Source organism: Scomber scombrus, chromosome 4, assembly GCF_963691925.1.
Source record: "Scomber scombrus chromosome 4, fScoSco1.1, whole genome shotgun sequence".
NCBI lineage: Eukaryota > Metazoa > Chordata > Actinopteri > Scombriformes > Scombridae > Scomber > Scomber scombrus.
Genome location: NC_084973.1, coordinates 27085722 through 27212550, shown reverse-complemented (window position 1 = coordinate 27212550; position 126829 = coordinate 27085722). Strand labels below are relative to the sequence as shown.

General features: G+C 38.6%; 9 protein-coding genes across 10 annotated transcripts; 2 read left to right on the top strand and 7 right to left on the bottom strand.

The window, feature by feature from the left end:
* Positions 1-4959: 4959 nt before the first annotated feature.
* LOC133978899 (ras-related protein Rab-27B-like) lies at positions 4960-9130 on the bottom strand. The gene is made up of 5 exons (XM_062417250.1): positions 8978-9130; positions 8282-8367; positions 7154-7257; positions 6549-6672; positions 4960-5149 (listed from the first exon to the last, which is right to left on the bottom strand). Exons 1-5 carry the CDS (start codon positions 9128-9130, stop codon positions 4960-4962), a joined length of 657 nt encoding a protein of 218 aa, XP_062273234.1.
* Positions 9131-10663: 1533 nt separating this feature from the next.
* On the bottom strand, positions 10664-16037 carry poli (polymerase (DNA directed) iota). 2 transcript variants are annotated; one of them, XM_062417248.1, is made up of 10 exons: positions 15855-16037; positions 15571-15690; positions 15319-15483; positions 14491-14637; positions 14008-14244; positions 13697-13875; positions 13483-13574; positions 13246-13379; positions 12225-12445; positions 10664-12021 (listed from the first exon to the last, which is right to left on the bottom strand). In XM_062417248.1, exons 1-10 carry the CDS (start codon positions 15958-15960, stop codon positions 11182-11184), a joined length of 2241 nt encoding a protein of 746 aa, XP_062273232.1. In that variant the 5' UTR covers positions 15961-16037; the 3' UTR covers positions 10664-11181. The 2 variants fall into 2 exon arrangements, with proteins under 2 accessions (XP_062273232.1, XP_062273233.1); XM_062417249.1 differs by lacking the exons at positions 15319-15483; positions 15571-15690; positions 15855-16037 and adding an exon at positions 15172-15297.
* A 1113-nt stretch (positions 16038-17150) lies between these two features.
* LOC133979406 (uncharacterized) lies at positions 17151-26184 on the top strand. Its single transcript, XM_062417917.1, has 17 exons — positions 17151-17190; positions 18425-19189; positions 19424-19866; positions 19953-20048; positions 20527-20791; positions 21370-21695; positions 21839-21982; positions 22079-22193; positions 22295-22366; positions 22446-22586; positions 22736-22849; positions 22933-23006; positions 23090-23194; positions 23735-23850; positions 24370-24508; positions 25543-25663; positions 25919-26184. The coding sequence occupies exons 1-17, from the start codon at positions 17151-17153 to the stop codon at positions 26008-26010; spliced, it is 3168 nt and encodes a 1055-aa protein (XP_062273901.1). The 3' UTR covers positions 26011-26184.
* A 395-nt stretch (positions 26185-26579) lies between these two features.
* Positions 26580-30921, bottom strand: LOC133978566 (UDP-glucuronosyltransferase 2C1-like). Its single transcript, XM_062416828.1, has 6 exons — positions 29821-30921; positions 29177-29325; positions 28951-29082; positions 27896-27983; positions 27234-27453; positions 26580-26998 (listed from the first exon to the last, which is right to left on the bottom strand). The coding sequence occupies exons 1-6, from the start codon at positions 30542-30544 to the stop codon at positions 26713-26715; spliced, it is 1599 nt and encodes a 532-aa protein (XP_062272812.1). The 5' UTR covers positions 30545-30921; the 3' UTR covers positions 26580-26712.
* A 5892-nt stretch (positions 30922-36813) lies between these two features.
* tal2 (T-cell acute lymphocytic leukemia 2) lies at positions 36814-37153 on the bottom strand. The gene has a single exon (XM_062416826.1). It carries the CDS (start codon positions 37151-37153, stop codon positions 36815-36817), a length of 339 nt encoding a protein of 112 aa, XP_062272810.1. The 3' UTR covers position 36814.
* A 5092-nt stretch (positions 37154-42245) lies between these two features.
* Positions 42246-59800, bottom strand: LOC133979405 (protein shortage in chiasmata 1 ortholog). The gene is given in 28 exon segments (XM_062417916.1): positions 42246-42331; positions 42412-43174; positions 44267-44416; positions 44581-44778; positions 45053-45140; positions 45273-45394; positions 46280-46391; positions 47555-47660; positions 47744-47916; positions 48548-48611; positions 49013-49085; positions 49611-49792; positions 49883-49975; positions 50120-50314; positions 50915-51142; positions 52310-52783; positions 52934-53179; positions 53690-53784; positions 53913-54036; positions 54448-54546; positions 54653-54788; positions 54873-54978; positions 55155-55317; positions 55426-55622; positions 55758-55845; positions 56690-56819; positions 58527-58590; positions 59778-59800. Coding segments are annotated over 28 exon segments (4578 nt in total).
* Positions 59801-63962: 4162 nt separating this feature from the next.
* krt1-c5 (keratin, type 1, gene c5) lies at positions 63963-72241 on the bottom strand. Its single transcript, XM_062417587.1, has 8 exons — positions 71843-72241; positions 71359-71441; positions 69714-69870; positions 68043-68207; positions 67187-67312; positions 65493-65710; positions 64615-64643; positions 63963-64078 (listed from the first exon to the last, which is right to left on the bottom strand). The coding sequence occupies exons 1-8, from the start codon at positions 72239-72241 to the stop codon at positions 63963-63965; spliced, it is 1293 nt and encodes a 430-aa protein (XP_062273571.1).
* A 10144-nt stretch (positions 72242-82385) lies between these two features.
* On the bottom strand, positions 82386-91410 carry lhx6b (LIM homeobox 6b). Its single transcript, XM_062417783.1, has 8 exons — positions 91321-91410; positions 90603-90734; positions 90031-90152; positions 87707-87927; positions 86021-86121; positions 85776-85871; positions 84609-84780; positions 82386-82549 (listed from the first exon to the last, which is right to left on the bottom strand). Exons 1-8 carry the CDS (start codon positions 91321-91323, stop codon positions 82467-82469), a joined length of 930 nt encoding a protein of 309 aa, XP_062273767.1. The 5' UTR covers positions 91324-91410; the 3' UTR covers positions 82386-82466.
* A 17308-nt stretch (positions 91411-108718) lies between these two features.
* On the top strand, positions 108719-120816 carry ptgs1 (prostaglandin-endoperoxide synthase 1). Its single transcript, XM_062417771.1, has 11 exons — positions 108719-108821; positions 108910-108984; positions 111039-111155; positions 112240-112380; positions 112849-112992; positions 113082-113263; positions 113358-113441; positions 114618-114864; positions 115867-116153; positions 117839-117986; positions 118671-120816. The coding sequence occupies exons 1-11, from the start codon at positions 108815-108817 to the stop codon at positions 119018-119020; spliced, it is 1782 nt and encodes a 593-aa protein (XP_062273755.1). The 5' UTR covers positions 108719-108814; the 3' UTR covers positions 119021-120816.
* The last annotated feature ends 6013 nt before the right edge of the window (positions 120817-126829 follow it).

Here is a 126829-nt window from a genome sequence, read left to right as displayed (position 1 = left end):
CGGTTGCTTCCATTACTCTCCTTTGCATGGCTGTGGGCCGTTGCTGAACAGCTTGAACTGTCTATTTTAACTGGAGTCTGTCGGAGTTTCAGCTGTGGAAACATATATATAGTCAAATCTTCCAGTTCTGTTTAATAGTGTTGTTTGATTAATCGCCTTTTACAACTGTATACTGATTCTGTACACTGAAATCACTGCCTAATCTCAGGGAAGGAGTTAGATCAGTGTTTTTTTGTAATCAGATTCAATGCCTCAAGAGAGGTACAGTTTCTGTTTTCAGCCCCCCCCCCCAATGAGGTGTCAGACAATCTGCACTGCTCTGGAAGATGGTATTTGTTTACAAGACTGTACTACATACATACATATATATACATATATATATATATATATATATATATATATATATATATATATATATATATATATATATATATATATATATATATATATATATATGTACCTGTGCGTCTTTTGTTCTGTGTAGACAGTGTAGCTGTCCACTTCAAATTTCTTTAAAATTTTGGAATAACAATCAGCATTCCAACAATAAGCCATAAATTCACGGGCAGAGGAACGTACGTTATTATAATACAGAATATTAGGGAAGTGGTATCGGCCTACATTAGGTTCTGAGACATTTAAAATATCTTCCAGTGAGACTACAACTCTGTAGCCACGCTAGTAAGGGTGTAATACTCATTATTGGATTAGATTAAATTTCCCAGTCCCAGTTTGTGCCTCTCAGATATTAACCATTAATACATTTGAGCTACAGAGTCAAGAATTGAGTTTCTGAAAAATACTGTGAATATCCGTCAATCTTTGAAGAACACGTTACGTCCACTGCACGCTAAAAAAAATTATTTTCAACCCATTTTCCAAGTTTCAATTTTATATTCTATCTAGCAAGCTACAAATAGCACATCTTACTTTTTTGTACAACAAAACAGAAACTGAACATTTGAAATAACAGATTGGTCTATATGGATAGTACAATTGTTAAAGTTTGTTACATGTTGTTAAAAGTCAAGCACATACATGCTACCATGCTACCAACAGTCACAAATGGGGAAAATATAGGTTAAATCTTTCCTTTTTTTTTAATCATTCAGTGGACAGAATATTTTTTTATCCATATGGTTAAGATTCTTTTAGGACTGGAAATACCTTCAGACCAGTGTTAAAGGTGCAGTGTGTAGATTTTAGTGGCATCTTGTGGAACACACTTGGCAGAATTGGGATAAAATATGCATAAGTATGTTTTAATGTAGTGTATAAACCCATGAAAATAAGAATCATTCATCATTACTTAAGAATAAGCCCTTTATATCTACATAGGGAGTGGGTCCTCCTCCATGGAGCCCACCATGTTTGTACAGTAGCCAGTAACGGTCAAAGCAAACACTGGCTCTATAGAGGGCATTTTGCGTAGCTTGGAAGGTGAGTCTTAGAGGAGGGGTATTAATTTGGCTGCAATCTACAACCTCACTGCTAGATGCCACTAAATCCTACAAACCGGTCCTTTTAAATGTTGTTAAAAGACCTTCTGGGTTTTTCTTAAAGAACACTGAGAATTTTATTTATTGGGACAACTGGATACTTACATCTGTGATTTAAATGTACTGTTAATAGATGAGCCACAAACTGGGGCTAGGGTTGCACCAGCTATTTGTAAATTCTTTACTAAGTTTGCATAAAGTCCTTCCAAATTAACTACAAGCTAGTTTCAAACCAGTGATATACTCTATGAATCAGTTTGCACTACTCAGAAATGTCTTAACTAGGAAAGACTTAATTAATGTAAGCTGTAAAATGACTTAGTGTAATAGTTTTAGGTAAATTAGACAACTGCCAATCCTTTGTAAATGTATGTGCATACAAGGTGAAATATGTGTTTTGGATTAGTATTCATGTGGTTTAGCAAGAGTGGAAAACATCCAGTTAACCGAGAGCCATTCTGTGCTAACCTAACCGACATAATTCGGTCATTTAGTCTTTTACTGACATTACATATTGTATATATATTGTGTTGTTTTTGTTATATATTTTAAATCTCCCATGTTAACATTATTATTACACAGATCTGATGTGTCAACCAAATTATATTATCTCTTTTACTTCAAACAAGTCATATATTAACAAGCGGTTACACTTTTTTCGTTCAGTAGGTGTAAATATATAGTGGCGACTAATATTTACGTAAGAACTAGTTTATTTGGTGGAAACTGTTTTAATTTAGTGATGTGTAAATCTCCACTTACTGAACATATAAGCTAAGTTTGAATTCACGAAAAGCTGCAACCAACTGTTTTGAAAGAAAATTTGAGACGATTTTGCTATTTTTACAAAATAGCTGTAATGTTTAATTAAAGTCCACCCAAATAATGGCACTAGCGTGGCTAATAACATCAGGAAATTCAACATTTTCTTCAATAACTTAGTATACACCAACAACTGATCTTGAGGTTTACTACTATTTCAACTCTATAAAAATGTGAAATCAGAGAATATTTATTATAGAGCTTTTGTTGACTGTGAGAAAAGTTATTTATTCATCATGTAACCATATCAACTCCAATATGTGACATAAAGCAGATAAATAAATGAATGTTATATGACTTATTGCATCTTGTATAAAGAGCATGATCCATTTAAATGACATTGCATGTGAGAGGCACTTAAAAATCTTTAAGGCTAGTTTTATACAACCTTTTTGAAGATTGTTTTGAAGGTAAAAATGTAGTTCTTTGCTATTGTTTGTATTCCTGATGGTGTATTTCTGACGAATATCACCAGTGACTTTGTATGAGAGATGTCTGAAGGTTTAAAAAAAAAAAAAAAAAACTCTACTACTATACTCCACATGGGACCAAAACCTCTACAGATTGTTTTGTCTTATATAGACGACTTAAAAATGAACAAGCTTTATTTTTTTATATCTGTAGATAATCTTGGGTTCTCTCTCGAAATAAGACCACCCTGTCATGCTAGACTGAAGCAGACTGGTGTTCAGGGTCAGTGACTGAGGATGATTTGGGCCTACACACTGAAAGCTAGCCACATGACCGTCTCATGACTCTGCAACATGTGCTCCTTGTTGCGATTCTGGCCGCGGCGGAGGTTTAATACACAGAGCAATGCAGTCATTCGACTCAACCAGATGTAATGTGTGTGTGTGTGTGTGCTCTTTCAGATTTAGTGTGGTGGGCATTTGCTTTGCCATCTTCCTTTTTTCCCCACACAAAGCTTTTTTTGTCTGCCTTCCTTTGCCAAGATGGGCATTTCAGATATGATGTGTTTCGAGTCACAGCGCAGTCACTAAAACCACCGTTAAAATGCCAAATCTGATTTTAAAAAAACAACTTTTGACTGTTTAATTGATGTCATGGATGTGTACACTGAAAAATAATTGCTGTAGTCACTACGTTAGGAATGTTTTGTAGGTACACCAAAGATTATGTAGCTGCAGATTGATTTGGGATTTTTGAAGCTGTATGACAATTACCAACAGGTGTTATTACAGATTAAATGGACTATACCTTTTGTTGTGAATTTGATGTTGAATATCACTTGATGTGGCACAAATATTATTTAAAATACTTGCTTTTTTTTAGGTTTCAGCTAAGGTAATGTAGTGGATGTTTTATTTATTTGTGACTCCATGAATGTCCTTCTGCAGATTTATTTGATGGTTTGACATGAATGCTGGACATTTTTCCTTCTCCAAACATAATTTCCTTCTTATTTCCAAAATCATTGAGTAGAATGTGTGTAAAACATAATGATGCTTTATGAAGTCTGTGAGGATTGTAATTCAAGTCAAAATAACAGAATAGCTTTTTCGTGCATTACATGTTAAAAGACAAATAGTGATATTCATGACTTTTAAACATAAAATGTCTTTATTCAAAATGCAGCAGGATTCGATCCAACAACCCTTTAACATTCTTGTACTTTGTTTATTCTGCATGGCGACTTTGTTCCATAACGCATTAAAAAACAACAAAAAAAGCTTGGCTGCTTATGTACATGTCGTATAAAAGTCATAAATCATGTAAGGGACTTTGCTATCTTGGTTGTTCTAACAAAAGCGATCATCCATATAAGAAATGTAACCATGTCTTAAATGTTTTTTGATTATACTTCATGGTAAATATACGTTATGTGCCTGCATATTCCTTCCATCAATGCCTCATTGTGTCAAATAAAAATGGTATTTTTCTTTGACATGACCCATTTTAGAAGAATAATTCGTCTTTTTTAAAATGTTTTGCTGAATCACAACTACGTGGCATATTTTTTAACAATATCTATCTATTCAGTTACTATATACATTTTTTAAAGTGTCTTCCTCTCCTTCATAATATGCTGGCAGGTGAATAAATAACATTACAGAAGGATAAAATATCAAGAAAAAGGATTTCTGCAGGTCTTGAAAAATCTTTGCTTTGCTTTTTTGGGGAGGCTAGGTTAGGGTATATATTTGTAAACTACAAGTAACTTCCTGATCGTGCTGTAGGAAGATGTTTAAATCCTTTTTCTGTGGAGTTTCAGTCAGTACCATCAGACCTTTGATTGATTGATTAATTATATTACTAATAAATATTGTTACAGCTGAAAAGTACTGACAAAAATGTGATAAAAATGTCAATAAATTCATATACTTAATACATAATTGTAGGTCTTTTTTAATCCCAACTGGTGTTCCATCATTTTTTGACTAGTATGACAGAAAACAACAGAAAACAACTATTAAATTGTTGAATATTTTGTATATTTTGAATTTAATGAACTCTGCATAAACCCTGAATTCATGCTGAATAAACAATACTGGACCAGATTTACAAAGCTCTCGAGTACAGATCAGATTTTATATTTTATCACCTAAAATGCTCCTCTTCCTCATCTAGCAGACACCCTCAGTAACATCTCAAAATGCAGCTGCTGCCGGAGGCGACATCAGCAGGCACACCTCCTCCTGACGGGGGCCTCCTCCACCTCATGGCTCGCTATGGGGCTGCCATTGGGTTCAGAGCTTTGCCCCCTTTTGGTGCTATGCTCCATCCTCTTCATCACCAGGTCCAGCAGGGTGGTCACCGCCTTGTCCACGTCAGCACCCGTCATTGCACTCGTCTCAAAGTAGGGGATGCTGAGGAGAAGGAGGAGAGGAAACAACGAGGGGAGCAGGACGTGGATTAGCTAATATTGAGTGAACGTGTGTAAAACTGTTTGTTTTTAAGTTGCAAAACTAGTTTTCACAACATTTTCTGACATGTGAGAATAATATCTACTCATCAAAGTTTGTATAATCATGAGCAGTTCACCCAAAAAAAGAATTATATACATTTTAGAGGTCTGAAGAGGTACATCTATAAAGTATTTCAAATGGAAAAAGCAAAATTAATAATAGATAAGCACACGTTTGTGTAGCAGAAATGTTTGTTCTCCTTTTATATTAATCTATTAATTTCATGACCTGTCAGATTTATCGTGGCGTCCCTTGGGGGAGACCTGACCCACAGATCATGAGGCACTGCAAAATTAACTGAGAAGCCTCCTCAGAGACAATCAGTGGAGCAGCGTTGAAATCAGCTCAGTAGCACCATCCTGTGGTGAAACCGTGAAATAAATTGGTGATTTGTAGGCAGTAGACAAAATATAAACACCTGATTAAAAGAGACACAACAAACACTCCCTAAAAGGTCGAGGCCAAATTAATTTCCAAGTCATTGTAACACAAACTATTAAACTGTTGCAATAGTTACATATTCAGACTAACCAGTAGGGTTGATAACAGGCATGTAGACAAGTTAAACTAAAAGCCTTATCACCAAAACTCAAAGCCCCAAACTGTAAAAAAAAACAAAAAACAAAAACAAACTGGCTCCCTGTCTACAAATGTCAAAACTGCAGCCAGAAAATACGTTTTTGAATCGAGTTGAAGGTTTTAATTAATTACCTTTAAAACACTTAGCGGTTTAACTCCCAGTTGTATTGTATTGAGGTATTGCTCCATAATGAGTCAGAGCCACAGGCTGTGCAATTATAAACAGGATTATATCGTATGACTCATTCCGTGTTCCTGGTTCTTTTATATAATCTCTTAAAAACTAATCCTTTCATTAATGTTATAACACTGTTTTATTTCCAACATGTCCCATTTCTGTTATTAGTATTGTTGTTTTAATGTTGTTGAATATTTTATTACATTTTCTATTTTGTATGTTTTGCTTTACTGCAGTCCTGAGATATTTTAACCCTGGTTTAACCATATAAACCATAAAAACACTGTGTGGCTTTGTTTTGTGCTTTAGACATAAGATTTTTATTATTTAGTGGGGAAATTGAGAGATCAGGAGATAAAACTTTGTATTATGCTGTTAGAAGTCAGCACCAAAGCCAACATAGAATGCTGGGTTAGAGAGAAAAGGCAGAGGTTGAGAGTTTCCACTTAAGCTACAACCTGACCTACACTCATCTTCGCGTCATACAGACTCGCTCTCGGTCTGTGGAAGTCAAAAACAATCATACAGAGCATTACGCCTCACCCGTATCTATCTGCCAGATCTCTGGCCTGCCTGGCGTGAACATCCCTCAGCTCTCTGAGGTCGGCCTTGGTCCCCACCAACACGATGTCTGGACTATCACAGTATGCGTTGGCCTGGAGCTGACCTGCACCGACACAGAAGAAATCATTTACTCTCTTTTAAAAGGATCAGTGTGAAAGATTTAGTGGCGTCTAGCAGTGAAGTTGCAGATTGCAACCAGACTAATATCCCTAACCCTTTCCCCTCCACTAGGAGAACCTACAGTGGCTGTGAAACATGCAAAAAAACATAAAAGGCCCTCAGTGTTTGGTTTGTGCTCATTCTGAGGTAACAAAAACACAATGACTTATGAATATTATATAACATTTCTGCCAAGTCCGTCCCCATAGAGACCACTAAATCTTACACACTGGTCCTTTAATGCAAATAGACACACGTATGAGCAAACTTGAAACTGTGCTCAGAAATTAGTTTGGTCAAGTTTCTGTCAAGTTTCTCACTGACACCAACTGAACAGATTTCACCCGTTGTGGCGAAAAGAGAGAAGACATCGATCTAAAAGACTATTGATCTGAAACGGAGCAGGCTGCTGAGATGACACATACTCATCCAGTTCCTGACGTTGAGAAAGCTTTGCTCATTGGTCAAGTCGAACATCAGCAGAAAGCCCATGGCGTCTCGGAAGAAAGCTGTAGTGAGGCTGCGGAACCTGAAAACAAGAAGGCAGCTTTTATATATTACACAGAGTAGATTTTTTTTAGGATTTTAACTCTTTTTTTCAAACTTATTCAGATGGTTTAAGTTTTTCTTTGTAGAAAAATGTGTCAATATTGGTTAATGTGTTGCTTTCAGCCCATTTTCTCTATGGGTGTTATACATTACTGTACATAAAGGTGGATGTAGCGAGGTGTCACCCACTGGCTTTCATTTGAGCTTGTTTGAAGCAGAGTTGCAGCTTATGGTCGGCATGACAGCCCACTATAAGTTTTCAAATGTTATTAACGGATACATCATTTCCAAAATGACCTCCAGTACATTTATTAAAGGGCCTGAATGTGATGATTAAGACTATAATGAAAAAAAAACAATGATTTAGTAGAAGTTTAACGGGAGTCAGTGGGAGCTGTGATTAGCATTATAATTTAGCCTCAAGCTGCGTTGTGGTATGTTTGACACCACCACTAGGAGTCGCCATTGTCAAAAATGTTCAATACCTACACACAGGGGATTTAAAGGACAAGTTCACAGTTATTCAAAGGTGTCTTAAAACTAGAGTCAAGTTTATCTGAAGCTAATGTGAAGCTTCATCTGTCCAAATGAGTCAAATCAATTAGATATGTTTCCACGTTACAGTATTTTTTAGTGTCAAAGTCCCTGTTTTTGTTTCTATACTTTCACCACAGCTCAACGGGGAAACACAAAGAGGGAGGTTGATGCTAAAAAAGACTGTAAATGTGACAGATATCCACTTGATATGACTAAATCAGACTGCTGAAGCCGCATATAAGCTTCACATCAACTTTTAAATGTATTTTTGCATCAGTGTGGACAGACTGTGGATTTTGGCCAGCATCACTTACATTGACAGCACATTTAAAGAGGACCTTTTAATAGCCAGTATGAAAAGGAGGAATGATTACTGCGAGGATATTTCAGTGTTTGAAAAACTGTAAACCTAACTTTTAAAGTCTAAAAACTGAAATATAGTATGAACATAGTGAAGTTACAGCTACCTCTCTTGTCCTGCCGTGTCCCACAACTGAAGGTGGACTTTAAAGTTCCTTTCAGTCGCCCCATCAGCACCTGTGCCCATGTACATCTGAACAAAACAGAGAAAAATAACTTCAATGTCATTATGCAAATACAACAAAATTGCAATTGCGTCGTTCTCAAATATTGCACTTGTATTTAAGACTTTAGAAATATTTACTTCACACATTAGGAATAGAAATATAATTTAAAAAATATCAGTGATAGAGTGCAGAATCTAAGCAATATAAGTACAAAATATGATATAATAATATAATAGTATAAAATGCAACAACAATATAACTAATAAGGTGTAACAGCATCAGCAGTAAAATACAGTGAAGGTGGGTTGTACAGATATGACGTCATGGTGTTTCGGGGTCTTGATTGAATGACGTGTGCATCACACATGTTAAGCGCTTATAGTGACATGTAAGTAAAACGATATCAGTCTGAAATATTGTGCAGTAGATATGTATATTAATCTTAATCTCGGACTGAGCAGATGTCTGAATGTCATAGTGCCACAGCTTTTGGGAATATGTGAGTGTGGATTAATCTGATAGAAGCCCACAAATCCACGTCTGACATTAAGGTTTTATAGTACCTTACTCCTTGTTCAGTATGAGTCCAGTAAAATACCCCCAAAATAATCCATAATTGGTGTTGGAATCACTCACCACTCTCTTTTCCCTGAAGTCAATGCCCACTGTGGTTGTGAACTTGCGGTTGAACTTGTTGTCGGTGTACCTGTAGAGGAAGGTGGTCTTTCCCACCCCGGAGTCCCCCAGTGCCAGCAGCTTGATCAGATAGTCATAGTCCCAGTCAGCCATGGTGATGCCGAGTGCTCAACCTGCCACAATTCAAGTTTACAGTGCAAAGCTGTGCTGAGTTTAATGTGTCATGAAAGCAAATCTAGAAAAGAGTTCTTTTGGTTCTTACAGTGCACACATAAGGAAACTAAACTAGGAAAAGAAAGGTGGAATAAGTTCTCAGTCTGAGGGTGCAGGATCATGATGAAGGCTTAGTGGTACGTCATAACTCCCCACTCATTAGACGCTGATCAGAGAGGGACTAGCACATGACTGGAGCTGGCTTCCACATGAGCAGTCAAATGTTTCTCCAGAGTTTTCTCTGACTTGCTGAGCAAAAAAAAAAAACAGGGTCTGTTTGGCAGACAGAACTCCTTTTATTGACTCAGAGAGCTATGGGCGGACAGCTCAACAGTGCATGACACCATTCAGGTCACCACACTGCTTCGGTTACACTTGCAGCCCGGGCAAGGCAGGCCAATAAAGGCAGCATGGCAAATCAGATTTGCTTATGTAAGCGTTGGTTGAGAGGCCCCATGGGCACAAACAATCCCTGAAGAATAGCGTCTCTTTTAGTTTATATTTACAAAAAAAATCTGCTTTCTGGTGAATGTATGGCTACATTATATGTGTATTTAGGATATAATCACCATAATCCAGCAACAATGAGAACTGGAGTCATTTCATATGTGCATAATTAATGGTATTGGTTTCTATGCAATCAGCAGACTGAGGAAAAGGTGAGTAAACAACCCTCCAACAAACAGCCTCTCTGCTCATCTGATGATTATTTCTATTAGGAATTATATATTTCTAAGAGGAACACACCATAAAACTATATTTTGGTGATTTCCTAAAATATCTCTCCACATGGTAAATCAGATTTCAGCTACATCACAACTGAGTCAAAGCAAATATTCCCCAGCAAACATGACCACCGACATCCACTTTAAACTGATGAAAAATAATTAATTGCCTTACCAATTTATCCTGAAGAAGTGCCAACGTCCATTCAGAGGGCCCTCGGCTCGTCCTGATTAAATAAAATAATCTCTATCATGATGCGATGGCACATAGTATATCTCCTGAACCTTTCCCCTTCCCACATGTGATCCAGGGAGGAGTTTCAGACCAGCAGGAACCAAAGCAGGGCTGTGCTAACAGACCTTGTGTTTTCTGGTATTTCTCAGGAGGAAAAGGGCTCTTTGAAAACTGGATTGCGTCGACGAATAATGTGTGCCTCTGTGGATTTCAGTGGAAATCGTGCACCCAAAGAAAGGGCCCCTCTTCTACAGGCTCAGCAAAGTAATCCTACTTCTGCAAACAATGTGAAAACAATACGAAAAAAATGAAGCTTAAGACTTCATTTCAGCCTGAGATTTAGGAATATACTTTTCTGAAATATCTAATAACTTTATGTTTATAAGGACTGATGTAATGTGGTAATTTCAAGTGAACAGAAGTTACACAATGTTAAAAAAAACCCAACTAAATCATTATAAAGTTTCATTAACAATATATACTTTTTATTTCCAAAAAGGCAACTTATCTGAACAAAAAAACAGAAAAACTTTACAAAAAACAAATTTTACCAGCTTAGTGAATCTTATAATTTTTGTAGTTTTGTTGGTACGGTGAGTCATTAATTGAAATAATCAATCGATAATTCAATTTATTGTCAGTTAACGCTGGTGAGGATTTAACTGTAACCCCTCTTCCTATTGTTTAATTACATTTTCTTATTTTGTTTTCTCATGCCTGCATGATTTTTGGGACTTTTTGCTATTATACATTATTTTGCAGCGAGAGAAGCACCAGATTTTAGGTCTTTTTGTACAAATGTAACCTTGCCTTAATTTGTGTTGCTGTTTTTTTCTCTCATTTTACTTTACAGAAGTGTCCCCAAAAACCAAACAGCTTCACCAAATTGTTATTATTTGAATGGATAATGCATAGTGCTGTATAAGAGAAACAACTCAAACATTAAAAATAAAATACTCTTCAATAGAAATAATATTAAAATACAGTTTTATCATCATAAATGATCTTAAATAGAAGTCACTTGTCCATCTCTAACTGGGTTTGAAATAATTCAACAAATTGTTTGCCTGACTGCTTTTTCCTGCTTTTTCTTTTTTGTCTTTGGTCATCAAGCTTTTCCCTGGTTTCCTCAATGCGGGGATCTTCAGGACCAACTTCTGTTGCTTCCATTCAGACATCAACTCTCTCTGAACAGACGGCGGGAGCTCAGAAAACACCTCAGGGTCCACATTTACCGGGAACTCACAGTCAGAAGACTGAGGGAATGAGAGTCTCCCTTCTTCCATCATGTTTTCTACGCTAGCTGAACTTGTGTCCCGAGGCCTCTGGTTGTTCACGGTGGTCGCTCTGTCAGATGGAACAAATCTGTTCACAGCTTCTTTTCTGTCTGTGACATTTTGTGATTCTGATAATGACTGTGGGACAAGTGTGGAGGGTGGAAGGCACTGCAGAGAGGTGTTCTCTGATATTTGGGGCATATCAGTGACTGTAACAGAGGCGGACAGGCTGCTAGTAGCCATGAGAGAGCTGGTTAGGGAGTTTGCGTAGGCAGGAGATAACAGCTCCTTCTGGATTTCCTCGGGGAGAAGCCTGAACACTTCCGGATCAACATTTGGGGGCAGTCTATGTGTCACAGTGTTATTTGTGTCATCAGGGTCTGACCCCACAGTGCTGCAGGTTACTTTCCGAAGCTGAGGCTCTTCTCTGGGAACAACGGTGCTCTGTTTTTTTTTGAACCCACGTAATGCTGCCTCAGAGCTAGAGGGGCTTTTTGTGGAGACTGTCTTTTGTGAGGTATGTTGAGTAATCATGCTGTGGGTGCTAAACCGATGATCCGTGTGGTGGCTATCCCCGCTCCGAGAGGAATCGTCCTATTGGGGAAAAAAGGAGGAGGAGCACAAATGATTTCCAGGGTTTTAGAGTAGCAACACACTATTTCTAGGAAGGGAAACTCACCAGGAATCATGTAACAGCACAGTGTGAAAGAATAAGCGAGTTCAAAGATTTCATAATGAAATCATCTAAAACAAGATAATGTTGGAACAGATTACACGCCATAACTTGATTTTACTACCTGGCTTTGCGATGAGAGGATTTGTGTTTTTGTTGGAGACGTGCTGTGCGAAAAGAAAGATGTTATTGAGCCCTTTCCGCTGGCGGCAGGTCCTCTGGTCTGCAGGTTACTGAAGCACACGTTAAGGAGGGTGAGGTGAAAGGCTGCGCTGGTGTCCACCACCTTGTGGAAAAGCTTCATGGCCAATGGGACCAGCTGGGCCACAGCATCATCACTGCTGCCTAACAGAGACATTAAAGAACATTAATAGTGCTTTAAAAACTATTATGGACAGCATGTTATGTAGATTTTGATTATAGAGATTAAAATTGGAATCAAGCTCAAGGAGAAAATATAAGCACTCACATTTTAAATATTTTAAGGGGGACATAACAGGATTTGTGTGGTTTTCTATCATTTATAAACTGTTATAATTTTGGATATGTATGTTTAATATGGTCAAAGTTCTAAAACGTATATAAAATACAAAGCCAGAGCTTCAGTCTGCTCTGTTTGCAAAGTTACGTCTATTTACCCATCGAACTGACGTCAGACTGTTCCCACTATTCAGGACATTCATTGACTCAGGTTTTAACATGTATGTATGTATGTATGTATGTATGTATGTATGTATGTATGTATGTATGTATGTATGTATGTATGTATGTATGTATGTATGTATGTATGTATGTATGTATGTATTTGAGAAGTGTACTAATGACTACTAATGCTTGTTTTTGTAGCCACTGGAGCTAAATCTAAATCTGCTTTTGTTAAAAAAAACCCAATTTTGATGAAAAGTGTTTTCCTGAGAAACTAAAAGTTGCTTTTGAGTAAAGAGAATGAATTGTGGATCTATATTTCAATTGAAAAAGTATTGGAATTTCAAGGTCACCTATTCATTTTAAAGAATTTTATTTATCTCAAATAATTGTACTTTCAAGTGTTTTTTCAGAGGGTGGCAGTCCTCACAAAGTATCTATACAAAATGCAGTATCTTCATATGTGATTTTAAAATGTCCCTCCTGGTGCGAATGCTTACCAGACGTGATCTTCTGTCCGATGTGGTTAGGGATTGGACACTGCCGGCTCTCCCGACTGAACCACTTGTTGGTCGCTGAGTATTTACGAACGGTAAGCCGGAAGGTTTGAGGCTGCCTGCCGTCTTTGTGCATCCTTGTTTTCAAACAGATAATAAAGATTAGATTCACGTCTTGAAGAACACACTGACACGTTCATGGGTTTGAGGAGTTACACTGGCAGTGAAACTGGCTCTGACCTCCCCACCAGGCTGTTCAGGAGCTCTTGAATCTTCTCCAACACACCTTTAGTTGATGAGATCTTCTTAAAGGAGTCTTCATCACTGAGAGACTGAAACATGACAAGAATACTAATAAAAGGCAAAAAACATTACACATTTATACACAGAGATAGACAATAATTCAAAAGTCAGATGATGATATTTTTGAAGTTTCAGGGATATTCTACCCAACCTGAGGGGCCCCAGTAGGGGTGACAGGAGAGTCATCAACACCGAGGACCAGATTCTTCAGGCGCTGCGCACTGGGGCCTCCAAACTCTCTCACCAAGTCAGTCAATGGGAACTGCTGTAGGTCTTTCAAGCTGACTAATCCCAGGGCCTGAAGTCTCTTAGTGGTTTGGTGTCCCACCCCTGAGGAGACATGATGAAACACTCATTTATTGACAGGGACACTTTCTATGAGTGACAGATGTATAAAACGAGTACTGAAAAGACAGATGTATAAAACGAGAACTGAAAACAGTATAAGCTGAATATCTGTACCTGGTAATTTGCGGAGGCTGCTTAGGCAGCCCATGATGTCACTGACGTTCTCCGGCAGCAGTGTGGTTTGCTGGTTGGGTTTGAAAGTGCCTGACACCAGTTTGGCTAATAGCTTATTAGTGGCGACGCCAGCACAGCCAGTCAGGCCCAGTTTGCTGTGGATGACTTCTCTCAGCTCTGCTGCAATGTATGAACCTAAAGCCAGCCTCGGGTGGTCTGCGGCTTTAGTTTCTGCACCTGAGCGGGCAAAGAACATCAGCACTTCATGTTATTTAACTTTGTTCAGGACAATACAAAAAATGAACTTCTCATGCGTGTTGGAAACTGAAAGTTTAATGCAAATTTTTTCTTTGCATTTTCTTTGCTTTGCATTTGCTTTTTACAATTTTGGACTTCTTAGTTTGTTTCACAACTCATTTCCTGGTTTCCATGAGTCAGATGTACGTGTGGAGCAACAGGCACAAAGAAAAAAAGGGGTCTTACTGAAATGGTTGTAGACATGTCCTTTAAATGAATAGCTGTTAGACTCCAGAGTCTGTGCCAGCCTCGTCTCTACTATCTCTGTGATGTCCATGTAGTTCTCATCAAATCCAAGCCTCTCTACCAACGGACAGTAGGACAGCAGCAGCTCTGGACAGACGACAAAGAAAGGTAAAGCAAGGTGAGCGTTCCTAATGTTACATAAATTGGAAAAATAATGACGTAATGTCACAAGAAACATTTGAGAGAAGAGAATCGGCAACATTTCATGTCACTATATTGCATTCTGGTCTCTTAGGGTTACGCTATGCTGAACAATATACATCTTGTCTTCTTCCTCTCCATGTATGAAGGCTGACAGGTAGAGCAAAATGTTAAGTTTAGAAAGAAGCAATCAAGTCTTTAATTTCCAGAGTCAGATTGTCAGGATAGGTTCACAACTTTTCAAGTCTGTCCTAAAACAACAGTCAGATTTTCTTGCTGTAAGCATTCCTCCTGTTCATACTGACCATTAGAAGATCATTTAATAAGATCTGACATTGTAAGTGCATTATGAAGGGATCTTCTAATGGTCAGTATGAACAGGAGGAATGATTACAGGAAGAAAAACCTGTTTCAAAGTTCATATGGGCGGCAACTGGCCAGACTTAAAAAATTGTGAACCCATCCTTAAATATTATTTACCTTAACTATCCTCCACTATTAAAGTAGCTGGGCCAGAGATATCAGAGTTATCACCAACATCCGTTTATGCAGTTTGCACTAGAACAAAGTAAAAAGCTGCTTTATTTGTGTAGCACACAGGTGACATAATACTCCAGCCTACTGTACCTGTCACTTTATAGGACATTTCTCTGTAGTGTGTCAGGTCTTCTCCTTTAACCATCACCATCTGAGGACATTTCTCCATCGCATCAGTAATAGACATCAACTTGGTGAGGCCTTGCTCTCTCGCCACATAGTTACAAGTGACTATGATGTTCTTCTGCTGAATACCTGATGATATGAGATTGACATTTAACAGAGATATATTTGAGAGCAACTTGGATTCCATTACAAAAGGACCATTTCTCATCATTTTACCTAAAGGGACATCTCTTAGTGCTGGGTTTCTGATCATTTCCACCTGAGCATAGAAGCAGTCCAGGTCAAAATGCACAATCACTCTGTGTGCAGGTGTTGGTATCTTACTGAGGTTTGACCCTGAAACAGAAAGCAGCATAAATACAACACTCAGAAGCTGGCACGTACAGATGTCTGTAAGGAACATTCGTGTTTTTCTTTGCATGTCAAAAAAAGCAGCAACTGTCAGGTTTCAGTTTCTGGCTTGATAAATTTCCCTAACTCTGTCTCTAACATTACTTTACCAGCAGCAGCAGCAGTAGTAGTAGCAGAGCTGGGTGGTGCAGAGTCCGTGAAACTGCTCTTCCACTCGGTTTCATCATCTTCCATGTCATCCTCGCTGTTATCCATCTCAACAACACAACCTGTGTGTTTTATAGGCTTAAATATGCCGGATAACACTGATATTGTTGAAGGGAAAGTGTTGCATGTTACACACCGTGCAAAAATACTCGTTTGTTGTCGTGAATCCCCAGTTCAGGTTTGTGCAGCAGTGACATCTGTCATCGCGGAGGGCTTACTGCGACTCAATAAACGACATAAATCGATAGCTGCCAACACTTCCGTTTTTCCCAGGTTTCTCCCGTATTTCAGACCCATCTCCCGTCGCCCTCCCATTTTGTCTTTTCCCCCGGTAATCTCCCGTAATTTACAAGCCCCAAATTTTTAAGCATTAGTTTGTTAATAATAAGTGCAATAACAGAGGTTTTATTTTGAAAGTTTAGACCGGAAGCCGCCGCAGCTTTCGCCGTGTGACAGAAGCTGAAACTCTACACGTAAATAAAATAACTCTAAACTGTAAATAAAAATGCACATTTTCAAGCCTGATTCAGACAATGCCGAGTTTACTGACTAATTATTAAAAACCACGATGTGTTGCGTGAACTATCATCATCTTAACCCGCTCGGCAAACACTAATATCCCCGCACATTTTCTGCTGTGTGTTGCGTTTGCTGCTTGGAGAAAAAATAAATTAAACCCAATTTAAAAGTTTAAATGTGACGAAAGTGTTGGCAGGTATGCATGAATCAGAGAACATAATTTCAGGTATGCATGAATCAGATAACAGAATTTCCCGGTTAACAAATGTGAAACAATTTCTCGTTAAACAAATGTGAAACAATTTCTCGTTAAACAAAATGTATTAAACAAATTAAATTAGTTTAAATCACCAAAACTAATGCAGGAATAAAAAAAATATATGGAGTAATTAGCAACACCAACCCTTGTAACCTAGCAACAGTTACGGTTCCAGAGCCAAATCTGGGCTCCATAGCAACGGTCGTTTAGTGACCTCGTGACCCGAACAGAGGCTATAAAGGGAAGGCAGACACCATTCCAGGTTTAATTGGAGCCCCAGACGTACCTGTAGACCAGCAAGTTACCTAATTAGACGGTTCTCAATATCGTGAAACGTGGATTTTTTTTGCTAATGTTTCCCTCGTCTGGTCTCTTTGCTGACATAACTTGTCCTTTCTTGAAACGCGGACCTTGTGAGCGGCCTCATTGTTTGTACAAACATGCCACAAAAATGCGAAATATGTTTGCCTCCTTCAAATCACCGATAGATAATTTTGCAGGTCAGTAGCAGGTGTGTATTAACGCTAGCTTGTGGTGTTAATGCTAACCTAAGCTTAAAAAGTCGTGATTATGGATTTTAAGAAACAAATTTAGAGTGAAGTGGGTTACATGCTAACATATTTTAAACAACTTTGACTGTATTAGCTTGAAGATAAAATAATTCACTACTCTTTTATAACTAATTGACTATAAAAACGGTCCCAAAATGTAATGTCAGACTTTCTTTGACAATAATTTAGCCACTCTTGGAGTGTGTGGATTCTTATTTTACAGTAAGTCATCATCACATATCTGCACATTTTTGGGTATTTTATTGCTTTTAGTGCTGGGAAAGAAAATACTGTACATAAGTATTTTTTTGTGAAGTTTGGATTACCAGCAAGAGAAATATAATAGGAACCTCTAAAGCACAATTAATAGATGATGTGGGCCTTGAGTGCTTCTTTAATACCTAATCTCATGGTCCTGTCTGGACGAGGTAATTTGTGGAAAACATTAGTGAAAATTCATAATATCCCAATACCCATCAAACATGCCTAAAACTCTTAAAATGGCCCTAAAACATACTGGAATTAATTTATTTTACATTTTTTCAAGAAACTGACATCGTTATTTGGGTGTGAACCTCCTTTTTAGGAGATAGACAGACTCACAATCTCACCCGGCAGGTTATCACAATGAGAGAGAAAAATCCATTAATAAAAATAATTAACTAATCAACCTGATATCCAAGCAATTCACATTTTGAGCCTTCAGCCATGGTTACAAATGACTGGAAAGATGCGTGTTCACCTTTGTGGCAAATGGCAATTCAAAATTGACTTAGGAAATCATTAGGACTGTATGTTAATGAGAGAGACTGCTTTTTGAAGTCACTTATGTGAGGATATTCCTGATTACTCCACTAATGGAAATTCACCATGATTAAATGATTAATCCCGATATAACATAAAATCTTGTATTCTCCCATCCTTAGACTTTTATTTCAGTTTTGTGGTTATACATGAGTATTCTCAAACGAATGCATTACCACACAACCTATCTGGGTGGATAGAAATATGGTATAGAAAAGAGGGGGTGTTGATACCTCAGGGCCTTTGCAGGTTATTGTAGCTACATTGTTTTCCCTTCATTCAACAAAGGAACGATCATTTAACTATTCCCATCCTGTATTATTTGCCACCACTGTTAATACTAATAAAGAGTCCTACTTTTTTATTCCCTTTTGTACAGGAGCCCAAAACGGCTCTCCGTCTGCTGTCTGTGGAGCACAAGTGATCAAAGACGTATCCCTCCAGGAGCTTGAGTGGATCAACAAGCAGATTGAAACGGTACAACACGAGGTGGAGCAGGAGCAAAGGCGACTGTCGCACTACCAGACTGTGCAGGTAGACAGCAGGAACACAGCACGTGACTTATCAGTTTCCAAGTTTGAGACAGCAGGTAAAAATATACACAAAGATTCTTATGGACTGCCTCCATGCACAGACTTAACTAAACCATATTCCAGAGCGAGGAAGTACGTAGTTGACAACTCAAAACCAAGGACTGATTTAGAGTATGACCCTCTGTCCAACTTTTCTGCAGCCCTGCAGTCTTACAGCTCATCAAGTAAGGAGCAGAAAATCAAAAACGGACAAGGGTTGAAAAGAGGGAGAAACGTTAATAGTGAGCAAAAGAAACTAGTCCCACATCAGGCCCAACTTTCCAGATTGTCTTCTCCAGAGCTACTCGATGACTCTAATGATGACTGCAACTTGATTATTGACATTCCTCCGTCGCCTGACAGAAAGAGAGGTCGATCTCAGAAACCTGCTGATTGTGTTCCTGACACAACACAGCATACAGTAAAGGAACTCAAAGAGATCCAACAAGCGCCAATTTTACTTGATTTCCCACCAAAGCTACTTGCAAATGCTGAGGTGTTAAAGGAAAACTTAACACTTGACAGCAGTGTTATTTCCTCAACTGGATGTTTGGAGGACTTCGTAGTTGAACGTCAGAAAATTACTTGTTTTCTCACTACTGAAACAGAAGTGGTGATAAGTCCTGAACCTGCAAGTCTTCCTCTCATTGCAAACGAGCCAGATCACAATCAGAACAATTTGGAGGTGAAAGAGGAAGAAAACACACTTTTTGTCGAATTACCTCAGAGTGAGCTCCCCTGTGGTGTCAAGGAAATGAATCAATATAATTTTCCACACAATAATTCACTTTTTTATAAAACTTCAGCTGCTGGCTCATTCTCCCCATTCAAACAACACGTTCAGAAAATGGAGGAGCCCACCCAGCACACGGTTCAGAAGACATTAGACAAAACACCAGGACTGACACAGGTTAAAACTGTTATTCACCATGCTTCACCTGACGGCTACCTGAAGCAGGCAGAGCCAGTCTCAGGCAGCAATCAGTGTCAGGCTCAATACGGTTCAGAAACACCTGTCAACTTACATTTGACAAACAAAGCTGAGTCTTCATCTGCATCAACTGGGCAGCGTTGGGTGAAAACGGACAGTGGAGAGGTTGTAATCATCGTCTCCACCTCTGACGAGGAGGAAGAGCTCAACTATTCAGAAGCAGAGCTTTCAGACAGCGACCCAATGGAGGAATGCTACAGGATCTTCATGGAGGCAAACAATGCAGAGAAGGGAAATGAAGAGCAGCCTGATGCGTCTGTAAGTATGATGTTTGTTGCTCCAGACCTGAGATGAAATGTCTTTTCTTGAGTAAAGAGTCTTTTCTCTTACATTGTCGTTGTTAGGTTGGAGCTGCAAATGTGGAGGAACCAGAGATTAATGTCAAACCTCAAGCACTGTCGGGAAAGAAGAGGACAGCTCATGAAGCCAAACATGCAGAGGTTTGACATACATGACTGATCTGTTATATCGGCTTATGAGGCCATCTCAGATACTGTGTTGGCGAAGATGTTGGCTGATAAATGGCAGGAAAGTAGTACAGAAATGTCAAAAATAGGAAATATCAAAAAATTGACACTATGAATTAAAACTAAAAAAAAAATATATTTTTAATTGTAGATCATTTTCTATAAATCACAGAATATTTACTCTAAATATTCACACATTTTATACACTGCAACTTCTTTCAAACAAACCATAAAATTAAAAAGTAAAGTGTTGTTTCAAGTTGGTGAGTTTATCAAGACAGCAGTTTGTAGAGAACAGAATTTTAAGAAAATTGCCTGCCAAATTGATATGTAAATTTTTGTTTACATATATAATAAAAGCATTTAACTCAAGGTAAATAATGCAAAACACCATAGAATGATGAAGCTCAAACTGTCACTTAACATTTTGTGATTGACATGCTCTTTTCAGCAGCCAGTGGCTAAGAGCAGACCTCAGCCCCAGGTCCTGGTTCCACTTCGTGGGCCTGCAGCACCAGGATTTGCCCCCCTGTCCACCATCACTTCTAACATCCAGCAAGTACAGCAGAGAGCCTCCATGCTGACTGCTTCAGTACAGGGCAGTCATGCTTTTTTCTCCTCCACCTGTCAGAGGAGACAAGAGACCCAAATGGTGGCTGCTCCTCCTTTTCCTCCTCAGACCTCAGTAAACGCACAACCTGTTCCTATGCAGAATGGTAAGCACCAGTTGACTGTAATGGATTAAATTATCCTTTCATTAAGATCATTTGTTACTATTAAAATAATCCAGAATTATATAAAAATATATCTAACACACTATCAGTTTTACTATTCACTACTGCAGTGAGTAGTTGATTTAACTAGTTGACTTGCACAAAATTAATTGGCATTTCTTCCCCAAAAAGTGACTAAAACAACTATGATTACCAAATTAAATTTTTGACAAACATTTGCTAGTTTAAGCTTGTCAAATATGAAGATTTGAAGCTTTCCTGTCATATTTTGTTGAGTATCTTTTGCCTTTATCTTTTGTGTGGACTGTACAAGACATTTTTAAGACATCATCACAGCCTGTGACAGCCAGACAAAGCCAAATAATCGAGAAAATCATTAGTTGTTAGACGCAGTCCTTGTTGCCCAAACAAAGGATTTACTGTATATGCCTGAAAGAAATCTTGAATGTGGCCTCTGATTAAACACCCTTATTCATCTTCATACATGTAAATCAAGCAACATATCTTTAGAGTCTTTGCAGACCAAACTGAGTGTAATTTTTACTTGTCTTATCACACAGCCTACATTAACTACATACCTTTGGGAACCGCAGTCATCGAGGTGGGCAACAACTTGCACTTGATCCTCCCGCAGGCGACCTTCCCTTTGCCTGTCTCATCCAATTCCAACCCAGTAACTTCAGTCCTAACCCCAATCAGTCAAGTGCATACAAGCCCTCTTACCATGAAACAAACATACCATCAACCTGCAGTTACCCCTTTGCAAAGATACCGCACAGCACCACCTCTGCTCATTCCTGTGCCGGCACGTAAACCTGCGCTCAACTCTGGCTTTGCATCAGCACATTCAGGTCCAGCCAATCCCACCACTCCTCAAGCTGCTAAGGTGAAAAAGGAAAAATACATTTGTTGAGGCATTTTAATTTATTTTGTGTGTTAAACTTTTTTTTTTAAAGTTTAAAAAAAAATGTTTCTTCTCTTAAAATGTACTAATGAACTTCCTTTAAAAAAAAAAAAAAAAAAATCTAGCCAGTGCCAACTAAGCGTAAAGTGAAGCAGGTGTATGATGCACCCAAAGACAAAGTGCCTCATGACGTCCGGCAGCGTTACGTGAACATGTTCACAGAGGAGTTCCTCAAAACATCAGCCAATGTTAATGATGCATTTGAAAAGGTGAACTGGGTCTGTCCTTTCTACTAAATCTGATAATAACTGACAAAACTACAGTCTGAATGTTTGTTTCTTTCCCTCTCGTGTTATGGTCGGCAGGCGCTCGCGGAAGAGAAGGCGGTGTATAATCGCAGCATGAACAAACTCAAATATCTGAGTGTTGCAGTGAATGCACTGAAGAGGCTCAAAAATCAAAATGCTGTTGCTGCTGAAGGTGACGAAGCTCTCAGGGAAGCTGTGTGTAGTTCATGTCATTATCTGATGAAAGTTAACTTTAATCTGTTTTTTTTCTTTTTCTTTTTTTTTCTGGTGCAGCTAAAAATGATTTCAGCAGCCAAAAATCCAAAGGCAACATTCCTCTCAACCTGAAGAAGCTCAAAGGAAACGGTTAGGCTCAGTTTTTGAGGGCTTTTCATTTTAATAAATTGTTGTAAAATGCTGATAATGTATTTCTTTTTCCTGGCAGATGATAAGTCACTGTATGAGAGTTTGAAGGATTATATTATGACTGAGGAAAAGCTGATTGAGAGCAACTACCCTGTCCAGCACCCGGAGAAACCTGGTTGTGCTGCTCTTTTTGCTGACAATAAGAAAGGCATCACAGATCGTAAGTTAAACAAAACAAAAAAAAGATGATCTGGAGCTGTTCTAGCATTATAACACTAGAGGGCGAACTTCACCTGTGCTGATTTTGCAATGAGGGTTTCTCTTCCCTGCAGATTGGTCTTCAGTGATGGTGTTTTTTCTGTCTTGTAGCCCTAAAGAGGATTTGCTGTCGCTGTGGGGCCACGTATTCTGTGAACCAAACGGGCAAACACATCCGCAAGGAGGAGTGCAACTACCACTATGGGAAAGGAATTGAGAAAAGAGGTGACTGCATGGTTCATGCTTCAAATATATAAGCTGTTTTGTAAACATTTTGAAGCATTTTTGGATATTTTGAAATTTTGCAGTGCCAGGTGGAGTGGAGACCCGTTACAGTTGCTGTGAGGCGGTCATGGGAGCACCTGGATGCCAACAGTTTAAGGTAGGAAAACGGAGACTTCATTCTCTAATGACTTTCATCTATTAGTGGGTCAGGGTTTGATTTGGTTTTCTTCTTTTTACAAGTTGCATGTCCATGATTCCCTCAGCCTGGATGGGTTTGTGGCAACCGTCCCGAGACGTCCCTCAGATACGAGTTGCCCTGGAGTTTACGCAGTGGATTGTGAAATGGTAATGCCACTTTCTTCAAGGGGCACTGTTTATTAAAACCTTCCCTAATGTCAAGCACCAAACCCCATTTAAAGCCATCAGAAACTATGTTTATAATAGTGGGTTTTATTAGAATTCAAGACTTCACACCAGAAAATGGTTGTGCTACATACAGTTAGTAAGTAATGCAGTATTTTGCCTCTTTAAATCAGACTTTATCAACATTCATCAACAATATTTGACAAATGCTGCTTTGACATCATATTATCTTGTGCTTTTACAGTATTTGCTCCTAATAAATGATGCTCTGACATTTTTAATATACATTTCCAGCTTTCCCTACTGCATACCAAACTAATTAAGGTCACTATTTTATACTGGTACAGAGCAAGCACCCTGATGTGTGATTATGGTGATGAATTGACCTTGATTCTTAACTTCTGTACACAAAGAAATTAAGTACAATACCTGTCAGAAGTTTGGACACTCTTTCTCATTCGAGGGAAGATGTGTCCAAACCTTTGACTGGTGCTATATAATGTGTTAAATGTTTGTCTTCAGTTTTACACCATTCATGGTTTGGAGCTGTCCAGAGTAACGGTCGTCAACAGTAGTCGTCAAGTCGTCTACGACACCTACGTCAGGCCTGATAATGATGTCATTGACTATAACACCAGGTAATTATAATAAATATACTTAGGTTTTAAATTGGTTTTTTTTATGCTTTATATGTGTCCCTCCTGATAGTAACCAATAATCTGATATTTAAACACTTTTGTCTTAAATGAGAATTTCAAGTGAAAATTGACTTTCTTTAGCTAAAAATAAGAATAAACAGTGGGTCTGTAATTGTTGTTGCTTAGGTTGACTTGATTTGAGCTCCGTTACATAGGGATGTATTTGAGAAGTTGTCATTTTGATTAAAGAACAAGAAAAAGAAGTGAAATCCTGCTACTGCTGTTTGTTTATGTAGCCTGAACTGAGGGGCCTCTGTAAAGTTAATGTAAGGAGTTTTTGAAACTGCAAATCATGTAAAGAGATCTCTATTAGAGTCCCAGAAATGAAAATATAGACCTGTAAATGTGCATGTCATGCCCCCTTTTAATGTTTGGCAGTAATGCTAAATAACATTATGTAGTGGTGTTATTTTGATGTTCATCTCTCCGTCGAAAGGTTTTGACATTTTACCTGTGCAGGTTTTCAGGCATCAGTGAGGAAGATGTGAAAGGGACCCACACTTCTCTCAGAGAGGTGCAGGAGACCTTGTTGAGCTTCATCAGTGCCGACACCATTCTGATCGGACATGAGTTGGAAACAGAACTCTGTGCCCTGAAGGTGACTTTCAAAAGCTTTTTCCCATCATTAACTCTTAACCTCCCCCCCTTTTCTTACATAGCTTATTTTACAAGACCTGTGTTGCAATCCTGGGAAATTATTATTATAAAAGTCCTGTCATTTCCAAACTGAGTGATGACTGTGTTCACATAAAACAAAAGGTTTGAAACAAAAAGCTTCTCATTTCTAAATGCTATTTTCTCACAGAGCTTTTCTTTTGATGTAGTTTCAGTGACATGGTAACATTTGAATGTCATGTTTTCTGTCCATAGTTTTCATTCTGTTATTTTTTTCTAAAAAGGTCATAAAGATAGTCTAACAATAGTGTCATTTTCTTGGACGACTTACAGGTGAGGTTTGTTTTTTGTATAGTTAACCTGTAAACATTTTTTTTTTATGTAAACCTTTTGTGAAAAAGGACAGATGAAATAACACTGCTGTAAAGTAGGGTAACAGGTCGAGGGCTATCGAGGATTTATAGTCAGCAAAACAACATACTGTACAACTAATGTGACATGTCATGATAAAATATGAGAAAATATAACACACATTATACACATGCTGACGATGATGTTGAAACTAACAGGTGTGTGTGTGTAAATATCTATCTATATATCTATCGGTCTATATATATATATATATATATATATATATATATATATATATATATATATATATATATATATGATTGAGGTCAACTGTTAAATAGTTGTCATTCAGCCTTTATAGTATATGAACTGCTTTGGTTGAGGTTCTTTTTTTAATAAGGTGTTTTTATTCTATTTTATTTTATTTTGTTTTTCCCTATACTATCTATAAAATATTTGGGTTTCAAGTTACCATGGTGATCTAACAGGTGTAAAAGTGAACCTGAAGTGAGGCCAGAAGTCACATTTAATGTTATTTGGGACCCACATCATTCTTTCCATCGATGAATGTCATTTTAGTTTTTCCCCTGGACCTCTCGTTAACATCCTCTTGAGTAAATTTTATTAAATTTAAAACTTCAGACAGTATCTTCCTCTTCACTGTAGTTGTTCCATGGGACGGTGGTAGACACATCTGTGGTCTTTCCCCACCGTCTGGGCCCCCCTCACAAGCTGACCCTCAACAATGTCACTGCTGAGTATCTCAGGAGGATCATCCAAGAGAGTGGTGGGTCATCGAGGATAACCACAACCATCTCACATCACATGTTTATTTGATTGAAATGAAGTTTAAATTTCATTACAGGACTAAATCACACAATCTATTTTCAAATGAATAAATCAATCCAAGTAATCTTGGGAATTTGAGTGTAAAAACAATCTAAAGTTATACATTTGAAATACCAGTGCAGCTGATTTATTATTGAGGATGTGGTGTATCCGTGTTTAATGTATACTTTAAATATTGTATTGTTTCTCCCAGTTTGTGGCCACGACACTGCAGAAGACGCTGCGGCATGCATGGAGCTCATGTTATGGAAGGGCAAAGAAGATGGAAAACTGAAAAAATCATGAAAATAAAGCAAAAAAACTCATCCCCACACTGTTCACACCGCACATAAAAACGCATGCTGTTTGATTTAATTGATTTATGTTTAAGAGTGTTTTCCCTTTGTTAAATTTTGATTTGGAGCCTGTATAAGTATTAATGCACTGGTAACAAAACCTGAAGAGTGTTTGTTTGTGTGTGTGGGGGGGGTGGGGGGGCTAATAATTATTAACCAAATAAATGCACAGAATGAAATATCCTTGTGTAATTGTTGTTTTTTTTTGTGGTTTATTTTACTTACACCAACCAATGAACATCCAGCTTTTAATGACATGTAAACATCAGGTGCAAATAGTAAATGAGCACCTGCATGCGATTGCACTGATTACTGACGATACATCAAGGAGGAAGCAAAGGAATGTCCACTTATATGAGGAAAGCAAATACACGGTATTTGTGTAGAGGTTAACTGTGTTTTTTTAACTTCAGGCTGAAGGAGAAGCTGACTGACCCTGAGTTTATGGTGGTAAAACAAGAAAGTACAAGAAAATACTTGGTCTTCTACAGATAAGTTCAAACAAAATTCTCATCTATTTTTTTTGTGTGGTGGCAAATATTGAAACAAAGATGTCACATGTCACATTATGTGATATCAGGTTACATGCCGTGTTGTGGACCAGCAGTTGTCTTGTTTTTTACTGACATTGATAAGATCTAAAATCAGTCCGTTACTCAGCCTTTCTCTTTACATTTTGCTTTCTGCTGCAGCATCTCCGGAAGCAAAATTTGCAGGTCTTGATGAAGAGGAATACGAGGAGCATAACGATAGCAAGAAGGAAGGCCAGGACATCCAGGCTGTGGTACTGGTACCAGGTGAGCTCGTGTGCCTGGACCCTCAAGTGTTTGGCCCCTTTGTTTCTCATGGTGAACTCGATCCAGAATACCGCCTCGTCCAGAGGGCTCATTGGCCTGTCGTGGTGGATGCTGGAAAGCCGCATGGAGTTTTCCTTGTACCTATGAATGTGGAAATATATGTTGTATTATTCATTGAAGTCCCCCCCCCCCCCCCCCCCCCCCATCACTTACATTGAAAGTTCATTACGAGGGGATTTTGTAATGGTCAGTATGAACAGGAGGAAAGATTACAGCGAGCAAAACCCATTTTAATGTTCATATGGGCACCTGAATGTTGCTTTTAAGTTGAAAAATGGTTAACCTTTCCTTTTTAATTGTTGGTGAGACAACTTACGATTTATCATTGATGACAGTGTTTATTGCATCTCTAAGGTCTTCACTCGTCATAAAGTTCAGTTCCACAGTCACTGCAGCGCCCTTCGCCTCCATATGCACCATGTTGTCTGGTTGGTCAGCGAACATGGGGATGCCCACCATAGGAACACCGTGATAGATGGCCTCGTAAATCCCATTTGTGCCACCATGAGTGACGAACGCTTTGGTCTTTGGATGACCTGATCAAAGAACATGAAACATTCAAACATACATTACTTTGGTGAGTCAAAAGAGGCTGTCACAGTTCGCCTTATCAGTTCTGTACGTTATCGCGCCTAAAAATAAGTGTTGGCAGAGGCTTGTGGCTGAAAGATTGCCAGAGCAGATTACAGACTGGAAAAAACTGGACAGAAAACAATAGTAAACACCAGCCTCTCACTCAGAAACTTCAGCTGAAGTATTTGAATCTACTTGCTCAGTTAACTTCCCCTTAAAAAAATATGTTTAAATGCCTTTTAATGAATTCATAGCAATCAACATTTCCCTGTTGGTGAATCTCTTAAGTATACTACACTGTCAGACTAAATAATCTAAAAGATCCTGTGTGATGGAGACCGGCTTTCATTTAAAACCAAGTCTTATGGATCACTGTTCAGCGTCTTTTACAAAAACTTCACTTACCCAGCAGGTCGTTCTGAGGGATCCAGTCGTACAGTCTGGTGTTGGCACCCAAAGTCTCTGGTTTTTCTCCACTGTATCTCCACAGCACCTATAAACAATTATAAAAGACTTTCAGATTAACTCATTGCAAATGTTGTACCATTATTTAGTTCAATCATCCATCTATCCATCCCTCCTATTGTATGCAGCAAATCCAACAAATGCACACTAAGTTGATAGAAAAGAAAGACAAATGTTAATTATGAAGCTAAAAGCAGTCTATAAATGCTATATTATTGATTAGCTATAGTTTTAATAATGAATGTTAAAAAAGTAAGATTTTTACGTTAAAACTTACTTTTACTTTTTTTTTGAAGGTTGAAAGGTTATATCTTTTATTGTATCTCTTTTATATTTAGGTGAAAATATTAAATCCGACCCATAATCATTACTTATTTTTGAAAGTCTCAACTCTGCACATCCCATCAAATCTTAATCTCCTTTTCTTTTCTTTTTTTTTAGATGTTTGATTAAGTCCTGTTACAGAAACCTGATTCAACCAGACACATACAATTTTATGACTTAAAAAAAAAAAAAAAACATTCTGGTTGTTTGCACATGTTTTGTGTCATGTTCGTATATGCAAAGCTCCAGGGAGGTGCTGGTTATGCTGGTATATGCTGCCAGTGTGTTATGAACATTTATCTTTGACCTGAAACTGGCTTTAGATAGATAATTTGTTACAGAGGACATTTCAAAGATTGTCAAAAAGCAGTAAATCTACAAACTACTACTCAAATTAAATGGGTTTGTATAACAGTCCTCTTGCTATTGGATTGGCATATAACAGCAGTGTAACACACAGAATAAAATCTTACAAAATGTTTACTATAATTCTATAAACTCGTTGTATGCAGTGAGAAATTGTAAGTGTAAGTACAAGCAATCCACTGTTAATTTGCTAAAAAATGAGCAATTTCACTTGTTTGAGCCTCTGCAACCGAATATGCTCATAGCCATAAAGCTGTGCGTTAAAGGTCATTCAAGTTTAATCACTTAAAAGATCGTTCTCTGACCTTCTGTGGGACCTGAGCGAGGGCCGAGGCGATCATGTTTGCCTTCTCAGAGGTGATGTTCTTGATCATGGACCCCAAAGTGAAAACCACTATACCATCATCTCCAGAGCTCTGCACAAACTCTTCCATATCCTGTAAGAAGAGAGGTATCATCACGATTCAAAACAACTGACATTTTTTTATATATACATATATTAAAAAACTATAACTGTGAAGTTAGCACTACCTTTGGTAATGGTTTAGCCGGTCTGCAGTGGATCCCACCAACAAATTTGAAGTTCGGGAGGAAAGGACGAGGAAATTCAAAATCCCAATAAGTTCGGATCAACCAAATGTCTGCTTTACCCATCATCTCGCAGGCGCTTGTGGCCGTCCCTGTCACAATGCAAAAGGAAGTCTTACCAGCACTGTCGATGAGACTGCTGATTTTAAAATGTTTGATATAAAAGCATTACAATTAATAGAAAGCAATTAAACCAACTAGGGCTGGGCAAAATGTATTTCGTTATATCGATATTGTGATATTTATAGATATCGTCTTAGATTTTGAATATTGTGATATGGAATAATTGTAGTTCTTTTATGCTTTTAAAGGCTGCATTACAGTAAAAATGTAATTTTCTGAGCTTAACAGACTGTTCTATTATCTGCATTTATCCACTTTGTCATTACATCCACATAACTGATGATTAGTTATCAAAAATCTCATTGCGTAAATATTTTGTGAAAGCACCTATAATCTTCCCTACAATACTGTCAAAATATCTATTGAAGTATTTAGTCAAAAATATTGATATTTGATTCTGTCCATATCGTCCAGCCCTAAAACCAACATAAATTATCAACAGTCCATATGGCTGAGTTACTCACCTTTGACCTCTGAGTAATATTGATCTACTTCTTCCCAAATAACTTTAGTAATCACGGCGTCTTGTAAGGCGTAGAAGAGAAAATTCCAAGTTCTCTCATTGAAGTCCATCTTGTCGGTCAGTTTGCTCATAGCGCCGGGGACAAATGAAGGTGGAGCAGGTAGCTGACCACATTGCCTCTCCCAGTTATTGGCGAGTGAAAAGCGCAGGGAGAAGACCAGGGGGATTCCCAACATATCTGCTAATAAGTCACTCCCGGGGTAGATGGGGTCGGCCAGGAGAAGGTCATAATTGGCCTCTTTCAGCTTCTTCATGATGGCCTCTGATTTCACCACACCATCCAGAGTTCTCAAAGAATACTGCAGGTCGACCTTCATCAGCTCAATAAATCGTATGTAAATCTGCAAGTAGCTCATATGATCCATCTCGTACATGGAGAAATAAAGGAACTCTTCAAGGAACTCCTCCATGGCCTCCATTGAGACCGAGACGTTGAAGGGTTCATAGTTGAAGCGAGACGGCTCACTAGTGTTCATGAACATAGAAGAGCTTGGGACCAGGACAGTCACTTGGTGTCCTTTGTCGATCAGGGTCTCCAGCACTGGCTTCATGTTAATCCAGTGGCTGCCCTCCGTGTACCACACCAAAATGCTCCCTCCATTTGTGCACCCTGCCGCACAAAATACCAGCAGGGCACAAAAAGACAGACGCAGCCCCAGCTTCATGGTGACTGTGTGTACAGGGAGAAACTTACTGTGGCCGGACTGATTTTAAGAGGCGCTCCCAGAAGAATAATTATTAACTAAACAAAGCTGAACTCTGGCATGTCCTTACTCTTTGTGCAGCGTGATACATTAGATAAGAAACGCACCCCTGGCAAGTGATGACAGGTGAAAGGTAAAGGTTGTAAAGTTAACGGTTAGTAGTTATCCATGCAGGATAAAAAAAGAAAAAAAGAATAATGTCCAACCTGTACTAGAAATCCACAAATAGAAAATCCCTTGATGATAAAGCAGACTTTAAAATACCAGATTGTACTCTGCAGCTGCGGAGAGACGGAGTATAATAACACAAAAGAAAAATGGGCTTGCACACACTTGCGTAATCGGAGGAAGTTGTGATCACATGTGAGAGCTTGTGCAAAAATTTCCCTTAACATCAATGAGGAGTGTTAGTGATTACACATAAACACATCTGTGTGAGTGTGCAGATGTAAGTTTATGACTTTAGGATTTTTTGTGCGTTGAGTCTGCCACAGTGCAAAAAAAGGTTAGAAAAGTGGACGAATCCCTCAGTGTTATATTTAACCACTTTAGCAACTTGGCTCAAGGGTATGAAAGATCTAAAATTCCTACATTAAACTAATCAGACAATTAAAAACAGTCATACAATACATGTTACATTTCCTGTTTACTGTGTCACCATTAAATGAAATACATGTTAAAAAGGTTATTACGTAGGTTTTTGTTTTTAACAACTGACTTTTTCATGCCACATTAAAATCAAATGACTGAACACAGAAACAAAGTGAAGAGGTATATTGCGTTGTAGCATTTTACAGCTGAAAGCACCATGGCACACTTTGGAAAATGTATGTTTATTAAGACACAGAGCCAAACAATTATCCTTTTAACATCTGCATACATTAAAAAATATGAATTAATAAATCACTTTATTTCATTGTTGGTTTTGTTCTTATGTAGGCATTTAAAATCTTGTATACATACAAGGGATGACAGTGTTGGTCTGTGTGCCACTTTTGTACAGACTGAAATATCTAAATAACTGTTGAATGGGTTGCGTGGATGTATAAAGAGAGCTGGATCAGGTGCCACTGCCTCTCAGCCTTGCTGCCAGTTTTTGCCTCGTGGCCACCTTTTTAAAGTGATACCGATGCCAACTGAGATACTGATACCACATTTTGTGCTTTTATCCGATGTAACAGGCGTGTAGTGTAGCCACACATTAGAGCGTTTAAGTGGCATCTTGGCTGCTGAACTGCTAAGTGCACTAATTCAAATTCACCACGACTTTACCACCACAGACGGGTTGTAGCTGCTGCGGCAGTGGGCCAATCACATCGCAATACATCAGAGAACGCTTGTGTTGATTTGCTGTTAGCAAGTTCATACAAATAGTCATATTTTCTAGCTCTGGGTGCAAAAAAGATCAATAGCCGGTATCGTTTGACGGGAGATGTTTCGATGCTACTTGGTATCGATTTATTTTGATCGATACCTTAAAGGTATGGAGTACCGATACTCAGCCCTAGTGGCCACTCGCGGTACTGCAGTGAAAAAAATCCTCTGCTGTCTAAAAGGCATTTTCTCCGTAGACCACCATTATAAAAGAAACCTCTATAAAAATGTTGACAGGACACCTCCAACTAGAAATAAGATGAATTATGACTATTTGCAGTAATATTTTTTTAATCCATGAAGGTTTTATATTTGCAAACCTTTTGTCGAGCCTCGAAAAGCCAATTTAAAATCTGTCACTTTAGCCCAATCGCAAGCAGGGCCAATGTGAGAAACTTTTTTTTGTCTCTTGTGCCAGTCGATCAATTCTTATTTGATTGATTAGACGCTACCTTTGAGTCCGATATGCAGTGTCTATAACACATCCATGATGGATTGCTGTGAAATTCTTTACATTCATGGCTCCCAGAAGACGAATCCTTCTGATCCCCTTTAGTACCAACACAAGGGACTTTATATTTGTGGTTACATGTTAGATGTCTGCATATCCTGTTCATCCTTTACTCTGTCCAAAACTTTTGTTCACGACCAACCTGGAAATCTGAAGACATTCCCATCAGCCTCGGCTTGACTTTGTGTTTAGTGCCACTTAACACATTTAATTAAAATATCGAACATTAGCCTGCTGGTGTTAACGTTTAGCTCAGAGCCAAAGCACTGCCTCACAGAGCCGTTGGTGTTTTCTCCTGTTTTCTTGTTTTAAAGACGTATTTACCAGTCGAATGAGGCAGCTGATTTCAGAAACCAACTGGAAACAGAGGGGTCAGCTCGGTTTGAATATTGGGGAGGCGGGGGGTTGTCGACCATGCCTTTTAGGAACCAGTGGCGTTGAGGCTGTGTTGTTTCTGGGAAATGTCACCTCAAACTGTGAGGGCGTCTTAAATCTTACTCTGGGTACTTTGTCCCCCTCATTAACATTGTAGATTCCTTTTGACGTTGGATTCAGGAGCGTCTGGAAAAACAATAAGCATTTGAATATCGGATTCAATGCCCTGTTGAGGGAGTCAGTGGCCATTCATAGTGTGTAAGTGTGTGCTGTGTTGTCCTCAGACCTCCCCTGGTGGTGCAGAGGAGCTGTAAACAAACAAATGATGGGTATACTAGCTTTTCGCATGCAGAATCATAACTATATATTGCTCTTGTATTTAATTTTCTGAGGAGTTCAACCCTCTACTCCTCTCTCACTACATTCCTGGTGCTTCCTTTCCTCACTTCCTTCTCCCTTGCTCTGTCTTCCCACCACAGGGTAAGGGATACAGCGTATTGCTTTTTGAAGTAGATATTTGCATAATCAGATTAGGATGTGTGATTGTCAGTGGGCTCCCCCATCAGTGGGTGCTCCAGAGGAGAGAGGGTGCTGTCCAGCCCAACAATGGAGGACTCCCCTCCTCTCTCACCCTCCAACCAGCCTGCACCTGCATCCCACCCACCCGGGCTGCAGGTCGGCTGCGGCGGCAGTGCATGTTTGGGCTCGCAGCCGTGTAGGGGTGATAGAGAGCGAGAGGAAAGGCGGGGGAGGAGGGGGTTGGAGGGGGGGTTCGAGTGCATGACGGGAGTGGGAGGGCAGGGGTTGAGCTGAGATATTTAAACATGCAGAGTGTGAATTGGCTTTAAGGGGATAAAGAGCTCAGGGCCTATCGGTTGGCACCCAACTCCAGAAATTCTTTTTCATGGGCGCCTCAGCCGGGAGAGCGAGGGGCTGCCTGCACTGATCTGGCCCATTGTGATAACGGATTCAGACAGTGTGCTAGACACTGATAAGGAAATGTGCTCTCAATAGACGATTACCCACATACTTGGGAGAGAATAGTCAATCAGGCAAAGATACTTGGTTGAGGGAATGAGACGTGTACAGATTTGTTATTATTTTCAATGCAGGGTTTCATAATCCTGCTAGAAAGTTAAGGTCAGAGCAGTGTTCACGCCGCGCTTGGGCGAATGCTGTAAATAAGGTGTATCAGCAAAATGCATTTTATAGCCTGACAGCATGTGTGCAGAAGCTGCCACATGCCATCCTATCCAGTTTCAAATGATGACTGGATAATAAATTACACATTCAACATGCAAAGAGGTATCCATTTTGATGCACTGCTTCTCTTATATTATCAGGCATTTTAGCTATTAATAAACACAGCAGTTCTAGTTCAGTGTTATTTAGGTTCACCGTGAAATTGCTCAATTCACTGTGAAATTGCACAAGAGGTAAATACCTCCCCAAAAACAAGCTGTGGGAGCTGCTGTACAGTGGTTTTCATCGTCCCGCTACAATATGATATGTTTAGTATTTTTTGCAGGATTACAAAGAGTCACCTGTCAGCTCCCACAGCTCGTCAGTCAGTCAGTGTGTCCAGCTGCCCTCTGCTCCGTTTACACACCATTAGCCAGAGTTTAATAGCTGGGGTGAAAGCGCTCCGAAACCAACTCTGTGTTTACTCTTCAGCTCAGTTAGTTGCAGCCTTTTGCCTGAGAAATGGGGCACATTTTGCAAAGCCACAATAGGCGATTAGGCGTGTAGATGTCTGACCTCGGTGTAAACGGCTCGATGACATCACTGCAAATGTGGAGTCGGGTGCAAAAAACAAAACAAAAAACAGCTAATATTGAAGCTTGAGTGATTAATCAATTAGTTGATCAATAGGAAATGTATTATTTGCTTGTTGCAGCTTGTCTTCAGTGAGCATTTGTTTTTATGTTTGTAATGTGAATATCTTTGTGTTGGCCTAAGAAAAAAACAAGTAATGTGAAGACTTTGCCTTCTAGGAATAAAAAAAAAAAAATATTCTTTGGCTTTTTATAATCTACACAACTAGTTTATTAATTGACAATAAATTTTAAAAAATGAAAACCGTAAGCATTGCAGCCCTAATTGGAACTAAAGTTGATTTTCAATTTTTAATATACTTAAATGGCGTTTCTCATAAATGCTTTTATTTAATTGCACAGCACTAAATTTTATTGTAGTCCTTTATTCCATTTTAGTTTACATTAGATTGATTAAAATCTACCAGCAATTCATTGGTGGAATTTGGCATTTCTGTTGCCTCTCGTCTTGTAAATATCAAGTATTCAAGTATTTCCTGCTGTTATACTCGTCATCATGAATTCAGTTTTATCAGATATCGTGTGCAGCAACTAAATGGCATTTTTAAACATGCTGGTCATTTCTTCTTGTCCATCTGCGTGTTTGGTCAACTGGGCAGTGTTTGATTTCCAGGATGACCTCAGGGTCACAAGTTAAGCTGTCACTTTCAGCGCTCCTCTCTCAGGCCTCTGGTCAGTGGACGGAGTGCAGAGGTCAGCTTTGTGTCCACATGGTCATCACAGGACTTGTGTACAAATGTCTTCGGCCTTCTTGAGCACAAACAAAGAGTGTCCGCAGTAAGGCAGCAGCTCCGCTCTTAACTTCAGTTCTGATGTGTCTCATGCGGTGTGAAATAATGTCCCAAATGTCCATACTGTGTAGTAATTGTATACAACATATTGCTTGTATACTGTTTTTATGGGTAGTATACAAAAAAATCAACATACTAACAAATAGATAGAAAAATGTGCACTTTAAAATGTAGCTCCTCCTTTGTGCGTTGCATTGTTGGACAGTTGTGTCCATAGAAAGCAAACTTATAATGAGAACACATCTTATCCCAAAACCTGCTAAGACTTTGGTAGTAATATGAAATTGGGACACAGTTTACTCAGAAATGGTTGCTAAAAAAAACATTTGTTAAGTGTGTGATGGTTATACAATGACATGGTGCTTTCACTAAAAATATTCAGAAAGTGTTTTATTAACAAGTCATTTATTAAATAAATAGTTCAAATAAATAACATACTGTATATTCACAAGCAAACAAAAATAACTTACAAAAGAGGTATCAGAAGATAATTAGCACACTATTCACAGTAGACAATCAATTCATATTCTTTGGCTATATGACATGCGTGTTGTACCCAAAAAACAAAAGTTCCATGAAAACACATTTAAATGAGAAGAGTTTGTCTCGTGAAGCGTTTCATTATTAAAAGAGGATTGTCAGTTTTGCCAAACTTCCTCAACCCAATCCTAGCTCGGAGAAATGGAAAATCAATCAATACTGAAAAGAAAAGCTTTCACAGAATTGATTCTTCGGAATTCACATAACCTTGATAATTGAAAAGAAAGGTCAGATTTAGTCTTCTCAGGAGAAAATAGCATGTCGATTTTTTTTTAAAAAAAGAAAAAAAGTGCCCTTGGCTATTTTGAGACGATTACAGTCTGGAGAATTGGCTGAGCCATTATCTATTCAAATGCCTCGCTGAATCTATTGCTTGAAATGAGAAATTCCTTAATCCCCTCCATTTTCCTCATTGGCAAAACACCCTCTCACTGCAAAACTAAATTAGTTCCAGGCGGGCCGGCAATAAGGAATATTAATATGAAGACATGAAAGGAATATTGTACATCCAGGTTCTACACATCCATGCAGAATGTAAATTAATTTTCACCTCCAAATAATATTTCAACACTGATCGGCGTGGTGGCGGTGCCTCGTTTTCAGCCACGTGTGGAATCCACAAACATCACACAAATATTGCATCTTCTGCATTGAGACACGGGTCAGAACCACCTGACTCAGCAGGTGCTGACATGCAGAGACAAAAACAAAAAAAAGAGTCTTGAGGAAGGATCAGTTTTTAGACCCAGAGAGACAGTCAGAAAGTCCACTCAAGATGTTTTTTCTTTTTCAGGGTCTCCGGCTTCTACCAGGCCTCTGTGCTGTCGCAGCTGGACCCGGGTGACAGACCCTCGGTGTCACTCGTCATGGCCCACGGGTGAGGAGGGGAGTGCAGTTGCTCCATGTTTCCTCTGAGGAAGGTGAGCAGAGCGGTGGGGGAGTGGCTGGCCGGCTGACCGCTCTGGCTCTCCAGCAGCTGCACCAGAAAGTTGATGTAGCGCATGGCCAGGCGCAGGATCTCGTTCTTGCTCAGCTTCTTCTCTGGAGGATGGGTGGGGATGAGCTTGCGGAGCTCGGCGAAGGCCGTGTTAACGTTGTGCTGGCGCCAGCGCTCCCTCGTGTTGGTGAACACCTTCCTGGTCATGGTGCTTAGTCGACTGACTGGAAGGAGAAAGTAGAGTTAATGTCTGTCAGGCAGGCAAAAAAATTTGAGCTATTGATTAAAATTATAAGGGGAAACAAACCAACAAGAATGTTTATATTGTTGTCTTCTGCTTCTTTCTGAGAAGGATTGCCCTCATATTTTTTCCTCGTTTAAAAAAGAAAAAGGCCTTCACTCTAAATGTAAATTAATTTTCAAGAGACCTACTGGTTAAATAAATACTTCAATAACAAAAACCCAAATAATAATAGATCTAAATCATTTAATCTCCCACTTTTTGCATCATGCTGTCAGCCATAGCATTACACACTCTTACTGATAAATTATTTACTTGATCAAAGTGGAAACACATGCCGTCAAGGATGAAATAAAAAAAGAAGAAAATCCTTCACTATATTCATCATAAAAATTCTCACCTGTGTCTTTTTATTTTCAGGAACGTGCAGAAATCTCAGGTGCAGAGTTGCGAATGTGCTGCCAGGTCATCAGTGTCCACCGCTTGCGGGAGTCTGGTGTGAATGTCCACTCAGTTGTGTCTTCTCATGCTCGCCGAGAGATCCTTGAGAGCGAGAGGGAAGGAGAGTAAGAGAGAAAGAGAAAGAGGGAGAGACAGAGAGGGGAGGGATGGGGTACAGACAGAGAGAGAGAGAGAGAGAGGGAGAGAGTGGTGGGGAAAGACTGCTGCATGCTCGCATCCCACCACATTTTATAGCAGAGTGAACCCTATTGTGTGACGTGTGCTGTCGTGGAGCCTCTCCGCTCTGTCATTGTGTGAGGTTGGCGTTAACTGAGGAGTGATTGTTAACACACACCCCCCTCCTGTCTATCCTAACAACCTAACTGAGGTAGCTCGATGATTAGATTATATAATATGATCATGGTTAGAGTGATTTTTATGTGATTTTGTGCAACATTTGAGGGGATTCAGTTTTTTTTTGTCCGCTCTCAGCCCCTCAACAGCCTTTTAAGTGACTATTTGTGCTGCTTTTATGATTCATTGCTCATTTAATCCTTGAAGGTTAGCACTAAAGGTGACAAATAAATTCCCATTGAAGTGAAACTGAGACGTTCATCTGTCTGATCCTTCTCTTACTGCTGTGGACACTTGTTCCTTTCTATTTCTCTGACATTAGGCATGGACTAACCCACTGTCCCCTCCGCCGTGGAAAAGAGCTTGATAACACTGACTGCCCTGCTATTGAATTCAGCCTGATTGGGCCACAAAAGGTAAAAATACCATATCCAGATTGACAGTCGAACAATATGGGTTTTGTTATGACTATGGTAATCTTGTTGAGCCATTCCAAGGGGCCACACATAAATTACAGCGTCCTGACTCACCTCTCTCCAACCACTCCTCACTGCTCCCCCCCCCATCCCAACCTCTCTGCCTCCCACTTTCAACCTCCGCTCAGTAAAAAAAAAAAAAAAAAAAAATCTAGTTTAACCAATTGTCACTGTTCTTTTTACACCCTTCAAGTGTTGTTTCAAAGACGCAGCCTTCCATAAAAGTCTCTGTGTGGAGTAGGAATTTACATAATCCGATTAGGGGCTGGGATTAGCCTCGGGCCTGGAGAACAGGCCCGATGGGGGCCGTTTTTCTGAATCGGCCATTCATGGGCTGCTCTGCACGTCCAAGAGGCTGCACCTGCAGGCTGGGCAGTGCGACACTCTGGATCCATCCTGCCTCCACAGCGCTGACTTCAGGGCGTTTTCGGCCAGCATGTTGACCTTCATCACACCTGCAAGGCCATATGAAGATTATACCTGACCTGTAATGTATCTGTGAAGCCCCCCTTCTCATTTTAACTACACCGAATTAAGTGTAAGAACATGATGAGAGTCTGTTTGACGGTTTCATTTCTAGAGCTACTCAGTCTAGAAGGGCTTCAATGAAAGATGACACTAGTCATTTTCTACCCATTTAATGTTCTGTAGTCTATACAGTAGTATTAACCCTTACATACTCATCAGGGTCTAATTTTTTTTTACATGTGAGAGAAGAAAAAAACTAAAAACGTTTCTCTTAGCCAGAAATTTGATGACATATCTTCATGTGACCCAGAATATACAAAAAAATTGAAATATTTTACAGCTATCTAAAAATGTTTTAGTGCAACTGATACACGAAATTACACACAAAATTATGTATAGAGACTAATTAAGAGGGGATGCTGAGAAAAGTCTGAATATGAACAGTATGTAAAGGGTTAAGAAGACAAATAACTATCAGTTTATGTCTTCTCTGGCCAAACCTTTCCTGTTGAAAATTCCCTCCAGACATGTTTTAAGATGTCTGATATGGTCTCTCGCCCTCCTTCCCTCATTAAAAATGACATAAGTTAAATACTTTACAGTGAAGTAGGAAACATCTACTGTCCAGTCTGTGTTTGTGTGCTGGAGGCTTCAAGTTTCCACATCACAGAAGTGTAAATTGAATACTGGACCAAGATATCATGCTCGTAGGCCCACAGTGAAGCTCTGACATTCAACTGTAGGAGCAAAAAGAAAACACATTTCTGAGTGGAGTGGGACTTTAAAGCAGAATAATTTGTAGTGAAATTACGTCTGAATGTCTGGATTCTTTCCTACTCAGGCATAACAACAATTGTCCCTTGTAATGCACCGCGGCCCGAGCGTAGCTGTCATGGACCAGGTTTTATGAGCTAATACAGAAAAGCTAAAGAGGGAATGGATCTCTCGTCTTTCCCCGTTACTTTTTCAAGTAACTATTCCTAATAAACATGATTTATTGTTCTATTAATAGTTCCCTTAAAGCTGCATCTCTTGTATGTGGGCCTCACTGTCACTACTTATAAATTATTTAATGTATAAATAACCTGCAGATTCAATCAAGCTTGGCGAGATATTGAATTAAATCTATGAATTATATTAATATTAATTTGAGAGAATGAACAATAGACATGAAAATACAGAACAAAACCAAGAGATTGATATTTTATAGTATAAATTGGCAGACATATTCATTATTAAATTCCAAATGAATCATTTCGTGTCTGGATCAGATATACTAATTACTTCAAAATGTTTTTTTAAAATTATTTTTGGGGCATTTTTATGATGGGGAACGATGGGGAACAACATGCAACAAATACCCACTGCAGGAATCAAACCATGGACTTTGTAGTTATGAAACGTTTGTCTTAAACAGTGAGCTTAATAATAATAATCATAATATTGAAATTTAGTCTCTTGCTTTTATTTGGGGCGATAAACTGCTTAATTACTGCTTATTGGGCCATAATTATTTTTATTACTGACTAATCTAAAATAAAATAAAAATAATCCTAAAACATATTTACCATTAATCCATCAAGACATCCTGGAATTAATTTCTCTAAATGTCTGACCTACAGTCCAAAATCCCAAAATATTACATTTATATTTATGTAAAATCAAGAAAAGTAACAAATTGTCACATTTTAGAGCTTTAACCAGCGAATGTTTGGCATTTTTGCTTGACTTAATTATCCAAATAGCTGTTGTTTTTTCTTCTGTTGCTCCACTAATAGATTAATCGGCTAATTACTGCAGTGTGTACAGGTGGTTTTGGGGTGTATAAATGATTCATTTTGAGCACTGTGTCAGATAACTGGACGTCACGTCATCTCATGTTTTATTTTCTATTTTTCTTTGTGAAATACACTCTGCTATGTTTGATTTTCTTCTGGGACACATCATTTGTCCGTCTCCTCTATTTAGTAACCCCAAAAAGATGCTACAGGGTCACAGGAAACCGCCCTCGGCTGGCTCTGGGTTTTTATTTACAGAGGAGAGGAAAGACACAGGTGACACGGTTAACTGCCGCCTGTGATTAAAGATAACAGCAGCGTGACCTTTACGGCTGTAGCCAGAGTACGATCCAAATCTAAAGGATGGCTTGGGGTTTAAACAGCCTGCTAATTCCCACAATATCTCTCCTGTCCCATTCAGTCCAGGGTTAAAGTATTGTGGGGGGGGGGGCAATTACTGCACCATTACTCTGCTGTTTACCTTCGCTTCACATGGGGACCGTCCTGCCCACCGCTTTTGTTCCTGAACCATTAAAAAACAAAACATTTTGTCTCTCTTTTGTTTGTCCGGCGCTTGTTAGAAACAGAGGCCGGAGAGACAGAGACAGAGAGAGACCGAGAGAGAGAGATAGAGAGAGGGATGCATTTAAAAGAAAAAGCCGACGGGTTATTGATGGTGGCCAGCCAGTGTTGGATACGGCTGTCCGGAGGCAGGGAGGCAGGGAGGCTTGGAGTCGATGTCCCCGGGGGTCGTCTTTGTCTGGGGATCATTCCTGAGGGAGCTGGCTTCACTCTGCTGGCTCGTGAAGATAAGCACTCTCTCCACATGCTGAGAGACGACGATAAGGGGATTGCTTCACTAAATGAAGGGAGAAAAAAAAAGAAAAAAAAGAAATAGCCCCCGCCATTGGAGCTGTTAAAATGAGAGACTTTATCAGTTTAGCTGGGAAAGACCCTCGCTCCCACTTCCCAAACAACAACAACACAACTCACAATTAGAATCAGATTTTTTTTTAAAGGAAAAGCAAAATGTGCACAATTTAGATGCATTTTATTATGTTTTTTTATAAGTAATTTTTAGGTCACTTAATGAAATATAATTTAAAAAGGGTGCAAGACAGCTGAACCGGAAAAATAAAATATTATAGTATGTAAGAAGTGATTTAATGCATCAAATCAGCAACACTGCTTTTGTGTTGTAAAATACAGCAGCTGAATAAAGCTTAAAATATGTATAAATAGCACCATATTAAAAACTAAAATGAGTATTTTATAATTGAGCAACAGACAGAAAATAAGGAACTCTAATTGTTTTGTAAGAAAAAAAACTGCATTTTATATTTTTTTTAATGACTCGAGAATAGACACTTGGTCATTAAAAATACAATTGTGTCTTAACATTTACAAGTTAATTAGAAAAATGCTTGCTAGTAAAACTTTTGCATTTAAACAAACAAGATAAACGTTATCTTCTGAATCTAAACATGAATTCTGCAATCGATCACTTGAATTAAACTCGACAGTAATATCAAAAGTCACGCCTAAAATAATTTCAGCCTCGTCTGTCCGTCGCTTCGGCCAGGCACCTTCTCGTAACTTAACCTCCCCATCTTCGGTGGCGTCAGCGCTGCAAAACAAGCACAAGAGAACGTTTGAATCTGTTTAATACACTTAAATTAAACAACACACATGGCCAACACCGCTCACCTGTGCCAACCAATCCAGCAGCCTCTCCGTTCCTCTTCCTCTCGTGTCCGATCCAACATTTGGAGCCGTAGTTCGCCGGGAGTCTCGAAATCCCCCCGAGATTAGAGGGGAAGTCTTGGCCGCTTTGACCTCGACCCCACAGCGTGACTTCTGCGGGAAGGCTCAGCCCGAGGTCGCCGTCGCCTGCGGAGAAGGTGGATGTTTGGGTGTTGGCTGGCTGCTGCAGTACGGGGCTGTAACTGAAGGTGGATTCCAGTTTTAGGGGACTGTCGGGAGCGGTTTGTAGGTAGTTTGTGTATTCGTTGAGGTTTGGTGGAACTCTGTGCGCCCACTCATCGTCTACTCTCCCAACAACTCGCCCCACTGCTCCGGATCTGCCCCTCCAACCAGAAAACGTCACCTTGTCCCTGCTTCTGTCGTCCTCCTTCCACAGATCGCTGCTGGTCCAGCTCCTCTGGAGATCCGGGGTACCGAAGGAGCAACCCAGATCTAGTCTGAAATCGGTGTTTCCCTCTTGCTCTGTCGAGTCTGGATCTGCGCTCTCAGCTCCGAACAGGAAGCTGGTGCTGTAGTTGCTAGAGAATGGTTCTGGTTCTGGATCCAGGTTGATGGGGAGTTGTGGATGTGGATCAGGGACAGGTGTTTTGGTCCACGGGCTGTTAGGTGGACTGGTTTGATGGTTCGTTTCATTGATCACAGTCTGAGAGTCGGGCCGGTCTGGATGTGCGGTCAGCGTGTACAGAGAGGTGGTGTCACTGAACAGCTGAGACCAGGAAGAGGAGGAGAGAGGGTCAAAGGCTGAACTGACTCTGACAATATTTTACTTTGATTTTGAAGTATTTTTTCACTTTGAGTCTGATTCACTCTCAGGACAAAAATCAAGTATACATGTTCTCTGTTGTTGTAGGTTTACATACAATTACAAAATGTATTTTTTGATTTAATGATATTTAATTCTTTATTGAAAGATCAGTAGCTACAAAAAATATCCAGTGTCTTAACTCTGGCGGTGGCACTTCTTAAGAGCCACCGTCAGAAAAAGTGGAAAGGAATAGTTCAACATTTTGGGATATATGAGGATCGACATACACCTCTCTCATGAAGGTCCTGTAGCCTGACTATCTGAAGGTAAAAATAATCAATCAATTAAAATAAGTAACTAACAAACTGTAAAAATTAGATGTTGTGCTTTTATAGAGGTTTTTTTCTTTCAACCTTCTGTTATAACTGAGTGTGTTTTCATGCCCACATGTATCATATCACGCTATCTCAGTTATGACTCAGGTTTCTGTTATTCTCTGCCATCAGCTCAGGTTACATAAGTAGTTTTTTCAATGATAACATTGAACACAGTGAAATAAAGGGAAAGCCTGATCATTGACTTTTCTTTCTTGGTTTCTATTAGCAGTGATCAGGTGGAGAAGTTAAATCCAGAAGGTCACAAACTTAAATGTGTTAATTTTGAACTGTTGAAGGAAAGTAAGAAGCTGGGATGTTCACACCTGCACCCAAAAGTTAAACAAACCTGGAAACTGTTAGAATCATGTTTACAAGGCTATGAATAAATAGGTTTCTCATATTCGTGTTAACACCAAATCCTTAATATGATCTAAACCAGGATAAGACTCAAAGCCTGGATCCTAACATGCATATAAACATACTCACTGTTACACAGCCAGCAGAAACTCCAGGAAGTTACTGCTCTCGGCTAAAAAACTGTAATATTTCTTATACATTTCAGATATTAGAGCCGTAATGATCTTCTCAGTTGACTCTTGGCAAGAAAATGAATAAGTGGATTTCCAAAAAATGTGGAACTGTTCCCTTTTAAGGGGAGCAATAAACTTAATATTACCTTTAGGACTTTATGTGGCACCTCAGGGAGCAGCTCCTTCAGCTGAGACAGAGAGGCCCCCAGGAGCCACTGGAAGGAGGCCGCTCTCTTCAGCATTAGCTGACAAACCAGAGGGTTAATACACGGGAACTGCAGCAGAGACTGTTCCTCCTAAAAGACAAGATAAACTACATAAACACACACAAACACACATAGTGGAGCAGGAAAATGAACACTACACACAGTTTTTAGGGTTCAGGCTTGAAATGATATGAAGCATTAATACTGTTAATAAACCAAAGATAAACCTTATAAACCAAATTCTGGACCTAAACATAGCTATAGTCCAGCATTCATGGCGTCAACCTTCTCCTGCTCTGATTTTGTGATGTGATGGTCACCTGTGAGGGCGTCACAGCCAGCCAGTCTCTGTCCAGGAAGCTGAGAAGATCCCTGTCATTGGACATCAGGCAGAGGAAGCAGATCTGACTGATCCATTTGGCGATTTCCGACACCTCCGACACAATCAGCACCTGACAGACAGGGTGAAATAGTTCGTTTTTTAAAAATTATTTTGCTCACCACCATAATATTACATCATATTCTTACATTTAAAATGACTCATCACTAGATCTCCATTCAATGTGGTTGAACACAGATTTATAGCAAGTCAAATGTTTGTCTATTTAAAAAAAAGACTGTTTAATGATGGAATAAGACTTTCAAATTGTGGTATTTTCTGACTTTGCAGGACGTGTAGTATAAAAAATGTTAATGACTGAAAAAGTGATCATGTATGTGTTCTACCTTCACATCTAGATCCTCCGACTTCATGCCGAGCAGCACCAGAGACGAATAAACCAACACCAAGTTGCTGAAAGCTTCGCCGGAAAATCTGCAGTCACATACACAGCAACAGTGATGGTGAGACTTTGTGAACAAGGTGTGTGTGTGTGTGTGTGTGTGTGTGTGTGTGTGTGTGTGTGTGTGTGTGTGTGTGTGTGCGTGTGTGTGTGCGGACACTGACCCTCCCCCCTGGCTGCCTGGGCAGTGCAGGATGATCCAGCAGCAGCTGTACTGCAGAGACAGAGCAGTCAGCCTCATCACCACTCCTTCACTCGCCCGCTCCGCACACAGTTCATCCTGCTCCTACACACACACACACACACACACACACACACACACACACACACACACACACACACACACACAGATAGACGCACCCACACACACACACACACACACACACACACACACACACAGACAGAGTTACTGATGATACATCAAGTGTAACTTATATTTGTCAGGTTGGATTTTTTAATGCAATAACAAAGAAGCTCAGTAGGGAGGGATTAAAGCTTCAGAGCTGATTTATTTATAATTTATTCTTTAGTATCTTTTTTTTCAAACCTGGAAAAAACACTGAATATCAGAGCAGATTTTATTATCATCATTTGTGTGTTGGACCCAGGACGCTGCTGCTCACCTCTCCATTTAAAACCCAACCTCTCAGATCTTCTCCCACATATCCAAATGTTCTTTTTCGTTTGTAAGCTAAAAATATTTTTTTCACTTGATAGGACTAAAAAATTTACATTTTTATAGTTTCTTACTATTAATATTTATGTTTTAGCCCTTCATAATTGTTATTTCTACCCCCTCTCGGTTCTTCAACTCAAATGACTCGCCCCCACTACTCTTCTACACACACACACACACACACACATCACATCAAAGCAGGAGCTACAGTTCAAATTTACACTTAATCTCAAACTTTAAACCTTTCATTTTTTTGCTGCTACCTTTGAATATTCTCAATTCTCATGTATATCACCATATTGTCAACCGTGTGAATTCATATTTTGTATTACGTTCTGTCTTGTCTTGTTTGATTTATGTCTTGATTTGTGTGTGTGTGTGTGTGTGTGTGTGTGTGTGTGTGTGTGTGTGTGTGTGTGTGTGTGTGTGTGTGTGTGTGTGTGTGTGTGTGTGTGTGTGTGTGTGTGTTGCAGCAGGTATTTCTGTCCCCGCTACCTGAACGACGATAGCGGTGCTTTCATCCACCGTGATCACAGCGTAGTGATGAGTCCCGCCGAGCATCTGGAGGGACGGACAGTGACTTCTCTCCAGCACGGTTATATTAAACCTGAGACACAGCACACATGGAATAAATCTTTCTAATCAAGAGTAACATACAGCCAAAACCAGGCAGAAGTAGTAAGTAGTAAAAATCTTACTTAGTCATTAAATAGCTTAAGTACATTTACTCTTTTGGAGGATATTTTATCCAAAGTGAGCCACGCTGCATATTTAATATCTATATATTTTTTTTATTTTTTATTTTATTTTTATTTTTTAAAGTACTTTTCAAAGATCTAAAGTGGAGGTTGGATGAAAACATGAAACTTTACTTTGGAGAACAAACATTAACATTGTGCCTCGTGTCAACAGTCCAGGCTGATGGTGTGAGGAAAGTATTCTTGGCACACTTTGGGAGCCTTGAAGGATGGGTTCATAATTCACAGTTCACTGGTGTAACCCTAACAACAATCAAATGAACACTGAAACATGTTTTTCTTGCTGTAATCATTCCTCCTGTTCATACTGAACATTAGAAGATCCCTTCATAATGCACTTATGATGTAGGTGATGGAGGACTAAATCCTTATCCTGTGCAAAAATATATTTAAAAGTTTATCTAAAGCTAATATGATGCTTCAGTCATCCAAATTAGTCAAATTAAGTAGATATGTTTCAACATTACAGTCTTTTTGGTGTCAAAGTCCCTCTTTTTGTTACTATACTTTTACCACAGGGAAACACAAAGAGGGAATTTGATGCTAAACAGACTGTAAATGTGTCAGATATCCACTTGATATGACTAATTCAGACTGCTGAAGACTCATATAAGCTTCAGATCAACTTTTTAAATGACTCTGTGGACAGACTGTGGATTTTTGAATAAATATAATAGAAAAAATAGTAAAAAGTAAATTTAGTAGATTCGAGTTAAAGGCTTACGTGAAGTAGAGGTATTATTAAAAAAAAGAGACAGACCAATCTGCTCAGGAGGTTCTGAAACACTTGCAAATTCCATACGTATCTAGGAGAAAAATTCTTACTGTGAAAAAGTTAATGAATGGCCCAAATTGGCCTCTTAAAGTCTGTTTAATATGAGTGGCTCTTACATGAGGTCTACTGGGAGCACAGTGCAGTGTCTGCAGTATCTAATTAATGTCAACCCAGACATTTTTACTAGCTGGATAAGAAGAAGTAATGAGACGTGTCTTCATGGATGGGAAACCTTACACTGACTCCAGCGTCTGCAGCAGCACCGGACAGTTGAGGAGCCCCTCAGTCACAACCAATACGTACGGCACGTTGTCCTCCAGGCACCAAGAGGCTTTTTTCTTCTCTTTATGGAAAAAAAGAACATAATTACATACAAATTACTACCAAGTGAACGCAGTCTGAACACAGCATGTATTTGCTGAGCACCGTCATGGAGGATTGTGTTGAAGGTGAGGTGACTGATGCTCCTCTCCCTGCAGATTGCGGCCCACGGAGACTGGCCTGGATGGTCGTACTCCACCACCAGGGAGAAACTGTTCCAGGGGAAGTCGGGGCCTATATGCTTCTCGTACACCAGCGCGCACACACTGTCACGCACACTGGTGGAACAGGATGGGAGTGTGAAAATAACACTTTGTTCGACATACAGTAGCAGCTCAAAATATTTCCTAAAACAATAACCATCCACCCCGGGAACTCTCTCATACAGTTCATGTACTCCCTGATGAAATTCCCAGCTGGGAAAAAACAGATGTTTCTGCCTGATGAGGGTATTGTTTTTTACTTAACACTTTTTTATTATACTTTATCTAGATGTCCATATGGAATATAATGAAATAAGTTCAAGCTGCATCGATTCACTTGTTAGTCCACTGATAGAAAGTTAATCGCAACTACAGTATTTTAATATTCGATTACTCATTTAAGTCATATTTTAAGCAAAAATTCCTCTTAAATTTGAGTATTTTGCTGCTTTTCTTTCTCTTTTCAGTTTCTGACTGTTAATCGGACAAAGTATCCGGTAATTCTAGGATATTGCGATCATTTTTTAATGGTTTTCTAATGTTGTATAGACTAAAAGATTAACAGTAAGAGTAATTAAAAATGAAAATAATGATTAGTTGCAGCCCCATTATGTGAAATAGCGTTGCTTCCAGTGAAACCTTCATTAAACACAAAACACTCATAAGCAGCTTTGTATTTTTCATGAAGTGGACACTACAAACCCACCTGCTGACCACACTGGCACCATTCAGTTTGTTATTATCCTCCATGGGACAAACAGCTGTTACATCTGCACCCAAAAAATGAAAAAAAAAGCCACAACTACACTTAACTTTATGACACTTACACAAACCACTGAATATTATAGATGATGTTTTGGCCTGTGATCAGTTTAATTTATTAGAAGTGCTTTTTTTCATCCACACTGAAAAAATATATATTTAGTTTATCAGTGACATCTGGAATGTGCCATCATGTGCAATTAAGTCTGCAACTACTGCTTTTACTTGTTACTGCATCTATCTTCATGTGTCTCATTGTGTGTTGTTTTATGTATATTGTCTGATGCTTTCTTGTTTTTGTGTGTGTTATTAGCCACTGGGGACACATAATGTTGTTGTACTGCTGTGTAATGACAGTAAAGGCATTGAATTGAATTGACATGTCTGATAAAGATCACAAGTTGCTCACCAGTCAGTTGGTTCAAATCTGTGATGATTGTTGATCTGCTGTCGTCAGAGTCGACTGATATTATGACAAGAATCTACAAAAAAGAAGAATCAATTATCATTCATTAACATTTAGTCATCAGGACTTCTGTTTACAATGTAAACGAGAGATAAAAGAGCAGATTTTATATGAATTGCAAGTCAAATAAACACAAATGTAACCCTTACATGCAGTTTAGGGTCAAATTTGACCCATTTTTACATTTAAAAACACCATATACACATTTCTTTTAGCTGCACTTTTCCTAATGTGACTCACAGTATATAAAAATGGAAATAAAAAGCTTAATTTTTTAACATTTTTGTGCAGCTGATAGAAATATTTGTATATACAAAGGTACAACATTTTAAAAAAAAATTACTATTCAAACATGTTTGTTTCTTTATATTCTATAAAATGTTCTCCTGGACTATAAACGTGTCTCTGACAGCTTCATTAAGGGTTAATCAAACATTAAGGGGAATTTATGAATGTGAATTGGTGTAGAACTTATTATGAGTCAGAATATGAACAGTATGTAAAGGGTTAAAGTAGTTCTGCTCTTGTTGTGGATGCTCACTTTGTCCGTGTTGTTTTGTCCCTTCCTGCCCTGCAGCCATGCGGCCAGCAGCTGATGCAGCTCCAGCAGTTTGGGGGACGACTCCTGGTCCCTGTGACTGAGGTACAGGATGATCTGCAGCCTCTTCACAAGATGCTCCAGACTCTGCTCTGCGCACGCCTCGGCCGCCTTCGTCAGGTACTCTTAGGGCGTAAAGAGAAGGGTGTGAGTAACGCTGCTTGTGGTGAAAACGACTGTATGTTTAAGTCAAACTGCAGCGTGTCGTTACCGACCCACAGCAGTGCCGAGGTCACACTTCAGCAGCAGGTCCTTCAATGTCACCAGCACATGGATCAGAGCCACCTGGTTGAAAAGTAGTTCCTGATCTGCATGAAACACAAAGTCAGCAGCGGACTTTGACTTCTTTCACACACAGACTTGATGGATTAATAGATGCATTGTCCAGTATACAGTGGGAAGCTTTTAAAATCTAATAATGTGCTTATGCATCATAAAATGACATGTCGTACCTCTGATGAGCTCTGCGCTCTGAGCGGTGGTCCTGCAGAGCGCCCTCTCCTGCTGTTTGAGCAGGAAGTGTGTTTGGTCCGAGGTCAGACTGCTGAAGTCTCCCCACGCTGGGAAGTTGAGCCACAGCTGTTTGGCAGAGGACAGACGGGGCTCAGCGAAGGCCAGCAGCTCACAGTAGGCACGCTGCTGGCTGGCTGTAAAGCAGGACCAGCAAGAACACTTAAAATACAAACTTCCAGCATCATTTGATGATTCTTATCTACTCTATTCTCCATAAATGTACAATTTAGTTTGGTCAGTGGTAAGAAAACACTCAAGTAGTTGTGCCATAATATACTTGGCAGACTAATTACTCTATTTTAGCTAATAATTTTATTTCCAATTTAAGACTTTATATTTAAATGTCTTGTGTTGCTTTTATAGCCTCTCTTGATGCATTTCATGTTTTATATAAACCACTTTGAATTGCCTCGTTGTTGAAATTTGTTGCCTTGCTTAATGGAGAAATACTTCCATTTTAATTTAAGTTACGTTTATTCTAGTATTAACAGCAAAATGTACATCAGAGGTGAAAGTACTTTGAAAGAATAACTGAATAAGCTTTAAGTTAACTAATGTGTTTTTATGTTGTTGGTTCTCTAATTAAGTTATGTTGAGTGCTGCAAAAAGTGCTTGATTGCTGCATTTCTTTCTTTCTTCTTCTCTTATAATTAGGGCCCGAGCACTAAACTAAACTAAACTATCTATGTATATGAGTGTGTCTCTGAACTGGAGGTGTTGAGAATTAATCGTACCAGTAGCTTGGACCTGCAGGACTCTGTTCTCCTTTCTGTCCTGAGTGACGGACGGACTGATGACAGGACTGATGAGCCGACCCGTCGGCTGACCGGCTGCTTTCTGCTCTCTGGTAGCGTTTCCTGACACAGCAGCATTCATCAAGTTTGGTGTCCTGTCTAGTTTTTTAATCTGGTCTGCAGGAGGCCGCAGCTCCGACTGTGGAGGTTGTTCGTCCACCTTTGGTGCTGAAAAATAAAAGTGTGAAGTTACAGAATGTAACATGAAGTTTTAAAACCTCATGATGTGGGTGATGTTTAAAAATAGGCTACAGCTAACAATTATTTTAATTTTGAATTGATCATGTAGTCTATAAAAAAACAGAAAATAGTAAAAATAAAAATGCTTGTGGTGAATTCACCAAATTGCATGCTTTGTCTGATCACACATCATCTCAAAGGGGTTTATCCTGATAAGCTGAAAACAGAAAATGTATTATGGGTATTAATCGATTAGTCTATAAAACTTCCAAAAACAATGACGAGTGATAATCACATCATATCTTAGAGCACAAAGTTAAACTGTCCTATATCTTGTTTTGCCCGACAAACAAACCGAAACCCAAAAATATTAAATTTACCATAAAGTACGACAAAGAAAGAAAATCTAATTTTAAAATGGAAGAACCTGGAACCACCAAATTTGGGGAATTTATGCTTGATAAATGACTTTAATGATTAATTGAGCTTAAAAACGATTGATCTGTCCTGTCAATTAACTAATTGATGAATTATTTGTTTCAGTAACTACAACACAAATGTTTGAATTTGGGGGTTTTCTTGTGCAGATTTTTTTTTTAAATGTCTTTTTAATGAAGCCATTTAGAGATTTAATCTTTTTTTTTCATTGGAATCATGAGCAGAACTTAAAATAAAATGAAAGCTATTTTTGTGGGACTTTATGTGATTATATCTCATCTCAATTATTTTTGTTTGAAGAATAATGAAACACCTGCAGTGTTCGATGGTTAGTTCATGTTGATAATTATATCAGCGTCATTCTTCATGTGACCACAAGATGGAGCCAGGTTCAAAGAAAAGCTCATCCTACAGTTTAATTATATGGATAAATATATTTTTTGACTTAATAATAATTTAAAAACCAAAATCCTAATGAAAATCTTACACTGTGAGACCTGAGAACAAGAGTATTACTATAAAGGTCAAGAGTATTAAATGTATGTCAATATAATACCCAGGTAATGCTTATTTGTAGCTTCTATTAAACCACAAAGCTGTAATTTCCTGCAGCATGAAAACAGAAAATGTATTTAAAAATTGTTTAAAGTATAAATATAAGACAAAAATCAGCTTTCATTTGTACCAGATGAGGCTCACAGCAGCAGCACAGTGTACCTGCAGTGTTGACGCAGCTCTGAGGGGACCTCTGCTGGGACCTCAGCATCATGAAGGTGGACAGAGGGTCCAGGTCCTTCTCTGGTGGACGTCTGGAGACCAGGACGCCTCTGTGATCGTCTCTGATGTTCGGTCTGGAGGGGACGTCGCTCAGCTGTGATTGGCTCTCACAGACTTCTCTACCTGTGTAACTGGTGTCGTTCTTACGAGCAGATGAGATGGATACAACCTCTGAAAACATCTTGTCTGTGACGCCATGTTTGGTCTTTGTGGTGGTTTCAGGTTTTGGAAACATTAACACTGCAGGTTTGACTTCTTTATTTGTGTTGACAGCGTGAGTCGGGAGGCTGTTCTGAGATGAATCTGTGATGGTTTCTTTTTGGAGAAAGGCTGCAACAGCTTCAGACTTCTTCTGATGAGGTGAGTTCAGGTGAGTTCTGTTCGTGGGACTCATCTGGATCGATCTGACGGCGACTGAGACCAGAAGTAAAAATATGCTAAAACAATCCTCTAAGAGTTTGAACAAATGCTTTAAAGCAACAATCAATGTGTGCTTATAAAAACGACTTTGACTTCATTATTTTATGAAACTGATTCATTGACAAAACATCAGACTAAACTTACACTCCAAATGTTCAGGTGACAGTTTGGTGAAATCTTCCTCCTCCCTCTCGTCCTCCTCAGTAGACAGAAACTCGGAGCTCAGGCTCTCTGTGAACTCACAGCAGCTGCTCGTACACACCTGCAGGACTCCCGCCTCCATCTGGGGCTGCAGTTCGTCACCAACACTCACAAAACTTTGCTCGTGTAATAATTTCAAGGCTTCAGACAGAGGCTGGAAATCAGCAGTTGGTTCGTATGTTTGAGGTTCTGTCAAAAAACACAAATTCAATTTTTTTAATAAGATATAAAACTGGCTGAACAAGAAGTTGATTTAACACTGAGACTCTCAAACCAAACACGTCTGCACTTTTAAAACTATAATGAACACAAATTTTTATGTTTGACAAAATTTGCAATGAAGTGATAATTATTGTATCATCAGACTAAATTCTTAAACAAAAATCTAAAGTAAGCTACGAGTGAATATCATAATTGATGTGCTAATATGCATACATGTGCCTTTGTAATAATTAATGACTACCTACTCCTTAAAGAGGCACACCATAATGTTAGGGGGATTAACAAGAGTCAAGCTGTCAAAACTGATGCCAGATATCGTGACTTTAAGTCCCTGGTCAGACCCTCCCTGCCTGGTAAATGCTCTTATCAGACTTTTTATTAAAACATTTGGAGCCTCCAAACTCAATCTGAGAAACCCATTTTCAGGGTGGAACGCTTCTTTAAATGTCAAATTTTAAAGCTAAATCTTGATATTACCTGCCAACAGAAAGCCCAGTACGAAGGTGGGATGCTTCTCTGCCATCCAAAGTGCCGTCTCCATCTCCTTTTGAGCTTTCTCTGACACCAAACATCTACATGACGATCACAGTATGTCACAAAACTACACTAACATCACACACCAGAGCAGATCTCAACACTTTTTAACTCTAGATACACTCAGGTACGTTACTCTACACTGTAACATTATAACATCACTCACAGAGTGCTGAGTAGAGACGAATCTTCCCTCTGTAGATCTTTAGTCGACAGACAGATGAAAGTCTGACTGGTCTCAGAAGTCAAAGTCACGTCCAGCTCCATTTCAGTTGGAAGCAACAAACGTCCTGAAAGGAACATAAAGCTTAAAGGATTAGTTCACAGTTTTTAAAGTCTTAAAACAACAATCAGGAGCCCAAATGGACATTGAAACTTATATTGAAAGCACATTTGAAGATCTTTTAACAGCCAGTATGAACAGGAGGAATGATTACAGTGAGGAAAACCTCTTTCAGTGTTCATATGAGCACCTGACTGTTCTTTTAAGACAGACTTAAAAAACAATGAACCTGTCCTTTAAATCCAGGAGCAAGGAAGCTACCAGAAGTACAGGAAAGTGTCTGCTGTTGGTAGATTACTGACGAGTACATTTTGAGATGAAACCTGTATAAAATGTGTTTTCTGTTTCTAAATTTAACCTTTTTATTCACAGACATCTAATCATGGTATTTTTTGTGTCTTCTCTCTTTATCCTGTACCTGGTAAATCTGTGTCGATCAGGCCTCCGTTCATCTTGCGTCCTCTGCTGGGCTCCTCTGGTAAAACATACTGGGCAATGTCCATCGATACTGGTGCATCTGAAAGGGAAAGTGAAGGAAATGTGACTTCATCATTTAACTTTTTCTGCGCTGTTGTGTATTTTAATTAAATCTAAAATCATCCTCATCTTCTCTTTACCTTTACGAAGCAAATCCAGGACAGTACGTTGCTCATCCAGCTGTTCAGGAACAACATTCACACGACCACATACGCTTGAAAAAGTGGTGAAGTTTTCTGCGGCCAGTTTGAGAGCATCCACAACATCAGGTAACAGCAGAGACTACGGGAGGGGGAAATGATCAACTTTAAAGTCATTTCATAGATGAACAAATCATTTGAGATTCATTCGTCTATTTTTAATTACCTCTTCCTTCATTTCTGAGTCTTTAACAAATTCCTCGTGAATGTTTGCACACATTTGAACGTCACTGGGGAAAACATCAGGAGGCGTTTCATAGGGTGCACAGTGTCTGAAAGGGTCAATAAGTTTTAATATAATACATAATTATAACAAAAACCAGGACATGAATGACACAATTAACCCAGTATCTAAATTATCTTGCCAATTTTTAAACATACGGCGACCACTTTGAATCACGTTACTATGAAACACATTTCAGGATGAAGTCTTGCAGCTAGTTTTCACCTGAATATTGTTTCCTCGGAGATGACTTCACCTGTCGAGCTCAGCAGAGGGTCGGCCACAGGAAACGTCCTCAGTCTGGACAGTTTGGTTTTCAGCGTGGGCAGATGTCTCTTAAATTGTGGCAGGAAATTGACAACCATCATCTCTTCTGGGAGGTGGAGATCTTAAAAAGTAAATGCCAAAGTAAAAAAAAAAATCAGCCTTTTAATATTCAGTTTGTCGAAATGCAGATTTTTATGTTTTACAGAGACTGACAAGACTCCTGATTTACCTTTGCTCTTATTTTCACTTTCATGACACGTCTGGTCAGCCGACAACTTGAAAAAGGATTCCTGACACGGATCACTGATCTTTGAGCCTTTTAAAAGATTAATCCACTCATCCTGGTCGACATCATCCAGTGAGTCAGGATTAGAGCTGGGAATCACCTCCATCTCGTCTCTCACGTGACTCAGAGTGACATTAAATCTGGAAAGTATCAAGATGATCCATCATCAAGTACGTACAGTAAGTAAATGAACAATGAAGTGATGAGTGGAAACATATGGGGGTAAAATGATGCACAGTGAGAAGAATTTAAGGTGTGTGTGAAAGTGACGACACCTCTCTGGTGAATTAACTTGTTTTTTTCGTCCCAAGTCGTCGAGTACAGAGCCGCTGACGAAGAGTCTGCAGGTGGAGATTATCTTTCCTAACAAAGGTATACATTTTAAGTTCATAATCATACATCATGTGAATCAAATACAGTATGATTGAAGCAATTATACAGGTGGTGAAGGTTTATTGTGTACATGCTTACAAGCAAGTGTGAGCATAAGTGGTGTTGGCAGCAAGAAAGTAGATATAACAGGCACAGAGAAGAAGGCACGTTCAGAAATTGTGTCAACTGTGATGATGCTGTAAAAAAATGTAATTTACCCTTTAACACCGAAAGTATAAATTTAAGCACTATCATGGTGTTAATACCAAAGTCCCCCCTGATATCAAGTCACAATAATCATATAAATATTTGCTGGTCTAAGTTCAATAAATGTGAGAATTTGCAGCTTTTATTTATTTTATATCCCCTATCCCTTTGTATATCACCTTACATTGGATTTAAAATATTTTTTGGACTGTTGGTCGGACAAAACGACATTTGAAGACGTCAAAGAGAGATTACAAAACATTGAATAGACTAATAACACTAAGGTTAAGTTATAATGAAGATCATTATTCTAAGCTTTAGTGTCCATTTTATTTAACATACATACTCTTACTCTTTTTTTTGGTTTGTTTTTGTGATGTGTGAAAAGTAGAAAATTAGGAAAAGAAAAAAAAGAAAGAAGAGGAATTAAAAGTTGATCTCCTTTGCTGGAAAACGCTGAAGGCAACGTCCATAATTTCCATCCAAAGTATTCAGGAGTGTTTATTTTCCGAAATGTAATCCAGACTCTTGTCATTACCTTCACACATAAAACCAGCGTCTGTGTCATTTAACAGAGCTCAATACGTGGAATAATATTTATATGACATCGCTTTGGCCACCTGTGTACCTCTGATCCACGGCGTCCTGTAGGTGACCTCAGGCAGGCTGCCACTGTGAGGATACAGGTCACTGGTACCCGTGAGGTAAGGTGCTGGCAGCGCCAACAGGTTCATCATTACCTTCAGACTGGTGGTGGTCTGAAAGAGAAAGAAAAGAAAGCAGAAGAAGTAATCAGATCCTTTATTCCCAAAGTAAAAGTATTAGCAGCAAAATGTAGTTAAAGTATTACAGTAAAAGTATAAGGGCCTGATTTACTAAAAGTTTGCGTGTATTAAAACGTGTGCAAACTTGACATCACCCGCAAAAAATGTGCAAGTTGATCTACTAACTCGGCACACTGAGGCTTCTTTCAAATGTGCAAGATGATACGCACTGTCCATTTAGTACGTTTGCCATAATGAAAATGTAATATGGGGCGAATTTGCAAATATGTTATTTAGCTCACGCATTGTGATTTACCAAACCTGAAGGTAATTTTGCTGACGGTAATTGCGTCTATAAATAATAGCTTTGAAGGGCAGGTATTAACCGGCTGCGCACTGGGCACAGATGACTGCTGTTACTGTGGAGACGAGGAGACGGAGGCACAATGACAGAATACACACAGGACGGATTTTTTCCACCTGTGTTAATCATTTTGGAGTGGAATATTTTTGGTTTTACTAACAGCATTGACTTTGTCACAAATACTCTCCCATATGTCGGTTTTTCTGGTATTATTTGTTTTTGTTATAACTCAATATATTTGTTAACCTCTTCCACTAGAACCTGATCACATTTCATTTTGCGCTTGCAGCTTTCTGCTCGTCCAAACTCTCCATAAAGACACACAAAACCCTCATTTAAATACTGCTGTCTCCACCCTGTTGCACCTGTGTTCATTTACAATGAAAATGATTTACAATCTTTTGCACTGTGCACGCAATTTAGTACCTTTTATTTGGGATCTTAGTAAATCAGGCCCTATAAGTATTATGAGTGATGTAGTTAAAGTATTACAGTAAAAATAGTGGTTTGGTCCCTCTGACTGATATATTATTATATATGACATCATTAGATTATTAATACTGAAGCATCAGTGTTGGAGCAGCATGTTACTGTTGTAGCTGCTGGAGGTGGAGCTAATTTACACTACTTTATATACAGTTGGCTAGTTTAGTCCTGTGGTTCCCAACCTAGGGGTGGGGCCCCTCCACAGGGTCATCAGGTAAATCTGAGGGGTCATGAGATGATTAATGGGAGAGGAAATAAGAAAAAGTTCTGATAAACAAATCTGTTTTCAGTTTTGGGACTTTTTACTCTAATCTTGGATTTTTGCTGAAAATCATTTGAATATTTATTGAAATGAAACCATGTGAGAAGTTAATAAGGAAAATTACTTGTAAAGCCTTGCAATCCAAGTAAAAGTAAAACATTGATTACCTTCTACCTCCAAAGGGTCAACAGATAAGAGTTAACAACTCAGACATCTGAAATGTGACCCCGATTACACACTGCTTTTTGTAAGACGTCAAAAGCCAAAAAGGTTGTAAACCAATGGTTTCATCTTTAACAATATGTTGTATTTTAAAAACTTGTTATATTATCTATTGTGTCAAATCTTCATCTGAAAAGTAACTAAAGCTGTCAAATAAATGTAGTGGAGTAGAAAGTACAATATTTCCCTCTGAAATGTAGAGGAGTGAAAGTATAAAGTAAAGTAAAAGTACCTCAAAATGGTAATTTCACACAATACTTGAGTAAATGTACTTATCAAGTTATTTTCAACCCCTGACAGACAGGACAACATTATTGCTAGTGTTCAGTGATATTCTGATTTAAAGTGAATGATCCAATAAACTCACCTCAAACACATAATCCAGAGCTTTACATCTGACAGCAGGAAATATTTCAGTGTCATTTTCACACCTGTAAACATGAGAAGAGCAACGAACACACAGGTTAATTTAATCTTCTGGTTATTTCAATGAAAACCTGTAGCAGTTTGAATAATCTGATTGTTCTGCTAAGCTAACTGAACTGTTTTAATCAACCACGTATTTTAATATAATCAAAGATTTAAAGCACAAATTGAACGAATTACACATTAATATCAAGATTTTGTTAATCAATATCAAACTTACATCGTGATATAAGTTTTATTGTTGGTGTTTTTGGCGGCGGGTTGTTCAATCAAAGATCGTCCGTGTTGAGATGAGTCACTCCTCTGCGTTCTCTGGGCTGCTTCGTCTCACGCATGCGCACTGGCCAAGGGATTTTATTTGAATTATGAAAACAATAACTGAAGTTTAATATCATACCTATTCTGTAAAATGTTTAAACTGATAATGGATTGATTTTATTGTTGCTGACTACACTTAAGTTATCTTAAGAAAGAATAAATGTTTTGTATCATTAGAAACAAACCGCACAAAAATCCAAAACAAAGAATAGCTTTAGCTACATGATATTGAAAACCTTGAAATTCCTGATTGATTTCATCAGCTTGAAACTGAATAATTTTGGGATGTGTCTCATAGAAATTACATAATATGCTATTTCTTTTTTTCTGTTTGTAAACTGACAAACACAAATACACAAAAAAAACATCAGACTTTTTATTTTTAGATAGAGTTCAACACCAAACCATTTTGTCAAATCCATCTTAAAACTGACAGATTTTGTACAGGCCGCAATATGTTAATTAACAGCAGCAATTACATTAAACAATGGGCCAATAGTTTTTCTTACTCCGGTAATGTTGTACATGTATAGTAAAAACACATCCCAGACTCAAAAAACTGTTGGGTTAAAAAAATAATCCAATAAACCAACCATCCCTTTAAATTTAAATAAAATCACAATTTACAACAGCTGATTAAAATGAAACCAAGAGAAAGTTTAACCCTCCTGTTATCCTCAAGTCAAATATGACATGTTTTCAAGTGTTTTTTATATCATAAATATGGAATTCTTTCATATATTTGCCTAAAAATGACACTGATGGTTGCATACTACATTCTTTGTTAAAAAAAAATAATAATATGCAGGTAAGATGAAGATATCGCACAAGAATCCATCATGTCATACAAGTTCTGCCCTTGTGTCTGAACTACCAGTGGTTCAGACCTTTCAGCATTGTATGAAGATTCTTGCACGATCTTGTGATCTCATGAATCCAGCAGTCCCACAAAATCCCAAGTGTATTTTAAACGTGCCTCTGTAAAAGCCCTGAAAGATGAGTATTTTTTATGAAAAACGGACGGACACAACTTTCCTCTGTCTGTATTGACTGAGAAAGAGTCCAATGCACTGGGGTCCTGGGGATAAATAGCTGGGAGACCCCTGTCTAGATCCAAACCAGACTCCATCCTCAAAGTACTGTTTTTGATACAAATCTGTTTTGCTCAGATTGATACATTATTCACCTGTTATTCATTTGATATATTTATAAGGTATAAGCTCATATTTATTGGGATTGTATACTGTATGAGGAGTCATGTAAAATATTGGATGTCATCTATAAAAGGGAAAACTTCAGCTTTCATTATGGGGCCAAATATTTTTGTTTGAGGGCAAGGTTTGGTTTGACCTACAGGCCACTATTTGCTTACCACTGGTTTACAGGGTAAAATATATAAAGACATTTAAATATTCACTCTTTGATTTAATGTATTTGTAAGTCCACTGTCCACATTTACCCACATCTATCACAATAGAGACATTTTTCAGAATCTAGTGTTGAATTATCCCTTTTAACTTGAGATCACTTTGATCTACTATTTATCGCTTACTATTTATTATTAGTTATTATTACTTATGTTCCAGGATTTTTTTAAATACGTTTTTCTTGCATGTTTTTATGTAGCTTATTTATTGTAATTCTATTGGGTTTTTTTCTCCTTCTCTACCTTGTGCTTTAACATGTCGATGTTTACCTAGGGGTACATGAAATATTCAACTATGTCCAATAAGCAATTGAATACTGTGAAACCATGTCAATCCTATTATGTTATTGTGTTCACTGTTGCATTTTTGGATCTGTCACTGGGTCTGGAATATATGTTGTTTATATGCAAATGTATTCAGCACTTTTAACCCAAGACAAATTTCCTTCGGGACAATAAAGTTTATCTTATTTTATCATATCTTAATTGTTTATATAAGGCATAACAGTGAGCAAATGTTTAGAGAAATGCTGCTTTTTACCACAGGGAGGCACTATTCACCACACTATCATATGTGAGTAGGTCTGTGCAGACGCCCTGCAGGCAGTCCGCCCCTGTCCTAGCTAATAAAACACCTAAAACATGGGATTATATGATGATATCAAACCAGTAACACAAAGTTTCAGTAACTCGATCGCCTTCTGAAGGTTATATCTCAAAGATGATCTTCAGAGAAAGAAACAAGAGGAAGCTGAGCTGTCCGGTTTCTGAAAGTTGAGGACAGTGTGATAAAGTCCTCCTTTCTGTGTTTCACAAAACAGCTTCTGTGACCTCCATGTGCTTGTAAAGCCCATGTATGACCTCAGAGTTGAAGTTAATAAACTCTTAAAAGTCAGTGAGAAACTTCCATGTGTGGATGTGAGGTTTACTAGTTTCTCAGACAGGTGACAAAAACAATATTAGTTGCTGTTCAGTTCAGGCTCTTCACGATGCTGCAGCCATTTAAAGCTTAAACATGTTATCATCGATGACATCTCAGTCTGGGAATGTGTTTTTTCACTGCATCATAGTTAAGCTTTTCACGTCCAAGTGCAGCCTGTAAATATATTCACACTGACATGAGACTGCATCGTGGGACCTCTAAGCCCTAATGAAAGGTGAATTTTCTCGCTCTTTCCATGTACGAAGGCTGACTAAAGTTTGTGTCTGTAGCACCTTACAAAACAAGAGTTACCAGGCAGCTGCACATAGAATACAATACATGAAATACCACAATGAAAACCATTTTGACTGTTACATTGTTAAAATGCCATCCTGAACAGGTTACAGTCTTTTTAAAATGTGGCACTGACTCTGATACTGAGGGAAGTAATTTTTTTAAGTAATCAGCATAATATTAAACTTAATTGTAAAAGAATACAGAGTTGATTTAATCATCGTGTTACAAAAAGCAGTGTGTAGTCAGGGTCACATTTCAGATGTCTATGAGTTGTTGACAGCTCCACCAAATAGCGATTTTCCCTCTAAGCTTCTCACATGGTTTCATTTCAATAAATATTCAAATGATCCAATATTTCAGCAAAAATCAAAGATTAGAGAAAAAGTCCAAAAACTGAAAACAGATTTGTGTATCAGAACTTAGTTTTTTCTTCTTTCCTCTCCCATTAATCATCTCATGACCCCTCACATTTATCTGGTGACCCTTTGGAGGGGCCCCACCCCTAGGTTGGGAACCACTGGACTAAACTAGCTAACTGTATATAAAGTAGTGTAAACTAGCTCCACCTCCAGCAGCTACAACAGTAACATGCTGCTCTAACACTGATGCTTCAGTATTAATAATCTAATGATGTCATATATAATAATATATCAGTCAGAGGAACCAAACCACTACTTTTACTGAAGTAAAGTTAGAAGTATGTTTTTAGTTGGATAAATTCAAAGCCCAAACTCAAACTTCAGAAGTTTGTTACCTTCAAATTTTGAGGGTTTATTTCAACTTTTTAGTTTTTTCCAGTGTTATTTATGTCTCCTTAAAACAAACACTTCTCTGTGAAACTTCTCACACAAACAAAACGCTTCAGTGATCAAGTGTAAAACTCAGCGGTTGGATCCTTAATGGACAGCATAAACAGCTCTCTGCAGGCTTTAAATGGAGCGCTTTATCAGATTTCTGAGGACTTGAGTTTCATGATAAAAAATTATCAAAAAATGATTGACCTTCATAAATCTCAGGTGGAAACAAACCTTTGATATGATTTTTCACTTTGTGTTGTTTAACTGTGAGCTTATTGTATTTGTGTATTTGTGACATCTGAGCCTCATCACAGTGACCCAGAATAACAACACAATAGCTTTTATTCACTGCAGGATTTGGTTCTGTGCCCCGATAGGCCGACAGATTTCACACAGTGTCGACATCCGAAATGTGTTTTCAGCATTTAGACATTTTGTCACAACACCACTTTAAATTCCTCGGAGCTACATGTACATGTGCACAAAAACATACAGAGAAAGACATCGAAACCTAAGACTGACACACAATAGCCTGTTACCCGACACTGCTGTGTAGGTTTAGTAGTTTCTGCCCTCTCGGTGCAGAAATCGCATATTTCCTCGTTTCTCCCTCCTGTTACGTTCACTGAGTATCAGTCAAAGTTTCTGTTTGAGCTCAAATCTCTAAAATGACAAAAGGATCACTTACTATATTTTTTAACACTGCATTTTATTGTTACTGTACAGTTTCTTTCTTTCTACAATAAAACTACATCACAGCACTCCCATTATTCATTTTATTTTATACAGTGAAACTATCATGTGCAAACTGAAGACTTTTTATACAATGAAAACAAAGTCCAAATACAATTTTACTGCAACCTTCCCCAAAATCTCTTTGCTTTCCTTGTGGAGTTAAATGCCAACATGTTAGTTTAATTTAGCAAAAGACTTGACTGCACTTTAGTGTTTGTGCAGATTAAACAAACCAGATGTAACGTGTTAATTAGTGAGCTTTAAACTCCCTGGTAGGAAAACTAACCAGCTGTTGGCTGTAGCTTTATATTGAAGAGTTTTATATGTATTGTAAGAATTATCTCATCTAACTCTCAACAAAAAAGCAAATAAAGAGTATTTCCCAAAATACTTGAACTATTCTTTTAAATTGAAATAATCATTATTGACCTTGAAAACAACAGTATGACCAAAAATAAAAATAAAAAATAAAAATCTTAATTTCAGGCCCGCTTACGTGCATTTTCCAAACATTTCCTTTTTTTGATGACAAACGTTGCTGCCTGAGGAGATTAGTGAGATGGGGTTGAAAGCTGTGGAGAAGGCTAGTAAGTGAACCGTATGTTATGATTTTCAAATACAATCAAAATAAGGCTATTATTCTTGTGAGTGATACCTCTCATTAAATCCCAGCAGGTTCATTATGAAACAGACTATTTAAGCATGTCAGAGGAGGATTAGGGGAAAAAAAACCTACGATGTTACTGAAAAGGTTGAAATTGAATTCCAGTTCAGTACATTTTTGGCAAGCTTGAGGCATTAAAACACAGAAACAAAAAGACAAACACATAAAAACAGGAAGCTTTGGGTTTCAGGATCGACGACTCTGCAGACACTCCGGGCTCACTTTTTACGTTCCTCAATCTGCTCCACCTCGCTGGACTCATCCACCACCTTGCCGTTAACCATCGTCTGGGTGACGACTTTTACAATCTTCCTGGTACGCACATCAGGGTCTTCTGTAGCACAGAATTAAACCAGGGTCAGTTAGTTAGTTTGCTTTTGTGCTTTAAGGATGGATTACATCAGCACAGACAGATGTAACCTGATGTCAGCAAACTGCACGCAGCACGTACCAAACCTCTGTCACAACACACAAAAGCGATGAAAAATAGGGGAGATTAAATGTCAGTGAGTCCAGCGTTCATTGGGTGAATCATCGTCACTTTGGTGCTGTTTTTTTAACCTTTTTTTCTGCCTCTCATCAGATCCTGCAGGTATCGAATGATCACACACCCAAGACCAGAATTTCATGTGGGCGAATAGAGGAATCTGCAAAACTTTAAAGGCTGGGACACTCCTAACTACAGCAGCCGATGTCTGTGGTCTACTGTAAGCCTACGCAGCAAACACAAGTCAATGTTGATCTTCTAACAGGTGATTTTATAGAAGTGATATCCTGCAACAGTTTCTATCTGTTCTATGTGGAAAAAATGTATGGTGAAGACTTTAAACAGAGGATCTAAATTCAGTAAATAAAATGATGCAAACTTACTTTTAGGAGGTGGAGGTGTTTCTTTCACCCTGCAGAACAGAAAGAATATGACACCTTAATCCAAGAAATCACCAAGAGAAGAAGAGGCCTTGTTCACTTCATATCTAATACAAGACACTTTATGTTGGAGTATTAATGCCACAAACATGTACAACTGTGGAGTATAAACTAATACTTACCTAGAGCTGCAACAAGAAAATAAATCACCATTTGTTTGGATAATCGTTTAATCATTTATGGTAATTTTTTAAGAGGAAAATGCCAAAATTCTCTGCTTTCAGCCTCTCATATTGATATAATAATAATGCACAAATGAATATTTTCTAATTTATTTAGTTTTCTACAAAATCTTTGGATCGTTGACTGTTGCTGGGAACAAAACAAGACTTTGTGTTTGTTTTCTTGGACTTTGGGAAACAGTGATCTGTATTCTTTTTACCATTTTCTGACATTTTATTGACCAAACAACTAATTGATTAATAAAGGATGTAATCAATGGATTAATCAATAATGCAAGTCATTATTAGATGCAGCTTTATACTTGTCTTAAATCCATTTTGGGATTACAATGTGTATTTAACAAAAATTCAAGCAGCTTTAAAATACTACATATTCAAAAGTTTTTCTGGTTAATAGTTTGAAATTTGAAATTTAGAATCATGTTACCCTAAAATACCTTTCAGTGTCAAATTTGACCCATTTTTTACATTTGAGAGATGTAAAAACACAATATACACATTTCTTTTAGCCAGACTTGAGTTAAAAATGTTCTATAAATTGTTCTCCTGGACCATAAAATAATGATTGTGAATGTCTTTTTTATTCTCCTATAAAAGGTAAAGTTATATCACTGTATTGGTGTCCCCACTCTCACTTACATTTCCTCTCCTTCCAGCAGCCTCCTGTAGGTGGCGATCTCCATCTCCAGGTTCTGCTTGATGCGCAGCAGCTGTTCATAGTCGGTCTTGTTGCGTTGCATGTCCAAACGCAGCTGAGACAGCTCGTCTTCCAGCTGGGTCAGCGAAGCCTGAAGGCGGTCCATCTCCACAGAGTATTTATGTCCAGTTTCCCCCAGATTTCCCTCCAGTACACCCACCTGAACAGATACAGGTAATGTTCAGTGACAACATAACTGGTTGTGATACAGTTTCATACAGCACAAACCCAAGTGTAGTGAAGCAGTGATGTCAATATAATAAAAACCAGCCCTAAAGACTATGTAAGGTTAAACCTGCATTAAAAGGTTTTGGCCACACGGGGGGGGGGGGGGGGGGGGCAGCAGAAACAAACTGTACAACGTTTTACTGAAATCCTGACGTAACTGTACATGAAGCCTATAACAAACTTTTATCTTGACGATCCTACTCGAAATATTTGCAAATCAGCAGTGGAAACGCGCGTTCATTTGAACTGTCTTTTGCCGATTTTCTGGAAATTTGGTAAAAATGTATGCAAAATTTGGCAGAATATCTAGCTCTTCACTCTGACAGCTATTTATCCACCAACTCCTAAGGGAAATATCTGGCTCCTTTGTGGATATGTTTGCTAATTTTGTATATCCGCTGTTTAGTGTTTTCACTGAAAACGGCTGCTAGCTACAAGTGGAAACGAGTTTAACTGGAAGGGGTTTGTGAGCCGGAGCACCAAAAACAAACAGATGGGAAATTCAGGAGTGATGATTCTCTGCTGGTTTTATCACTAAGACACACTGTCAATATAATAAATACTTAAGAGCAGTTGTAAATGGTAGAAAGTGCACCTTCTAATTGTCTAGGCAGCCTAACAGCAGGAATGTGAAGATAAAAACCGATGTAGATAAAAGCTTAAAGCTCTTGTCCTAACTCAAACTCACAGATAATATTCAATACATATAATTTGCTCTTTTAGGCCCACAAAAGTTCAGACAATCCTTTGATGTACATTTTTTCCCAGCCAACACTGCTCTGAATGTTTACCTGTAAAGCCCTATACATTCACCACTCAACCAGAGATAACAGGAACTGTCACCACCATAATATCTGTACTATCACACTGAGCAAACAGTCATGAGCTATATTTGCCTCCATTGAACAACATCTATACACTGGTTTGATCTGTGTTCACATGTAGCGGAGACGCACACAAAACGTTGGCCCGTCTGACTCTGTGTCCTGTCACACTGATTGATTATTGGAGCAGTATGAAACAGCCGTGTACATTGTGCTACCGGTAGCTCACTGTTGACATGGAGACAGCAGCTGTCCGACCATCACTTATAGAAATGTTTGCATTATACAGAAGAGGAGAGGTGAATGAAGGGTTGAGCTCTAAAGAAAGTACAGGAAAGTCAACATAAAACTTTCATTCATTCATCTCCACAGGTGGAAACTCTTTGCCTGACCTCATGGCAGGAGGTCACTCAATCACTATGGTAACTATTTGACTACAAGGTTAAAGATATAGTTCGACATTTAAGGAAATAGTCTTAGTCACTTTCTTGTGATTAATGAGACAAGAACATTGATTCATTGATACCACTTTCACATCTGAGAGGGGTATTGATCTTTTCATCTAACTGTATAAATACATGTACCTGCTTGCGAAGACTGTCGAGCTCGACCTCGAGAGCCTGCAGGAAACGTCGTCTCTCGCTGAGCTCACTTTGGGCACAACGCAGCGCCTCGTTGCTCTCCTTCACCTCCGACTGCACCGACTCAAGCTGCACACAAACAGTCAAAATTAATACCATCTGTAGTCTCTAATACCACAAAAAATTCAAGAACAAAATCAGGGTTTCTGCAGTTTTCATTGGATTGATTTATTGCCACATGCAATAACAATCTAATGCCCTTTTCATGGTCATGCTGGTCAAACAATGAAAACCAACACAATAAGGTTTAATAAATGAATTCATGGATCTTTATATGACCTTTTTGTCAGTGCTTTCCAGCTGTAATTAATTAATGTGACCTGGACTGTTAATGGTTGGATTAATCAATCACAAAATAAGTATTTATTTAAAATTCATTTTAAATAAATAATTTCGTTGCGAATACTGACACTTATAATATAATAATTGAGCTTCCTCGCTATTGTAGCTCACAGTGTTTGTACAGGTTTGATGGTGCTGAACGTCTACAAAAAAGGATTAATCAGCTTTCTGCAGCACAATCCACAGTCTCATCAGTTTCACTTGTAGTTTATAGATGTATAATGTCTCCCGAAAGATCGAAAACATACCAAAAAAAGTTGGAACTAGTTTTACTGTCTACGGCAGAGAAGAAAAAAAACATTCAACACCTCCTTAAATTAAATTAAAGACTTCATTAAAACCTGTCCTTTTTTTTTTTTTTTGGAAAATGATTTCAGTGTTTCTAAGAATTTTCAAGACCTGCAGATACGCTGAAAATGTAGAAAGACCCTTGTTACAGACTAAAGGGGTGACTGACCTTCCTCAGGTACCAGGCCTCAGCCTCTTCTTTGTTCTTACGAGCGATGCCTTCATACTGGACCCTCAGCTCAGCCATGATGGCCCCCAGATCAGGACCCTGAGCTGCATCCACCTCCACGTTCACCTGCTCATTGGCCAGACGCCCCTTAAAAGAGCTCATCTCCTGAACCAGATGAAAGAGAAGAAAGATCAAACACTGTTAAATGCTGTAAAATCTTAGTTTTCACCTCACATCCTGAAAGCCCCAACCATCACAGAGTGGTTTGGATAGGAGACCATGTTGAAGGTTTTAGCACCATTTACTAGAAGTTTTCAGATCCTTTACTTAAGTAAAAATACAGATACAGCAGTGTGAAAATACTTCATTACAAGTAAAAGTCCTGCATGAAAAATCCTACTTAAGTAAAGGTACACAAATATCAGCTTGATGTAGTTAAAGTATTACAGTAAAAGTAGTGGTTTGCTCCCTCTGACTGATATATCATTATATTTGACTTCATTAGATTATTAATACTGAAGCATCAGTGTTAGAGCAGCATGTTACTGTTGTAGCTGCTGGAGGTGGAGCTAGTTTACACTGCTTTACATACAATTAGATAGTTTAGTCCAGTGGTTCCAAACCTAGGGGTGGGGCCCCTCCAAAGGGTCAGCAGATAAATGTGAGGGGTGGTGAGATGATTAATGGGAGAGGAAAGAAGAAAAAACAAAGTTCTCATACACAAATCTGTTTTCAGTTTTTGTATATTTTTTTCTAATCTTTGATTTCTGGTGAAATATTGGATCATTTAAACATTTATTGAAATGAAACCATGTGAGAAGTTTAAAAGGGAAAAAAATCACTTTTTGGTGGAGCTGTTAACAACTCATAGACATCTGAAATGTGACCCCGACTACACACTGCTTTTTGTAAGACGTCAAAAGACAAAAAGGTTGGAAGGTGTAGAAAGGACAATATAAAGTAGCATCAAAAGTAAAGTACTTGAGCGCATGTACTTTTTCAATTCCACCACTATTAAAAACTCAGTAACCTACATTTGGAAACAATTTTTCCCCCCAGTGTGTCTCTTTAATCAATGGTAAAAAAAAGTTTGTGATGCAGCTGCAAGACCTCAATATCGTGCAGTAAAGTTTCTTTTGGTCCCTCAGTTTATACAAGATGATTATTCAGATTAAAAATAAAAACTGTCTGCAGGGAGCAGAGTCATGGTCCACACCCTGGACACCACACCTGACTGTCCAAACACATAATATCTGAGGTTGGATTGGCTCAGATTATCCTGTGTTGTGTGCATTGGTGTTATCTTTCCATCTGGAAGCACTGTGGCTACAAAGGGAGAGGGAGTTGGCATACACTTAACATTATCACGTTTCAGATACTGAAACCTTCAGGCCTGACTGACTGAGCAAACACAAACTGCCACAGCACAGGTTTGCTTCGACCTGTTTTCAGCTGTGTTGCTGATAGTAAAAACAAGCTCTGGACTGTGTTACAACTCTTTGGTTTTTGGATGATAAATCATGTTGAGGTGGAGAAATTTGAAGCAAGAACAGAGTGTGCTTCAAAGACATAAAATAAGAATATTCTCGACAACTTGTGAAGTGATTAGGATGATAAGTAAACACTCATTGATCATGTTTGACTTGACCTTCACCACGGCAGAGATCTCACCTCATCGTGATTCTTCTTCAGGAAGTAGAGCTCTTCCTTTAGGCTGTCCAGGTCTCCACGGAGGGTGGCGATGATCTGGTCGTGGTCAGACTTTGCCCTCTTCAGAGCGTGGCAGTCTCTCTCTACCGACTGGCACAAGGTGGCCTCTGCCTCCCATCTGCAGACAAAAAACACAAAGAGGGATTAAAACTGTAGAAAAGGAGGTCATCAGCAGACATGTGTAACACTAGCTGCAGTTCATGTCTCGTGTAATATCATCACATTTGAGTCACAGAGCTGTGGATCTGTTTCTCTGGAAGTTAAAACCCTGGAGATCTTTCAAAAAACAGGAGGTTCGTTTAATCAGCATCCTCTAAAATAAATCAATAAAATATTTTTAAACTGTTTCCAAAATTATTAGGAGGATAAGTTCAGTTTTAAAGTCCATCTTAAAACAACATTCAGGTGTCAATATGAACAGTGAAAAAGGGTTTCCTCGCTGTAATCATCCCTTCCGTTTGTGCAAAACTGCATTTAAGAGTTTGTCTCAAGTTTATATGAGGCCTCAGCAGTCTGAGTTAGTCATATCAAGTAGATATCTGCCACATTTACAGTCTTTTTAGCATCAAATTCCCTCTTTGTGTTTCCCTGTTGAGCTGTGGTGGAAGTATAGTAACAAAAAGAGGGACTTTGACACTAAAAAGACTAACGTTGAAAGATATCTCCTTGATTTGACTCATTTGGACGGCTGAAGCTTCATTCATTAGCCTCATATCAACTTTTAAATTAGAACTGCGGATTTTGTCCATCATGTTCATTTGGGTTCCTGACTTTTGTTTTAAGACAGGCTTAATGCGCCATAAAAAGCTGATACCCTTTATTTATGTGAATTAATGTTTGGTTTTTTTATACAATATTTTCAATACAGTTTTTCTTGCATCACACAAATCAATAAAAGATATGCTGTATGTCACTTCCTGCTGACATCTGTTATTGGACTAACAGGTCATTGTGCAGCTGAATGAATATCTTTGATCCAAATGTTCAAACAAGTTTTTGAGGATATTGGAAATACCTTCAAAACCTTTGAAACAAAGTGTCAAAGGATTTAAAAAAAAAAAAAAAAATCTTGCTCTTTATCTTTGAATTAAGTGATAACACATGTGAAGCGCAGACTTCAGTTTGTAGTACAACACAAACAAGTGCAGGAAACCACTTATAAAATCCCAGAATGTATGCCCACATTTGAAAAGTGCTTCCCGCTCTCATGCAAAGATATCCATGTAAGGTAAACATGCACTTTGCTGCTAATACCATTAATAACTGTCTATTGATGTATCACTGCTCGACATCAGGCCACAGAACATACCAGCGACACATTGTGAAAAATGAAAACTGTAGGTGTATCCTGACTTTATAATCTGTCCTCCAGCTTCACGTTGCCAAACTTTGGACGACGTCTCTCTGACCTGAACAAAGTATGACACCCTGCGCTAACTGATGGCGCGGTAGTTCGGCTCCTGCGGGTGCCTGAGCACCGTGGGAATGGGGCTCTCATTTCGCAACCTGACAAAAAGGTCATTTATTCACATTGCTTCTCAGTCTGGCGCTCCCATGTGAACACTCACAGGCAAGTAAAAGAAAGCAACCTCTGTGTGACACTCACTTGACCCTGAAGTCATCAGCCGCCAGCTTGGCATTATCAATCTCCAGCATGATGCGGGCGTTCTCCAGCGTCTTCTTTCTCATCTGAGCAGGGGACATAATTGCAGAAAGATGGGGGAAGATAATTAGGATGTGGCATGTAGGATTAGAGATGTCAAGGGCTTTTTTATTATAATGTCCTGGATCATATACTGTAAATGCACCACAGTACAAAACACCTAAATCAATCTGGCTGCAGGAGCTTTGTGCTTCACTCATCACAAGCCTCAACGAAGTACCTTAATAACGTAATTAACTACTGAGACTACTGCAAGTTTTACTTCATTTGTAGAGTCACATTCCCAAATGTCGTTTTGCTGCCTTCAGAGATTCAAAGCGGTAACTTTAAAAGGTTAATTTCCACTATGAAGACAGTTAGTTTTCCATCATAGTTACATGAGTTACATTTTTGATATCTTGTATATCCACATCTGCTGGACACTGACCTCCTGTCCGATGGCGTGTGCCTGAGCCATCATGGCCTCGATGTCATGCCCTTTCGGAGCCCTCTCCAGCATAAGCTGCTTGATCTTCACCTCCAGCTCAGTGTTGGACCTCTCCAGCGTGCGCACCTTGTCCAGGTAGTTGGCCAGCCGGTCATTCAGGCACTGCATGGTCTCCTTGTCGCTGGCGCCCATTGTGAGGCCGTTGAAGGAGAGGCTGGAGCCCACCATGTTGAGGCCGTTGCCCACCGACAGGGAGCGGGACAGGGGCAGGTTGCTGACAGAGGACATGGAGGCGACGGGAGGTTTGGAGCGGATGCTGCGTCCACTGTCCCTCACTGACATGCTGGAGAAGGAGGGCTGGCGTACCGAGTAGCTGCGCACAGAGAGAGTGGAGGCCATGGTGTCCACTGCAGAAGATTTAGATGAATATTAGTTAGTCTGTCAGTACTGGAAGAGTAACCCCACCTCTGTTACACTTCCTGATGTCTCTTCTTTTTCCCCCTTTAAAGTTATTTTTTTGTGGTTGGTGGTGGGTTTCCTTCTCTAAATTGAGGATCTAAATATTGAGGATGGTGTAAAAATTGTAAAGCCCTTTGAGGCAGGTTTGTGATTTGTAGTTTTGGGGGGTATATAAGTAAAACTGACTTGACCGGATTTACCTGTAAGTAAAATAAATACAAACAGATAACAACTGTCCATCTGCTGAGAAAGATTGAAAAGTCTCAAACAGGAAAACTCCAGAAAATCTACTAAAACTTAGACTGATGATAGTTAAAATAGTGTCAAGTACTAAACATCATAGCTGTTTACTTTATGGCTAATTCAGTGATATTAAGAGAAAATTGGTGAGGAAGAAGCACAAAACACAAACATTTTGACACTTACATGAAGCTCAGCTCTTCAGTTGTTTTTTCTCTGGTGCTGCTTGGTCAGGTTTCGACCCTGATGGTGCGAGTTGTTGCTGGACCAGATTTCACAGGTGAGTTTGGCTGCAGAGAATCGACTCTCTTTGTAGGGGAGGAGCTACCACTGCTGCTCCTGGTGTGTCCAATCCGTCTGCAACAAAGAGGAGGATGCAACGTGACACCATGCCATAAAAAAAAAATAAAAAAAGCTGTAGTGCACACAAAAGACTGGTTAGCTCATAATTTCCTTCAGTTAAATGAGGACAAGACAGAGATCCTACTCTTTGGCCCTGACTTAAAACCCAGAATCTCAATCACATTTCCCCCTACATCAAAAACCTGGATATTATATTTGATAGTGAACTAAATTTCAACAGGCAGGTCAAGCTTCGTCCAATTCAGAAATACCTCCAAAATTAGATAATTTCCTGTCACTTTCTGACCCATGCACTAATATCATCCAGGCCGGACTGTTGTGACTCCCTCGACATACAGTAGGCATCTATCAGGCTACCATTTACTGTTCACAGCTGATCCAAAATACCGCTGCCCGGTTATTAACACGGTCTAAGAACTGAGACCACATCATCCCTATTCTCATATCCTTACACTGGCTCCCCGTTCATTTCAGGATAAACTTCAAAATCCTTTTAACTTTCTATAAATTGTCAATAACTCTTTCCGTGTTCTCGCCCCGACATGTAACTCAGAACTTCTCACAGCACCCCTCAGATCCTCCCACTGTGGCATCTTGGCTGTGTCCCGTTCAGGGCTTTTTCTCTAGCGGCCTTCAGACCGGCAGAGTCTGTTGATGCCTTCAAGATGCAGTTTATGGCGCACTTTTAATCTCTGGCTTTTAATTGTTTTTATCCTGGTTTTTAAAAAAATTGTATTTGATTTCTTGGGTTTGAAATTGTGTTTAACTTGTTTCTGTTCTAATCTTTTATTTATTTTCACATCATCTGTTAAGCACACATATGTCTTTATGCTTTACCGTGTATACATATGTGTCTGTCTTTGTGAGACACCTCTTTACTTTTTGAAGTGCTAAATAAATAAAATTAACTCGAATATGAAGTAAGCAAAATGATTAAAATGTAGTTTATTGTCAGCAGAATGGCAGGTTTACATGCAACAGCTGTAAGTTAAGACACTTCATTTATTTCCTGTAACACTGAAAACAAAAATCTGCTTGCCTTTAAATCTTAACCCAAATGCAGATTCAAGTTTACAGTTTAACAGTTTTTCTAAATATATGTCTAAATATAGGTGTACTGATGTATTTTTTTCAGTGGATTTCTTGTTTCTACATTTGATCTAATAAACACTACCAGTCAGAAGTTTTAGGACTCCACTTTTCCCGAGTTTTTATAGAAATTTAAGCAGCTCAAGTCGAGTGAATAACCTCAAATTGTACAAAACGTAAGCAGTAACCAACCAGAGGTAAAAAAACAAAACAAAACTGACATATTGTGCAAACAGTTTCTACAAGTGTCGCAACTTTTGCTGAATACTTAGGAGGAGGAAGTGTGATGGGATCTTTTTGCTGGATCCCGAGTTGGTGAGTTGCACAGAGGGACCAAAAAGATGAACACATTATTTAAAATCTAGTCTACACTTAGTTGTTTAGGGTTTCATGCTACAGCGAGACATTAAACTACTAAATATTAGACATTAAATTACGTAAATATCAACATAACTGTAGAAACTGAGGATTTGATAGGAAGTGTTCTATATAGAGATACTAAAATAGAATAGAAACCTATTTAAACAAAATATTAGAGTAAAATATAAAGGAATAAAAGCACTGGTTTGAGTAACCACCATGTTAACATGCTATAAAATCAGAGTGCATTATTCTCACCATTGTTATTCAGTGCACTAATTGATTGTTAGAGCTATATTTGGCCTCATGTCTCCATACAGTGACATCAACCTCCTCAGGTCATCGTCTGACCTGATTGGTGAAACCTGGAGCCTGAACCGGTGCGGCTGGCTGGAAACAGGGTCTCCGCTGTCTCCACACTGATCCCATTGAGTGTGAGCACAATGCATTCACGATGTGCGACGTGAGAAGCCGGCTTCACCTGAGCACGGCCCGGCGGGATGGGGAGAAATGGGAGGAAGCTGCAACAATGGAGTGAAATAATGAAAAGAAAGTAAAGACCCCTGAGAAATGCAGGGCGTAGGTCTGCCTGAACAGGCTTATATTCACACAGAAGCAGACATGCACACATCTTTCTGCACATTTGATAAGACTCAACTGTCTCCCAGCCCTCTTTTGCTGTTGTACTGTATGTAATCCCCCGTTACTGTATTGTAAAAAACATATAATTCTTGATTCCTCTGGTGAGCAATATTCCCTGTAGAAGATCAGATCACACAGTGACTCTGACCTGGTTTAGTCCCTTAATGTCCTCCCAACACACCCAAACACACCCATGCCTCCTCTGGATACACACACACACACACTCACAAAAACACACACAAAATAAAAGGACAACGTGACGCTTAAGCTGTTGAGATCTGTATGATTGTTAGCACTAAAAAGACTGTAATGTTGCAAGATATCTAACTTGATTTGACTCATTTGGACAACTGAAGCTTCATATTAGCTTCAGATAAACAGAAGATTGTGAGTGCGTTATCTTCTAACGGTCAGTATGAACAGGAGGAATGATTACAGCAAGAAAAATCTGTTTCAATGTTCATTTAGGTACCTGACTGTTAAATAAAAACGGTGAACCTGTCCTTTAATTGCAGGGCTGCTGTGCTGGAAGTCCTACAACAATACAACCAAACACACGTTGTATAAAACATATAATAACATATACACAGCATTTATCATTTTCCTTTTAGGAACAACTGCCTGTGTATTTATATAAATTACTTTTCATTGATTAAAGACACACAGCTTCTTTTTTTTTTTTTATAAGAGACAGTTGAAGTAATTTTTGTTTTTGCTTTAAGACTTTGAAGGTTTGATGGCTTCCTTTAAGCCTAAAACTCATTGCATCAGAGCACATATTTAAAACTTCATTGCCTTTTTAAGTATTGTATACAATTGCATGTACATGTATGTATTTGTCCCATGTTGTTATTGTCCTGCAGTTTGTTATATGTGGAGGACCATGATTTAAATGAGCCTTTTTGGGGGTTTGTGACTTAATCCTCAATGATTATAACTATTTTAAGCAGTAAGTTCTGGATGATAAAATATATTGATAAATTCATTTAATAAATAAATGGTATACTTCCTCAAATCTATATCTGTGAGGTATTATTGTTAGTCAGGTGAAAGCAGGTGAAGCCAGTGGAAATTTTCAGTGATGCAGCATGAATGCATCGCCATCTAGTGGCTGTAAAAACATACTACATTATTTACAGATCAGGGAGTGAGAAGCACTTCTGGCTCAACAGAAGTAGTTACTGCACACGATGGTGCTTCTGTTATAACTGTTTGAATTGAAAATTAGGTAAAAAATGTAATGCTAATTTTCTTCTATCGTCTATTATATCACTATTTTCCTCAAAATGTTTGCATAATATCCTAATTTGTTTTCTATGTCTGGTGACTGTAGACTTCAGCACCTGCTCAGTCTGTGTTAAATGATCACCAACAACATATGAAGGCACTTTATGTTTGACGTGTTGCCTAAATTTTGTTTTATAGCTGTCTAATGAGCAGGATTGTGTTCATATTCGACCTGACATTGATTGACATGTACTGTATGGAGGTTTATTGTTTATGTTCTTTTCCTCTCATTATATCATTTCTCTCGTTTGATATGCTAGTTTTGGTGCATGACACTTTAAAAATAAATGACCTTACCTTTACCACCTCTCTGCTCCCCTCCATGCTGCTTTTGTCAGTTTCTCCCTCCCCCCTCTCTTCACAGGTGTGTCTCATTTGCAGTATCTCCTCTCCTAACTGACTTCCCTTTTCTTTCCCTCCAGGAGTTAAAGGGCCATGCTGCTCTTTTTTTCCCATCATACCCTTACCCTCTACTTCACCATAGTGAGCACATATCCATGACATAGAAACGTGTACAAAACTGACCTTTAATTGTCAATTTTGTTCAGACCTGTGAGCAAATCTTAATGTTGTGGATGTTTCACAGCTTTTCTATTAGTTTAGGTACATTTGATTGATTTATTACTTTGCCATGCCTCCAGGTTTAATACAAGCATTTCTTTTTAGAGATGATGGATTTCTAGTCAGATAGGAAGCTTAATTTGTACTCTTTCTTTTTGCTGAAATATAAGCTAAATAATATTGCAAAACGGTTAATTTCAAAGGGTTTCGTCCTCCTCCTTGATCATCTGCTCGGTGCAATAGTCTTCCAGTGTGCTGTAGCGCCACCATCTGCATCCTCACATGTAGCGGACAGGCATCTCTGCCTCCAACAAGCCTCAGGAGAGTGATTTAGATCCTGCTCCAGCTTCTTATAAATCAAACTGAAGTGCTGTGGTATTTCAAAAGTCGCCCCCCTCAAAATAAACACATTCTGGGAACCTGCTGTAGAGTCTTGTGTTTATTTTTGAATCGTGCGCGGCTGGCTGTCAGCCTGGGTGAAGTGAATCATATGTTTCAGCTAGTTCCTTGCTTTTCGTCAGCTCTCCTCCAGTGCTCGTGTGCTACTGTACGAGGCAGTTTACACATGAAGAAGTTTCTTTGTTTCTCAGACTTTCTATTGCACAGTATGTACTCGCACAACCAGAGTCAAATTAATTTAGCTTTGTTTTGTCTTTGTTTGGAAACTGAATCCAGTCGTGTAGAGATTTCATAGCTGGGGTTAAATGGCGGGCCTGCAAAATATCCACATTTAAACAAAAACACCCTGAAGCCGCAAAGTAAATTCATCGCAGTCGAGTTTGCCTAAAGAAATGATGTTGTACCTAAAAATGTTCACACATGTTCACAATGTTAAACTTTGTACTGTTGTTTGTTTGTGCGGTCCTGCTCCGAAGCCTCCGATAGGCCGAAAAATGTAGTCACCCTCAGTCTGAGAGGAGCTTAAATTGCTAGTTTCCTCCGCCTTGTGTCACCAAACAGCTGATGAATGACATTACATTTAGAGATGACGCTTCAAGTGTTTCCAGAAAAAGCCAGCTGTCGTTGGAGAAAAAATCGCCCTGCATTTTGAAGCTGGATGACACATTTATGTGGGTAAGATCAAGCTTGAAAACCGAAGACAAGATTGCATTATTTACAAACTAATTAAAAGCTTAAACCAGACAACATCATCCTGAGTTTAGTCTTAAAAGAAGACGTGTAGGTGCAGTGCTGGTGACAAATGCAGTGTTTTTTCACTCTGACTAGGATAGAAAGCAACAGATTTTTTTTAGATTTCCTAAAAGCCATTTGTCACAGCCTGCTAGTGAAGCTAACGGTAGCTCCATAGCTTTTGTCAGTTTCCAAGTGATTCAGTTTCTAACTGAATCTTGTAAATGGAGTCTTCTGTATGAACTTTATATTGTTAAAAGACAGGGAAGAAGTCAGTATCCTCACTAGCTGATGAAGACATGGAAAAAAGCAGCATTTTTCATGTATGGCTGGATAGAGCTAGCCCCATTAAGGACTTTCGACAGTTTTCTCTTCAGTGTCTTTTAACGACATCTGGTGACGTCGAAAAGTCGTCCAAAATCTGGATAAAAGTGGCCACTAATTTGGATTGAGGTGGTGAGGTTGTAGCGGGCAACAAATTGAACACCCATCCCTTACAAGCATATAGGAGAATCTATAGTGGCCACGAAACATGTAAAAAAATGCAAAAGGCCCTCTCTAGACCCATCATATGGTGTCTAATTGGGCTACTGTAAACATGTGAAACATGGCAGTGAAACATGGAAGAGAGCCCACTCCCTATTTAGATATAAGGGCTCATTCTAAGGTAACGATTATTCTTATTTTCAGGTAATTAAACACAAATTAAAACATACTTATGAATATTATATTCCATTTCTGCCAATGAAAATGAATCTAAAGTGCTCTTGCTATCAGCAGACAGTGAAATGTAAAGTTGTGCATCATCTGTATTACTGTGATAGCTGATCTTTTGTTTGTCTGGGTAATTGTCTGTACATGAACAGACAAAGCCTTACATTTTCCTCTATATAGTCAGTTTAGTGGAACAGTAAGATATATTTTTTAATCTCATGAGATACTTTTATCGCATATTTTAAAATTTTATTATACAAGTTCTTCTATTTAAGAGTTGAAAATGAGCCATTATCATGCTCATCAGCTATTCAGACACTTTCTATGGCATCATTAGTTCAGTCACATAATATCGTCAAGTGAAAAGCAGGAAACAAAAAAACTTAGCAGACAAAACAATTAGCACACTCTGCCAGCATATGGCAGCATCTGAAATAAACTTGAGGAGGAGGTGGAGGAGGAGGAGGAGGAGGAGGAGGGTGATGAGGAAGATGGCTCACATTGCAATCTTCCACAGAGGTTTTGTTGACTGTTGTGCAGGGGAGAGCTCATCAGCGTTGAAGGAGAGAAATGTGAATACGCAGAGACGAGGGGCACTGCAGTGTATCTGCTCATTAGGCGGGCGACGCTGTAATTCAGCGAGCGAGAAGCTCTGCAATCAGGGGCCTATTCATTAGCATGGGGGGCCCGCTTTCATCTGCAACCACTTGAGGCTGCCAATCACCGGGGCGGACGCATGACATGATGACAAAACGGGGCCGCTTAAATGCTCAGGGATGCTTGTGCATGGAGAGAGACATGCCTAAACGCTGCCTTGAGCACTCGTTTCTGAGAAGGACTTAAATGGGGGAGAAATGTGAGTTTTTACAGTGTAGTACTGGCAGGTGGCCCACACTGTATCAGCCTGATAATCATCTCTCTGCTCAGCATGAAGACAGCTTTTGTTCTAAGATTTTACAAGGAGGAACATGATTTTACTGAACAGGTTTCCTCCTGGATTGAATTGATTGAACGTGACTGATTAGAAGAAAGTTTAATTGTAAGAATAAGTTCAGGAAATCTCAATCTTATATTTATTATTGTCTGATAATTTCAGTCGTGCTCTTCTACCTTCATCCCATACAGTACACTCCTACACACACAAAAATCAGACAATGATGCTCACACACACCTGGCCCAGTCAATGTTCGGCCATCTTTAATTAAATCTCAAAGCAGTATAAGGGAACCATTGTGTGTATGTTTTTATCTGCTGTAGTTGTGTTATCTGTGTGAAGGCAGTGCTCGGTCAAACTGTCGTGTTTCTGACATTCCTGCTCCTCCACGAGCAAACCTGCTGTCACCTGAAACTGTATTAATGCAGATGTGATGCTACTGTTTCTGCATTTTTGTTTAAATTAGATGTTTGTGTTCAGGTTTACTGTAAAAAAAGAAAGGAGAAAAAAAAGACCCTTTAGCCAGTCAAAACTATCCAAAATAAAAAGCAACCTAAAAAGACAGGGATTTCTTTCCCCCTCCTCCTTAAACCCATTTTGGGAAATACAATTAACTTTCTTGTCTTATTAACGCTTGCCTGAGATCAGCCTTCAGGTTAAAAAATGTTTTCGGTATGATGTAATTTCTCTCGTATGCATATGGGAATTTGTCACTGTGCGAAAGTGTTTTAAATCTTGCAAAGTGGTTAAAAAACACAAACATGTTCTTTAGGTTATTATTGATGCTAAATGTGATATTTAGCTTATTGAAGATTAATTAGTATTGGTGAATATACCAGAAGTAACGAGAAACTGCGGTGGAAGGTATATTTGAGGTCAGTCTTTTTTTAACTGTATAATGTCACAATTCTTCAATAACTTATTTTAATGGCCTGAGCAAAAAATATCATCTAATATATTTTTGTCACATTTTTTAAACTAAGAAAAATCTTCCTTAGCAATCGTGAATCGGTCTCTCTTTGCCGTCTCTCTCTGCCGTCTCTCTCTGAGTGTCAGTACTGTAAATGTAAACAGGGTTGTGAAGGGAGAAGTGCATGGGCGTGGCTCGCTCAAAGAATTTACTTCAGTGCTAAAAAAACAAAACAAAAAGGCACATTGATTCTGTTTAGGAAATCCAGATATAACGATATCCTTTAACTCAAAGTCTGTCATTTATTTTTCCCATCATGGCCGCTTAAGTGCCGTCAATCAATGTAACAACTGTAGATAATCTGTGTTAAAAGGCCTCCTGGAATCCAACAAACTGCCCGATCAATAGCCACATTTTGAGTGAAGACGTCTAGAATCGTTATCACAGCACGATTGATCATATGTCCCGTTAAGTACAGCATGTAAATTGGAGATGATGTGCAGGTTATTGCTCTCAATAACAGGTTACAGCAAGTACTTGGCCTCTCGACAGGCGACCTTTAGATTTAGTAGCTGTGGGTGTTTAAATAGCGTCCTGATACAATGTGGACGCACATCTCTGTGTCTTGGAAAATGCTAGTTTGTCCTGACATTTTCAGCCACACATGCACACACACATTCTTATAGCTATCATACAGAGGACATTCATTGACATAATGCATTCCCCCCTAGCCCCTAACCCTACCCTCAAACATCACAACTAAATGTCTAACCCCAATCTTTTCCCTAAACCGAATTTAAACCCATTTCTGAAGTCTGAAGCCTCAAACAGCCCGTTGAAGGTGTATCAGAAATTGAGAACTGGCAAAAAACATCTTCACTTTCCTAAAATGTCCTCACTTCCCGTCAGACCACAGTCACTTTTTGGGACGTTGCGTAGACATATGACACAGACATTAATTTCCTGGAGACTTAACCTAACACTAACCATAACCACTGACCCAAAAATCTGCCTTTTCCCAATTGTGGACACAGCTTTTGTCCCCAATAGCACAAAACGTCCCCATGTAACTAGCCCTAAGTCTGAAATTCATCCCAAAATTAGCCTGTGACTAAGCACGCACACACTCACACACACACACACACACACACACACACACACACACACACACACACACACACACACACACACACACACACACACACACACACACACTCCCCTTCCTGCTCTTGCTGCACGAATAAATCAACCTGATGCTGAATTATTCATTTTCATAACAGATCTGATACATTTTATTAAACCGTAGCAGTATTTACAATGTACAATCACTGATTTGCTCCATTTCAAGACACATTTAAAAGTGCTTTTTGTAAAGTCTTGTTCTGAATAAATAAGAGTTTCCATTTTTATGACAACAATACAACAACAAACAACAATAAAGCTGCAAATGTGCTCTTCACCAATACAAAAAAATGCTGAGGTTTTACTGTAATACTGCTAAAACATTCCTTGTTTTCTTTTTTTTTTTCTGGAAAGCTCATATTGCAGCAATTAAAATACCTTGTATGAGTGGGTAAACAAAAGGAAAAAATCCTGACCTGATGCAATGTTTTGTGTCCCATCAAAAAAAGGAAAATGAAACAAAAGTGGTCTTCTTCTCTGCATCAAAAAAAAAGAAAAAAAAAAGTCTCCCATTTTGGCATGGAGGCGGGACATTTCTCCACAGTCTGCCGTCTTTAAAAGACAAGTTTAGCTCAGCAGTTTCACAACGAAGAATCCGGCAGATTGAAAACAGATCGTCGGATTGTAGCTCCAGCCGCCCGAGGATTAGACTCCAAAGCAGAGCAGATTACTGACAGTGTGTCCCAAAGTTTTTTTCGGTTTTCACAATATCAGAGTGGTGACCGTGGAGATTTTGACGCCAGGGGGGTCGGTCAGCGGCTGATGGGAAGCTGTGGTAGAGAGATGGACGGATGGGTCAAATGGCCCGGGGGTGCAAGAACTGAGAAGGGATGACCTGCAGGAAGACGACAAGACAGACAACATGAGTTAGAGGAACCACAGGAGGGTTAAGAGAAGGGGTGGAGACTCCCAAAGTGTATAATTCAAATTCAAAACAACTTTTATTTATCCATTAAGAACTTAATTTGTGTAAAAGCGTCAGTGCATACATGACACACAACCAGACAAATGACAAACACAAAGTAGACAACATAAAGTGCAGATTAAAACAGTTTAAGGTGTCTGTAGGGTTAATAAAGAGTGCTTAAAAATATCCAAGCAAACAATGAATTAAGCCACTAAAAACTGATTTATTGTGTACAAATGTGTGTATTTTTGCTCTGTGAACTCAATAAAATCCCCAAGAATATCGTCTATATGAGATTCTGCTATATCTCATCGTCACACTGCATTTTGGGCAGTCAGCTTTTTCGACTCAGTGGACTTCTCTGCCTGATGACATGAAGAGCTGCAGCTCCTTATACATTCAAATCTGCTCAGCTCTGTAACCACTGATTTTACGTTTTCATCTTATGAACACAAATATTCTTGATTTTAATTGGACAAATATTTATTAGTCACTCTAGTTGACACTGTGGCAGTGTTATGTGCTGTTGTAGTATTTATTATCATTTGTACTATGTTTTTTCTGTTTTATTCTTTATGTTCTGTATCATGCTTTTTATTGACTGTGCTGTAATATGTTTTAATTGTGACTGCAGATGAAAACTAGCTTTAAGTTAACTCTCATACAGTGCATCAAATGGTTACATGTATGTTTAAAACTGTACATGGTCCCTTTTAAATAAAATAAATAAAATAAAAAACATCGTCTGATGTATGGAAAAAGATCCTCAACATATTCAGATAATATTTGTTCATCCTGTATTTTCATGTTATATTTATATCATTTTGCCCTTTTAGTCTATTCTGTACACATCTATTGCACATCTGTCAGATCCCTCCTCTGAGGTTTCTTACATTTTTTTTCCCATTAAAGGGTTTTTTAGGGAGTTTTTCCTTATTTGAATCGACGGTCTCAGGACAGAGGATGTTGTATTGCTACACAGACTGTAAAATCCCCTGAGGCAAATCGTTGATTTGTGATATTGAGCTATACAAATAAAATTGACTCCAAATACTTGAGCTGCAACGATTAGTCAATTAATCGAGTAGTTGCAATCTATTAACTTAATCCCCAACTATTTAGATAATCTATTCATTGTTTTGAGTCATATTTTAAGAAGAAAAATGTCCAAATTCTGCCTCCAGCTTCTTGTTTGATAGATGAGCTGAATATTTTTGGTTGTAGACAAAACACAACATTTGAAGACGTCGCCTGGGGCTGTGAGAAACAGTGATTCATCATTTTCTGACATTTTGTGGACCAAACAAGAAAGAAATAATTGACAGATTAATCAATGATTAAAATAATCTATAGTTGCAGTCCAACTTTACACATTTACACTTGAGCATGAACAGTCATTTTTTGCATTGTTTTTTTTTTTTTTAGATTTATTTTTGGGCAATGTGCCTTTATTTGAAAGCAGCTGGCATAGAGGCCCACAGGAAACAGGGAGAGAGAGAGAGAGGGGGGAATGACTTGCAGCAAAGGTCCCTTGCCAGAATCGAACCAGGGACGCTGCCATTATGTGGCATGCGTGGTAACCACTCGAATACCAAGGCGCTCCATTTTTTGCATAGAGTGCCTTAAAAAAAACTGCACAACCCACCTACACAGCAGGCCAATATACATGTCATTTAAATAGTACTATTACACATATTTATTATGTTTTACTTTGGATTTAGATTTTTTAAATATTACTTCATGTATGCCACCTGCCTATTACTGCATATATTGTATAATGTGACAAATAAAACCTTTTGAATCTCGAATCACTGACACTCAGCTGATTATGAAAACACTGTTAAAATGGTGGAAAATAGACTAAAAACACTGTAAGGAAGCTTTTTTAAACAGAGTGTGTCATTCTGCTTTTTACAAAATATAATTTAAATGTGTGACGTTTGTCTTTGTTCAGGAAGCACAAAGTGGCATCAACAGAAAGACTCACTCTCCAGGTATCCGTGCAGGGCCAGTAGATGTGGCCGGTCCGGGCTGCTGAACGGTGAATAGTGGATATCATCTGGCAGCGACGGGGGCATCCTGGACAGCGGGGCGCTCTGAGAGAAGCTGTTCAGGGGCGGCTGCTTTTTGTGCCTCGCACGGCAGTTCTGAAACCACACCTAGGAAATGTGGCAGATGTTGAGAAACACGCAGCAAAGAAGTGCAGAATGTATTCAACAATATTGTGAAAATCAGGGTCCTGGTTGGATTGATGTTCCTCTCACCAGACCTAAATTAATTGTTTGTTTGTTCACATAGGGGAGATCATTTCCGTGTGGTGTGGGAGGATTTTACTCGTCAGATCAATGGGTCAAAGTGTAAAATCTGCAGTGTGCCTTACTATGAAGCACACTTTGTTTCAGAGTCTTTAAAATGGTCTAAAAAAGCACCACTCCCTGAATCTGAGGGGTCAAAGATGATTAAAAGCATTTTTCACATTTTACTTTCTTCTTTCGAAATACTGGATACTGTTCCAGTCTCTAAATATTTTACAATCCGAACAATCTCACAGGTTAAAAACAGCTTTTGGTCCAACATGTGATGCAGAGTCACAAGGGGAAATATTTTAAGGGAAATAAAAACTTTGATAATTATTAGTCTAAATAAGATTTCCCCTATGAATACAATTGGAGGAGATTATCTGGATTCAGTTAATTATTTGTCTAAAAAATGTCAGATCCAAAGAATATGATTGTCAACAAAATCAGTATCATCAGTATCAGTATCAGCCTTCAATTATGCATCAGCAACCAGATAAAACCTTTATAGGAAGCATTATTTATGTGAATGGCTCTCTAATTCTTTTGGCTTGTGACCCCTTAAAACAAAACAAAACGTTTATCCACAACACCTCATCCCATGTGAGCTGTGATCGTTTCCATCATCGCCATTTGTGTTTTAATGTGAACCAAATGTTTAATTCCACTAATTTTAAAGCCCTGAAGAGGCTCCTTTCATAAGAAAGAGAGCAAATATTCAACAGGCTTCTTTTCCCGTTTATCGTCTCACATCCTTTTCCCATGTTGTGTTATATTATGTTATGTTATGTTATGTTATGTTATGTTATGTTATGTTATGTTATGTTATGATGTTTTATGTTTAATTTTTGTCATACCTGTATGACTCGCCTGCTCAGTCCCGTCATTTCTGCTAGTTTCTGCAGAGTCTGGGCGTCAGGGTTGTTGTCCTGAGAGAACTGCGTCTGCATCACCTGCAAAGAAAGACTGCCTTCAGTCATGAATGTGACACACAGAGACCTTAGAGTGTAACTAAACACACACACACACACACACACACACACACACACACACACACACACACACACACACACACACACACACACGTCAGAGCAGAGTCTACCTGCAGTTGCTCTGCGGTGAACGATGTCCGCGCCCTCTTGGCTGGTTTGGGTTGGCAGTCCTGATCTGAGGGCAGCGCTCCTTCCAGAGTCAGTCCTGTGCCTGATGAAAGATCAGAGCTGGTTTCCTTCTTGTCATCATATTATGAAGTTACACACAACAATTTAATCTTGCTACAGCTCCACAAAGTCTGTGTTATAAAACTGAAGATTTGTCCAAACAACACATGTAACATGATTTAAATGTTTTCTATCCAATAACCGCACAGTCCAAAGTATTTAAACCATCACGACCGTCAAGCCTAACTGAAGGAAGTCATGCACCACAGCAGTTTACATCCAGAGTTGTCAGAGAGAAACGTGTGGGGACATAACCTTTTTAATATGGATTATTCTATCTATTGTACATGATGAACAGTAAAGAAACACTGGGTTAAACTTTTACCCAGTTTGGGTGGATATAGTACCAATCAAGCTCAAAGTTGGGTACACACATGGCCGGATCTACCATGCAGGCAATCTGGGCCCTTGGGCAGAAAGGGGCCCTCAAGAATGGGAGAAAAAAAATGTGTGCGCTTTTTTTTTTTTTTGGTCTTTTTGTTGGGCTCTACAGGAATACCACACAAAGCTTGAGTCATTCTTTTGATTTTGGTTATTACGGTCACTGTAAGAAACCTAGCATGTCCAAAACAAAATATGGAGTTACAAGGGTTCCACCCAACAGCTGTGTTATCAAATCAGAATAAAATAAAAGCTGTTTGTGGGATATGAGCTTCAGTGCCCAGGGGCCCCTGCATGTACTAATGCAGCCTTGGGAACACACAACAAGTTTTAGCTAAAAACAGTCACAAATGTATTGTTTCTTGTACGAAACAATTAGCATGTGACATTCAAAAGATACACAAGCAATGAATAATCATTAACAATCTGTAACATGTAAGTTTAAAAAGTGTTGAGTAGATTTTAAGCTTTAGTTTGGGTAAATAAAAGTAAAAAATAATAACACTATAATTGGGTGAAAACAAACAGATGGCAGTCCTGTAACTGCTTGAGTTGCTTTTTAAACCAGTACTGTCTCTTTGATATATTGATCCAAACTGGGTAAAACCCATATTTTAAATATGTGTGTCATGATTTTTGAGCCGTGACGTGATAAACTGGACGTTTCTCTAAAGAGTCGGTGATATTAGTAGATGAATGATCTTTGTCACCTCCCTACTTCCAAGTTTTAGTCTTCTAAGTGATTATTTCATTAGATTTCTCTTCTTTTGAAAGTCAATCAACCTACTAAACCTCTCACATGTTGCGACCACCTGTTTCCATCATTAAAAACTCATGTTGTTTGGACAACGGCTGCTCAAATTTTTTTAGATCAAAGATTTGGATTTCATGTTGAAAATGAGGAAGACGTTATCTAGAATTGCCCAGTAATGATGCAGCAGTAAAAGCGAGGCTTTAGATTTTAATATTTGAATCAATAGGAGTGTATCAAACGAACACGCTCAGAAAAGGCCTTTTTACATGTGTGAAGTTGTCAACCAGCGTGGAAAAATATCCTAAGGGAAGACTGGAAACATTTGAGCTCAAGTGATCAAGAGTTTCCAGAATATTTTCGCTTCATCTGTTTCTGAGACTTTCACTCCTGCAGACTTTTTGTTGTTGGATCAATTTCTGAAGGCAAGCGTTACCGTTTTCAGCGGCCCTGCGGAGGTTGTCCAGCATGATGTCGTAGTGGCTGCGGCAGAGCACCCTGCCTTCCACCAGGCCGAACTCCTCCCCAGTGGACAGCTGCCTCTTACAGGAGAAACAGGCGAAACAGGCCAGGTGATACACACTGCCCCGGGCCCGCCTCACCCAGTCGCTGGCGTACACCTGACGGCCACACTGGGCACACTTGGTGCCGAACCTACTGTGAGGGAGAAGGAAACAGGAAGGTGAAGATTTAGATTGGAGGCATCAGAGTCTATTGCTCTTTTATTTGAGGCCCCAAGGCAAAAACTTGCTGTGGGACCGACTGTGGCCCACTAATCGGAAGATTGGCGGTTTGACTTCTGGCTCTTCCAGTCCACATGTCAAAATGTCCTTGGGCAAGAAGATACTGAACCCCAAATTATTCCAGATGGTTGCGCCAGCACCCTGAGTGGTAGCTCGCCACCGCGGGTGTGTGATTGTGGCTTGTAGTGTGAAGGAGCTGTAAGTGGTCAGAAGTCTAGAAAAGACCTATATAAGTGCAGTCCATTCACTATTGATGGCCCTCCCCTTCTGTGCAACTTCATACAGTTCATACACAAAACCACACACTGCAGCTTCATGACATGAACAGAAGATATACAGAGATATACCAGTACTGGACTGATCAGTTGGTTTGTGGTTATTTATTTAATTATTTTAGGAATATGCACCATGTGAGCAGAAAATACAAGGTATAAAAGGCTTGAGTGATGAGATTTTTGTTTGTCAACCACTGTTTCTAAGCTCAAGAGTGAACTCTGAAACTTTCTGCATCTACATTTGCAACTGGACAAACTCTAATGAGGAGGATTTTATGATATGATACAGAGCTAAAGAACTACTAAATGGACCTCGATGTGAGATTGTTTTGTCAATTTCTGTTTCCAAGACATGGCCGCAAAACTAGCTATATGTTATAGTGATGGACAATAAGAAATAATGAATTTGGAATTAATCAAACTATCAAAACCCACAAACATGCATAAAACCAGGGACCTTTGTGGCCTCTGATGGTCTGGGGCCCCAGCTTCATTCACTGGAGGTTCGTGTTCATAGATCTGATGCTGCTACAAAAATATTGTCTTGCTGCTGGTTTGGTGCTGAGAAGCTCAGTATTGCTCAGTGTAGAGAGCAGATTTCTTACTAAATAATGATTCCCTAAATTGGGGAGCCAAATCATGTTGTACTTGAGTCCAAATCGACCTCAGAGAGCAATGATCAATTAGCTGTAAAAACACCCATAAAAATAAACCACATTATGTCCCATAATTTATCACCAGAACAGAAAAATATTTCAGTAATCATTTTTTTCCACTTTCAGTTTAGGCCAGTGAAGATCTTTGAGCCTCATTTTAAGATAAAGTCTAAAATATTAAGTGATAAAATGTTCTTCTTCATTGAGATTTTCTCTGTTTTTTCAGAAAAAAGATTTTAAAAAGCATCAGAAATATCACCCTGCATGTCTACAGACAATTTTGCTTCCGGCCTATAAAAACATTGAATATTATTTGATTTGACTGTTTTTTTATTAAACGTTTTTAAAAGACTAAAGCCGATTTAAGAAGGACAGTTTCCTCTTTAAATATTGCAGCACAAGCATCAGTTCATGTGAGGAATTTTAAGGTAATCTGAAATAAATAAATAAATAAATAAATAAATAAATATATATATATATATATATGGTATTTTGTGCTGCGCAGACGCCTACTTCAGAGAGAAATAAATATCCTACTGCATAAAGTCGGTGTTTTTTCACCATTTATTCACCGTTTATTTCTTTGTCTTTTAAACACTTCTCAAGTGCAGCTAAACACATCTGCAGCTAAATTAAACTATCACCATTAATCACATGTTTTGCGTGAGCAGGCTGTTTGTCAATTTTTCAGAATCGACATGTTGAGACGAAACGACCACAAAACTAAAATAAAATAATAGAATAGAAAGAATAGAAATCCACAATTAAAAAACTACACATTTTAATTAAATTTAATGGTTAATTATTTTAATCTAATTTCAGCAATTGACGAAATTAAATTGAACGTGAATCAAAATATATTAATATTAGTCTATTGGATATTAAAGACGTACTACAAAAACTAACACCTTTATTGTAAAATGATTTTATCTGTACTGTATTTAATCAACGCAGAAACTGAGTTGTTGATTTAATTGTTGCAGCCTATTTATTAAAACAGATACTTCAGTTTGACCATGCAAAACTAAATCAAGCTTTTAACGATCAGAAATGCTCATTTTATAAAATAATCAAACACAATCCTACCTGAAATAATCCAGTTTGCAGTAGATTTCTTTGTTTTTCACGTAGCAGCTGCTGTGTTGGTGCAGACTCGCTCTGCACACTGAGCACTCCAAACAGCCCAGGTGCCAGTTCAGGTTGTTGACCTGAGTGGAGACACAATCACACTTATTACAAGATAATGCATGTCATCAATGCATTGATACAAAACTGAGAAGAAAAAGTCTCCGTCACCTAATTTAGATGTTTAACAACGAGGTTTAAATCGTATTTTCCTACATGCAAAGCAGGAAATCCCCACAAAAAGAGAAGATGAATAGGCCTAAAAAATAATTTGTTGAGGGGGAAAAAAAGAGAATAAACAAAGCAGAATAATGAAGCCTGAAGATCAGATGAAATGTCAAACAAAATGTCACTCCATTGCAAAAAGAAATAAAACATATTGGAGCTTAAAAACAAAGATAAACACAAAGCTTCAGATGTGATTAATTGACGCAGCTGAAGGATGTTAAATCTCTGTGACCCTTCTTGTTGAATTTCTCCCTCTGTTTCTCTTCTCTGAGTTAAAATGTTCATTTTTTCAGGCTGTTTCTCACCTTCAGCAGGTACCGGTCATGGATCTCCATGCCGCAGCTCGCGCACTGGTTCTTGGCCGCCGGAGGAGAGCAGAGACAGGCGGCCTCCGACGGGCTGGACTCCCCGGACTCCTTCTTCACCTCCGACTTAGACTGTTTCATAAAAGTCGGTTTAATATCGAGAAGAACATCGGAGCAGTGTCATCATTTTATAGTATTTTATAAAGGAAAGCATAACTGAAAATAGCAGGTCTAGTCGGTGCGATATTATAACTAAAAAACAAAACACTAAAGTCTCACTAAAATGACGTGATGCCATTTTTTTAGAGATTTATTTTCTCCATGACACTATAATCTTTACATTTACTACAATTTAAATGCGCAGACCTCCACGTACGTGCCACTAAAATCCATAATTTAAAACCTCATTTGAAAATATTATAAAGATTTATTACAGCTTGAAATACAGCATCATGTGAAGTCTATTCAGCAATTTAGAAGTGGATAAACTAGTGGCTTTATTCTCCATCTCATCCCAGATCATTAACGCACACAGCCTGTAGACAGTCATGATTAAACCTCTATCTGCCAAATCATCAGAGCCCCGCGGAGGTTTTCCCCGCAAGCGAAAAGTTTAAGAAGAGAGCGAAGAAGAGGAATCAAGGAAACCTAACACAGATAGAAACACAAAGAAATCAAAAGGCTGCACACCAAACTCGTCCAGATGTTTGTGACTCACCATTTTCGGGTCTTGAACGCTGCCTATTTGGAGAGAAGATGGAGCTTGCTCTGCGCATTACGCATCTCTGCCCCAACCCACACTATATCCGGTCCAAAACAACGAATAACAGTTTCTCCTGCATTTAAACCCTGGCAACAAAAGACATTTTGATGCAATTAGAAGAAAAAAAACTATATATGATCGATCATTCCTCTTGTGCGCAATAGGAGGCTATATTCCCATGCAATCAAACGCAGTGAAAAGAAAGGATGGCACTATATCTGCAATTAGCGGTGGATTGAAACGCTTCGCTTCATAAGAGGCAACCCGAGTGTCAATTTCATCTGTCAATCAAGAAAAGGCAACCGAGCCACCAAGCTAAAGAGAGACAAAAAAACAGCGTCGCATCCTAATTTCAATAGCTGTATAATCGAAAATCGAAAAATCTCCAAAGTGAAGAGGCTCAATTGGAGATCGGTCTATTCATAACAGACAATGTGCAGAAACTGCAGCTGATCTTGAAGCATAAAGGAGCTTGATTGTCTCTTTCTCGTGATGGACCCATTTAAGTACTTGAGGCTCCCCTGGGTGATTACAGCTGCATTCATAAACTGCCAAAAAATCTGCGTTTGGGTGGCAATCCGAAGTCCGTGTTGTCCTTCATCTCGACGAAATTAACAGCAATGCAAGATTATGTTAATGACCAGCTTCGATATAAATATTGGAGGCAATATAGTAAGAAGAGCTGGCAATTCAAAAAACATATACTTCATACTTGGAAAACCTCCCAAAAGCGCCGAAAACATCGTCCAATAAAAGTTTCTCCCTCGAGTGAATTTTCATTTTTCCAGAAAATCACAGGCAAAATATCCAAATATTTCCGTGTACCATGGCTCTTTGTAGGCTTTCTCCTCGAAAACAGACAGATGCTTTCCCCTCTTCCACGCAAATAATAATCCAACTTCATTAACTTGACTGGGACTCAAACCAGTGGCACCAGTGTCCCTCCCAGTACTGAAGGTCCGCTGTGGTTTCTCTCCGCCTCGATTGAAAGTTTACACCCAGTTCAGTCAGACAGGATGTGATGCTGCCCGCTGGACCAGCAGACCCGGGCTTAACCTCCTTTCTGTAGGCTAGTAGGAATATGTAGGGCATATGTTTACAGAAGAAAGGATCTAACAACTCTGGAAACACCCACAAATTAATCTTTTTTCTGAAAACAGTGGCTGTAGATTGGAGGCCAGAGTTGTTTTTTTTTGGACCAGTTTATGGAAATCTCTTCACCACTGCAGCACTTGTGATTGCAGAGTGAGAGGATGATGATGATGATGCTATAAAATGATAATTATCCATTATATACAAATTCCTTTATAGGGATTCCCTTCATTTTACCTATACTGTTCATCATGCTCCCTTCAGCTTAGCTGCAGTAATTCGGAATTCAAAGGCTCAAGAAGGGAGTCTTCAATATTTTTACACTGAAAATAGAGACAGGATTGACATGAAGAGGAGTAATTTAGACTCATATGAGAAAAACTTCATTGCTAAAATTTGAAAGGTTCACATTCAAAATATAATTACAAAAAGGACTGATGCATTTCTGATGAAAACCTTTTATGTATTTTTAACAGCTCCTCAAAACATGTTTAATACATACACTATACTCGAATACTCAAAAATGAATGCTGGACATTTATCTGGTTTAACAACAAAATATTTGCTGGACCAACTTAAATAAATTACTTCAACTGCTAATAACAGACAAATCAATTCACAGTTTTGGTCAACTCAACATTTTCCATTACTGCAACTTCATTTTATGAGTCAACTTTCCCCAACTGAATTTTTTTTTTGTTTTACCAAGAAGTAAAATGCTTCTTATTCAGTACCTGTTATTTTAGTTTACATTTAAGATTTGGTTTATAACTTTCCTTTTCGATAAAGCTTATAGTTAGGCCCGGCTCAGGCTTGCCTTGGATCAGTCCCAAGTTATGCTGCGAGGCCTAGACTGCGGGGGGGACTTTCCATGATGCACTGAGCTCCTCTCTTCTCCCTCTCCCTCTGTACACATTCAGCATCTTCCCTCTGCTACAGTTTTGTGCTTTCTTGTCTCTTTTCTCTCTCCTCTTTCTGCAGGTTTTTCTGCTGCCCGAAGCTGCAGAATCTGAATCTGTGATTGTGAGCCACCCACTGTCCCCTTGATGCTGCTCAACACCCACTGCTAGTATTATTAATATTATAAGTCTTAGTATTATTATTATTATTGTTTATCTCTATGTAGATCTTGCATCGTGTTATGCACTCTCTGTCTCTTCTTTTTCTCTCAACACAACCAGTTGAGGCAAATGGCCACCCACCCAGAGCCCGGTTCTGCTCAAGGTTTCTTTCCATTTTTCTGCTGTTGTGCTGGGGGATGTTGGGTCTCTGTAAATTAAAGAATACTGTCTAGACGTGCCCTGAGATTACCTCTGTTATGACTTTGGGCTATATAAATAAAACTGACTTAAGTTAGTTTGGAAAATATAATTAAATTACTTGATAATTAAAGACTGTAAACTATAATGTCACCTTTTCCCTAATAATGCCACTAACAAAGTGCGTATGGACCAACAAAATGAAAGTCCCTCATGAAGATACTTAAGAAACAAATATACCAAAAATGCAGCGTCAAAGTGTTTAATAATAAACTAGAAAAAAACAACCAAAAACTGTTTTATGGTTGAAGAGCTTCCTAATCTTAAGTTTAAAGTTCTCCAAGACTTTTAATCTATGTGTTTAATAAAATTAATAAACACATAGTAACACATAGTTGTAATATAGTTGCAATATTATAATTGCACATTACATAGTTGTAATATTACTAAATATGTCTCCACCAGAAAAGTTATGTACAGTAAGTCTAAAATATCTTTACATCTGAGTTTAACTACATTATAGCGTGTTATAAGCCATTTATTAACTTCATATACTGGTTATAAATGCTGAATAGAGGGAATTAGCCAACCAAGCAACCAACCAACCAACCAACCAACCCATACACAACCATCTAACCAACCAACCAATGTATCACCCACCCACCCACCCAACCAACCAACCAACCATGTACAACCATCTAACCAACCAACCAATGGAGCACCCAACCAACCAACCAACCAACCATATAACTAACCAACCAACCAAACCAAATGCTGAATAGAGCGTATTAGCCAACCAACCAACCAACCAACCAACCAACCAACCAACCAACCAACCAACCAACCAACCAACCATATAACTAACCAACCAAACAACCAACCAACCAACCAAACCAAATGCTGAATAGAGGGAATTAGCCAACCAACCAACCATATAACTAACCAACCAAACAACCATTCAAACAACCATCCAACCAACCAACCAACCAACCAACCAACCAACCAACCAACCAACCAACCAACCAACCAACCAACCAAACAAACAAACAAACAAACAAACAAACAAACATACACAACCAACTAACCAACCAACAAAACAAACAAACCAAAAACAACCATAAACAACCAACCCCATCTAACTAACTGGCCAACTAATCAAACCAACCAACAATTTATTTATTCTTTTTTCCAATCCTTGTGTTTTTGGTGTTTTAAAGTAAACTGGAGAGCTTTAGTCCTTCCAATATGTTGATATTTTAGATATTTCACAGAACCAAAATCTTTTCCTTTGAGCTAGAGGTTGTTACACACCAAGGCCTCTTTTTAGATTTCTTTCTCTATAATCACTGAGCTTCCAGCACCTACAGAGACAATAAAACAACTCAAAGTAAAGGTTTCCATGAAATCAATGACACTTTAATTTTTATTGATCACTTTAAAAGGCATTTGGGCTCCTACCTGTAACAGCAGAATTACATTGTCTCAGCCTCTGGTATTGTCAGTGTGACGCACTTCAGCCGCTCTGTGCATTAACTGTAATTGCCAGATGGAGCAGGGTCAAACTGGAAGTGGGCTGGTCAAGATGAAGGAGGGTTTAAAGGAGGAAAGAGTGTTATTTCACCTCCATTATTATCACTCGTTTTTGATGGTATGCAATAGTGAAGGTTTTTGGCCAGTCTCGACCAGTTTGACGGGGTTGTGACCAGCGTAGATGCAGATTGGATCAGACACAAGGGCTCTTCAGAGGGATTTGATTGAAACCGATGCTCTTCAGACCATTTTCCAGCATTTACCCATCATTTTATGGTGTCAAACCTACGTTTAAACCACTGTATGATACAAAAACACTGATCTGGAAATCTCACACTTAAAAACATTTACATTTTTAGGTAAACAGTTACTTTAGATGTAGACATGGCCCGATTTACCTGTTCAGGAGCCCTACAGCAAACATTTTGTATGTGGGCCATTCTGTCCAGTGTGTACAGTTTTGCAATGCTGGGCTACTAACTGGTTAGTATGATTAAACACATTTTAAACAATGTAGGACTATTATTAGTTGATATAAAGTCAATAAGGTAAGGTCTTAAAACTGGTTGTTACACAATGACTCAAGTTTATCTGTAAAGCATATTTCTTACACAAACAACAATTTAAAGTGATTTACATATTGGATATCAACATTAGAAGGGACACAAATACATAACAAAACATTTACCTAATTTTAAAGGGTTGTAAATTTATACCAGCTGCCAGGTGTAACTGTTGCGTTAGCTAGCTGAATGCCAACAACTCTAACATTAGCTTGCCAATATCTGACCCGTTGAATAGTCGAAGAGGTAATATGGAATATGGTAGACATGACCTCATATTATATTTTGCAGACTTTACATTGCAAAATATTTTGGCAATATCATCAAACCAAATGGCCATATAATGTTGGTTAGTTTAACATAATCAGATATTTTCCTCTTACTTTAAACTCGTGAACAGTACTAATTCTTTAGTTTCTCCAGGCAGATCGAGTATAAATAAAACAAAGTCATACATTCATAAAGGATTAACAGTTACAGTTCCTGCTTAATGGACGGCATACAGATATTTCCTTGCAACTGATTTACACATTACTTGAGTGTTTAGCTACTAGATAAGACATTTCCTATATTTTAATGGTGCAACCTGATTTAGTAAATTACTAATTTGAAACTAGTTAGTGTATCCTCACTATTAACTTTACACACAAACTTATAATGTATTGGATTTATGATTATTTACCCAGTCCATGTTTGCTAACCCAACAAAGCAGCACCCACCTTATCATGCCTGTTGATACTGGGCTTTAGTGGTGTAAATTCCTGAACAAACATGTAGCTAAATTGGCTCAAAACCAGTTGATAAATATGTTTTTGGGGCCCTTGAAGTTTTAGGGCAGGTGTCTGCTTTGCCCTGTTGGTAATCAAAAATGACATAGTGGAGAGAAAAGAGTGAAGCATGTTGTTAAATCAGACATATCTCTGAGCTTGAATCAGCTGTTTCATTCATGCATCACAATCATTGGCTCATTAACAACTATGTTGCAGCAATCACATTCATGCAGGTGTACAGTACGGACATTATGACCTGGGACCACCCTAATCGCCTCCTTATATTCTTGGTATTGTTTATTTCGCTAAGATTTAATATTCATGTATGTTTATTCTTGGGGAATTAGTTGTCTGAGCAGAATCCATTTTACTGCTGATTCTCTGAGAGCTTCCCCAAAGAGTAGAGTCAACCATTTCTATTAACGGTCGGCTCTTTCACATCTCTGACTGAATTTCCTGCTGTTTTTTAAAAACTGGCAGTGATGGAGGAAATACCATCCTTTGTGGTTATTAATAGAAATATAATGGTGTGATCTATGAGTCTAAGTTTAATTGAGACACCTGAATCCTTGATCTAAATTACTATATTGATTTATTTCATTTTTAGCATGAATATGTATTTTTTAATGATGCATGAAAAATTAACAGCACTTTTAATTTGTGAACAAAAAGTGCATAATGCAGCACACCTTTAACTGTGTGACTTCTCGCTTGTGTTTTCCTGTACCTACAGAATTTCCTCCTTTAATGGCGACATAAAATGTGCAGCAACATCCTGACAATGGTAATAGCTGAGGATGGGTCACCTGTTGCATCCTGTGCAGCAGGGTGGATGTGTGAAAGTCACAGCATTGCTACTGTAAATGTGTGTGTGTGTGTGTGTGTGTGTGTGTGTGTATGTGTGTGTGTGCGTGGCCACTCTGTCCTGCAGCCCTGCCCTTCCTTTACGCACAGCTGTCTGAGTTCCACACTAACAATAAGAAAACCAGCACATTGCCACAATAAAAACAAACTGTAGCACATGCTAAAGCTATTAGACTCATCCAATGGGCCCCAGTGGACAGTTTGATGACTGGTATGTCAACAATGTATGACGTGCGTCGTCCGCTGGCTTTGGAGGTGCAGGGGGGTTCAAATAAGGGCAAAATCTTATTTACGGTGTTGAATGTTAGGAAACAAGCAGGTTTAAGGTGGGGTCCTTTTGTTATAAGTGAATAACAACGCTTATGAAACACACAGGCCTTTACTCACCAAGTGAATTAAAGTCATGCCTAAAATGTACAGTATAATCTCACTATTAAAAGCTACTGCTGTTAATTTGAAGTGGATTGATGTGGGGAATCATGTGAAGCCGACCAGCAAAAAGTCACTTTTTTTTTATTTTTGCCAGAAGCAAACACTTTTTCTTGCTTTTTGGAAAGTCAAATCTTTGTAAGATTTACTTCTTTGTATCAATATAAAAATCAATCAATAAAAGACAGGCAATCATACTAAAAATGAGTCATGAAGCACATATTGTGGGTTTTTTAATGGTTCCAGCATTAGGTTGTGCAAACGGTCTTTGACACTTCTTGGCGTCTCTTAATCAAAATATGTTCTCAGCTGGTTTTGGCTGTCAATCATAACAACTGATGCTACATTACGGCAGCTTTTTCTATGCGCGTGACAGCAGCCAAGAGCCGCTGTGGTGGCAAATGTTAATTATACTCCTGTCTCGAAATGACACATGAATTATCCTGTTATCTTGAAATGTCAGACTCTGTTTTCCCATCATTAAAAAACCCTAAAACCTCATTCTAAATAATCTCTGACTTTGAGCAATGGGGTCCAACATCAACATATTTTTGTAAAGTTTAGACTTGGTTTGGTTATTTAATCTGAAGGAAGTTTGTGCTGTTTTGTATTTGTTTGTTCTTTCCACTGCTTTGACAACAATGATATACTTTGTTGCACCAATCGGTTTGTGGGATTGTTTACTGCCAGGTGACTGTCACCGAAGTCCTGATGATGCAGATTAGCTGAGTGTTAAACTTTTGATAAATGTTATATTTTTTTAAAACTTTAACTGTAAGATTTGAAACTTTCAGGAGCTTTAAAACTTAGTAACTTGTTATCACGATATAATTAATGATTTTTGTCAAGATTATAAATTAAACCAGTACATTAACTGATAACAAGACAATTTCATGCTTGAGCCGTACATTTATTGCTGTAAAACATGAAAGCATTACAATAAATGAAATATCATTTGTCTTTTCTGCAATTTCACTGTTGTGTATCCACAATCACAGCAACACAAACATCTGGAACAGCCACAAAGACTAACATTTGACTTCTGAAATCAAGTTAAATAGCCAAGATCTTCCATATGCAGAGTCCCTTAAAGTCCCACTCCAGTCAAAAATGTGTTTTGCTTCTTGCTCCTTCAGTTCGATTTCTGAGCTTCACTGTGCAGAGTGACATTATGCAGAGTTTGTTTTCCCATTAATCTGCTTAAAGTCAAAAGTTTCTCTGTGCTCTATGATTTTTAATGATGGAAAAGGGGTAGATGTCATTTTAAGATTGTTACATTGTCTACAATGTAAATGCTGTTTCTTTGTTTGAGTATTCTTATTTTTCGAAGGGGATCTTTAAAGTTTAGCCTCATCACAACAGCTGGTGACAACACTAAAATCAAATGAGCTTGGGTGAATTACACATGATAATGTGTGTTTTAATGTAAGTGTAATGAAAATGTAGAAAAATTAAATGAAAACAAGTCAAACAACAGCTGTAACAATTATAAAGATGTGAACTTGAATGGCTTTTGAAATGATCCATGACATTAAACACTTCTTGTTGCTACAGTACAATACATTCTCACACACACACACACACACACACACACACACACACACACACACACACACACACACACACACACACACACACACACACACACACACACACACACACACACACACACTCACACACACACACACACGTGTAGACTTATAGTTAATTTAACCTGAATTCAAAAGCCTAAAAAGTAACAAAGGCTTTCTTCTTGTTACTGTATGTAGACTAACAGTGTTTATCTCTCTTGTTCCTGTTAGATAAATGAATAAATAAACAAAAACATGATTGTGAGATAATGGAATTAAAAATTAACATCTTCTCTCAGCTTCTGTAGAGGTCGATTTCATGCTGTTCGTGATGTTATCCAACTGTTTTCTTTTGGGCGAGGTGCAGAAAAAAATGCAACAGGAATGATTCATAGCGCCTTCTTTCAATGGTTGCATGTTACAGAAAACCAGCACAAAGCCACGTAACAGGGATGATGGATGCTCTGCTTGGAATATCGGCTGAAGGAAATTGTTGAGAGGACTAATGAGAGATGCCTGAACGCAACACAGCAGTCTTAGCTTGTTTGTGTAGAGCCTCTGCCACCGTGGTTCATGTGAATATTGTTAGATGTTCGAGATAAGAGTTGGATATGAGTACAGTCTGTGTAAGAACAGGACTTTGGATGAAAGTGTCCCGCAAATGTCCGTTTAATGATGTCTGCATGAGAATGAGAGCTTTTTAAAAGGAGTGGCTGCCAAGGATGTAAGGAAGCATGAGAATAACACAAGAAAAACGGAGACAGTGAATGTTGGTGCAGAATCAGTTTGACATTTGAAGACTCACCATCCACCGCTGCATCCAGCGACATTCAACAGGCTGCATCCACTCTGAGATCAAACCCATCTAGATTACAGTCCTGCAGCCAAGCTTTCAACAAACAAAGGAAATGGCACATTACACCATCCCTCTCTCTGAAATGTTGCATAGGAGAGAAAAAAAACCCTCTCACCAGTTATTTCACAAATACAAGTTTATTTGAAGTACAGACAAGGAAAAATGAAGGGCTTTTTTTCAGGGCTTGCACTCCATATGACAGCAATTTGGGGGTATTGTGTATTTTGGCCCGAGCGTGTGGTCTATGATAGATGACAGGAGAGAAAATCACGAGCCGCTGGCTTGAGCACAGACATGCAAATTGCTTTCGGCTGATTGCTGTATTCTGCTTGATATTTATCAAGTGGATTACAGTATGCCTCTTTATTTACAGCCAGGAAGCAGCTGATCAATTCCACTAAAGGAGGGACAAAAGAGAGCTGATGTTTCTCCTCTGCTGGGTAAAAGCATAAACCTCTCGAGTAGCCAGTGAGCACAGCAAAATTAAGTGAATCCTCAAATGCATCTTGTCTTACCATCAGAAGAGACAACACGATGATCCCAGACCCTTACTGACACAGATTTGTGCTGAAAACCAATAAACAAAGAACACTTATTCCAGCACAAGCTTACAAGGGATCACTACACATTTGAAATCAAACATCAGCTCCAACAAATGCTGCTGCTGTTTTTTTACTGCGCACAGAAGGAGACGGATAACTTTCATAATGTGATTTTTTTGTAATTACTGAATCAATTGTCATTGTTAAAGATGACATATCATGCACATTTCCTGGGTACCTACTGGAATATTTTGCCCCTCAGTTCAGCCTCTGTGAGAAAGAGGCCATTTTAGCTCCCGTCTCCGTAAGGCCCCGTAACCGATGAGCCCACTCTGTTCTGATTGGTTAGCTTTTCCGTATCTGCATCTCGAAGACTAAGTGACCAAACAATAGTGGTTTGATTTCATTTGTCTTTTTCATTCTTTACTGGAAATAGAAACTTCTCAAATACCTGAATCTTATCAAAAATTGAAAAATGGCTGCAGAATGGGCTGTTTGCGGGCATGGGTGAACAATCTGATGTCATCAAAAGGAGGAAGTAGTGGTAACATTGCAAACAAAGCATTCAGAGCAGGCTGAACACTTTCAGGGAGTATTTTTTACACACGTTCACCTCAAATTTTGGAACTTTAACTATTTTTAACATAGATATCCAACATCATAACAGTATTAAAAAACAGGAAATGACAACAAACCAAAAAAAACACATGAAATGTCCCCCTTAAGGTTTTCAAGCAGAAAAGTTGGAGTATCCATCTGCAAGACGCTAAATCTTTACAGAGTCAGGATCTCTAATGTGTTGCTGAGTCTGACCTCTAATCTCCATTTATACCACTCTGATGAATTTAACCTCTCACCTCCTCTTTGAAGAGAGAAGAGAGATTTCCTTGAGCAGATTGATGAAGTTCCAATTTTATTTGTTGTCCTGTTAGAGTGGAGAGACATGTTAACCTGTGTGACAGATATCTAAAGATATCTATTTTTTATTTAGATTTAGCCATAAAACAATTAGCAAAGACAGAAAAAATAGAAAGAAGTAGAACATATGTATAACAACAGGTATGATAGTTCAAATATGTTCCTGTAAATTGCACTGCACACTGCGTAATAATGAAAATATGACAATAATTCATACAAGGTTAAATTTCAGGAGCAGAACACATTTGTTATTTTTCTGTGTGATTTAATCTCACCCCCGGTCTCGCCTCTGATCAGGATCCAGCGCTTTGCCTCAGCTTCAGATATATTTGAGGACTTGGGTCAGTGTCAGAGATCAGCTACTTACCCAATCAGGTAACCAGCTCCAGAAGGAAAATTACTTCCTTCCGACCACTTGTACTCACCTGCCGTGACCCGGAGCAATCAGAGGTGAATGGGGCTCCTAATCACAGAAAACCCTTTAGGTCAACGCACGTACACCCCTCCATCGCCCACCCAACCTCCTCATACACACAGGCCGTCTCCGAGTTCAAGTGTGTAAACTGTCACTTCATATAGGCTCAACCTGGAGATTACTTGTGCAGGACGCATTGCGTGTTTGGTTTGATGCCGACTGCAATATCCTGCCGCTCCGTTGATCCTAGCAACTCTGAATGAGGAGCAGACTCGAGCTGTGTCAAGGAGAGGTGGCTGGTGGTGGCACGCTTACACTCTGATCAACTGGGGTAAGAGAAGAAGGTGGGACAGGAAATGGAGGGGCGCTGGAAAGGATCTACAACCTGGAGCATAACCAGAACTCCGTCAGTGTTTGTTTTGACAAAATGGTCATTCACCATATTGTGATAAAGTAGAAAGTGCAAAGAGGTAATGTGCTTTGGACAAAAACACTTTACCCTGATGTGTTGTGGCACAGCATGTATTTACCACTTTCATGACTAATGCTAGCTTCTGGTCAAGTGACACAGTGATGAATAGTTAAGTGAAGTACCCGCTTGTGTTTGTGTTTCATGCACCCTTAACTTTTGAGGGCTGGAGCCAATGAGCTTGAAACTGTGAAAATGTGTGCAGAGTGACTACGCTACAGTGAGGGGAGTCCCTTGTTATTCTATGGTGAGCTGTGCCAGCTCTCTGACAGCTGATGAATGACTCCAAATCTTGCTCCACCTACAGCGCTCTGATCATTTGCAGCATGTAGTGTAAAGGCCAGAGGATTATGACCGCCAAGACCTAACCCACAATACAACGTGAGCTCCACTATTCTCAGTACACATCATGTGAGCACGCTAAGCTCAAGACGAGATCTAAACCAACTGATTAAAAATAAAGTTTCTTTCTTTCTCCAGGAATGTATGCACGGTACTGGGAGTATTCAGTTCATTTATTCAAGCTGGTCTAATCAATATATTTATATCAACAGTGGGTCAGATGACAATGTCTAATGCAAAAGTGCTGACAGAGAATTATAACCTGACTCTGCAGTCCCCCTCTGCTCTACTTGTAGCATCTTTCAGTTCATTTTTTGGGGTTTTCACTGGCAGCTTTAATTTTTTGGTTCAATTTTCATCAAACTCTTGAATTCTTTGCAGCTCGTTCAAACTCTTAATAAAATAAAAAAGGTCTCATAAACTGCCCTGTACACTACCTGTCCAAAACCAAATGGCAGACATACAAAGTTAGCCATCAGCTGGTGAAAACAGTGAAGCATTCAGCAGCTAAAGAGCCAGATATTTCCTTCAGGAGAAGGTGGAGACCAAATCAGAGCTAAAAAATTAAAATCAGATTTACATCTGTCAGGTTACCAGAAACATGACTCCAAGTGATTGCTAAAGTTGCTCTCTATACACTGGATGTGTTAATGGTCAACTGTTTGCTAATATTTTCACTGTAACAACTTTTTAAGGTGATAATATGTTAATATTGGGCTTATAGCTTATACTCTTCATTGATTATTTCGTCCACTTCGTCCCTTTTTCTCACTCCAACACACACAATACCAACCAGTATTCAATGTGGTTTAATATTCTGTTAACACAATTTATTCTCACAACATTTTTACAGTTGCAATCGACTAAAAAGAAATTCATGTTCCTGAGTCCTCTGGAGGAAACTTATTTAAACTTCGAGACTTCAAAAGATGCATTCATTGATTATTTTGGCCACTTGTGGGCAGCAGAAACAAGCAGAAAACACAGTTAACATATTATTACCTCATAAAGTTGTCAGTGAACAATTTACACATTAACAAGACAAAGGGGAAAGTTAGTATAGCTTAACTGGACCTGACAAATGCACGCCAAGAATTTGCTCTTCTGTTATCCACCAATTCTGGAGAAAAAATAGTCTTTAGCTGCTAAATGTTCCTCCATGTTCACCGGCTCATCGCTACCTTTGTCTGTCTGCAGTTTGGTGTTGGACAGGTGGTGTTCAGTAGGTGTTTGTTTCTGGGTAGAAAATCAAAACAATTATATAAACAGACTATTCATTCATTCATCCGTTCATTCATTTTACATACTGCTTATACTAGAGAAGGTTGTGGGGGGGGCTGGAGCCAATCCCAGTTGTCATTGGGCCAGTCCATCACAGGGCTAACATAGATTAGACAGACAACCCTTCACACTCACTTTTACACCTATATGGGCAATTTAAAGTGACCAATTAATCCAACCTGCATGCTTTTGGCCTGTGTGGAGGAGGCCGGAGAGAACCCATGCAGCCAAGAGGAGAACATGCAAACTCCACATAGAGGGGCCCCAGACTAAAAAGTTAAAAGAGCTGAGAGGTACTGCAGAGTTTGGTGATAATTCAATCTGCATTCATCATATGAAAAACCCCCTCACATTGTAAAAAGCCATTTGATCCATTGTTTATATAAAGTTATTGACCGTTGCAGCTTTAAGTAGAGTCTGCCTATCGTTGTCTATGTGGACCACCAGCTGACTCCAGATGAGGTCTGTCCTCCTCTACAATCAGCTGGTTTTACAAATGATACCTGAAGGGCCGTTTAAGGACCCACTGCTGTGGGGCTCTGTCAAAAACCCCATCTGAGATGACACACGATGCCCTCGCCTGTACCCCCATCGCCGCTCCGTCAATTGGATTGGCCCGTTCCACAACTGGACAGGAAGTCTGCTAATCTGTAACCTGATCCTGGGGAAGGAAGAAGTCAGGAACCAGCTTTCAGTGCTTTCACCAATCGTATTCATCACCAGAGCTGCACCGAGGCTCATTTAGAGCGGGAGCATGGCTTAACTAAACATCTTCTCCATAAAATAAATGCTTCCAGGTTACTCCCAGTCCAGGTTCCACTCAGAGGAGCATCTGATCTCAATTACCAGGAATGCTATAGGAAGCAACAAGGCTCGGTCTGCAGCCTGTGCCAGCAGCACCATGGCAACCAGCAGCACGTCTACGAGCCCGGCACAGATAGGAGTCCTTTACAGGCACTTGTAAGGCGGGAAATGATGATTTGATAATTAGTTCCTGATGCGTCTCATTCTTTTTCATATCAATCACGGCCAACATGTCTAGAAAACAGAGTAATTCAAATACAGGTTGCTGTTTGAAGTTGGTTGGTAAACTAAACATCCACTAAAGGTTGATGTACGGATACTCTAAGTTTTCAGTTATGAAACTTAAAGACTAAACACTCACAATGCAAAGCACTGAAAATCAAACAAAATCAACACAAGCCTGACAAATGCTCTGGTTTCTAAATGTATTCAAAGTGAAAATATGAGTTGATGCTGTTCGAAGACGGATCAGGGTTAGCTGTAAAAAGAATAGACCTATGCCTACAACAGAAAGCATCTAATTTAAGCACTGAGAGGGGTAAAAATAGTGTGCTGCATTCAAGTGCTCCTCATTATGTATTCCTCTCTCTAAAAGTTTTTCATATAGGCTCCAAACTGAATGCTGCTGTATTTCAGTGGCAAATGACATGGAAAAAATAACATGTATAGCAAGCACAAAACCTAATATTGGTTTCTGAAAAGCTAAATCTGATCACAACTTTGGACTGAACAAAGACATGAAAATTTAAAATTAAGGCATGCAGCCTTACTGATTTATGTCGGGTGGGATAACATGCCTTCATAACCTTTCAGTAACCTTTATCAGCAACATGGAGATTTTGCTTCATCCAGGTCATTGTGGATTTACTACAAGTGAAATCTGACAAATAAGATAAGATCAGGCTTTATTGATCCCAGAGGGGAAATTTACAAGTTATAGCAGTGCAGGAAACAGTCTAGTGAGGCAGGAAAGAGATAAGAACTATAGAAAAGAAAATGAAAAATGAATCACATGTATTTAAATTATTATATTTGATTGAGTATTTCAGGCATTAATCCAGGATTCAGAAAAAAATCCACCTTGCATGCAAGTAATATACTGATAATACCAGAGCATTTCAGTTTATTATTAACATGATATCCATGTCAGGTACCTCTGAGTATCATTGCCTAAACTAAAAAGAAAAAGTAATCCCAGTTTTCCAGGACTTTCCTGGAGAAAGATAGATTATTGGTCTTGGCTGGGTTAACATGCACTACAATTTCCCACTGCACTCAAAGGCATCTCCTCACATCTACACTCCCAAACAATGACATTTAATTCAATTAAACTGCATTTTCTGTCAAAGAAATAATAATTTCTCAAACCTGTTAAACACTTTCATACTCACAACTGATTGAAAAAATATTATTATAAGACGTACAGTATAGTTTTAAGAGCACACGGTAGGACCAGCTGGATCTTCTCTTTGTCTTAAAGCCTCAGGGCTGCACACACACCCTTTAACGCACACTGAACAAACTTGGCAGACGACACAATACGGTCTCTGAGAAGAAGAAGCTGAGCTCATTCAGTTTTGGGTCAAAATGTTACGTGAGGCACAACATTGTACTGAACTCTTCTTGAAAATGACAGGATGTGGAAAGCAAACCTTATCAGAACCACTTGCCGACATTTAATCAGGAAGACTTTTACTAGATAAATGTTAAGAATTCACAGAAAATATTTAAGATATGAGAATAGAGAAACGTGACACACAAACTAACTGTAATTACAGCGGTTATGGTACAAAATCAACAAAATCACATTGATAATGACTCTATTTGAATCCAAAAACATATTCAGTAACATACAAGCTTCAAGGAGAAGTTAAAGAAGGGCATTTTTTTGATCAAGATTGAACTTATCTGAAAAAAAAGACACAGCCGACAAGCTAAGACCTAAAATTGCTACAGTATGCGGGAAATTACACTGGAGAGTTACTTCAACAGGCAAAAATCTCACACAGGTTTGGCTCAGATAATGCCGCCATGGGAAAGAATCAAAGAGCAGCACCTGGCAGCTCGACTGTATTGTTTAGTTCATTTTCTTTTTTAAGAAGCCTCCGCAGCTGCACACAAGTTTTCATGTTTCTGTTTTTCCTCTTTAAAGACACAAATCAGATTCCTAATTAGTGTCAGTGTCTCTCTCTCTGTATGTGTGTGTTAGTTTTGTGATAGACTGCTGACCTCTGCAGGGTGTTTTTAGGCCTTCTGATCAGGGTATAAAGAGACAGGCATACATCAACAGAGCAAGCTTTTGGAAATAGGAACATTCCTAATAAACAACAAGAATTCAGACCAAATTAACACAATGAGCATAAATGAGGAACTGGAAAGGAGGTGAGAGTGTGGAGTGTAGAGTGTAGAGTATTAAACCTGCAATTGGAGAAGTGGGCATGCAAAAAGATGGTTTCCCTGACTGAACTTTTGCTAAGCTTCATGTATGAGTGTGCCAGTGGTGGAAGAAGCATTCAGATCCTTTACTTAAGTAAAAGTAAGAATACCACAATGTAAAATCATAATCATAATTTAAGATCCTGCTTAATTAAAATCACAGAAGTATTATCAGCTACATTTATAGCTAATATTGGGTGGGTGCAGAAAGAAGAAGGAAAAGTTATGAAACACACATTTGGATTCATCTTTGAGACTTTTCTCCAAACTTTGCTTTTATATTACCTGAACTTTACCTCATTAGGCCTAAAACAAATGTTTATGAGGTGGAACTGCTGACAACTCAAAAATCTGTAACCTGAAAAAGAGCCAAAACTGCACATAGGGGTTAGAAACCAAAACGTTTGGAAACTACTGGTTTAATCTTTAATATTTTTGTATTTTATAAGCTTAGTATATATTTTTTAATGTAAAATTTCAATCTAAAAATGTATTACATCTGTCAAATAAAAGTAGAGGAGTAAAAAGTAAAATATTTTCCTCTAAATTGTAAGGCAGTGGAAGTATAAAGCAGCATCAAATGGAAATACTTAAGCAAAGTACCTGATAACTGTACTCTAGTACAGAACTTGAGTAATTCATTACTTTCGATTACTGGAGGGAACGCCCTTTAAAAAAAAAAACTACTTATAATTATTTCTAGTATTATTATCTTGCACACGAAAATTGAAGGTAATGGAGTGTTTTGTGAGTACATGTATCAGTCATTAGCTTCTCAGTATTTTAATTAAAATTGAAATTCAATGGGCTTGCTTTAATGAAGACTTGCTTTAATGAAGGTTGTTTTATATATTTGCCAGCAGGTGGCGACAGAGCACTGTGAGACTGTCCCGTGTCGCACCACTGTGTGATAGTTTCCTGTCACTGCAATTGTATGAATCATATATAAACATTATGTTTTTTCATTAGGGGGGGCAGATCATTTTATTCTGAGAGAAAAAGAAAAAGAAATATTAAAGGGGTTTAAACATTATCTTGTGAACAATTTGTCCCTGCCAAGCAACACTAAGAAATCAAGATATTTTGGAGTCACTTGCAGACGTTTTATTGAGGGCTAAATAGAGGAAGTAGTGGAAACTTTGTGACCGCCCATTCTCAATATTTATGTTACACAGCCAATTAGACCATGTCAGTATGTGCTGGTATGGAGAGACATCGCTTTCTAGTAACAGAATAAAACTGTGAACCCCTTTTTAAAATAAGCCTTTTATTATTATTCTATTTCGACCCCTCATAGTGTGGAAGTCATGAAAGGTACGTACAAACATTTATTAAACAAAACACCTGCCTGAAAAATGATGTTATTCACACTTGTAATTTTCAGCTGTTGTGATGCCTGCAGGGTTTAGTTTCTTGACTATCTGGGTGTCTTTGTTGCTGCTGGAGAGCTCATCATGGGCCAGTGACTCAAGTGTTGGTAAGAAGATTTTATTATTCGTCACAATTGATAGATAATTGGACTGAGAAGTTAGAGTTTTGGGGACAAAATTGGCATGAATGTATTGTACAACTGTGTTGAACAATTTTCATAACATATTAAACATAATTTTGAGGTTAAGAGCTGTATTGATTCACTTTTATCTATAAATTATCTCCGTTTAACTCACGGAGATAATAGCTCATCTTTCTAAACCTGCGTCGAGGTTGTTGTTTTTTAATTAAAGGAAAACATCAAAGTTAACATCAGCTGTGAACAGGTGATTAATGCCATCTACTCCTATAATAATAAATAAATAAATAATAATAATAATAAATTCCAATAAATTTAAATTAAAGGTACACTATGCAGGATTTTCCTGAAAAACTATATAGTGACTCATAACAAAGAAATCACTCTCAATAATCATTTATGACTAGGTCTGGGTATCGGTACTCAACAACTTTAAGGTATCGACTGAAATAAATTGATACCAAGTTGTATCGAAACCATCAAACGATACTTGCAATCGATCCTTTTTGCACCCAGAGCTAGAAAATATTACTATTTGTATGAACTTGCTCACAGCCAATCAACGCAAGTGTTCTTCAATTTAATGCGACGTGATTGGCCCACTGCTACAGCAGCTACAAACCGTCTGTGGTGGTGAAGACGCGGTGAATTTGAATTAGCGCGCTTAACAGTTTAGCCGCCAAGATGCCACCTAAACGCTCTAAAGTGTGGCTACACTACACGCCTGTTACGCCGGATTAAACAATTAGACCAAGTAAATAATTAGGAGGCTTATGACTTGAATAGTTGTGAACTTGTCCTTTGCATGCTGGGACAGGCTGAATGAATGAACTTGTATTTTAATTTAGGCCAAAAGTGACCGACCTTTGGTGCAGAGCAGCTTAAAACTGCAATTCAGGTCATACCATAGGAAAATAAAAAAGTGGGATTATGAAATACATCTTGTCTATGGTTTTTTTTATTTAAAAAAAAAAAACTATTTGTGTTTTTCTGCATCAGAAAGCTAAATCAAAATATTTGGGATGTGTTTCCCTGAAAGAGAAAGGTCAACATAAGTTCACTGACAAAATCAACTACTCTATTTACAACATGCATTTATACACTTTCTTTTCTCAGAAACGTAAATCTATCGGTTGTTCGTGACTACGCTTATCTACTGACTCATTCTCAGTTAATAAGGAAGAAAAAGCTGCAGTGTCTGATTATCTCACTGAACTTCTGCGAGTATGAGGGGAGGACAGGAAGTCCTATTACAACTGCACGGAGGGTTAAAGATATGGGTGTTAGGTGACAGAAGCACCATGGCACCCATTATACTTTATTTCACTAGTTCCTGCAAATATTCTGCAGTAGTTGAAGAATAACTGAGATCATTTAAGTAAAAGTAGCAAAATCACAATACAGAAATATTAATTTACAAGTAAAAACGTTGCATTCAAAATCTTACTTGAGAAAAAGTATAAAAGTATGGGTTGCAAAATGTATTTAAAGTATAAAAAGTGCAAGTATTCATGCAAAATGACCTCACTCACTGTTATATTTATTATATATGTGTATATGCACAGTGTCTGTATTCACACCTGTATTTAAAAGGCATTACTAGACTGAAATGTAACCTTTAACCAACTCTTAACCCGACAATTGAACAATTTATCTTGAAGGAAGCTGCTTTACGGTATCTACTCCACACAATGTGAGCCCCCACAGTATGGTTAATAAAAGTGAACAGATACAGAACTACGCAGTCTTTTAGTGCATCACTTTTAGGTTGTCTGAGCTTCATCTTTGGTTTCTCACGTCTGCTTTCAGTATCACTCTGAATCATCACACCATCTGTTCAAAGTCACCTCAGCAACGATCAACCATTTTATCTAACAGATTACTCTGTCTGAGATTCAGTTGTACAAAGCAGATGACCTCTGATGACCTATTAAAGTTTCTCTGTTGGTGGGGTTTATTTGTGTTTTGTGATGTTGATCTACAGTATGAATAAAATGAACTTGACTTTTCTTTGTTTGCAGTGAATCCCTGTTGCTACTACCCTTGTCAGAACTCAGGAGTGTGTGTGAGATTTGGGACAAACAGCTATGAATGTGACTGCTCTCGCACTGGTTTCTACGGGGAAAACTGCACAATTCGTAAGTTTAAAAAAAATCTGAGTATCTGTGTGTCAGACTGTGGATTTGTATTACAGTCACAGCCACGTGACTTAAAGGTTATCCTCTGGTCAACCTCCCAAATTCCCCTTGATGACCATTAACCTTTATTCTGTGTGATTTCAAAACAGAGGTTTGGTTGAAGCAGGATATGTTTTGATCTCTTAATTTACTGCAGCAGTCATGGAGTTTATTTTTTCAGCTTCTGGTGAGATAATAAATGTAAGAACCAGAAAGAAGATAAAATGGGTGTAGTTTTGGATTTATCATTTTGGTTTCTATTACAACACTCAGATACAGGGTTCAGATATCAGACTCTTATTCTTATTATCGATATGGCTGACAATTTTCTATATTTTTTGTACTGTCAACAAACCTCATGTGCAGAGCCAAAACAACAGTGAATCAAAGTATTTATATGTATATGTAAAGCCTGATATCTCAGTCGTCTGTGTCATAGACCTCTGTTGTCGTCTCATTTCTGCACCGGTTGACGTGTTCATTGTCCCCGAAGTGTGTGATTACTTTAGTTTGTTTAGAAACGGCTCCAAAGAGTAATAACAAGAAGATGCATTTTCTTTACAGTAATCAATCACAATTTTTTCATGCTCGTTGTATTGATCAGACTCTGACTCAGATGTTGTAAATTCCCCAAAGAAGTTTAGTACATAGTCAAAACTGTCTGAAGAGTGAAAACTTGACACTGGAGCTGCTACTAAACAAGTTAGTAATCACGCTCTTTGGGAACAAGGAACATGTCACCCAGTGCAGTAGTGTGGCTCATTCATGTGTTTATAATAGTTTTTGGACTACAATGGAGGCCTATGGCACAGAGGAATAAGATAAGACTTTGGATAAACACACAATACTTGTTACTACGATCAGTTCATTGTTGGTTTGGCTCTGCATGTGAGATTTTTTGACATTAACACAGAAAATCGCCTGACATATCCTCTAAAATATGAGAGCTACTTCATAAAGAGAGGCCCTTAATTAATGGTTAATAAATCATTTAAAATGTGTCATGTGTTTCTCAACTGTGTTTGTTCTTGATTTTTGTCTGTAGCGGAGTTCTGGACCCGCATTCGCCGCATGCTAAAGCCAAGCCCTTCGTCGGTTCACTACTTCCTCACACACTTCGAGTGGTTCTGGGACCTGGTCAACAACTCTTTCCTGCAAGATATATTCATGAGATATGTGCTGACGGGTAGGTGATAAGATTAAAATCTCCCAAACGCTGAGTCAACTTCCACCCACACAATCAGCAGAATCATTGACGACAGACCACAGACCACTTTGTGGAGTCGACAAACATTTTCTCACCATTTTCTTCAGTTCTTCTCTTATGCTCACAATATGTATCCTGTATACTTAAACATATCATACAGGCAGGATTTTTGTCCTATCAGTCTGATAACAAATAACTTGCCACCATGATGAAAAATGTATACATATTTCTGGGTTTTAGGCTGCTTTGGGTAAGGTGTGATGAGGTTATATTGACATTATTTGAGAAGTGCATGTTGCTGTTGCCTATAAACTACACACAATGTTCAATAATAGATGAGATGACATATTAATTCCAGTGAAATATTATATATTCAAACTTGTTACTTTACTCAGCATTGATGAAACATGCAGCTGGTTGATCATTTGTACTTTTATCATCCTAAAGTCAGAAGTGACCTTATTCCAAGCCCTCCGACCTACAATACTAAGTATGGATACCTCAGCTGGGAGTCCTACTACAACACCTCCTACTACACCCGGCTTCTACCTCCTGTACCTAAAGACTGCCCTTTGCCTATGGGAGCTAAAGGTGAGACGTTAAACCAACACAACTACACACAGGTGACTTTCCACCACAAGAAATCATGTAATGTTACTGACATGTTTCTCTCTCTGCAGGCAAACCGGTTCTCCCTGATCCCAAAGTGTTGGCGGAGCGTTTCTTTAAGAGAAAGCAGTTCAGGCCAGATCCTCAGGGAACCAATCTGATGTTTGCCTTCATGGCGCAACACTTCACCCATCAGTTCTTCAAGACAGACCATGCAGTTCAGGGAGGTTTCACCAAGGCTCTAGGACACGGAGTGAGACACATACTGACATTCAGCAGTCACCTCCAGTCGAGATCTAATTTAAACAATAAACCTGATAATCATAATCAATCTCATACTCACCCAGGTAGATGCGAGCAATATATATGGAGACAATCTCATGCGACAGCATCAACTACGGCTTCATACAGATGGAAAGCTGAAATATCAGGTATTCATGCATATTAACACTGGATGCCATCTTTGAGTCCAGTATACACATCTTCTAATTAATACATCCACTCTCATAACAGGGACGTTTCCATTTCATGCTGTTCATATGGGTTCACGTCACATTTATTTAATTACTACTTACTATTTAAGTACTGAAAATGTATTGAATTATATAATGTAGTTTTAAGCCATATCCTACCTACTAGTTTTTCATCATACTTTCATACTTTGCTGATATGATTGTGAAACAGGTATTAAATACCATTGTATTAAGAGGGTCCTACAAAGTCTTAACATTTGAGTAGTTTAGATCTTCTCATCTTACTCTCAACAAGAAAACAAATAAATGTATTTCTGTAACTGTTACTTTAAATTAGGCCTTTCAGTTTCAGCTGTAAAGTATGTTCTAGAGATTTAATGTATCCGTGGTTTGCAATGGCATACAATGCCCACATTTTATTCTGGTGACTGCGCTGTATTAAAAGGAGGAACGATTATTTCAGTGAAAGCCTTTTTCCTGTTTTTTGGGCACCTAACTATTGTTGTACTTGGAACATTATGAACTTATCCTTTAAAGAAACAGAATAAGTCTGTTTCTATAACTGTTGTTTTAAATTGGGCTTTTCAATTTCAGCTGACAAAGTGATTCAGAGACCCTTCTAAGCGTCACTTTACTCACACTCTCCTACTAAGTAACTAGTTGCATTTACTATTTGAAATATAAAGTTATTTTGGTAGTCATTAAGTTAATATCAATAATAGTTTCCTAACGTCTGGATATAGTCGGGGTATCAGTCATGCATGAACTTCTCTGTGTCTTGTGCATCTATAGGGTGTTAGCTGTGAATAGCTTTCACTTCCTGTGTCATGTCAACTTCTGAAAAAATAGCGGTAGCGGTATTTTCTAGATAGTAGTGATAAGGATAAGGTTGTGAAGAAACACAATGTTATCCGTTAATCAGTATATATCGCTGGAGGCTGATAACACATTACTTTGCCTTTGGCATGCTTCAAGTTGTGATCAGGCCTTGAGAGGAACTTCTGCATTAGGGTGGTGTTTTACTCACAAGGGTGCAAAGAACGCTTATTTAACGCTTATGTTAAAATAAGAATGATGATTTATCTTTTAACCTTTCTCTTCACACGTGGATGTCTTCTTTTTGTTCGTCCACAGTTAGTAAACGGTGAGGTCTACCCCCCTAAGTTATCTGATGCCCCTGTGCACATGCTGTATCCTGAAAAGTTCCCTCAAGAGCAGCGTCTGGCCATCGGTCAGGAGGTTTATGGCATGCTGCCGGGTCTCACCATGTACGCCACCATATGGTTGAGGGAGCATAACAGGGTCTGTGACATCCTGCAGGCAGAACATCCTACCTGGGACGATGAGCAGCTCTTCCAGACTGCCAGACTCATCATCATAGGTGAGAGCCACTGAAGAATAACACAGTAAAAGTAAAAAATCAGTTCAGTCCAATACAAACACCAAAACTTGTATCAGGGCTTTGAGAAGGCCATCAGAAAGAGTTGACTTATCTGTTTCAAAACCAGTTTTGACTTGTAAACCTGGTCTTTGTTCTGTTGGAAAGTCCAGATGCTTCCAAAATCCAGTTGAAGCTGATCACTTGACGTTGTACTAATTTCCTCCTCGTTCATTATTATGGCCACTGACAGCAAATGGACTCTATCAATCAATCTCAATCACCAAGCTTAAAAGTACAGGTTTTTCAGCTTCTGTCTTTAAAACAAAATACCCCTGTGGGCAAATATTTTAGTTTAAAGCAACCATAAAAAAAAGCTTCCTGTGTCCATGTGGACAGTTTTTTTCCTTCTGAGGTTGAGAAAGTGCACTTCTCAGCTCATTATACTCAGTTATTTGTACAGATGAGTCTTTGATCCAAAGTTACTTAAAAATATCTCCAAATAACCCCAAATAACTTTTGTAAATAGATCCATATTCCTGCACCTTTACTCCCTGGACATCACAGTTGCAATGATTGTGGTTCCTTTAAGGCTGCTGGGAGCAGTCAAAGCATAAGTTGTCACTATCACTAAGATATAACTGACCCTGTTGCAAATTGACATTATTTCCCATCAAGTTGGTCATTCAAGTTGGTGATGTACCAGATTAAATATATTTTTTAAAGAAAAATGTGAATGTTCCTTGCAAAGTTAGTATTACTTTAATTATCTTGCAACACAAGATCAGCTGCAGAAACCACTGAAAACTATATATTAAACTTTTTTTGAGCTGACATGCTGTGGTGTTGTATTTGACTGCACAACATTGTGTGTTCTTATTTTTTTGTCCACCCCAGGTGTTAACTAACCATTTAGGGATGTTTTCAAACCTGTTTTCTTCACACGTCTTTAAATATTTTTCACTTCAATAAGCCTTTATTCAGTGTGATTTTTTTGCCCTCCAGGGGAGATCATCAACATTATAATAGAGGAGTATGTGAAGCAGTTGAGCGGTTACCTGCTGAAGCTGACGTTCGATCCCCCCCTGCTCTTCAGCTCACGTTTCCAGTACAGCAACCGCATCGCCCTGGAGTTCTGCCAGCTCTACCACTGGCACCCACTGATGCCTGACAGCTTCCTCATCGACGGCGATGATATCCCGCACTCCCAGTTTTACTACAACACCTCACTCCTCATGCATTACGGAGTGGAGAAAATGGTCGATGCTTTCTCTCGACAGCCTGCAGGACAGGTAGTGAAGCACCATTCACTCAGTGTGCACAAGAATCAAGTGTTAGCAGTGCAAATGCAGCTAAAGTCTTACAGTTTATTTGCCTTTTTGTATAGGAAGATTAGACTTAGTTACATTTTGAACAACTGCAAAATTAAAATAATGATGTAGGGATGAGACAGAAAATCTAAAGTCCCCCTCCACTCAATAATATGTTATTATTCTTCTTCCTTAATTTGGATGTTTGAGCTTCACTGTGCAAAATGATGTATGTGCAGCGTTTGACACTAAAAGGCTGTTATCACATTCATCTGCTGAAAGTGTATCTGTGTTCATGTTGAATAGTAGATAAAGCATAATAATTGCACTAGAAAGGTTGTACCATTGGAAAATAATCACTTCATTCGACTAATTTGGACAACTTTGTAATATATATATATTTTTTTTTTGTAGTATAAGTGTTTTCCCCATAAAGCACGTGGTTGCTGTCAGTTGAATAATGATGTTTTATGTTTTAACACTGTCTGCTAAGATTTAGGCACAGAACACATGTGGTAAGGGTTACGAATAGAGCATGGTTTGGGATGAAATATCCAATTTTGTCGCCAGACAAACGGCTACAAATGTCCATACGTATAAAAATATGCTTCACTAAAAATACTTGCTTTTTTCGGTTGAAAGAGGAAGTGAGCAGTGGTCTCCAACAGTGGCTTCTGCAACTTTGAAGCTTTTGCAACTTTGTACTTTGCAACTTAACAAAATTTCTAGCCAACCACCCAACTCCTCCAAACATGAAAGTCAGCTCACATAGATTTCATTTTCACAAATGTTGATATTCTACGTATTTAAATGCAGAGATTCAAAGCAGACATTTTATTCTGGAGATTCAGCTATATTAAAAGGAGGAACGATCATGGCAAGCAAAACCTTTTTCAGTGTTATATGGCTACCTGACTACTGTTCTACTTTGAACAGTTTGAACTAATCCCTGAAAGGTGGATATGTGTGTGATAGCAACTTGGTGACTCGTTAGGCCCACATTTAGCACAGTAAAGAAACTGATATACGAGAAGAGATGCCACAGAGGAAGTTGAGCTTATATTTATCATCTATCTTTCACTCTGAAATGTGTTGTGATAATGTTGTATATGACATACTTAGTCTAATAGGTGAAAGATTTTCATGAAAAGTATCCTAAAACAAGTACAACTCACATGCCATGTGATGAGTGGCCTAATATATCCTGTACTGGTAGATAAATTTAGTGACCATAAGTCTAAAAAGATAAAGACAGAGGGTATAATAGTAAAACACACTGTTACAAGACTCCTCGTCTCTCCCATTCATCACGTGCTGCCTGCTCCTCTGCTTACTAGAAACATCAAACTACTTGACAAAATCTTCTCTCCGACCGCAGTGATGGTGAAACATTTGACACAGCATGTTTTTGTGACCACTAAACCACAACGTTTCTTAATTTATCCACATTAAAGTAAACTTCCTCCTTAGTTCATCTCTTGAAACAAGTGAGATTCTTAGATGCTGTCTCTCTGCAGCATCAAAGATGTGCAGCCTTGCAAAAGTACTGACTGGCTGATCGTTGCATGGTGTTACCTGCTCAGCAATACAGGAAAGAGCTCTTCATCTGGATGTGCTCAGTTAATCAGAATAAGGTTGTTGTAACTTTTTTTCTTTGTGTTTTTCAGATAGGTGGAGGTCACAACATTAATGAAGTATTGCTCAAAGTGGTAGAAATGGTCATCAGAGAGTCTAGAGCAGTGCGTGTGCGGCCTTTCAATGAATACAGGAAGAAGTTCAACCTCAAGCCATACCGCTCCTTTTATGAATTCACTGGTAAGCAGAAATGATATTGTAATCTGCTTTTGAGACTCTCTTTGCATACTCTCCTTGTTAAGTCTCACAAAGATACAGTAAAGGGGTTACAAGATATTTCTTATAAACTATAATGATACAGCAGTTATTGTGGATATTGTGCACATCTGAAGGATATGAGATTTCAAGTACAGTTTTTGAGGTACATGTATTTTACTTGAGTGTTTCATTTTATGCTAATTTATACTTTCTACTCCACTACATTTATTTGACAGCTTTAGTTACTTGTTAGATGAAGATTTGACACAATGGATAATATAACAAGCTTTTAAAATACAACACATTGTTAATGATGAAACCAGTGGTTTTCAACCTTTTTGGCTTTTGACGTCTTACAAAAAACAGTGTGTAGTGGGGGTCACATTTCAGATGTCTATGAGTTGTTAACAGCTCCACCAAATAGTGATTTTTCCATCTAAACTTCTCACATGGTTTCATTTCAATAAATCTCCAAATGGTCCAAAATTTCACCAAAACTGAAAGATTAGAAAAAAAGTCAAAAAACGAACCTCTTGTCTTTTGTCTGTAGCTTTGTTCGGTTTTCTCATCAAACTCTCAGTTAGAAAGCTAAATAAGTGTATTTCTTAAATTGTTTAACCACAGTTATCATAAGCCAACAAAATGATTTTTCTCTTTTCCAAACAGATGACGTAGAAATGGCCGAAGGTTTAGAGGAACTTTACGGTGATATAGATGCTTTGGAGTTCTACCCCGGGGTCCTACTGGAGAAGGCCCGTTCTAACGGTATATTTGGTGAGAGTATGGTAGAGATGGGTGCTCCCTTCTCCCTGAAAGGCCTGATGGGAAACCCTATCTGCTCCCCTGAGTACTGGAAGCCCAGCACCTTTGGGGGAGAGACAGGCTTCAATATCGTCAAAACCTCCACTTTGAAGAAACTGGTGTGCCTCAACTCCAAGTGGTGTCCTTACGTGGACTTCCACGTTCCACGAAATGAAGAGGAGGCAAAACCAAGGAAACCCTCAACAGAGCTGTAATGATTTTATTAATATTGTCTTGCAGTTTATCAGGGGACGGCTGTGGCTCAGTAGATAGGGCGTTTGTCCACCAATTGGAAGATTCTCAGCTCCTCCAGTCCACATGTACCTTATCCCCAAATTACTCCTGATGGCCAATGGTGTATGAATGTGTGTGAATGGTTAGTGTCCATCTGATGAGTTGATGATGATGATGGTGATGATGATGGTCGGCACCCTGCGTGGTAGCCCTGGCCATCAGTGTATGAATGTGTGTGAATGGGTGAATGTGACCTGTTCTGTAAAAGCGCTATTTAAGTACAGTCCATTTACCATTTATACTGACTGTCCACAGTTATCAATGTTTTCTGTGAGGTTTGCTCATACGAGTTTTCCCTCTGAACATGTTGTAAATTGTTCGTTTCAGCCTGATGAATACCACCTTTTCATGAGGAGGTGCTTGTAATAATTAGCATAATCCATGCCCCTAAAATTGCCATATAGGGCTCTATATTCTGCTTAGTCATGCGGCAAATTTCATTTACAAAAAAGTCCCCAAAGAGCAAAAACACATCTTCAAGTCCCGCTTTCAGAAAGCTGCTAACGAGGTGTCATCAGAGAAGCTCTGTACTGTGACAGAAATAAAGAGGGACTGTTTGACATATCGTCAGATGCTAAAAAACATATTTTTAAAGCAAAGTGGAATGAAATGATGAAATATATGTTTCTGTGCCAAAATATGGCAATAAAAATCACAAAATCTAAAATACTGTTTGGTATAATATATAAACTGAAGGCATTATAATCCGTAAATCAAACAATAATGAATGGGTTCGAACGAGTGGTTCTTGCATGAGACCCACTGTGCTGTAAATTTTTGTCGTTGTCCTGTTCAGACTGGATTTCTCTTGAGGAGAAAGGATAGATTTTAAAATTACTTCCTGTTTGCAGTAAATACATTTATTTAAGTTGGTCTACCTCTTGACGTGACCTCACATAGTTTCTGGAGATCCGGTTAAATCAGTTTATTTATTATCATTTAGCAGGGACAGCAGCTCAGATATTGTTTTTTTTTGTTATTTGCTTGTATCTGTATGACTGATTATTTCTTTTTCTTTATTTGTGACTTTATCTGTGACTTTTGTAACCTCATGAAATTAAATTAGCTAACCGCTTCCTTTCAGAGAGAGGGTCCTGCACCACTGCCAATTTATTTTTATTCAATCTTTTTTGGAGACCCAAAAACAAAAACATGTAAAACTACTGTACATGTTACCCAATTAAAGAAGAGTTTAATGTATTTTAAAATACCAAAAATATTAGTGTAAGAAGTTGGCTTTGTAATGTAATAAATAATGTTTCCTCACAGTCACGTTTGGTCTGTGTCAATAGACACAAGTCTTATTTCGGTTAATATTACACCCCATAAATGTTTTTACAGGCTGTTTCAGATAAAATGTGACAAAACTGTTACTGAGGACTTTCACTGGTGCAGTTTGGGGATTAAGTGCCTTGCTCAAGGGCATCTGAGTCATAAAAATAAACCAGGGAGGCCCAAACAAACCAGTTAGACTAGATTCAACCAGGACTAGATCCCTGACTGGCTTCCCACCTGCTTACCGCCACTTAATTTGGTTATAATGGCTGCCTAATGAGGTGATACATTGTTGTTTTGGTTAAATGTGAATAAAAACGCTGTCTTGTGCTTCTTGTCAATAAATACGTTTTTCTTTCTCCAAGCTTAAAGGACACGTTTGCAATTTCATAGGCACTGAGAAAAAGCTTCAGAAGTCAGTTGTCCTGAAATAAATTGGGTTGTTGCAGTTGGGTTCGCATATTTCTCCGGTTGAAGTACATTTAACCACTTGAAGGTGGTCATATGAACACTGAAAGAGGTTTTCTTCACTATAATCATTCTTCCTGTTTATACTGGCTCTTAAAAGATCCCCTTCAAAAGTGATTGTACTTTCAGTGTACGTGATGAGGCTTATAATCCACAGTGTGAAGTAGCAGTAATTTTATGCAAAAATGCATTTAAAAGTTTATTCTAAAGCTTATATGAAGCTTCGGCAGTCTGAGTTAGTCATATAAAGTGGATATCTGCCACATTTAGTCTGTTTAGCATCAAATTTCCTCTTTGTAGATCTCTGTTGAGCTGAGGTGGAAGTATAGTAAGAAAAAGAGTAAGTTTTGGCACTTAAAAGACTGTAATGTTGAAAGATATCTACTTGATTCTAATCATTTGGACGGATGAAGTTTCATATTAGCGTCAGATAATCTTGGAGTTCTAATTGCCAGTATGAACAGGAAGAATGTCGAACCTGACTGTATCTCAAATTGTGAATCCATCCTTTAACAAGCAATAATAGTTTTAATTATGTGTAATTAATTATCAATAACATGAATTGAGAAAAACCTACAGTACATTCTCAATACTAAATGTACAAATGTGATGTGACTTGTTGCTGTCTGAGTTCTCATAGACTGACTGATTGACAGGATGTAGTTGTGGTTACGTGTAGTGGTGTTGTTGTTGTGTCAAGACACGTTAACAGGGTTACTTCTCTGTTTCATATGTCAATTTGGTGGTTACCTTTTTAATTTGTAAGTAATGCACACACAGAGGAGCATGACACCAAAGCAGCAAGGTCATCGGTGCAATGAAGCCGAACATCCTGCACTGTGCAGTCTGTACTGATAAGATAAGATAAGATAAGATAAGAAATTGACACAGCAATACAGTTGCGTAAGAGTGAAAGTGATAAAATAAACAAAATAAAATAAACAATCTCTGTGTAAATAAATCTGCAATATATAAATGAGCAATATGCAGAAGTTCCTGAGATTATATACATGTGTGCAATGTTCCTGGGATTTACACTGAATTATTGTTGCATTTCTGATAAAACAGTAAGACAAATCATTTGAAAAAGTCCAGTACTGCTTGAAAAGCCAATTTGGAGACACAAGAGCATTTGGTTCAGTAGGTATACTAATATGTAAAGATATTTTATTGCTTTAGAAGCATTTGTGGTGAAAAGCTTTGAGAGAGAAACAATTTAATTTACACTAGATTACACTGTGCTGGATTTATTTTTACTGTATGATATAAAATGTGTGATTGCAACGCCGTCTTTAATTGCAGAAAGTATTATACTGCCCTCCAAAGGTTTTAACATGGTTGCACCTCTGTCAGTTTGGTCTGCTGCACTTGTTCACTCAGCAGTGTTATGAACATTTCAGTTTCTTAATGGCAGAAAAAAAAGACTTTCAGCTTGTGTTACATCAACATGACTCAAAACTATTGATTGTATATAAATTATATATTGTGTACAATAAGTGTTGGCAATTTGATCTAAAGAGGCTGGGAGAATTGAGAACTGATTGTCTCTTTATGGTTTGATGCTACGTAGAGATTGAAGCCTTCAACCTTCATTATCACAGAACAAACACAGAAAACTACACTTTAAATTCTGCCTGGCAGTAAAAGTACTTCATGAGCTATGAACATGTGTTGACTTGGTTAGAAAGTTTGGATGGATCAGATTTGGAGTAACTACTTAAAGAACCAATACTAATGGTGCGTTCCAGTTGTACTTGCAAATTGAAACTTCTGAGTTCCCAGTCGGAAATTTCAACTTGAATGCCACCTGAACTCGGATCTCCAACTCGGAAGGTCGGACATACCCCACCAGCCCAAACCTCAAAATCCAAGATGGTAGCCCTGTGCATTAACAGTGTGAACGCTCTATTAATCCTGTTTATTATCAGTTTTGTCTTATTTGTGTCTCATTAAATCAGTCGCACACACAACACGGTCCAACTTCTTTCTGTGGACATGTTGCTACGCTGTTTGTATGAGCAAAATACAGTGAAATGCATTTTTATCAACTGGTATTTCTATCAGTGGCTAACCTGGCTAAAACTGGTTTTCTGACTGCTAAACTGGGATCAAACTGAGATGTGATGTCATTCCCAGCTCCGACTTTCGACTTCCAAGGTAAATGCAACGCAGCATAACAGTGACCTGCATCTGTGAACCGCTGCCAGTAAGGGAGCTGTGGGTTTATAATTTAAAAAAAGTATGCAAAAGCACATGTAAATGTTGCTTTTCTTTGTGATATGATTAGCAATTTATCTTCATATGAAACAGCAATGGAATGGAAATGACTAAAGCAATGTATGCAACAGTCAGTTTTAAAAAATAAATTCATGCCAGGGATGAAAATGAATGTTAAATTCTGCAATAAGAAGCTAAATTCTAATATATTTGAAGTAAGTTATGATACAAGTTGATATATTTGAATCTGACTCTCCACTAGTCCACCAGCTGCCCTCAGGCTTTTCTGCCTGTTTAAGGCTGGACTGAGTGGGACAAACGACAGACAAAGGGAAGCTGCAGATTATATTTAAAGACCACTTGAGATACTGTTGCTTTCTACCTTGACTGAAACAAGTTATCATGAGCTTTAGTTGTCTTTTAGTCTTTATGTTGTTACATGCATATTTGATATGAAAGCCACTGTGCTTCAGAGCTGGTAAAGAAGTTTGTTTTATGAGCAGATTGTTCTGAGAGTATGTTTCAGGCTGGTTTCTCTAAACTGCCAAATTTAACGCTTATAATGTAATTCACTCTCCAAATGGTCTCGTATCAGTTATAGGGTAAAGAAAGTGTTCGAGAGAGTTTGCATGTCTCAGATTATCCAACAGTTAACTTTGTGGCACAGAGTGTGTGTTTTTTGTTTGCTTGTGGCCTGCTGACATTTAAGGCTTGATTGTTTTCTGTTATCAGTTGTCTGCTTGCACTATTTCTCTACGCACCTGCCCTGCATCAGTCTCGTTAGCCCTGTCCCGCTCCCTGTGTCCACCCCAGCCAATCAGCTCCAAGCCTGCCCTTGTGTCATGGTACCTGTTCCTTGTTGTTTCATTTGTTTCGTTTGTATTTAAGTCAATGATAACGACGTTGGTTGTATTGTCTAAATGTTTATTAATAGAGCCCCTCTTACCTTCCTTTGGTTTCAAAAAAGGTGTAACAGTCAAGTAGTTTCATATTACAGAACAAGCAGAACTGAAACAAGTTGTGTACAGTCATAAATTTTGCAATATTTTCAAACAAAGTAATGTATCCTTGGCTGTTTCACTAAAGAAGTAAATACTGTACAACACACTTACATCTTAATTTACTTGAAATAACCCATAACCAATTACACAATATGAATCAGTGAAACATAAGACTTGTACATAAATAATAATACAATAAATACTACACATAGACATTTTCTCTTTCATTTTTCAGTAGTGAAATAAAGAAAGAAAGCAGGATTATAACAGGATAAAGCAGCAGTTGTATTAAGAAATAGCCTGGACTATACAGTCAAACATGCACCATGACAGTAATTAATGTAACCAGTACAGGTATTAATATAGAAAGTGCTCCACTAAAGCTATAAAACACACATTTGCGAAATATGTGGATGCTAAAACTGGATGTTCGTCCCAAAGTTTGATTTTTTGAGAAATACATTTATACATTTTATTGCCAAGAGTTAGGCGAGAAGATCAGTAACACGGTCATGTTTGGTGTTTTCAGTATGGTGAAAGATCTTCATTTTGTTTAAATATTAAGAAACATGTTATGCTTTTAATCAACAGTTTTGTTTGTATTAAACCAAGACCATGAATCTGTACACAAAAAGAAATGTAACTAACCAGGTTTGCTATGTGAACAGCAAACAATGTTAAAGAAATAGTTTTATGTTTCTGTTTGTTTCCAAATTAAACACAGTAGATACTTTGCGTTAATTGGTGAGCTTTAAGGCTAACTCTTTCCAGTCTTGATGCTAAGCTAAGCTAACCCCATACTTTCAATCTTGTCATCCAACCCACAGCAAGAAAGCAGATAAGTTTCCCAAAATGCTGAACTCTTCCTCATTGATTGAGTTATGGTCACATTAACCTTACATTCAACGAACTTGCCCCACGCTTGGTCCTAAAAAAGGTTGTGACGTCATGGTTCTGATAAGAGCAACGCTACAGTTTGTAGTCTGTTTATGTGATAATGTGCTAAACATGGTGCTGCTGAAATACACTAAAATAATAACTTCGCTATTCAAACACGGTGCTGCTTTTTCTATTTGAGGCCGCCAGAGCCGACTTTAGATTTTATCGAAATAGTAAACACACGATAGCAGCTAGCTAGTATTTAAGGCTTCAGTAAAAGTGAACAGGTGACCGAGTGAATACTCCTAAAACCAACATGACCACACATTTGCTCTGTAGCTACTTACACTGATGCAGTCTGGCAGTCGACTGGTCATTCTCCGGACTGTTAACTAATGAGGGACTAAACAGAGGAGCAGTCACTGAGGTGGAATTTGAAACTGAGCTTATATGAGTGTTAGTGCCTACTCCCATTGACGTAGTAGCCGCTGGGTAAAAATGCACATCCACTGCGACTGTGGTGAGGCCCAAGGAGACATGGTGAGAGAGCAGCAAGGGAGGGTTGCCACGTGAAATGCTGAGGCTGTGGTGGATGGGTGCTGCAAACGGCTCAGCACTTTGCAGGGTTAACGAGGAGCGCAGGCTTTCCTCATGTCTGGATGGCGGAGAGGGCGAAGGTGAGCGGGAGGGCAAGGATAATGGAGGAGGCAAAGCATCCTGGCACGGGCTGTGGTTGTCTCCTCTGTTACTGGTGCAGTCCTCAGCACACTGCAGCTGGATGCTGGGCTGCGACAGACTGCAGCCCTTCTCCTCCTCCAGAGACGGATCAATCTGAAATAGACAGGAATGCCGCCCTTAATGATAACCTGAGTAAGAGTCACAAGCCTGTAGGATGGTGGATGACACTGTGATATTTGTAATTCACATTACACATAAAAACCCCCACAAATGTTTGATTTCTGAATAAAAAAGGCAGCTAATGAATAAAGGCCTAGAAAGCTGTGCCCACACTGACACTACAGATTTTAGGCCAAACAAGTTGCCTTATTCGTTACCTCGGGGGCACCAGAAGAGTTGTTATTATTGTAAGAGACGTGCCTAAGAGCAGTAGAAGCGGCAGAAAGACCCATTATGAGTTTCTGTAGGTTATCAAAACTTGACACTACTAATACCAAATTCTGTGTCATTATTCTGTGACTGAAAAACACTGCTCACCTATTTGCATCTAGATGGCTGATAGGCAATATTGTTTGAACTTAAGATTACTGTTAAATTTTGTTACTTTGCCTAACCCTGCAACCTTTCTTCCGACAGGGGCAACAACAAATAAAATGTGCAATCCAAAAGCCAAACCTTAAATACACAACACTGGTTAGTGCAGAGTTGAGACTGTGATCAGCATGCATATGGTCAAAACACACACACACACACACACACAATATGATGCATTGAAAGCAGAACCACTCCCACACACTTATTTGCACAAGCAGCAGAATTGAGAGCATTAAGAGTAAGCATGCAAATTGGCAAAAGGGAAAACAGATTCTATCTATACAGATCATAGGTTTGCTTTAGGGTTGGTCCATTATGTTGGGAGATTGTGGAAAAACAGAGTTCCTGACTGCAACATGGAAACCTGTTACACATCACAAACTGGTGGTAGATTTGCAGGTTGCTGTGCCTAAACAGATGACAATATGCAAATATATAAAAACAAACTCTATCTCAACAGGAAATGCATGAGCAAATGCAAAGTGCGCAACGATATCTGGAACACCTACACCTGGAACACCTTTGTTTACAGAGCATTTTTGCTGTCAGACTGCCGTTCACTCTTTCCACCATCCCTTGTGATACACATTCTAGGATACGTTTTATCCCGAAGGCTTT

Bases quoted from the DNA above. Each gene is read 5' to 3' on its own strand.
- LOC133978566 (XM_062416828.1), bottom strand. From the start codon at position 30,544: ATGAAGCTGGGGCTGCGTCTGTCTTTTTGTGCCCTGCTGGTATTTTGT. The intron at 29,083-29,176 runs GTAGTGCTAACT...CTCTTCTTACAG, and splicing joins CGGCTAAACCATTACCAAAG to GATATGGAAGAGTTTGTGCA. The intron at 27,454-27,895 runs GTAAGTGAAGTT...TTCTTTGATCAG, and splicing joins CCCTCAGAACGACCTGCTGG to GTCATCCAAAGACCAAAGCG.
- lhx6b (XM_062417783.1), bottom strand. The intron at 87,928-90,030 runs GTAGGATTGTGT...TCTCCCTCACAG, and splicing joins TGCAAACTGGATTATTTCAG to TAGGTTCGGCACCAAGTGTG. The intron at 86,122-87,706 runs GTAACGCTTGCC...ATCTTTCATCAG, and splicing joins CCGCAGGGCCGCTGAAAACG to GCACAGGACTGACTCTGGAA.
- LOC133979406 (XM_062417917.1), top strand. From the start codon at position 17,151: ATGTTTGCCTCCTTCAAATCACCGATAGATAATTTTGCAG. The intron at 20,049-20,526 runs GTTTGACATACA...TGCTCTTTTCAG, and splicing joins ATGAAGCCAAACATGCAGAG to CAGCCAGTGGCTAAGAGCAG. The intron at 21,696-21,838 runs GTGAAAAAGGAA...AAAAAAATCTAG, and splicing joins CCACTCCTCAAGCTGCTAAG to CCAGTGCCAACTAAGCGTAA.
- tal2 (XM_062416826.1), bottom strand. From the start codon at position 37,153: ATGACCAGGAAGGTGTTCACCAACACGAGGGAGCGCTGGCGCCAGCAC.
- ptgs1 (XM_062417771.1), top strand. The intron at 114,865-115,866 runs GTGAGAGCCACT...TTTGCCCTCCAG, and splicing joins TGCCAGACTCATCATCATAG to GGGAGATCATCAACATTATA. The intron at 116,154-117,838 runs GTAGTGAAGCAC...TGTGTTTTTCAG, and splicing joins CTCGACAGCCTGCAGGACAG to ATAGGTGGAGGTCACAACAT.
- poli (XM_062417248.1), bottom strand. From the start codon at position 15,960: ATGGATAACAGCGAGGATGACATGGAAGATGATGAAACCGAGTGGAAG. The intron at 13,380-13,482 runs GTCAGAGCCAGT...TTTGAAAACAAG, and splicing joins CTGAACAGCCTGGTGGGGAG to GATGCACAAAGACGGCAGGC. The intron at 12,446-13,245 runs GTAAGCATTCGC...TGTCTCTGTTAG, and splicing joins CGGACAGAAGATCACGTCTG to GCAGCAGTGATGATGCTGTG.
- krt1-c5 (XM_062417587.1), bottom strand. From the start codon at position 72,241: ATGGCCTCCACTCTCTCTGTGCGCAGCTACTCGGTACGCCAGCCCTCC. The intron at 71,442-71,842 runs GTCAGTGTCCAG...TCCCCTGCTCAG, and splicing joins CACACGCCATCGGACAGGAG to ATGAGAAAGAAGACGCTGGA. The intron at 64,079-64,614 runs GTAAGTTTGCAT...TCTGTGCTACAG, and splicing joins AACACCTCCACCTCCTAAAA to AAGACCCTGATGTGCGTACC.
- LOC133978899 (XM_062417250.1), bottom strand. From the start codon at position 9,130: ATGGCTGACTGGGACTATGACTATCTGATCAAGCTGCTGGCACTGGGG. The intron at 7,258-8,281 runs GTAGCTGTAACT...TCTTGTTTTCAG, and splicing joins GACACGGCAGGACAAGAGAG to GTTCCGCAGCCTCACTACAG. The intron at 5,150-6,548 runs GTGAGGCGTAAT...CCTTCTCCTCAG, and splicing joins GATCTGGCAGATAGATACGG to CATCCCCTACTTTGAGACGA.